The sequence below is a fragment of the Sorex araneus genome, chromosome 3 (genome assembly GCF_027595985.1).
Source record: "Sorex araneus isolate mSorAra2 chromosome 3, mSorAra2.pri, whole genome shotgun sequence".
NCBI lineage: Eukaryota > Metazoa > Chordata > Mammalia > Eulipotyphla > Soricidae > Sorex > Sorex araneus.
In genome coordinates, this window is record NC_073304.1 from 138,647,213 (window position 1) to 138,791,391 (window position 144,179).

The window sequence follows — 144,179 nt, forward strand, 5'->3', positions numbered from 1 at the left end:
TTATTATTATTATTTTTTGCTTTTTGGGTCACACCCAGCGATGCTCAGGGGTTACTCCTGGCTTTGCACTCAGGAATTACTCCTGGCAGTGCTTGGGGGACCATATGGGATGCCGGGGATCGAACCCAGGTCGGCCGCGTGCAAGGCAAACGCCCTACCTGCTGTGCTATCGCTCCAGTCCCACCACATTAACAGCTTTAAGTAAAAGTGCCTGTATACCCATGATACAGTGGGACTGGAAGGGTGGAGTGCCAAGTGAATTTAGTCGGTCACTTTACTTATTTATTTTATTTATTTTTTAGTCAGTCACTTTATTTATTTATTTTTTTTTTGCTTTTTGGGTCACACCTGGCGATGCACAGGGGTTACTCCTGGTTTTGCACTCAGGAATTACCCCTGTCCGTGCTCAGGGGACCATATGGGATGCTGGGATTTGAACCCGGGTCGGCCGCGTGCAAGGCAAACGCCCTACCCGCTGTGCTATCTCTCCAGCCCCTAGTCAGTCACTTTAAATCTCACCCATGGAACAGGTAGCCAATCAGAACACATAATAAATGGCTGGGGGTGGGATAAGGCAGCAGATATAAGGAGCCCTCAGCCCCATCTCTTGGTCTCCGGACTCTCTCTTCCCAGAAACGGACACTCTCCTCTCCAATTGCAGGATCAAGTAGGCTTTCCCCGCCCAGACAGATGGCTAAGGAGGACAGGCAGGTCTCCTTGGCCCAGACAGCGCCAGATACAAGCAGGGTTCAGACATCTTGGGAAGCTCAGATTCAGATGGGGCTTGGATGCCCAGTCAGGTAGAGACACATGAGCCTGTGGCCTGGCTAGAGCCTAAGGAAGCCAGGACAGGTTTCCTGGAATTGCTGGGGTGCAGCTGGTAGGCCCAGTGGTAGGTACAGAGCAGAAGGCTCTCCCGAAAGTGCCTGTGGCTGTGGCCAGAGCAAAGTGTCCATGGGATAGAAAGCGATGCAGGGATGGCACCTGGCTGTTATTCATGGGAACCGAGTAGACTGCGTGGGACAATTTATGGAGGTGATTTAGGGGATGGGGCAGCATCAGGTATAGGATCAGTGATTTTGTTCATGGGTAAAGGAGAGGCCTGGATGTCTGGGGAGGGACCCAAACCCATCTATTTTAACAGTACAATAAACTCTCGCTTTTAATTTTGAGTTTTTGTTTTTGTTTTTTTATTGAATCACCATGTGAAAAATTACAAAGCTTTCAGGTTTAAGTCTCAGTCATACAATGATCAAACACCCATCCCTTCACCAGTGCACATGTTCCACCACCAAGAACCCAGTATACCTCCCATCCCACCCCCACCCCCTGCCTGTGTGGCTGATGATTTTCACTTTACTTTATCTTTACTTTCATTACATTCAATATTTCAACTTTGATTACACTCAATATTTCAATATTATTATTTGGAATTTCCCCCCAATAATTAGACCTGCCGAAAAGGCATCATTTGATAATTTGTTTTCCATTGCTGAGAATGAAGAGCATATGGATTTCTGGTAGTTTAGTACTTAAGTCCAGAGAAATTTCTGCCAGAAGTCGCATCACTGCAAGCTTGTACCTCTGTTTAGTGGGTTCTAAAAGATGGCGGTCGCCACGCTGCTGGCAAAAGGAAAGGTCAAGAGAGAAAAACCTTTCCCCTCCCAGGTGGCATGGGGCTGTAGCTTAGTTCACAGTCTAGAGGCATTTCTGCAAGAAGCTGCTGGGTGCCGAAAGTAGTTAGTGGATCTCCGGGATCATGGGTGTTCAGGAACGGAGGAGCCGTTCGTGTGCGGCTGCTCGGGGTCACATCTGGGTAGAGAGTGGCCCAATTTTCTGAGTTTTGTATGTAACTCTTTCATACAATTCTCCAGAACCCACAAGCACAGGAAAATCCGATTTCACACTAACACTGATAGACTAGATATGCAAAATGTTTCTAGATAAGAAAGCAAATACACTTGTGTTTAAGGAGAGAACTTTTGTTAAGAATCTTTCCACTGTGGGATGAGGAAGAATGAAAAATACCTAGGAAACTTATGTGTAAAGGCATGTTCAATGAGACCTTAAGAAAACAGAGCTAATCTGAGATTATAAGAAAGTCTTATGGAAGTCTGATGAACTCTGAAACATCCACAGATATTGGTTTACTTGCTGAAATAATATGTATTAGACACATATTATGGATCGGGGGTACACCATCCTGTATTAGATATACCTTAAACACCTCTTGTTCTCAAGGACCCCCAGTATTATTTGGGGATTGTGGTAATATGTGCAAACAACTACAGTTACATTAACAGTAAACAAAGCCCACAAGAGCTCTGGGAGTGGAGGAACAGCACCCACATCTTGTTGGAGCACCTGAGACCCTACCCCTAATATCTGAGTTTGGACAAGCTCTTCTGATAATCTAAAAATTTATTAGAATGAGAAATGATTGGGGCTGGAGAGATAGCATAGCGGGTAGGGCGTTTGCCTTGCACGCAGCCGACCCGGGTTCGAATCCCAGCATCCCATATGGTCCCCTGAGCGCGGCCAGGGGAAATTCCTGAGTGCAAAACCAGGAGTAACCCCTGTGCATCGCCAGGTGTGACCCAAAAAGAAAAAAAAAAAAAAGAATGAGAAATGATTAACTGCGGGGTTATAGAGGGAACATTCTGGATCCTTCTGGAAGTGTTCCAAAGTCATTAGGTAAAAGGAACATTCTAGACTGATGATTACAGAGAAGGGGTGTGGAATGGGATTTAGAGTCTGCAAGGAAATTGGGCAGATGTAGGCCACAGGGCAAGAAGGCATGCTTAAGCCCAAGAAGAAGACCACATCTGCTTATAACAAAGAAGTTACAGAAAATTTCAAGCAGGTAAGGATCAGAGAGTTTTGTTTGGACATAATTGGTGGCAGGGTGGAGGATGAAATGCAAGAGAGTGGCTGGAGTAAGGCTGTCTTGTCTCCTTAAATGTGCATGATTCAACTATGGACAAGAATCAAGCCTTTGAGGACTTAAAGGTGAAGGGCTGAGTTGTAGGCAGACACAAAAGGTTCCAGATGCATTTGGACACAGTCCTGAACCCAACCACTGCAAGAGAATGACCGGATTGGTAGACATGCAAATTCTCTGGTCTTGACCCAGATACACCAGGCCCAAAATTCTGGGAGTGGAGCACACAAATCTTAATTCTACATTGTCTTTAAAGCTGAGAACCTGTCTCCGAGTCTGCCAAAACTTGAGGCATGTGATAAAGGATAGCCACGCGCTCGTGTTAAACAGAAAAGAACAGGAGGGTAATGAGAGAGGAGTTTCCACGTTCAGTGGGCAGAACAAAAGCCATATGCAACCTAGATTTTATGTAGTGGCCAGAAAAAAAATCCCCAAAGAACACACTGCCCATCTTGTCCACCAGCCTCACATTTACAGAATTAAAATAGCTCTGGTACAGAGGCTGTGGTGTTTTCGGAAGACGGTTATTAAGCAAAACACGAAATAACGCTGTCGGAGTTACTGTTTCTTATTCTGTATATTCTTCCTGAAAACTCTGACGCAACAGCCCATTAAGAGAAACACGATCCCCATTAACAGCAAAATTCGACAATCCCCTCCCGACCCCCCCGACCCCCAACAGCCCGCGCGAGGCTGGCGCCGGCGTGGCAGGACCACTCCGCCGCTTCCCAGACACACCCCTGCGCGGCGCGACCTTCCCCGGGATAAATACATCACTCCTTGTTTATTCCAGACCCGAAATTAGCGGTGACTCAGAGACGGCCCCGAGCGGCCACAGCAGTCTCGGGAAGGGGGGAAAATGCGCAGATTTTTCCCCTCACGCGAGGGCCCGACGTGGCCGGCGTGGGCCAATCAGGGGACGGTGGCGGGAATCGCACCAAAGTAGGTAAAACCCTGCGGGATGCTTGGCTCGCGGCGCCCGCGCCCGCCCGGTCCCGGGCCTCTGCCGCGCGGCCCCCCGCAGGCCCCGCCCCCTCAGGGCCCCGCCCCTCCGGGCCCCGCCCCGAGCGGCTCCCACCTGGCCAGGTGGTCTGTCCTTATAAGGGCAAGAGCGGCGCCGTGGGCGGGGCGGAGGAATTAAAGCATTTTCCCCCCGCCCCTTCATTCTTATTTCCTTTTTTGCTGGCCTCTCATTCGGGCTCGGGTCGCGAGCAGGGGGTTGCGGCGGGCCGAGCCGACGAGCGCCCCACAGCCCGCGGCGCGCGGAAGACCACTGCCTGCTCCTGCCCGGCGTCCGCAGGGCGGCCCGGAGGGGCGTGGCCAGGCCGGCCGGTTGCGCGGCAACGGCGGGCGGCGCGTGACGTGGCGCGTCGGCCCCTCGCCCGCCCGCCAGCCCGCGCGCCCGCCCCGGCCCGAGCCGCGCGCCTGTCTCCGTCCGGCCGGCTGCTGCCCAGGACGCCGCTCCGCACGCTCGGCCCCGACCGGCCCCGCTCCGCGCCCCTGCCACCGCTGCGGCCGAGATGGTGAGGGGGACGCGGGCAGGGGGCGGAAGGCGGGCGGACGCGGGCTTGTCGCGCTGCACTGGCCAGGGAGGGTCTCGGGCGCGGTCCCCCGGCGTCTCGGCGCGGCTCCCTCCCGCTCCGGCCCGCAGCCCCAGCGCCCGCAGGCACGGCGGTGCACGGCCACCGGGTGGGCGCCGGGGGCTGGCGGGCCCCCCCAGCCGGCCCTGGGTCCGGCGGCCAGCGACTCGCGCGAGTCCGCGCCGGGAGGTCTGTGCAGCGTGCAGGGGGAGCAGGGCCTGGTGAACGCGACGGGCGGGATGGTCGGGAGCTGACCCCCGCGCGAGTAGGGACGGTGGCCTCGCCATCGCTTTGTTTTCGTATCTGGCAGTCCGCTTCCAGCACTCTCATCGTGCTTCTCGAGCTTGGCAGCGTCCCTCTTAACCCTCGCCTGCCCGCCCTCTATCCTTAGAAATGTTCTTTGGCCCGAAAAGTGTAGGACCCTGACGTTCGGAACGTGGTGTGCAAGGTGGGGGCATGATCCTAGTGCAAATGAAAACGCTATTTCCCCCCCTTTTGAAGCCCATTGAAGCGCTCAAGTCCCTAAGAGTAAACATGCTCAGTGTATTCTAGGTGATAGGCATTTTGCTTAATTTAGGCATTTTTCCTTCTGTGTTGTCACTCTCAAGTTTTCTATAAAACAGCTTTCCTATTCAGTAGAGTGAGTAGAACATTTTGTCAGTTTCTTTAGTCTGCACACACGATTGCCATTTTTGGTCAACGATTTGCAGGCAAAGGCATACCAGACTTTGCTAGAAATACTGCACTGTTGTTGTATCTGTCTGCCTGGAAGAGGTGCTTATCTGTTTATATTCATACAGAATGTTTTCTTGAGGTGTTGCAGTTTCATAGCCATGCAGACTGACTCGTTAGTGAAGAGAGAGGTTAATTAGTTTGTTGACGATTGAAGATGGGAACATAATACTGTTCAGTTTCTTCCGTTCAAGATCAGCATCCTAAGACCTTTTACAATCTTTTAAGATTATGAGCTCAATAAATGTCAGACATTTTATTTTGACACTTCTTCACATGACTTGAAGTACTTAATACAAGGGCCATAAATTCGTCTTTGTGTTCTTTTTTTTTGCTTTTTGGGTCACACCCGGCAATGCACAGGGGTTACTCCTGGCTTTGTGTTCTATTTTTAGCTGAGTCTTGGGAACATAATAAGTAATCAATGTTGACTGAATATGAATAAATAAAAATTAATGAGCAGAGGACACCATATCCTCCCTTAGGCAGAAGTCTTGGTCTATTTCTGTGATGAGTTAGAGTAAGGAGATAAAGGTCCGGAGAGACAGTACAGCAGCTAAGGGACTTGCCTTGCTCACCACGGACCCAGATTTGATCCCTGGCATCCCAAATATTTCCTGGGCATCCCATATTACCCGTGTGCATTCACAGAAGTGATTCCTGAGTCCAGAGCCAGGAATAATCCCAAAGCATCACCAGGTGTGGTCAAAAACCAAACAGTAACAAAATAAAACAAAAAGATAGTAAATGTATATATAACTTTATACTAAAAGACTTAATCGAAGGTTTCTTGAGTTTTCATATTTAAGGGCACCCTCTCAGATGTAGTGGGTCTATTGCCATGCCTTGGGGCTTTATGTTTTGATGGTTTTTTCTTTGCTTTTCTTCTCTCTTTCATTTTGACTTTTTTGAGTATAACAAAACTATTTTATGTCTGAAAATAGTTTCAAGCATTTCAACTTCGGTTAAATGCTGAAGATAAGCACTTTAAAGCTTAATGCTTATTTATGCATTCACATATAATGAAGAATGAAATCTGTTTATTGGGACAAGAAAACAAATCAAAAATATTCACAATGGGCAGGTTCCAAATAGCAGACACGTATATTTTAGGGAGATCACGATGACCTTACAAGCTACTCCTGAAGCTTGCAAGGAGAGCTCTCATTGATATTTTTAGAGGTTACTCTTGTATTTAACCTTAAGAACAGAGAGCATCTCTGTTCAGATCAGCTACAGAAAATAACATGAAAATGGAGACTTCCTTTATTATCCCAGATTTTAGTACTTTTCCTTTGTATTTAAAACTGCGTGGAGTGCTTAGTTCAAGTTTGTAAGTTTTGTTCTTGTTTCAAAGATTAAATTTTAACTGCTGTTGGGTTCAACGTTAGAAAATCACTTCCTTGTCCTCACCAAGTATGTTCTAGAAGCACTTGGGAAAAATCAATTTGAAACCAACTCAAAAGATTACCCTGGGCACTTTTTCATGCTTTCAAAGTCTCACTTTACAGTGCTCCCTACCATCCCATTTTCTGTTCCCACCCCTCCCCCAGGTAGTCTCCTCTCCACAGGATTGTATCTACATACTCGAAACAAAACTTTGGTGTGTGTACTGGGTGTGTAGTTCCCTCATACACAGATTCTGGCCTACGGTCAAGTTTCTCAGGCTACAGGAGTTGGCACCGCTATTAAGGGGGCATGGCTCAGGTAAAGTTCAGTATAGTTACATGTTATTAACTAATTCATGCTCTTAATACTTGGATCTATACATCTGTGCATCTTTTAATAGTCTTTTTGCAGCTTAAATTGGTGAGTGTTCTCTGGTGGGTGAATGGTTTTTGGTTTAGCTGTATTTGGTTCTTTCAGTGATGAATAGTTTCTTTTTGATCATTAAGTTTAATAATGTTTGTTTGTTTTTGTTTTGGCTTTTTGGGTCACATTCAGCAAGGCTCAGGGCTTACTCCTGGCTCTGCACTCAGAAATTACTCTTGACGGTGCTCTGGGGACTATATGGGATGCCAGGGATCGAATCTGGGTTGCCCATGTGCATTGCAAACGCAGTCCTACCCGCTGTATTACACTCTCACCTCTTAAGTTTATCCTTTGCTCTGTTGTGGGGTACTTGCATATTTGCTCAAGCTTTAGACCTTGCAACTTTTAACAAATTTAAGCTGCTTTTCAACTGATGGTGTCTGTATTATATGTTGCTACATCTTACTTTTCTAGCCTCTTGCTATTGATACTCTTCTTGCTATGTATCAAGAAGCAAAGCTTGGGTTGCATGCATATGAATATATACTCAGTGCTCATTCTAGTTTGCATTTCATCAGCTATATTTGTGAGGCTGTTGTCCATTTCTTCTCATCACATATTATGAGATTTGAAACCTTTACTAGCATGGTATGTGTGAAATACTTTGACATTTATTGTACATCAGTTTCTTTGATTAGTTGTGAGTTGAGTATCTTTCCATTTGTTTACTGCAGCTTACGCTTTTACATGCAAACACATTTGGTGAAGCTGACATTGTCCCAGGGAGGGACTGGAAACCACAGGCTTTTTAAGAGTTGAAGGGGAAGGACTTGTTTAATTTTTATGGCTGACTCAAAATTCCTTGCAAATTCATCTCTCTACCAATTTTTTTTTTTCTTTTTTGGGTCACACCCAGCGATGCTCAGGGGTTACTCCTGGCTTTGCACTCAGGAATTACTCCTGGCAGTGCTTGAGGGACCATATGGGATGCCGGGGATCTAACCCGGGTCGGCCTCATGCAAGGCGAACGCCCTACCCGCTGTGCTATCGCTCCAGCCCCCTCTCTACCAAATTTTGAGATCTTTTTCACAGTGGTGAAAAAGTTTCACAGAGCTGAAACTGAAGCATTGGGAGATATAGATGAGACTCCTCCAGCTTTATATGGAGTGAACTTACTTTTGGTGGACAGTTGCAGGTTTCCGGCGTGCATTGTGTTTATGCAGTCTCCTTGGCCCCTAGATAGCAAGGTTTCAAGTAAAATATTGAAGTTCTAAATCTTAGGAATTCTTATACCCTTAAAGTTTAAAGAATTGTTCTGTTTTACCCCCCTCCCTTGTTGTTGTTGTGACTATTGGGGGTGATGTTTGCAAGGGCTCACACACTTGAGTTGAGGGCTCGCACCTGTTTGTGGTTCTCTTGAACATTTTGGTTGCAGCCGTAGCTGGGGGTTGCTTATTTGCTTCTGGTGTTTGCTTAGGTACTGCCTGGGCTTGCACACCTGACTGTACTGTTCATGCACTCTCTAGTTGTGCTCATCAGTGGTCACAGACTTTGTTGTGGCCCAGAGGTTGCACACTTGATTGTGCTGTTGGCGTGGTGACCTGTGCTTTAGGAGTTGTGCTGGGGATTGAGTTCAGCCTCAGGCTGGCGAGGGAGCTTGGCCCACTGGAGCTGTCCTGGACAGCCTCTGAGACCTCTTTTAAGAATGTTGGAATATTTGGATCAGTGCTGTGCTATCACTCCAGCCCCTATACTTTTAAGTTTGTTAATGCCCCAAGTTGAAGAGAAATAAAATATGAATTATGTATGTACTTTTACATTTCTTATAGCCCCTGAATTATTGAACAGAAATAAAATGAGTTTCATATGTCCTTTTAAATTTCTTGTAGCCCCATGGAAAACATAAAAAATAAAGTGAAGTGGGCTGGAGCAATAGTACAGCGGGTAGGGCGTTTGCCTTGCACGCGGCCGATCTGGGTTCAAATCCCAGCATCCCATATGGTCCCCTGAGCACTGCCAGGGTGATTCCTGAGTGCAGAGCCAGGAGTAACCCCTGTGCACTGCTGGGTGTGACCCAAAAAGAAAAAAAAAAGTGAAATTTAACTCATTAAACATGATCTATATCACGTGTATTCAAATATAATAATGAGATATTTTACACTGTTTTTCATATCAGTTGCTTGAAATTCAGTATATGTTTTACACTGTTGCTCCCAAGCATTTCCTAGAACAACCACCAGCACCGTTTTATCTAGTGTTCAGGATATGGTGCTGGGTGAAGGGCATATTCTTCTAATTTTTTTTTCTTTCTTTTTGGGTCACATCCGGTGATGCACAGGGGTTACTTCTGGCTCTTCACTCAGGAATTACTACTGGTGGTGCTCAGGGGACCATATGGGATGCTGGGATTAGAACCCGGGTCGGCCGCGTGCAAGGCAAACAAAACACCCTACCCGCTGTGCTATCGCTCCAGCCCCCTTCTAATTTTTTTTTTTCTTTTTGGGATTTGAACCCGGGTTGGCCGAGTGCAAGGCAAACGCCCTACCCGCTATGCTATCACTCCAGCCCCACCCTTCTAATTTTTAGTGGTGAAGAGAAGTGTGTTATTTCCTTTTGAAGATATAAGACATGTTGGGTTTTGTAGTTTGTGACTGTGCAAGTTTAGAAACTCTTCTAGCCTCCCGATCCCATTTAAATAGGGGTTTTGTACATTAGTTTTCATGCCACATCAATACATCTCAATTCAGACACTCAGTGAAAAAGCGTTGGAAATATTTGATAGGTATAAAATTTACAGTAGAAAAAGAGGCATACTGAAGTTACTTCACACATAGAAACTTTCCTGTAGTGGAATTGATAACCAGTTTTGAAATTTTAAGTAATTTAAATGAATTAAAGTTGAAATACAGTTCTAGTCATACTGGTCACATTTAATTGACTCAGTAAACCACATGTGGTTTGTGGTCTCCTTAATGGATTGTCCTCAGATTTTGTGAATTGGCCTATTTAATTTGTATAGGGAAGTTAGAAGGGTAACAGTGTACTGTTAATTTCTGCTTACCTGCATATCTAAGAAACAGTGCTAAGATAAAGTAGAAATTATTTGGGGGCCACATAATAAGGTGTCAGTCTTGATACTTGAAATTCCTTAAGATAGGGTTTACATATTTTATTAGCAAGATACCTGTCCTCTAGGCCTGTAAAAGATGTTGCTAAATGAGCATGAATGAATGAATCTTATTAAAGAAAAAAGAACAAGATCCCACGGGGATGGAGTATTTTAATGTTTATACTTCCTATTCACATATACCCTTTTAATATCATGGAAATTGAATTTTGAGTACCAACATTTATATGCTGCATTGCAATTTAATTTTGATCTTATGGTGAAAATATTTTTAGGTTGATTAGGTATTAGAGTAGTGCCTTTAAAATCTGCCATTCAGGAGCTGGAGGGATAGTCCAGTGGTTAAGGTGCTTGTCTAAAGGTGGCTGATCTGATTTTAATGCATAGTATCCTATATAGCCCTCCAAATCCTTCGAGGAGTGACCCCTGAACAATGAGCCAGGAGTAATCCCTGAGCACCGTCAGGTGTGGCTAAAATTGAATAAGTCAATAAATAAAATCTTCCTCTCCATAAATGGCAGTTTCTTTTCTTCCTTAAATATGAAACTGAGCAGAGGTGGTGGGGAGAGGTGGGCCAGGAAGCGGATGGTGTTGTCATCCGGCTTGGCTGCTCCAGGACCCCTTAGGGTCCTTCATGTCACAACAAAATTTGGAATCTATGACACACTGTAGCTAAATGTGTGAGCACTAAAAAGAAAGTGTGCAACGATCAGTCATCGCAACAGCAAAGGAGGGAGAGAAGGCAGTTGTTCCCTTTCTGCTAGGTGGTACTGGGAAGTGACTAAGAGCATAGCTCAGGGTCTGACTGTGTATGACTGATTATTCCGTGTCAGTTTCAAATCCCAGTGTGCCAAGTTAACTGGATGGGGGGAAATAGTCTCTTTATTTATTTATTTTTTGCTTTTTGGGTCACACCCAGCAATGCACAGGGGTCACTCCTGGCTCATGCACTCAGGAATCACCTCTGGCGGTGCTCAGGGGACCATATGGGATGCTGGGATTTGAACCCGGGTCGGCCGTGTGCAAGGCAAACGCCCTACCCGCTGTGCCGTAGGGAGTGCTGTATCACTCCAGCCCCGGAAATAGTCTCTTTAACAAGTACTGCTGGAACAATAGAATATCTATGTGCAGAATAATTTATTTTGATTCCTTCTTCTATACTGAATACAACATTTAGCCCCAAATGGATCATGACCCAAATGTAAGAGTTGAAGCTATAAAACTTGTAGAAGCAAACAAGTCTAGTCTCTGTGAACTTGGACTAAACATTGTATAAAATTTAGGGAACACCACTGAAGGCACAGGGGTCAAAGAAAAAAGCAAATGAATTGTACTTCGTTAGAACTTAAATATTTATTTGTTTTTGCGTCAAATAACACCAGCAAGAAAGTGAGCACAGCCAGTATTTCCCAGTTGTATGTCCAGTTAAGAATTTGTATCCAGAAGACAAAGAATGGTCTGAGGCTGTAATAAAAAGACAACCCAGTCACATTGGCAAAAACTTTGAATTGACATTTCTCAAGAAGATCTATAAAAGATTAATAAGCACGTGAAAAATGCTTAGTATTGTTAGCTGGTAGGGAAATGCAAATCAAAATCTCAGCAAAATATTTCCAGATCCACTGGATGGCTATCATGAAGCAGAAAGCCTGCAATAGGAAATGATGACAAGGTCTGGAGCAATTGGATTCTTCACACATTGTTGATTGTATGAATTAACATTCATTAACAGTGAAACATCCACTTTGGAAGCCAGTTTGGTTGTTCCTTAGAAGTTAAATTTGGAAGTTACCATGTGACTGTGGTTTCATTTATGTTTTACAATCAAGTGAAATGAAAATATTTCCACTAAAAAACTTGCAAATGAATGCCAAAGCAGCCTTATTCTTAATCATCCTAAAGTAGAAGGAAACAACACAAATGTCTATCAACTGATGAGTGTCCATGTAGTAGATAAAATGTAGTAAATCCATCTAGTGATTATTTAGCAATAAAAAGAAAATACTGGGGCCGGAACGATAGCACAGCGGGTAGGGCATTTGCCTTGCACGCGGCCGACCCGGGTTCGATCCCCGGCATCCCATATGGTCCCCCAAGCACCGCCAGGAGTAATTCCTGAGTGCAAAGCCAGGAGTAACCCCTGAGCATCGCTGGGTGTGACCCAAAAAGCAAAAAAAAAAAAAAAAAAAAAAAAGAAAATACTAATACAGTATGATGAGCCTTAAAAATAGGTTATGTAAAAAAAAAGTCAGTCAAAAAAGACTGTGGGGCTGGAGCAATAGCACAGCGGGTAGGGCGTTTGCCTTGCAAGCAGCCGACCCCGGGCTCGATTCCCAGCATCCCATATGGTCCCCTGAGCACCACCATGGTTAATTCCTGAGTGCAGAGCCAGGTGTTAACCTTAAAAGCAAAAAAAAAAAAAAAAAAAAAAGACTACATTATTATGTAATTTTCTCTATGTAAAATCCCAGGATTGACAGATTAGTTGAAGACAGAAGTACTGGGTAGTGAGTGAGAATGGAAAGAGGAATAGTCACTGATGAGTATAGGATTTATTTTTGATCTGTTAAAGATCTTCAACATGTTGTTTCTTTTTTACTTTTTTGGGGGATCATGCCTGGTGATGCACAGGGGTTAACTCCTGGCTCTGCACTCAGGAATAACTCCTGGCGGTGCTCGGGGGACCATGTGAGATGATGCTGGGAATCGAACCCTGGTCAGCCTTGAGCAAGGTAAATGCCCTACCTGCTGTGCTATTGCTCCAACCCCGAGATTTTCAACATATTCTAAAATTGGATTGTGGTAATAGATGTACAACTTGATGAATATACTAAAGCCTACTGAACTTGTACTGTAAGTGGGAGGGGTTTATGGTTTATTACATATATCTGTAAAAATGGCTGATATCTTTAATGATATCACATATGAATAGCTATGAAATCACTTCCTATTAAATTTAAGTCTATTACTTTAATGAAGTCATTGTATGTGCATCTGTCTGAATTTGCATATTTTTCCAAAATATAGTCCTTCAAACACAGTAAATCAAATTTCATATGTATATGTATATGCATGCTACATATATCATAGGCATTTGTGAATCAACAGTTTGTTCCTTTTTATTGCTTAATAATAATCCACTTTCCAGTTAAGAATTGTATTCTTTTTTTGTTTCTTAGTGAAGAATGAGGCAGAATATTGTTTTTAACATTTTTCTAATATTGATAATCCTTGAAACTTTTTTTTTGTCATGCCAACAAAGCTCAGGAGGCATGTGATACCAGGGATTGAATCCAGGCTCTCTACATGCAGAGTGCACGCTCTCCAACCCTTTGAACCGGCTCCTGAGCCCAGAGTAGCACTGTAGCACTGTTGCTCATTGATTAGCTCGAGCAGGCACCAGTAATGTCTCCATCTCGAGACTTATTACTATTTTTGGCATATCGAATACGCCATGGGATACTCCCGATAGCTTGCCGGGCCAGTCGAACCCAGGTCAGCCTCGTGCAAGGCAAACTCCCTACCCTCTGTGCTATCACTCCAGTCCAGAGTCCCTCTTAAAACCTTGGATAGAACTACTAGTATATACATCTTATTTTATAATGCCCATCATAATTTTCAACTGCAGGAATAAATGTCTTTTTAAAAAGGTTATTGATCACCCAGTGATGCATTTCTTAGTATCCCGATGTTTAAAAGACACATGATTATACATCAGCCTATTACTCATAAAAGAAGGAAATTTTCCTGTTTCTGAAAGATGGATCAACCTTGAGGACATCAGATGGGAAAACAAATACTGTAGATTTCACTTACATATAAATAGGATAACCAGAAGACAGATCTCCCCTTCAATTCATAGCTGAGAGATAGGTTGATGTTACTGTGCCATGTGTGGATGGAATGGAATACCACTGAGGTGGTAAAAATACACAATGAGTGAGTCATTGACAATGAGTCAACGAAAATTATTTTAAAACTTTTTATAATTTATTTTTGCCTTATCTCCCCCCCGCCCCGAGATTACTGAAGGTTGAGCTAGAATCTTTTTCAAAGAATTATACCATTTTAAAAGTGTGTGTGTGGGTGGGGGGGAGTCTTGAAAGCAACAGTACATTTTACAGAAATTGTAAGAGGTTATAATTTTTCAAAACCCAATGAAGTTGATAATAGTTCATAGATACAGTATGATTTAAAACATAATAAATCATATGGTTTTGCACTCAAGCAGTGCAGTTTAGTGAGAGAATTCTAAAACTAATAGATTGTTAACTCCTGTAACAGACAACACGGTAATAGAAATAATTGTACATCGTCACAATATTAGTACATGAAAGAATCACATAGCTAAAATTAGAGGTGATACCTGAGGGAGCCAAGTCTCCTAGTTGGGATGGAAAACCCAATTTTAGAGAATTGTCTATAAAATTGCATGCAATATGAGTGAGATAGTTTCTTTTTAGTGAGAGAACTTTGTTTAACCACTTTGACTGTCAAGATGAATTTTCTGCTTGATGTCTCTTCTTCCATTTGGGTGTGGGTTGTATTTTCATAGAGTTTAAGTTACTGAATAATTTTTCCTATTGTTTTTATGTTTTTTAAACATCAGAACTAACAGTTACTGTTGGTGTTCATCGGCTATCCCAAGGATGATATATGTACTTTTGTTAGGTGGTGGGTGAAAGATGTCTATAATTGGAAATTGGTTTTAAATTTCATACTGTTTAGTCACCCTGGTTTTTTTCAAATGAACCAGAAAGAGTTAAACTGGAACATTTTCTGGATCACTGATAGCCTATATTTTTTCTATTGACTTTGAGCAACTTACAGAGTGATGCTCACTGAGTGCAGCGGCCTCGGGACACAGCAGAGGCCCTGATCTGAAAGCCCTGCGAGGCCTCTCGGCTGTTAGAACCATAAACCTGGAACTCTTGCTTCCTTGACCAGACACCCTTAAGCAATCTGTAAAACTGGACTCTCACTCAGGATATTTTGAGTTTATCATGGGATTAAGGAGTTGCAGTGTTCCTGCTTGACTGATAGGCACCGAAGAGGGACAAATTTTAGGACAAAATGTGTTTGCTCCCCAGATAGGCGCAGTTTCCTTCACTGTGGATTTTTATTGCAGTGGGCAATATGCCTGGGAGAATAATAAGAGGTGCAGCTGAACTCTACAGTTAGAGAGTACTATTATTCTCTTCACTGCTGAATATCTGTAGTGTTCAGCCACTTAATTTTTATGGGAAAAAAGAAGAGATATATTTATCAGATGTCAGTTTGATTTAAAAAGAATATTTTTGGACATCAGGACACAGGTACAGATACTACTGTTCTAACGTTTCTGAATGTCCTATATCTATAGCATTTCATTACTCTACAAAGATTCAATAAAAATTGATGACACTGATAATTAGAATGAGTTGATGAAGTTCTTAAGTATGTTTTGTGGTTAATAAAATCACTTACAGGAGCTGGTAGTACATATGGTAGGGTGCTTGCCTTGCACATGGCCAACCCAAGTTTGATCCCCAGCACCCTATATGGGTCTCAGGAGTGATCCCAGAACACAGAGCCAGGAGTAAGCCCTGAGCACTGCCGGATGTGGTCCCAAAACAAAGAACAAAAAACTGCAGGTGGGGGTCCAGGGTCAGCTCAGCAGCAAGACTCGGCCATGCAAAGCTGAGTTTCCCATGTGTGTCATCTCCAGAACACAATTGAGTATCTGTAAGCACTGCAGCCAGAGAGGTGCAAGCACATGGCAGGAGTGAGTGGAACCTGCCTGGGCCAGCACATGTGTGGGCAGCCCCCAACTCCTAACCCACCCCCATGCACTCTCTGGACTCTAACCAGGGTGTGCCTGGGCACCGCCACTACAGGAGTGCAACCGTGAGTCTGCACGGCAGCTAAGAGTCAGGCCTCTGAACACTGAGGTTGACGAGCAAGCAAGACCGCCAGATGTGCACACTCAACCATGAGGCTTGCGTGCAGTGCTCAGCCATTGCAACAGCAGCCGCAGCAAAGAGACAGGAAAGGGTACAAATTAAACCAGAGGGCCCAGGGAAATGGCGCCAAGGGCTGGAGGATGTGCTCTGTGTGCAGGAACCCTGGGCTTGATCTTTGGCCTTGTTCCCTGAGCACTGTGGGGTATGGCACAGAAGAACAACCCCAAATCAACAAGCCAAACCCAAAACCCTTCAGTACTTTCAGTGAGGTTTGGATAGGGCAGTAGCCTGAAAATTTAAGGGGAAAATCTAAATAGGGCTATAGCGGTGTGTTTTATCTTAAGAAACTGTTGGCCCTATGTAAGAAACTACTAGAGATTCTGCTTACGTATCTTGAATTAGTTAAAAGATTGTAATAGAAATTATGAATATGAAAAAAAACCACCTGATCAAGCATAGGACCTTAAATAATAAATGAAATGTTCATTCGTTATTGAAAATGTATAAAATCTTTTAGCAAACTAGGAGTTAACAAAGCTTTCTTAATAATGGTACAGGTCAGACCTCTATCTTCATACAGTATATGTGGGACCTTAAACATTTCTTTCTTGAAATGCGCCTGGAGTACCTATCACTCACTAGTTGTCTTAGCTTTGTGCTTAAAGACATATCAGTAATAAAGATACATTTTGTGTGTGTGTGTGTGTGTATGTGTGTGTGTGTGTGTGTTTCAAGGCTTAGTGCAAATAAAGGAGACTCATGAATCTGTCTAAAATTCTCTGATTTCTTGGACTAGCAGTAATACTCGATCTTTTATTAGTATTATTAATAAATACTGAAAAGTATTAGTATTACTAATAAATAAATTAGTATTACTAATAAATACTGAAAAGATCCAGTGTTAGCAGTAATACTGGATCTTTTCAGAGTTGGAAAGTTGAGAAAGTAACTAATGGCTATTTTCTGCTAGATATTTGTAAATTTAAACTTGTAATTTTTTTGATGTCCTGTGTCTGACTTTTTTTTTTTTTCTTGCTTTTTGGGTCACACCCGGTGATGCACAGGGGTTACTCCTGGTTCTACACTCAAGAATTACTCCTGGTGGTGCTCAGGGGACCATATGGGATGCTGGGATTCGAACCTGGGTCGGCTGCGTGCAAGGCAAATGCCCTACCCGCTGTGCTATCGCTCCAGCCCCCCTGTATCTGACTTTTTTTTTTTTTTTTTTTGCTTTTTGGGTCACACCCAGCAATGCTCAGGGTTTACTCCTGGCTTTGCACTCAAGAATTACTCCTGATGGTGCTTGGGGGACCATATGGGATGCCGGGGATCGAACCCGGGTCGGCCACGTGCAAGGCAAACGCCCTACCCGCTGTGCTATCCCTCCGGCCCCTGTATCTGACTTTTAAATCTGTCTCATTACTGCATTTAGCTTTAGATTGAGTTCTTAGCAAAAATTTAGAAAAATTTGACTCTGCTTAAAGATTTCCATCTTTATGCTACACTAGTGTTTTTGTTTTAAATTGTGCTGTCATTTGTAGCATTTGAGACAGGTTTGAGGTTAATTGTACTTTGTGAGCAAATTGAAAGCTGTTAGGCCAAGTGGGACAAAACTAAATGCACTGTAGCACTGTTGTCCCGATGTTCATCGATTTGCTCGAACGGGCACCAGTGATATCTCCATTGTGAGACTTGTTGTTATTGTTTTTGGCATATCGAATATGCCATGGGTAACTTGCCAGGCTCCGCTGTGCGGGTGGGATACTCTCGGTAGCTTGCCGGGCTCTCCGAGAGGGTCGGAGGAATCGAACCAGGTTGGCTGAGAGCAAGGCAAACGCCCTATCCGCTGTGCTGTTGCTCCAGTCCAAAACTTAATGATGTAATTTTTTTTGAAGGTGCTGGGAATTGGACCCAGAACAACCCAAGACAAGTGTTCTGCTGAGCCATAGCCCCTACTTCAAAGTGATATAATTATAAACAATTATTTTAATATGGTATAAAATCACAAGAGCAACTGTTGTTTTCTAGTGATCACTAGTCATAGAACTCAGAAATTGAATTGTGGAGAACATATCTTTTTAAGGTAATCACAGAGCTCTTGTTGTAATAAGCATTCTATTTTTGCTCTCAAGCTTTTCCTTGCCAAGTACAGCAAATTTTGGTGCTCTGTTTAGCATATCCTTTAATGGTCTTTATATGTTAAAACTTTGTGGTTCAATATAACCTTTTTTCTTTTGTATTGCTGGTAATAGAACCCACATTTCATGCACACAAGGCATGAGCTTAGTTGCTGAGCCTCATGCTTTGCCCCCGAATACAACTTTTTGGGGGGTGAAGCATGTCCCAGTTGGTACTCAGTGGGCCTAGGAGCCACACCTGGTGATTCTTCTACCAGGCGAGTGCTTTAGTACAAAGCCCAAGGCCTGTGTTCTGAAGGCCATGTGGTACTGAGGGATCTTTTGGATGCAAGGAAGTCTGTGTCCTAGCCCCTCTGCTATCTCTCTAGTCCCTAAAACATAAATTTAAATTAAAATGGTATTTAATTCTGGTCTTCAAAATATATTAGGTTTTCAGCGGTTAAGTAGTTAATATTTTATAATTTAACATTCAAGAGATATTGAAAGGTGAGATTGATGGGAGATATTTGTAGCACTGCACTATAGCACTGTCGTCCCGTTGCTCATTGATTTGCTCGAGCGGGTACCAGTAATGTCTCCATCGTGAAACTTGTTACTGTTCAGGCTCTGCCGTGTGGGCGGGATACTCTCCGTAGCTTGCAGGGCTCTCCAAGAGGGACAGAGGAATCGAATCGGGGTCGGTCTTGTGCAAGGCAAACGCTCTACCCGCTGTGCTATTGCTCCAGTCCAGGAGATATTTGTACTAGGTGAAAAAACTGAAGAGCAAATATTTTTGTTTTATGTTTTTAAAATTTACTAAGATGTCTCAGTGATAACATATTTGCCAAAATTAATACAGAATCTGTAGCCATCATCAGGATTCAAGTATTTAACATAATTGGCTAGTTATTTTATTTTTTTACTTTTTGGACCCTGCCTGTCGGTACTCAGTGCTTAACTGCTGGCTCTGCGCTCAGGCATCAATCTTGGCTGTGCTCAGGAGACTGGATGGTATGCTGGGGGTCCAATCTGGGCTGGGCATTTGCGCTGACTTACCTCTCTGGCTCCAAGGTTTCTTTTTCTTTTTACCACTTAAATTAATGCTTTATTTAAACACCATGGTTTATAAAGTTGTTCATCATGCAGCTATCATGGGCTTTTGATGTTGACCAGTCTCAACCTCTTGAGTAGCCGTCTCAACACCAACCACTCCCCAAGCCTGCCCCATTCGCAGGCACACAATTTGTTTTTATTCCTTGTTACAACTAAATGGTATAAAGAATTATCAAAAATACTTCAGTTAAAGAAAATTTGTGAAAATTTGTCATATGTCACCACGAGGTTGTTAAGTCCTTGTCTGAGGATTTGCTAAGCTGTTTGTTGCTAGTTCAGCCTTCTGTATTATTGGTTTTGTTGAGTTTAATTGGCTTTATATTACTTCCCCTCTAATTTGGTGTGCTCCTACTGGAACTTTATTATTGTGGGTTAATGAACAACCATTGGGACCAGAAACTTGAGGAACTTGAGGGTCCGTGGGCAGGGGCTGAGGATGAGTGGCCGCAGCAGGCGGGGTGGGTTGGTTGCTGGGCTGGAAGTATGGCAGTTGGGATAAGGCTGCCAGCCCCCTATCTGAGACGACCCCTGAGTTCTCAGCCTAACATCACGGTACCTGGAATTTTCACAGTTTGGTGTTTCTGCAGAGATCCTTGATGAAGCTGCAGTTGGGCCATTCATGTTGTGGCCGCAGTGGGGTTTGAGTGTGGCTGCTAGGGCTTTAGCAGGGTGGGGACTCTGTACCATTGTACCCCGCTCAGCTCCCAGGCACCCCTGAGTTTTCGGCTGGGAAAACGGTGTGTCCATGAATTTGAGTGGCTTGGCTTGCATACCTCCGAGATTTATTTTAGGAATTTGAAGAGCAGGGCTGGTAGGCCAGGTGGCTGGGGGAGGGGATGTGGGGCTGCTCCTACTGACGCTCAGCTGGTATGTGGACCAGGAGTTTAGTGCTCGGGTCTGGAGATTCTGTGCTTGAACCCAGTGTTGGGGCGTGGTCCTGAGGATGGGTTACCATGCAGTGCCAGGAAGCCAAGCCTGCACTCTTGCTCATGTGTTCTACCTACCACTTGACCCGTATATACCCAGACCCAGTTCTAAATATTTTATTTGAAGCACAATCTTCCTGAAGAATCTACCAAGATTCACCAGAGAAATGTAGCACAGAAAATAAATGACTTTGGGTAGGCCTATTCTTTCTGTAAAGTACTCATTGCTACTGCTTTTTAAAAATAAAAATTAAAACTATAGTAAAGAAAATAGCAGTGAGCCAACATTTTGTTATTTTGTGTGTGTGGTGGGGTGGGGATGGGGGTAGAGTAGAGGAAGGGAGGTTGAGTCACACCCAGCAGTGCTCTCAGGATTACTCTGGGTCCAACTCAGGGCGCTCTATGGGCTGCTGAGGATCAGCCCCGATCAGTCACATGCAAGGTCAGCACCTGTCCAGTGCATACCATCTCTGTGGCTTCTAATTTTTTATCTTTTCTTGAAATCTTTGAATTTTAGTTCATTACTTGAACTTGATGGGAACTGTAGAATCTTTAGCTCCACTGTAGATGTTCTGAATTAGAATCTGTAAAGCCTACAGCTGGTCAGTGAGGAAGGCTGGTTATGCACACCCTGCAGTGCTCTGCACTCAGGGATGACTCCTGATGGTGCTCAGGAGACCCGATGGGGTCCAGGGATCTGAACGGCCTCAGCCACACGTAAAGCAAATGCCCTACCCGCTCCATTGTTGCTTTGGCCCGCTAAAATCTCCATTTTCAACCAGGTGCTTGTGTATAGCTGCAGAGCCTGAAAGAGCTGATGTAGTTCATTCACCAAAGTCCCTGATGAAGGAAACCCTTTCCTTTAGACACTCAGTTCAGTGACTTGCCCAGGGTGGCAGCCCGAAGCTTGGTGACACTGTTGCACTCATAATCCAGTGCCTTTGGGTTATCATCTCTTGACTGCCAAGATGTCAAAGCTCAAGTTATTTGGGGATTGTAATACTTTCTTTCCATCCCACTGATCTTGCCCTCCAGCTCTCTGCCTGTAGGAATCTGACTCAGGAGAGTTACCAGTTGGTTCAGAGGCCACATGCCTGAGCTGCCTGGGCAGAGCTGGATTCCCTACTTCCCAATCTTTCTGCCTGCCTTCGGCTTTAATTTGTAAAAATCACTGTCAGGGGCCTGGAAGACAGCACAGTGGCCTGAAGCACATGCTTTGCATGCGGGAGAGCCAGGTTTGGTACCCACACTGTGGGATCCCCTTTGCACTGAGCCCAGAGTAGCCCCTAAACAGAACAAGACAAGCAAAAAATCACTATCAAGAATCCAGGGGCCAATTGTTTAATTTTTCCTATCAATGTTATTTAAAGACTATATTAAATTTATGTTTGACAAATTTAAGCATATGTATGATTTTAAAAATTGTTTCACAGGCAGAATTTAATGTTATAATGTTACTATAGTTCCTTTCCCCTCCCCACCCATGGTTACGCATTTTGAAATTTAGTAAAATTATCACACTGAAATTAGTATGTATAATGACTCTAACTTGATAGCGCAGCCACATTCATGGAACTTCATACCATATGTTATTATAATTGGTCTCTGTTGTTTTAGTCTTTTACTATGCCTACATTATACATAAAACATTGTCACAAATATATCTAGACATACTTGCACTTATATCTTACTACCAATCTGTGTCTTTTTTTTGTTTGTTTGTTTTTGGGTCACACCTGGAGATGCACAGGGGTTACTCCTGGCTCTACTCAGGAATTACTCCTGGCGGTGCTCAGGGTACCATATGGGATGCTGGGATTTGAACCCGGGTCGGCCGCATGCAAGGCAAACGCCCTACCCGCTATGCTATCACTCCAGCCCACAATCTGTGTCTTAATCTCAATTGACACCTTTGATCTGAGATGGTATTACCAAGTTCTCATTGTCGTGACCTGTCTTTTTAATACTTTCAGTCTCCTTATTTTGGGGTGCTTTAAGTCAGTTTCCGTGTAAAACCCTCCCTGGTTAACTTGCCCCACCACTTCCACCCCAGTTTAATCTTGGACTTTTTTGTGGGGATGAGAAACCCTTCCAGATAGTGCTCAGGAGACCTGGGGCCACTCCTGGAGATTCTTGACCACCCTGGACATTGGTTCCGGATGTAGCCCTGCTTAGACTTTCTAGTGCCAGGGATTACTCAAGTCACTGTAGGGGTTTATTGTGGAGGTTAAGGGGAGCAGGGCCACATCTGTTGGTGTTTGGGAGCATCCACAGTTGCACTTCAGTATACACAGGGTTTTATTTTTTGGGGGGGTACGCCTGGCTGTACTCTCAGGGCTTACTCCTGGCTTTGCACTCAGGGATCACTCCTGGCAGTGCTCTGGTGACTTTATGTGGTAAATATTGAACCTGGTTTGGCTGCTTGCAAAGCAAGTGCTTTACCCACTGTACTATGTCTCTGGTCACTTACTATGCTCAAGGGACCATGTGGTGCCAGAGATCTACTGGAGTCAGCCACATGCACCTGAAGAGCCCTGTCCTATCTCTCTGGCCCCTAATGTTTACCTTCTTGAAGCTTCTTTCTGTTGGAGTTTATAAAAAAAATAGTGAATGTTTGCAAGTATTGAAACTTCATATATGCAAGTCTTCATCTTGTCCATTAGTCAAATCAACGTTCTGGTGATCTTTGATTTCCTCAGGGAAACAGTAGTGAGCAAGGCAGATATAATCTATCTTAAGAAATTTACACTTCACAATGGAGATCATCACTGATTTAAATAGTCAGTGGTAGAACATTGAAACTGGTAAATGCTATGGCAGAGATAGACACCTGGTTTCGTGGAATCGTGGCTTTCGACCCAGACAGCATACTTACAAAATGGTAATTGATCTGAACCCTAAAGAGGGAATTAGACAGAGAAGCATTGGAAATGTGGAGGAAGCATGATGCAGTGTGGAGGAAGCAAGTCAGAAGGCCAGGGGAGTGAGACTGCAGAGCACGTGTGGGGCAAAGTGATGCTGGAGAGAGACTGAGAGAGCCGGTACTGTGTGTTCAATAGTCCTACTTTCAACCCAGATGGATGGAAAGCTGTTGGAGTATTTCTAGTTCATGTTTTAGATCTGCTGCAGTGTAGAGAATTGGAGCATGGAGGGGATCAACAATGGGTGCAAGCAGTCTCATAGGTAACAAGTCAAACAGAAAGTCTCAGTGATCTAACACAGCCAAGATTTAACTGTCGTGCAGAGAGCAGTGTAGTTGTGCAGCCGTCTTTTATCTTGAAGTATGACTGAAGTTCATCTTGACAGGGAAAGATAAACATCAAAAGTCACTTTTATAGTTATAGAGTGAAGGCTGTAGGTGGGTGTATATCACTAAGCCCACATTTTGCTGGACAGAACTCAGCATTATGACCACAGGTCAACTTTCAGGATCCCTGGTGAAATTAGTCTCCTGTGTGCTCTGGAAGAGGAAACAGTTAAGTGCATCATATTATGACACCCCCCGTCCCGGTCCCCCCTGCCCCGCCCTCCCCCACCCCACACACTGCCACTCAGAACACTATGGAAATTAGTTAACAGATGGTGGTGGTAGCTTGGGCTGAGAAAATGGCAATGAAGATGGAGAGAAATCAGTATCTTTGAGGAAAGCTAAAATAATCCAAAGAACTGTTTAGGGTGTCGCTTAGATTTGGGATTTACGTAGTAACAAGGATCATGGTACATACTGAGAAAGGCAGACAGACAGAAGAGAACCAATAGTTTGCATTCAATTTGGGGCAGATTTTTTTTTTGCTTTTTTTTTGGGGGGGGTCACACCCGGCAATGCACAGGGGTTACTCCTGGCTTTACACTCAGGAATCACCCCTGGCAGTGCTCAGGAGACCATATGGGATGCTGGGAATCGAACCCGGGTCGGCCTCGTGCAAGGCAAATGCCCTACCCGCTGTGCTATCGCTCCAGCCCCTGGGGCAGATCTTACTGAGACATCCAACTTGAAGATGTAAGATAGGAAATTGAATGTAAAGTCTAGGAGCTTAGAGAAATGAAAGTCAGAACAGTCTGAGTCATTTGGATTAAATGATTGAAATCTCGGGTTTGGATAGAATCTCCTAGAAGAATGCAGAATCCTTCCTTTGGACTCACATTATCAGTCTCTGTTTCTGACAAACCCACTATTGCCTTTGCTCAGTTCAGCAACCCTAAGCCATGCTCAGAGGCCTTCAGTGATTCTGTATTCGCAAGCTTGTTCCTTTTTCTTACTAGTTTTATGGTCATCTCTTCCTAGTTCCTTTGTATTTGTTTTTTGTTACTTAATGTTGACATTAAGTATTGACTATACTCCAAAATATCTATTGACACAATAACTTCCTGTTAGTTTCATACTCAAGCCTTACACGTTCTTCAAAATTGGTGTGTCAGATTGTATAGCTGTCATCCCATTTACAGTTTTTCCATCACCTATCCAAGGAATCCTGGTATTCATCATTGTTACTCCTTTATGTATCTAAACTGCCTGTGGATTAATTTTTGTCTTTCTTTGTCTTTGTTTTTTTTTTTTTTGCTTTTTTTGGGTCACACCTGGCGATGCACAGGGATTACTCCTGGCTCTGCACTCAGGAATTACCCCTGGCCGTGCTCAGGGGACCATATGGGATGCTGGGATTTGAACCCGGGTCGGCCGCGTGCAAGGCAAACGCCCTACCCGCTGTGCTATCTCTCCAGCCCTCTTTGTCTTTGTTTTTAATTTCACTGCTGTGGAGCTTTCTTCTTTGCATATTTATACTTTGTAGTTGGTCCCCTGCTTCCAAGGTCCTGTCAGTTTCTCTTTCATAGTCTTTGGTATTCATTTCCTCAAGCACAGATACCCAAGGTGTTCCCCTTATCAGAAACCTCCACATATCTCATTTCTGATAGAAGAGGTAGCACGGACTCCTCTTCACTGAAGCCTTTAAGGTAGTGGTCTTTAACTTGACCAGTGCTTTTCCCCAAGTATAGGAAGGTTGGAAACCACTGGTCTGCCACCTTGGAAAAGCTGATCTGTGGAATGGTGTGCAGGACAGGTGCTGGCCCACTCCTGTAAGGTAGTTGGAGAGCACCACTTGGAAGAACCTACGTAGGGCTCAGAGTGAAAGTGGGACACTTGTCTTGCATGTGGCCGGCTGGTGCTTGATCCCCAGGCTCCCTTATGGTCATCTTAGCCCCACCAGGAATGATGTGTGAGCACAGAGCCAGGAGTAAGTCCTGAGCACTGTCAGGTGTGGCCCCCAAAACCAAAAAGGATAGCTGCATATTACAACTAGGTTTCGTTTCATTTTAGTTTCATTATAATCGTAGAAAAATATACTTTCAGGTTTCAGTTACTGGCACATGGTAATTTTATAATTCATTTCCAAGTCAGAATTGAAGAGTGTTATTGGAAATACTTCACTTAGATATTTACAGATACATTCTAATATTTGTTGGTCAAGTGATTTACAAATGAACATTATGGGCTACAGGGTTACATAGGAACTGGGGTCTCAATAGTTCTTTATTATACTTTTTTATTATACAATTTTTTATTATACAATTTTTATGTACCTTAAGTAAAATTTAGTGGTTTTTGTTATATTGGCCGTATTGTTCGTCTATAATTATTCTCTGATACCAGAGCATTTTACTGCTTACAAACCACTGCTTCCTCCACTTTCCTTCTGCCCTTCGTAGGGTCTGGAATTACTGACCTACTTCTTGCCTATGGATTTACCCATTTTGAAAACCATTAACAAAAAAAAAAAAGAGTAATTCAATAATAGCCTTTTCCTTAGCTTAATATTTTGCAATATTTGTCATACCGTAACTTCATTTTTGATGGCTGAATATTCATGTGTATAAATATATATTTGTTATTTATAAACTTTTGGGTTCTTTGTACTGCCTGACTCATAAATAATGTGGCTTTGAAAATTACCATATAAATTATTTATTTTTTCTTTTTCCTTCTTTCTTCCCGAGGAAACTCACCTAGCGGGGTTTAGGGTAAGCTGTTCTTGCCATCTGGGGATGTCACTCATGGAGATGCATGCAAAACATGTGCTGAGCCTGTTGAGTGCTCTCTCTGACTCCTGTATTTATTTTACTCTATTTTTTGCATTGCTGGGGACTTAACCCAAGGCCTTCATTTGGTTTATATGTTTTTATATAGACTGCACTGTAGCACTGTCGTCCCTGTTGTTCATTGATTTGCTCGAGTGGGCACCAGTAACGTCTCCATTGCAAGACTTGTTACTGTTTTTGGCATATCGAATATGCCACGGGTAGTTTGCCAGGCTCTGCCGTGTGGGTGGGATATTCTCGGTAGCTTGCCGGGCTCTCTGAGAGGGACGGAGGAATTGAACCCGGGTTGGCTGCGTGCAAGGCAAATGCCCTACCTGCTGTGCTATCACTCCAGTCCTTTATATAGACATATTTTTAAAATCATTTCTTGTTTGAAGCAAGGAGTAACATTGCTGCTTATGAATAATAACTTCATATTTGATATCTTGAGGAACTGCCAGACTGTTTGAAGTAGCTGCATAGTTTTATAACTCATCATCAGTTTATGATAAGGGTTCCGGTTTCTCAGCAACTTCACCAACACTTGTTACTGTTGTCTTTTTTATTGCAGCTCTTCTAGTGGCTGTAAAGGAGCATCTCGTTCAGGTCTCCCCCCTTCCCTTTTGTTAGTTCATGTGTCATGGTTGGTTGTAGTGCTTTCTGAGTTGTGGTACGCAGCACACATTTAGTTGTGGCGCAGTGGAGATGGGACACACAGTTGCAGAGCCCTAACATAAGGGTCATGGGGGACCCAGCTCTAGAGATAGAGCCCTTGACCTCACTCTTGGAAGGCAGGTGTGTTGTACCGCACCTTTGTGCTCCAGTTGTGGGATGAACACACGCTTCCCCTAGTGGCTGCCGAGCACTTGTTTCCAAAGGCCTGTGGCCATTGCTGTTTCCCTTGGAGAAATATCTACTTAAATTCTTTGTCTCATTTAAAATTGGATTTTGTCCTTTATGGTTAGCCTATAGGTTTTTACTGTGTTCTGGGTACAGCTATCTTATTGGGTAATTTGCAAGCATTTCCCCCTGGTGTGTATGCTAATTTTTCATTTTACATGTACTTTTGTGACCTAACTAATTGATATTAATTTTTGGCATCAATATTTTGGCATTGTTTAGTATTTAGATTCCATTTATGGTTGTTCCATTATTAACTTGTGAGGGCTCTCATACAGTGCTCAGGGGACCTCAGGGTCTCCTCCTGGAGACAGTCAGTCAACTGGGCTAGATGTCTCAGTGCTCGGACTGCTCCGGCCTTGTGGTGCTGGAACCACTCCATCCACCCTGGTGGTGTCTGGGAGCCACAGGCCACACATGTCTCTGCTCAGGAGCCTCCAGGGTTAATGCTGTGGGACCATGCGATGTGGGGATCGAGCCAAAGTTGGGAATGTGCAAAGCATACGTTCCTCAAAGCTGAGCTGTCTCTCAGTGCAGTTTTTCCTTTAGAAAACTAACTTGCAAATCGGACTAGTCAAGGAAGCCACTGAAAAATACGGGTATAGTGAAGTGAAGTGCTTCCTCTTCCTAAAACAGCACATACAACATAGCACATATAACATTTTCTGTTGCTATAACCCTGAATAATTTTTTTATTATAGCAATAATATATCCTCACAGGACGGGAGAAACAGTATAGCAGGTAGGGCATTTGCCTTGCACGTGGCTGACCCAGATTTGATCCCCAGCATTCCGTATGGTCTTCCAAGTACCTCCAGGGGTAATTCCTCAGTGAGAGCCAGGAGTAACCCATGTGCATTGCTGGGTATAGTCCAAAAACAACAATCCTCACTATATCTTTTAATGTAGTCTGTTTATTAAACATTTTGTTTTTATATTACTTTTAAATTTGCTGATTTTGAAAATGAAAGGTATGAATTAAACTTAAAATTATGTAACTAATATGTTACTATTAATCTTACAATTTTAAAAGGCAAGTAGATCAAAGGCATCTTAGTTTTTTTGTTTGTTCTGTTTTGTTTGTTTTTTTGTTTTGGGGCCATACCCAGCAATGCTCAGGGCTTACTCCAGGTTCTGTGCTCAGGAATGACCCATGGCAGTGCTCAGAGAACCATATGGGATGCCAGGGATAGATCCCATGTCGATTACATGCACAGCAAGTGCCTTACCTACTCTATTATCACTCTAGCCCCCATTTCAATTCATTTTAAAGAGAAACATGTCATAGGAATAGAATTCACACAACCCACACACTCTGATCATCTTTTATTTGTTGTGACAGGAATTTTAGGTATGAGTTACTCAAACTAGAGGATTACTACCCCCTGTCAGGAGTCTGAACAGCCTCTATAGGAATTAGTGGTTGCAAATGTGGCTTAGTGTTAAAGCAATGCCTCATGTACTTGACATGATTCAAATTTAATCCTCCTTGATTTTTGTCCCCCTCATTGTAGGCTTCAGGAGTGCAAGTTGCTGACGAAGTATGTCGCATCTTTTATGACATGAAAGTTCGGAAGTGCTCCACACCAGAAGAAATCAAGAAGAGAAAGAAGGCTGTAATTTTTTGTCTCAGTGCAGACAAAAAGTGCATCATTGTAGAAGAAGGCAAAGAGATCTTGGTTGGTGATGTTGGGGTAACCATAACTGATCCTTTCAAGCACTTTGTGGGAATGCTTCCTGAAAAGGATTGTCGCTATGCTTTGTATGATGCAAGTTTTGAAACCAAGGAATCCAGAAAAGAAGAGTTGATGTTTTTTTTGTGGTAAGCATTGTTATTGAGTCTCTGTAAAACTCCGTTAGCACTTGGAGAACCAGTTTCTGGGACCAAAGTAATTTTCAGTTAGGCTTTCTTTGGTCATTGTGATTTGATTTCTGTTTCCAAGGCTTCATTTCTTAAGGTCTTTAACTGGATTTATATTTGTGGGACCAGAACTGGGACCAGAGACCAGCCTCCTACTCTTTGTTTACTTGGAGGAACATGAATTTGGGATCTTTGGCAGGGGAAGGTAGATTTTTGGTGACTGTAGATTTCTATGTGTCCTTTGAATCCACAATCCACAAAACTAAAATTTATTTAAAACTTTTTTTTAAAGGTGGGGCTGGAGCCATAGCACAGTGGATAGGGCATTTGCCTTGCACGAGACCAACCTAGGTTTGATTCCCAGCATCCCATATGGTCCCCTGGGCACCACCACGGGTAATTCCTGAGCGTATGAGCCAGGAGTAACTCCTGTGCATCACTGGGTGTGACCCAAAAATTAAAAAACAAAACAAAGGGGCTGGAGTGATAGCACAGCGGGTAGGGCGTTTGCCTTGCACGCGGCCGACCCGGGTTCAAATCCCAGCATCCCATATGGTCCCCTGAGCACCGCCAGGGGTGATTCCTGAGTGCATGAGCCAGGAGTGACCCCTGTGCATTGCTGGGTGTGACCCAAAAAGCAAAAAAAAAAAAAAAAAACCAAAACTTTTTCTTAAAAAGGACAGAGCTTGCACAGGGGATAAAGTACTGTCTTGGTGTGGCAAACCCTGCTTTGATCCGTGGCACCACATGGTTCCCCAGCCTCGCTGACTATGGCCTGGGTGATCCCCAGTGTGGGCAGGGCCTGGGCAGCACATCGTTCCCAGCCGAGAAGGCCTTCGAGAGTCCTGGGCCTTCCGAGCACCATTTTTAGGACTTCCCTTTTCCTCTCTTCCCGCCACCCCCCTAGATTCTTCTTTCCCTTAAGAAGGGAATGAAACGTCACTAAAGTCATTCTCTCACAAGTCATGCCAGAGACCAGCCTCCCACATTTTGAAATACTCACCCTTGTGTCTCTGAGATTCGCTGCTTTTGAAGTTGGCACTGTCATTACCTTGAATTGCAATTTGCTCTGGACTTGTATTGTTCTGTGGGGTAGGCTTTGAAAGCTTACTGTGGTTATTTAAATTTATAAAATTACAATCAAAGAAATGTAAAATTCAGTTTCTTACTTGAATCATCTTAGTTTTGAATAGCATATATAGTGTTTTCTTTCACTACAGAAAGGTCCCCTGAATAGATAGTGTTGCTCCAAAGGATAAAAGGATGCTGGAAGTGACTAGCATGACCCTTTTGTCAAAAGCTTGCTCAAATGAGGTATATTGGTCTTTCCAAATAACTTAATATTTTAGATAAACCTTTGGTTGAAAGTCATACCCGTGGGGCTGGAGCAGTAGCACAGCGGGTAGGGCGTTTACCTTGCATGTGGCTGACCCGGGTTCGATTCCCAGCATCCCATATGGTCCACTGAGCACCACCAGGAGTAATTCTTGAGTGCAGAGCCAGGAGTAACCCCTGTGCATTGCCGGGTGTGACCCAAAAAGCCAAAAAAAGGGAAAAAAAGTCATACCCATATCTCTTGCTCATTATAATAATATAATGATAATATAATAATAATATATTCCCTCGTATGGGAAACTCTCATGTATGGGAAATATTCTATAATTTGTAGCTTCCCAGACTAAGGGGACAGGATAACGGGCTCGGCTTTTGAGGGGCTGGTGATGGAATTTTGTGCATGAGTGTCCTCTTTTTGTTTTGGTTTGGAGACCCAGCTGGCCCTCAGGGGTCACCCCCAGTAGTGCAAGGGATCACACCGGCATGCATAGCCTGGGCTCCAGTCCTTGGGGCTGTCTCCCAGCTCCGTGGAACTGCGAGATAGGTAGGGCAAGGCAAAATGCTAAAATGTGTGTCTCTAGCAGCATAGGATATAGGATGCATAAGTGGGAGGAATTCTGCTTAAGGAAACTCTAGTCGACGTCAGTTTCATTCCATCAAGCCTGTGTTATGCTTGATTAAATCAGGATGACCCAGGAGATGCAGTTCTTTGAGTGTATGTGTGGGAGCATTTTATTACTCAGCTTGCCTGGCAGCTACAGACATATGACCAAAAAAATAATTTTAGGGACTGGAGTGATAGCACAGGGGGGAGGGCGTTTGTCTTGCACGCGGCCAACCAGGATTCAATTCCTAGCATCCCATACGGTCCCCTGAGCACCGCTAGGAGTAATTCCTGAGTGCATGAGTCAGGAGTAACCCCTGAGCATTGCCAGGTATGACCCAAAAAACAAAATAATAATTTTAATGAGACCTGGAGTGAGTGCATTCCTGATTTGAATGATGGAGCTTTCACTAAATATTCATTCCTGTTTTTTGCTCATATTCTGTTTAAGGGTCTGGGAGAAAAGCAGTGAGTAAAAGAGGAAAACTCCTTGTCCTCGTGTGGGCTTTACAATTGAGTGATCTGACCAACAGAGGGTGTAAAGCGGTTTTAGATTATTTATATTTTCTTCATTTGTACATGATTTTCTTTCTAGTTGTTATCATTTATTTTCCTACTATAAAAATAATGCATACTTACTAAAGAACATTTAGAAAATAAAAGTAAAAAGATGTAAAGGGAGCACAAACTTCTATTTGGTACTATTACTGCTTAAAAGAAAAGGTGAAAGCCTTATTAAAGGTGTTTCCCATCCCTGGCTCTGTTTTGAGAAGAGGGAAGGGCTCTGAAAGTGTTTCAAAAGTCTAGTTACTGTAAAATTAGAACAGCGCATGCTTTTTCTGTCTCTGACCTAATTTGTGTAAGAAAAATACCCACTTCACTTTGCAGAGGGTGTTCCAGTTTCTTCCCCTTCCTTGTACCTCGAGCGAAGAGGGTACACAGCAGAGAGTCAGTCCTTTCCTGCTCCCTGGCTTCAGCAGTGGACTGTGGGTGTGCAAGGGCCAGACCGAGGCTGCCTGCCTAGTTCCAGTGTGTGCTGAAAGCCCTGAACTGTGGCAACTAGTACAGTCACTGCATGCCTACAGTAATCAAAGTGCACTCCCATTTCCTCTTAGATAGCTCAGGAGCGCTGACTGGAAGTTTGGTCGCCAGGTGGGAAATGAGACCTTCATAGATAAGCAGTATAAATAGGATCAGATATACAGGGGGAGCACCTGGCAATGCTCAGGGCTTACTCCTGGCTCTGCACTCAGAGGCCAATATGGGATGCCGGGGATCAAACATGGGTGTGCAAGGCCAATGCTATACCCACTGTGCTATCAATTCTGCCCCAGATTTTTCTCTTTGATGTTATTACTTATTATTTTTCAGTATTGCTATGAAGCATATGCTGTGCTTCTAGAGTTTATTCATAAAGGGAGGCACTAAAAATTATAAAAATACAAGGTCACTGTTACATAGAATTATTCCTGTCTGACCATTACACTTGATCTTTGCCAAAAGGCCAAGAAGTGATCCTGTCTGATCATTAAACTTAAAAAAAAAAAATCCTGACATGTTTTACCATATTAGAATAAGACAGAAAACAAGTACTCATGTGGCAGAGCTTGCTACAGGACTACACGTAAGTCACGGGGCTAGGCAAGAAGGCAAGGGGGATATTTAATTTTATTTGTAAACTGCTGTGTGCTTTTTTTTTCCCCCAGAAAACAATCTGTAGCAAAAATGCTAAGATTGCTAGCATTTAATTCTTAATCTTAATTCTGGATGGTAGGTACTTGATTGTAGATTATTCTCTGTATTTTATGTATTTTCAAACTTTTTCAAACCAGAGTGTTATTAAAAATCTTACATAAAGCTGGTGGTTATTTTGCTGAACTCAGGCCTTTCTAGATAAAAATGAAAAAAAAAAATCTAATAAGGAAAGTAGCGTGGCTCTTCCATTGAGTTATCCAGTACTAGTCCTTATACTCTGCCCCATTGGTCTGATTCTGAATCAGTGATTCTCTTACAAGTTATTTTTTTCTCCACAAATGTTCTTTATCTTTTTTCACTTGATCAGTTGAGCTATTCAAAATTTCCCCCATTCTGTAGCTGGTATTCAAGGAAATGGTGAAATAGAATGCTTAGTAGTTGTAAAACTTTTCCTAAGAAATTCTGAGAATTCCTCTCACCTATCACCAGTGCAAATGTTTGTGATGTAAATTGGGCCTTCTTTTTTAAAATTCATTTTTTAAATTTCCTATTAGTCCTTTGTTTTATTTCTGCAAATAAACTTTTACATTGAATCACTTAGGTTTCAGTCACAGTGTTCCAACACTCATCCCTCCACCAGTGTGCATTTCCCAGCACCAGTGTCTCTAGGTTCCCTCCATCACCCCCTGCCTGCCTCTTTGGCAGGCACATTTCTTCTCCCACTGTCTCTGTTTGTCTGTCTGTCTCTTTCTCTCCCTCTCTCCCTCTCTCTCTCCCTCAACCCCTCTCCATTGTGAACATTGTGGTTTGCAGTACAGATGCTGAAAGGTTATTGTGTATATCCCTTTACCTACTTTTAACACTCAGTTCTTGTCCAGTGTGATCATTTCCACCTTATTATTGTCATACTGGTGCCTTCTGCCCCACACACACTTGTGATAGATTCCAACCATCCTCCTAATCCATTTCCTCTGGCCTTGAATATTAGTCTTCTGTATATTTTTTTATATACCACAAGTGAATGTAATCATTCTGTATCTGTCCCTTTCCTTCTGACTCATTGCACTCAGCATGATACTCCCCATGTCTATCCATTTACATGCAGATTTCATGAATTCATTTTTCCTGACAGCTGCGTAGTATTCCCTTGTGTAGATGTGCCATAGTTCTTTATCTGGTCATCTTTTCTCGGGTACTTGGGTTGTTTCCAGATTCTGGCTATTGTGAACAGTGTTGCAGGGAGCGTAGGTGTTAAATTGCTCCTTCTTCTAACTTTCTTTTCCTTTTATTTTTCGGCATCTCTTTCTCCAGGGCACCAGAACTAGCACCTCTGAAAAGTAAAATGATCTACGCGAGTTCCAAAGATGCAATCAAGAAGAAATTTCAAGGTATGGTCTAAATTTCCGTGTAAATATTGAGTTAAATCAAGCCACTGGAATGTGGGCTACATGGTTTGTGATTTTTGTTATTTTCTATCATTATTTACTTCCTCAGAGAGCCTTAGCCACAAAGAAGGGAAACACCACCTTTTTTGACAAGAACACAAAAGGCTGAAGCCTTCTGCCTTGTGCTGCTTCCTTGAGGTGTGAAAAGCCATGTTTGATAATCCCATTTTCTCAGCATCACTTGTGTATACATCACTCCTACATGCTGTTTCTGTTTTAATCTGTTAGTGTTAGGAGGGCAGTATTGGGTCATACCAGGCAGTGCTCAGGAGTCACTGCTGGTGGGATTCAGGAAAGCAAGTGGTAAGGGGGGTTGAACCAGGTCAGCTGTGTGTAACACAAGCTCCTTGACCTCTGCACATCTCATAGCCCTCGGGCTGGTTTGAAAATAGTTTCAGATGCTGCTACATTTCTCACACCTCAGGAAGAGACATTAATTGGCTTAAAATCTTCATACTAGATCATAAAATTGCTCGTTTGAAATATAGTCAACAAAATGAGGTTGCAAAAAGGAATTGTTCATTTAGCAGGTAAGGAATACTCTTCTCTGTCACTTTTCTCTGGGATGGTGTGATTTCAGGTAACTGACTTACCTGTGTCCAAAGGAAAGCCCCTCCCCCCTTGAGCTGGCCACTTATATCTGACTTGCCACTGGGGGATTTGGATCCTGATGAATTGACTTGACCAGGAGGAACTGTGGTATGATGGGAAGCGCATGGGTGTGCTGAGAGGCCTGCACCTAGAACTGGGCTGATGGCCTAACCGCTGTGTTGCCTTGCCTCAGCTAGCTGTGTAATGGCGCAGGGCCTCGATTCTCTCAGCTGTAGAATGGGAGGCTCATGTGGCTTGTGTGAGCTGAGTGAGCTTCTGTGCCTTCCTGCTGTGACTGGTTCCAGGCAGTTAGGCTAGCCAAGATCACAAGGGCTTGGCCCAGAGTGTTTAGTTTTGTTTTGCTTATTGTGACTCATTTTTATATTCCTGTAGTGAAACAAGTTTGCCTACTTGTTTTCATTTAGTCAGGAAAACAAAATTTGTGACCTCTTTCCTGAAATCATCTGCTGCCTTCCTCCAGCCTTGTCGGGCCGTAGTGTATGTGCGTGATGACGGACTCACCCCTGCAGTGACTCACTCTAACCTGCTCCTCGGTTTCGTTCCTTCTGCACCCTTCCTATTCTGCACTGCCTTTCAGTGAACAGAATTGCTACCAAGATTGACCGTTGCTGTTAACACTTTGATGGCCATGTTACAATTTGTGTTAAACTACATTGAAGTGTGATCCCCTTGTTGCCTTTTCCAAAGAAATCAGCCCCGGGTTTGCCTTCAGTCCCCAGTGCTCCAGAAGCCTGTCTGCTGGGCTCTGCTGTGTGCCCAGCAGCGTAAGAAGTAGGAGTCAACTTTCGTGAAGTTAGAAACAAAAGCTTTTTTTTAAAAGTTAGTTGTTTAATTACTTAATTGAGCTCTTTTTGTAGTGCATTGATGTTATTTTTCTGGGAACTCATCAATAACACATTTAAGTTTTCATCATAGATTTCTAAACCAGAGAGCTAGTTGTTTTCTGGATGAAAGTGATGTCATTTATAAATCAGTTGTATTCAGATATTGAATTCATAGTCTTTAAAAACAGAAAATGATAACTAGGCCTGATTTTGAATTTTTATTTGAAGGTATCAGTAGCAAAATATGTATCACAAATTAATATGGAATTGGTTACTACACAAACTGAAGTTATTGAGTATTTTTATTTTTTAAAGGGTTACTGCTTCTTCACCTCTATTTTATTGTCCTAATTAATGCTTCTACACAATCCTCTATTCTTTTTATTTTTAATGAATCACTGTGAGATGCAGTTACCAAGCTTTCATGTTTGAGTTTCAGTCATACAGTGATCAAATACCCATCCCTTCATTAGTGCACATTTTCTGCCACCAATGTCCCTCCCCATCCCACCCCTCCCCCTGCCTCTGTGTTAGACAACTTCCCCCAAACTCTCTCTACTTTTGGATATTTTGGTTTGCAATACAGATACTGAGAGATTATCAGGTTTGGTCCTTTATCTACTTTCAACACACATCTCCCATCTTGAACTATCCCTCCAACCATCATCACAAGGAATAGTGATCCCTTCTCTATGCCAGCTGCCTTCTCACCCAGCTCATGAGCCAGGCTTCCAACCATGGAGCAATATTCCTGGCCCTGTCTCTCTACTGTCCGTGGGTGTCAGTCTCATGTTATTTTATATTCCACAAATGAGTACAGTCATTCTATGTGTGTCCCTCTCTTTCTGACTCATTTCACTTAGCATGATTATTGAGGATTTCCTAATGTAATGATGAGCACCCCAGAAGTCTCACTCATACCCTCTTTCAGTCATATTACTTCCTCATTCCTTCACAGGATAAGCAATAACTCAGCTGTTAATGGTACTAAATAGCTTTGGCTGATGTGTTTATACAAATGAACTTACCTAGAATATGTGTGTGCTCTTACATTTGCTTTTATCAACATGTTTGTGAAAATTAATTCATTCCAATATAGTACAGATAATTCCACTTACTGTAGTGTTTCATAGTGTTTCATTGTCTGTTTCAGCTTATCCATATTTTAACGGAATTATTTAAAAAGTTTAATGTCTTAGAGAAGTAAGTTACTGCTATAATTCTAAATAGAATTGTTCAAGTTTTTTTTTGTTTGTTTCTTTCAGGCATAAAACACGAATGTCAAGCCAATGGGCCAGAAGACCTGAATCGGGCTTGTATTGCTGAAAAGTTAGGTGGATCCTTAATTGTAGCTTTTGAAGGATGCCCTGTGTAGACCATCATTCAGTGCCACAAACCAGAAGCTTCCATGTTTAATGTTATCTTCTTGCTCTGTTAAGTAAAGCAAGTATGCTTAGGCCAGGGTCTCACTGAGGGCAGGCTATCTGTCCTCTATAGAGTAAATGAAATAGTCTATAGACATGTGCAAATGGCCATATGTGAGTAAAAAACCTAAAGTTATAATGATGTAAAATTAAATTCTTACTGGCCAGATGCCTGTTTTGATGAATTGGCTTCTCAAGGTTTTTGTAATGCTCTTGGTATATAATAATGCAGTTCACAAAACAGTACAAGGCCCTATGAAGAGAATTCTTACAATTTTGTTAACTTCAGGTATTACTTTGTTTCTTTTACTTAGAGAATTGGACATAATCTGGTTATAAATTTGGCCCATATTCTTTTATTTTCTGGAACTCCACCGAATAATGGAAACTAACTCTTCACAACCTATAACCACACTAATATACTAACTACAGCGAGATTGAGACAGGTTTTTTAATCCTATCAAAATGTGTAATAGAGACTGCCTCAGAATTGTGGATGCTTCAAGTCAGCGCTGCTCTTGCAAAGCACTATTACGCTTCTAGCTGAGGCTCTCCTGTCTCTCCACCTGCTTGTTTGGAGATTTTGTTCTGAGTGATGTCGCATCTTGGAAACCATGGTGTGTCCTCAGGAGAATGTGCAATACCTGTGCAACTAATTGTATGCAGATTAAAAAAGCCATTGTACTTTGTTAATGAAAATATTAAGTTTATATATTGACAAGCTAGGAAATCGGTGATATCTGTAATTGTGGCTCTCTCAGAACTTTGTTCTTTCTGGTATAATCAGTGTGGAAAAACATTAAGTACATTGACTTTGGGAGCTGGGAGAGCTTCATTTCGTAGTGAGCCAACATGGGGAGCAGGCATGGCGAGTGCACTTAAGGGAAGCTAGTACCCGGTAACACTTGGAAGCAGTCGTCTCAAAAATCACAGGCTTCACACTTGGAATAGAGATGCACAAACAGTTCAACTTAGAAGTAGCAGTATTTGCTTTGTGTAATAAAGGAAGCATTTTTAACTTACCTCTTGTGTAATTATTTACCTGTGGATTGGGCATTCAAAACTTCCAAATGGGGTAGGTATATCATTGAGGTTTGGGTGTTTCGGACTCTGAAGAGAGATTACAGCTCCTTCCTCTCAGAATGAGAAAGTTGGTGTCAAGTTTAGGAGTTTTTTTCTTATTCCAAATGTTTGTCCAAATGCCAAGTTAAAAAGAAAAAAACTTTTCATGCTTGGCTCTGTGGAGCAATGGATGGTGCATTGGACTTCTTAAAAAATCTCCAATTTGTTTGGAGGAAGGGGTGCAGAAGAGATTATCCTGCTTTGTCAAAGTAGCGCTTTTAAAACTATCTAGAAAATTGTGCTGGCCGTTGGTTTCCATAGCTCACCCGGAGTTCCTTATTCTCACTACTGTACAGCTGCTCTTCTAGGGACTTGATGTAACAGGCCAGTAAAAGGCACACAATGGCCACCAAACTGTATTCTTGCATGTGACATGTATGTGTGTGCGTCCATCCGTCCGTCCGTCCGAGGAAGAAGATGCATGCTGTACCATGGGAAGGATTTCAGGAGTATACAAAAGGCACACAATGGCCGCCAAACTGTATTCTTGCATGTGACGTGTGTGTGTGTGTGTGTGTGTGTGTGTGTGTGTGTGTACAAAAGGCACACAATGGCCGCCAAACTGTATTCTTGCATGTGACGTGTGTGTGTGTGTGTGTGTGTGTGTGTCCCCGTCCATCCAATGAAGGAGATGCATGCTCTACCATGGGAAGGATTTCAGGAGTATATATAAAAACTCACAGCATTCCATTTTTACTCCAGAAATTAGAGGATGCTAATTCTTATTTCTATCTTTACCTAGGGAATTTTGAATTATTTCCTGAGGTTGTAACCAAAGAATTTTGCTAACAAGCACTCCCACTTAATTCTAATGAGAAAGCAGTGTTTCATTTAATTTTTTTCTGACTTACGTTTGTGTCTGGGGCCTTACCCAACAGATCCTCATGGAGTCTGCAGGGTGCATTGCCGAGGGGGTGCAGTCGGGCCTGGAGGTGCTGGGAGTTCATGCAGTGCTGATGGTCAGGCCCAGGCCTCCCATGTGCAGAACACTCAAACCCTCTGGGCTTTGCCTCTCTGAATTAGTCTTTCAGACCTCTGCTAATATTGGAAAGAATAAAATCGAGGCAAGGCTCTGCTTTCTGCAAATAAATACATTTTTTACAAGTGCTAACATATTATAAAAATATGCTTTCAGGGTCCACGTAGTGATGAGTCATGGGGGGGGGGCTCATTAGCAGTGCTCCGGAGTCACACCTGGCAGTGCTCAAGCAGTACTCATGGTTCACTTAGAAAACAGTGAATCAACAGAATTGGACTCAGCTGAGGCTTGCCCTTGTGCAGAATGGCCGTGCCACACTGGTCCCATCGTGGAAGTGGACTTGTTTCTTCACTAGCTTGTTACTCTTTGGGCTATCAGAGCCTGGGACTGTACCGGGGACACCTGGCTTTCTCAGAGCCCCATGCAGGTGAAAGGCTAACTCTCCAGCTGGTAGGCGGCTGGAGAGGGGAAGCGCAGGAGTCAGGGTGTATTTCCGAGGCAGGCTGAGCTGGGGTAACTCTAGCCAGAGCTGGCTGGTGGAACTCCCCTGGGGCCGGGGGGGGGGGGCATTTCCCAAGCCTGCAGCCAGGCCCACGAGGAAGCAACAGAGCAGAGAATACATGGGTCTTAGGGACCCGACAATTTCCCCATTGCTCCCTGGAGGGTTAATTTTTAACATGTGGGACAAAGGTGAGATCTTGTTCCGTTCGGGGATGAGTTGGAAATGGGGCCAGCCGGAAGACAAGTCTGTGAGACAGGAAGCCCCAGGACACTGGGGAAGGCTTGTGTGGAGGATGCGTGGTGGCCTCTGAACCTGACTGCCCATCCTCACCGGGTGCTGTGTCCTGAGACCAAGGGAGCTGGCGAAGAGAAGCCCGCGCACGGCATGGCCGGGCTCCCTGCTCTGGAGACGCTCCTCGTGGGCACACTCCCGGAACTCCAGTCAATGCCAAGACCTCTAAGGCTCCTGAACATGTGGCTGGCCTGGGTTCCATCCCAGGATCCCATACGGTCCCCTGAGCCACCAATGATCCCTGAGGGCAGAGTGAGGAGTCGGCCTTGAGCATTGCTGGGTGTGTCCCAAAATCTTCCAAAAAAAAAAAAAATCCAACAAATAGTACCCCCAATAGTTGCCTTCTGCTTGTTGCAGAGCTACCACAAACTCCCACCCCCGACTTGACAGGTGTGCACCTTGGGAAGTGCGTTAAGGGTTCGGGGCTAGCTGTGCGCGAGCCTTCCCAGCTGTACCTGGGAAAGCACCCCAGATCCTGGCTGTGGCCTATGTGAAAGTCCAAACTGCCAGCCTCGACACTGCTCAGATCGTTTACGCTGAGAATAGCCGGGCTCTTGGTTATCAGCGCCAGGGCACCCGCAGGCCTCTGGGAGCTTCTGAAATTCATCTCTCCTTTCCCAGCCCATGGATGGAACTTGGCCGGGAGCAGCTGTGACCACGAGGCTGGGCGAGGCCAGGCCCTGCAGGCGGCCAGGCGGACTCGGACTCCCTCTGCTGGCCTGGGAGAGGCTGGATGCCCAGTCCCAGCCCAAGCTGGTGGGAGGCCTTTTCAATTCCCTGGGTCCCCCTGGTCGGGCCTGGCCCAGCTATGCATGATTCCAGGAGGGAGAGGGGCACCCCTTCCCACCAGGTGTGCCTTTCCCTGCTGCGGAACCTCACCTCCAGACGACACCTCCCCAGCCTGGACGGGCAGGAGCCTGTCCGAAACACAGATGCAGGCTCTGGCTTCCAGTGGCAAAGTGATGGGATGGCCACGGCCTGTTCCCCACAGGAAACCTACAGGAGTCCACTATGCAGAGGGCGCGGGGAGGGGCCAGAAGAACGTGGGTGCCCTTCACCTGCCCACACTAATCCCCCACCAGCAGCTGCTGCCCCCAGCATTCTCCGGCTGGTGTCCAGGTGCCCAGAGGCTCTCTCCACAGTGACCCCCAAAGGACTGGCCTGCCCGTTTCTCTCAAGCCCTGCCTGCTTTTCTTCTTCCCTCCCTCCCATCCGGTCTAGGCTCACTGGGGAGTGGAGGGTTCTTCTCCAGACGGCAAGCTGAGGGCTGCGCGGTGCACCCTCAGTGACGGCTGCTCTCCAAACCCAGCCGGCACACAGACTCGCCTGTTCATTCGGGGAGCATGGGACACGCTCCAGGTCACACAGACCAGCTCCAGCCTTCTGCCCTGTGGGGGCCCCCAGGGAGGCAGAAAGCAAGAGCCCTACTCCAGCTGCTGATGAGAAACGCACACCCGCTTGCTTCCGTCTAGGAGCGTTCCCCTCTCCGTCCCTGGTCTTGCCCACCCCGCCACTCTGATGTCAGGTGGGACACTCCAGAAGACCAGGAGAGATTGCAGAGCCAGGCGACACTTGGTTTTAATGGCATTAATATCCAGGTCTCACACAAGTGGTGGTTGGCAACTTCTTCCGGGGGTGAGGGGCTGTTGTCCTGCCAGGCCAGGCTGTACCCCCCCGCCCCCCACCCCAGTCTGCCTGGTCTGCAGGCTTCCCGACCCACCCCCCCACCAACAACACAAACAATTGCACTGATTGACACATAGATACCCAGAGTCCCTGCTTCCCAGCACACAGCCTAGGGGCTGTCGCACCTGATAAGGGCTTTGGTGTCTGCTGGCAGTAGGCCAGGGCTGGTCCTGGGGAATAGTGTTTATCGAATGTGACAAAGGTTCGTTTACAAAGGGGGGTCTGGAAGATCAGCTCTGTGGTTCTAAGAGACGGCTGTCTCCAATGGCTTCTCAGAGCTACTGGAAGTTGGGCCTGGATAACGCTGTGTTGGTTGGTTTATTTATAAGGAATGTGTAAGGCATTTTGGTAAGTTGAACAGTAACTTCTTCCTCAGGAGACTCAGACGGAGGTACCCTCTTTTGAGCTGCTGCCATCCTCCTGTGAAAAAAGGGCGAGTGAGGCTGGGATCTGGTGCCGAAGGGAGCACAGCCCTGCCCCCACCTCCTTTGGTCTGCAGTCCCTCAGAACTGGGTGCCTATCACACCCTCTCTGTGGAGAAGCCAGGGCCAGCCGGGCCTATGAGAACCAGCACTGCGAACAGGAGGGCCCAGTGGGAGCCAGAGGGAGAGCTAGACCACCAACACCTCCATCTCAGTCGGGGGCTCCTGAGAAAAACAAGCCACTTGTGCTTCCCGAGTCCTGGGGTCCCCAGCACCGACCCCGGCCTGGGCACTTACTGCTTTGTCCAGCTGCTCCTGCAACTTTTTCACGGTCTCTCTCTCCTTCGCCAGCTGTTCCTGGGTGGTCTTCAAAAGCTCCTGCAGTTTGGTAGCTGCACGTCCCAGGTCACTGGTTAACTTCTTCTCTTTTTCTAACCTCTCCTGTAGAGCCAGGGGTGTAAGGGCCCAGCAGGAGCTGAAGGCCTGGGGGGCATCAAGGCTGCCCTTTGAGTCAGGCAGTGACCCCCAGGTCTGCATGGTGTGGGCCCTGCCCATACTGCCAAACAAGCTGCCTGAGAATGGGATGCCCAAGTGGGGTTCGGACAACCCAGGAGCCATCAGCTTCCCGTACTAGTCTGCACCTCCTTTCTTCAGGCGTGCTGAGCCTTCTCCCTGCGACGGCAGCCCCTGTTCCCACACAAGACCAGGCCTTCCTGCAACCCTGACTCACTCACACTAGCCAGGCCTTCTCCGGGCTTCCATGTGGATCGGGCAGGGCCACAGGAGACGGCACCCCACTCCCGGCCCTGGCCAGCCCTTTACCTTCAGCTGAGAGGCCTCTGCTTCTGAGGATGGGTTCGGGGAGCCGCTGCGGAGCTTCTCCAGCTCTGCCTGGAGCCGGCACGCTGAGTTCTGAGCCTGTGAGAAGAGGCGTAGTCAGGGGAGAGCAAGCCTCACGCCCCATAAGGCTGTGGGGTCTTCATAGCCCTGACCCCTGCCCACCACCACCGGAAGCTGATGCAGGCACGAGGGTGCGGGAGACCAGGCCTGACCTCCTCAAACTCGCTGGCCAGCTGCTGCCGCCGCATCTGTTCACTCTGCAGGACGGCCTCCGTCTGCTCCAGCTGCGACCTCAGCTGCAGGGAATATGGAGACCTGATGAGGAGCCTTCTAGAAGCCGCGAGTGCTCCTGTGAGTGGTGCTCACCTCTGGCCGCCGCCTGCCGGTCACTCACTGTCCCGCTCCAGGGGTTGCTCTCAGCCCTAGAGCCCCTGCACAGCCCCTCTGCCCAGGGAAGGTGACGCACCCACTCCTGCCCAGGGCCTCCCGTCACATGGTTCAGGTTCTGGAAAGTGTCCTCCAGCCCTGAGGCCTCACGGGAGGCCTGTACCTGCCCCTGCCTGCCCTTGGCTCCGCTCTGGCTGCTCCCACCCAAGGACCCTGCTGAGATGACAGGACGGTAGGGGACGGTGGGGAGGACAGTGGGGGGAGAGGTGACACCAGGGTGGCATTTAGCAGGAGCCTGACTTCCCTGTACTGGGGGAGATCAGTGGAGGGGGCACGTGAGGGCAGTTAGTGACAGACATCTGGGGACCTGCTCACCGCCCTAACCTCGACGGGGCTCTGCTCAGCTGGGGGGGCCTCTGTGGGGGCAGCCAGGGCCCCAGCTACGGCACCATCCTCTACGTGGCTCTTCATCTCACTCAACTGCTGCCTGACCTGAAACAGGGAGGGTAGATGTACGCAAACACCAGCCACATGCACGCAGGCACACACATATACACACATATGCACCATGCACACAGGCATGCTTACACACACACACACACAGGCCCACACCTTGCACATTCGTGGGAGGGGGCACTTGTACATCTGTTTTCATGGGGGTGGGGGCACTTGCTGTGGAAGTGACAGACAATGCCCCAGTCCCTGTGCAGGCTCTGTGCGGGGGGTGGGGGGGGCAGCTGGGCCCTGAGACCTGTGCTTGCTCCAAGGCCAGCAGCAGAACAGGGTGCCTCCTGGAGGATCCCCAGAATGAAGGACCGAGACTCCCCACTGGTGATATCCCTTATACCGTCTCCCACCCCCAGCTCCACCGTGCCTGGGATGGGGCTGCTGACACCACAGGCCCAAGACCCCAAGCTCTAGTCGGGAGTCTGGATGGGCTGTGGTCTGAGCCCCCAACATCTACTCATCAAGCCTGTCCAGTCCACGGGGGAGGAGAAACGAGGAGTCCTCTCCCTGTGCACTTCCATCCTGGGGTCCCCCTCTAGGTCTGCCACCCACAATCGGCTTAGACATGACTTGGGGGGAGGCATGAGCTCAGGCGTGGGCCCTGCTGAGGCCCGAATGACCACAGGGTCCCAGGGATCAGAAATGTGTCCCCGGATAGGACGGACCCAACAGCAGCTGTATGGAGTGGCTACGCCCACTGCCCCACAGGGAGGCAGACACGAAGAACATGCAAACCCACAACCTTCCAATCCTGACAGCTGGGAGGAGAGCTGGGGGCCCTCCCAGGTTGCACCTCAGAGGCTGAGCATCCCGGGGAGCCCCGACACCAGCCGACAGGACACTGAGCGGCTCCCTGCAGCTCTATGCCTGTCTCATGGGAGAAACCCCCGCCATGGCTCTGGGGGACCCAGCAGCCGCACTGGGCAGAAAGCGGAGCGTGAACACTGGTCTCGGCAGCCCTCAGCCCAGCTGGGACAAAGGTGTGAGGGGCTCTTTCTGGCCCTCCCGGAGCTGTGCCCAACAGCTAATGGGCACCAGCCTCCCCCTCACTCACTCTGCAGAGCCAGGTCACCTGTGGCCGGAGGCCCATACACCAGGACAGACACATCTCACACACGCATGAGCCCGCCAGGCCGGCCCACGGCCTGCCACTCACCAGGGCCAGCTCGCTGCTCTGTTTCTGGGCTTCAGTCTTGGCTGCATCCAACTGAGACTGAGATTCTAACAAAAGCTGCCTTAGCTGGGGGAGCCAGAGCCAGCGAGGGGAGAGAACGGAGAGAATAGAGAGCCAGTTCCTGGGAGGTTCGCGCCCTCAGACCCCGAACCCGCTCAGGTGGCCACACAGTGCTCCCAGCCTCCTCCAGCGGCCCCTGCTGCTCCACACACACTCGGGCGGTCGGGAGATGCAGCACGCCTTGTCTCCTCCTCTCACCAGAGTGGGCAGACTAACGCTTGCCAGGTAAGGGCGAATGCCTGCTCTCAAACCAGAACAAGGGTCAGGGGCCACCAGTCAGAAAACGGGCCAGGGGCTGGAGCAGCAGTCCAGCAGGCAGGGCACTCGGCCACGCCAGATCTGACCAGCATCCCAGATGGTCTCCTGAGCCAAGCTAGGGGTGACGCCTGAGTCCCTGAGCACTGTATGGCCCCCAAACCCAAATAGAGCAAAACCCCTCCAGGAACAAAATCCAAACGGGTCCAACTGACACGTAGCCAGCACGGCTGCCTGGAACACACCGACCTCCTTGGCTCTGAGTGCGGCAGCACCAGCACGTGTTCTGGGGGCAGGAGCAACCCTAGGCGGGCAGAGATCTGTGGCGCTCACAGCGCCAGACTCACCCCTGCCACCTCCTTGGCGTAGCTCTGGCATTCGGTGCTGGCGGCTGCCATGTGCTTCTCTAGCTCCGCTTCCAGGTTTGAGGTGTGTTCCCTCAGCTGAACGTACACACACATAAACACACACACACACACACACACACACACACACACACACACAAAGACACGCACACGCACATGCATCAGAGGCCAGCACACGCCCCTACAGAGCCAGTGACAGGCCTCAACCCTGGCTGGCCCTGGGAGAAGCAAGGCTTGAGACTGGGCTTGCTCAGGTGGACCGTGAGTGGCCGAAGGCTGGACTGAGTGGGAATGATGCCCTGGGCACCAGCACTGTGTCCCCATGTTCTGCACCTCAACAGTTTGGGTAGGGAACAAGCAAGACTGATGGGACGAACTCCCCTCTCTCACGTGAGCTAGAGGAGACACCAGCAGGAAGCCCCCCGCCCACAGGCCCCAGCCCCCGGCCTGTGTTCTCAGCTCTTGGCGATGGGCAGGGAAGGGCACAGAGGAGCCAGTGAAGAGGAAGGCGATGCGCAAGGCCCGGCCACCCCCGCACCTGATCGGAAGCTTCCAGTTCTCCTTTAAGCTTGTCCAGAGTCTCCTCGAGATGCTTCACTCTGGCCCGGGACTGCACAGCAAGAGGAAGACACTGGTCACCCCTGGACTCGGAGGGGGCCTGTCCTAGGGGCGCCCCCCACAGCACTGTGTGCTCAGCTTCCCTTGCTCCCCTTCTCCTCAAACCCTCCCCCAACCCCCCAAGAGCTGGGCCCGGAGGCAGGTGGCCTGGGGACTGTCCTGTGCTTTTTTCTGTGTCTTGGGGCCGTACCCGCTGTGCCCAGGGGTCACTGATGGCAGGCTGGGGGGCCACACACGACGGCAGGGATCAACCGGGTCTGCACCGCCCAGCCCACTGTGCCCCTTGAGCCCAAACCTTCTGCAGCTCCTCCTCGGCGTTGCTCAGCTTGGCCTTCCACACCTGCTCCTCATCCTCCACACTCTTCTGCAGCTCCTTGAGCATGCCCTCCTGTGGGAGCCGAGGGACGCTAGGCCAGACCCTTCCTGCAGGCCCCTGCCCAGCCCAGTCTGTGCTCGAAGCTCCTCAGCTGGACAGGGAAGGTGGGCTGTGGCGGAACCCTCGCCTGGGAACAGACCCTGGCTGGGGGCTTCCCAAGCCTCAGTCCGTGAGGGGCCCAGGACAGGCTGGGCGACATGGGGGTGTGGACCTAAGCTGGGGTAGGAGTCGCGGGGCCAGCCCACCTCCCCTGCCCCTGGGCCTTAGCCGCAAACCTGGGCTCCCCGGAGACCCTCCCCACCGACCCCTCCCACTCACCGTCTGGCCCAGGATGGTGCGGTACTGGTCGCACTCGGCCTGTAGGCTGCTCTGGGTCTCTTCCGCCTCCCGGAGCTTGGAGGCTAGGTCCTAGGGACGAGTACAGGGCACTATGCTTAGCCACACCAGAGCCCCCCCCCCGCCCCGAGGATATGAGCGCTCCCAGGACAGGCGGGCAAAGGAGCTCAGGGCAATCCCTGCGGGCGCAGGCACCAGGCTCACCGGGGACGACGTCGTGGTAGCCGGCAGCTGCAGCAGCTCGGGTGCTTTCTCTCTCACTTCCTGCAGCCACTTGGTGTAGCTCTGCAAGGGAACACAGGAGGTGGGCCGAGTCGTGGCCGCGGGGTGGGGCCCACTGCCCTGGGCTGAGGCTCACCTGGTTGGCCGCGGGGCTGAGGGCCGGGAAGAGCGTCAGCAGCACATCCCTGCTCTGTGCCTCCGTCTCGCCCAGGCGCTTCTCTGACTCCTCCTGGAGAAGTGGGGAGGTGAGGCGAGGTGGCCCAGGCCAGCCGCAGCCCCAGGAGAGCAGAGCAGACAGGTGGCCCGACAGGGCTGGGGCGGAGGGCCCTGGTCAGCCCAGCTGTGGCGAGGACGTTTAAAACAGATTCAACCCGAACAGGCGGGCCAGAGCGCTGGGCCAGCGCTTCTCAAACCTTCTCCCAGCACGTGCCCCTGCGCCCTTGTGTTCTCCCCGGGGCCCGTCCTGTCAGCTGGCCCCGGGCTTCATGCTGTGCCCTTCCTTCCCTGCGGGAGGTCCACAGATTCTCCAGGTGGCCCAGACGCCATATGCCCAACACCGCTCCATCGAGTCTCTCTAAGCGTCTGGCATGTGCCTGTGGGTGTCCCTATGTGCGTGTGCATGGACACGCGCGTGCAGAGGGGCATGAGCTGGGAGGAGACAGAAGCACAGGCACTAGTGTGGTGTGATGAGCCTGAGGGGCAGGTGAGGGGGCGCTCTCCGGGCAATCCTCCTCAGCTCCGCCAAAGCACTGGACACTCAGACAGGACCACCAGCTCTCCGGGGAACAGATCAGACTCCCACCCACACTGAGACACACCAGGGCACTTGGCCAGGGACTGACTGCCTCGGTGAGGGGTGGGGCGTCTGGAACAGGACCCTGGCCCCACACAATCTGATCAGACACAGAAGCTGAGCCTCCTTGCCTACCCGAGGACCCAGAACCCATGACCCTTCAGTCCCCAGAGGTGTAGAGGCCAGCTGCCATCAAATGGCCTGTGTGCCTGTCCACAGGTCGGGGGACGTGTCTACCCAGGCTCAAGTCTCGGCACTGCAGAGTCCCCCGAGCTCCCCCAGCAGTGATCCTGGCGCACAGCAAGGAGTAAGCTCCTGAGCACCAATGGGTGTGGTCCTCCCCTCACAGCCCACGCCACCCCCAGAACACAGTAAAACTCCAAACCAAAACCAACGTCAGGGGCCAACAACGCCACAAAGACCTCCAGGAGCAGAGCTCAAGCCCGGGCTCTCTTAGGACTGAGCCTGTGGCCCACGTCTTCTCTGCCCCGACAGCAAAGTCAAGCAGACGCCATTGTCTGAGAGACAAGGGGGCAAGGGCAACAAGCAGAGTGACGCTGGGGGAGGCGACCCAGGCCCTGACTGCGGGCTCGGAGCTCTGAGCGACCAGGCTGTGTTGGGCTGTGCCCGTGCTCTGGTGTTCCGCTAAATGCCACAAGTGCAGTTCCTGGGGCCGGAGGACCGGGCAGGCTCTGACCTTGGCCTGGGTCAGGGAGCGCAGCTTCTCCTCACAGGCTCTCTCGGCCGAGGCCAGCGCCTCCATGGCCTTCCAGTTCTTCTCTCGGAGGTCCTGCAAGGGACACGAGGACAAGGCAAGGCAGGTCAGCAGCTGCCGTGATCCTCAAGCCCACCCCCACAAAGGCCCCTCTGCCGCACGCACCCTTCTCCGGACCCCGCTGCCCTGGCTCCAGACCAATGGGCACATTTCCTGTCCTTCTGTCCCCTCAGGGGCTCTCTCCTGTAAGACGGGCCCGGGGGAAGGCAGTCCCTGCACTCACGTTGTTCTTCACTTTCTGCTGCTCCACGGCCTCCTTGAGCTCGGTGGCCTCCTTCTCCACACACCTCAACTGCGACTCCAGCTCTCTGAGGCTGCAAGAAGTGGGCCCGGTCACCACCACGTTCCAGACCACGCTTCCCACAGACCTCTCTTAAGGGCCGAGTGACAGATGCCCCTGGAGCCCTGCATGGTGGTGCCGGGCGCTCGCCTTCCCGGGGGCACGCCTGATCCTCACTGGAACACTTGGGCCGTCTCCGAGGCCACTGGGCTAGACTCCGTGCAGCCATCGTGGCATACCCGCACATGCTCTGGGAGCACCCGCAAAACAGAACATCGTAAGTCCAGAAGGCACAACATGACACACTCCAGCGGGCACACCTAGATCCCCTTGAAAGCTGCATAGCAGGCCGTGCCGGAGGGGGTCCCTGCCACACACAGGGGACTGCCACCAGCCTGCGGAGGTGGGGTCTAGCCACCAGCAGTCTAAGGGAGAGAGGTGCCCAGGATCTTATCAGTGGCAGTTTCCACTGAAGACCAGTCCTCACGTTCTCTCTCCCTCTCCCTCTCTCCCTCTCTCTCTCTTTCCTCCTTCCTCCCTCTCAAATTTCTCTACGTGAATTTCTCGAAACGGGCTGGAGCAATGGCACAGCAGGTAGGGTGTTTGCCTTACACGTAACTGACCAGGATTTGATCCCCCAAGCACCGAGGGAGTAATTCCTGAGTTCAGAGCCAGAAGTAACCCTTGAGCAACACTGGGTATGACTTAAAAACAATTTTTTTTTTTTACTTTTTGGGTCACACCCCGCCCGGCTTACTCCTGGTTTTACTCCAGGAATTACTTTTACACTCAGGAATTACTCCTGGCGGTGCTCAGGGGACGATATGGGATACTGGGATTCAAACCCGGGTCGGCCGCGTGCAAGGCAAACGCCCGACCCGCTGTGCTATCGCTCCATCCCCCAAAACAAATAATTTTTTTAAAAAAACATTTTACTTCAAAAAACCCTGAAAGCCACGTTTTGAAAAGCCCCCTGACTGACAGGGGCAGAGTCTGCGGGCGTGCTGCTGGCCAGCATTTATTCTGCCATTTTGCCGTAAGTCTCAAAGGACATCACTGTAAAGGCATATGAACACGGACAGTTTCAACGTGGGCCCCGCCTGCAAACGACCCTCTGGGGCACAGGCTCCTCCTACGGGGCAGGGACAGTGGCCCAGGCCCCTGTCAGTGGCCACTGCAATCCTCCCACCCGAAGCTCACTAGGACCTGACACATCTCCCTCCAGCCACCCTCCTCGCCTGCCAGAACCCAAAGCCAAGGTGTCCTGGGGCTGGAAAAAGAGCACCGGGTTAAAGTGCTTGCCAGGCACATGGTTGACCCTGATTTGCTCTGTGGCACCGCATGTGGTCTCCTAAAAAAATACGGGACACGGTCCCACAACCAAATCAACCAACCAATCAGTCTTGCTTAGCGGGCTGAGGCAGCAGGACATGTTGAGGGTCGCCTCCCTGAACCGTTGCCCTGTTCAAGTGTCTGAACCACTCGCCTCTGCCCCAGAGCAGGGAGACCTGGGCTACAGGCACTCTGAGATAAACCACCCAAGGGACATGAAAAAGCACACAACAAAAAGCCCTTCCTGCCAATTCCTGAAAAACGTCAAAACTGACCCTTACCTTCATCCCAGCTCAGTGCCCTGGTAACTGCCCAGCACCAGAGAACAAGGGGGCCCGTGCTCCCGGGAGCAGAGCATGCTGGGAGAGGCCAGCACAGAGGCCACTTCCGGGCCCCCTGTCTTGGCCTCCCTCCTGTCCCCACCCTAGGGCCTGCAGGACACCGGTGACCTGTTGTCCACTCAGCCTTTGTGAGGGCAGTGGGGGCACGGGGTAGTGTCGGTGCGTCTCACCACAGCTGCTCTGGGACCCTGTGGCACGGCCAGGGACTCAGCAGTGGGCGCCGTACAGACACCACCGCTGTGCCTAGCACCAAGGAGAGTGGGTCAGCCAGCAGGGACAGTGTGTCTTGGCGACCAAGGAAACTGCAAAATCAGGAGTGCTGGGAACTGCAGGTGCCAACGGATCCACTTTAGCCCCCTGCGGGCACGAGGAGCCCACTGGACAGAGGCGGGAGCACTGTGCCCCGCCTAGAAACCTGCCACTCACCATGTACATGGGGTTTTGGGCCAGCTTTTTGGGGCCACACCAACTGTCCTCAGGGCTTACTTCTGGCTCTGCCTCACTGGGGGACGCTGGGCAACCACACGGGGTTGCAGGTATCTCCCCTGGGGCAGCAGCACGCCAGGCAGGCTTCCCACCCCACCGTCCTGTCCCTCTGGCCCCTGTTTCCATCTGAGACCACAGCCGGCAGTGCTCCCAGTGCAGACACAGCGCTGGGGACCAACCCGAGTCAGCCTTGCGCCCGGCCAGGTCCTGAGCCTCTGAGCTTCCCGGGCCACCCACGAGTCCTACACTTCGAAAGGAGGCCGAGCTACTGGGCAGGCTGCCCGGTCAGGGACACCCCCAGGAGTAAACCTGACTCTGAGTTCCAGGGGGCAGGAGCAGCGCCGCCACCACTTACCGGGCCTGCTGCTGTTCGGGCTCTGCGTGGCTGGCCTGGAACGAGACAAGACTGTCACCAGAGTCTCGCCTTCCGGGGCAGGGCGGCAGCCCCCCCACCCTCCCCCAGTGGCTGACCTGCGCGTCCTGGGCCTGGCCTGCCTCCAGCAGCGCCTCGATGGAGTGGATTCTCTCTGTGAGCTGGGAGTTCTCGGCCCTGGCCTCCTTGAGCTGGCCTTGGAGGCTGCTCAGCTCCTCGCACTTGCTCTTCACCTCGGCCTCAGAGGATTGCAATTTGCTGTGCAGCTCTGGGGCCAGGAAAAGGGGGGCAAGGTGGGATCAGGGGCACGAGACCCCAGGGTGGCTTGGCACAGAGGCCCCGGAGCGCTCTGTCCACTGCCTCCTCTCAGGCTCCATGCTCGTTTCAAGTCGTATCACTGCTGTGACATGGGGGCATCCATTTGCTGATGGGAAGGTCACAGCCTGGCTCTGCTGGGGGGGGGGGGGGCACGCCCGCAGATCACTCTTGGGAGATCACTCTTGGGGAAAGGATGGAAATCCCAAACAGACTGGAGCTGCAGTTCCTAGGAATCTCCGTGAGGGCTGGCTCAGACTGGCTGAGACCAAGGCGGGGGTGATGGGCCCTTACTTCTTTCCCAGGAGGCCCTGCCACTTCCACCTCTTGGTGACCCCTGGCCCTGCCCCTGATGGCCTTGGGGAAGCCCCCAGGTTCAGCGGCCACCACTTCCCAATCCAACTGCTTGGACACTGGAACGCAGACCCCGGCCTCCCCAGCCAGCCCTCCCTCGCACCCCTCTCCTGTGCGGCCTGAGCCCGCAGCAAGCTCCATACGGGAAAGCCTGCAAAGTCTCCCATGGAAATGAGACCCTGTCACACTCGGCCATCCCAACCCACGGGCACCCCCATTACCCCACAGACGTCACCTGACCAAGCCCATGTGGCACGCACCAGCCACTCGCCTGCCCCCTTGCTCCCATCACCCTGTCGTACCAGCCAAGTTCCAGGTCAGTCCCCATCTCGGGACCGGTGTTCTCGGCATACAGACATGCCCTTCACCTCAGAGAGGCCTTTCCCGAACCCCTACCCCTGCCCGCTATACCAGGAACCGAAAGCAAGGCCTCGGGGGCTCCCCAGGCTGCCACCAATAAAGCTTTACGGGAACCCGACTAGCCTGCCTTTGCCCATGGGCCGGGGCTGCTTTAGTGCGAGGGCTACAATGGCAGCTGTGACTCCCTGGCCCACAAAGCCAAAAGCAGGGCCAGGACAAAAGCACAGCAGGCAGGGTGCTTGCCTAGCATGCAGCTCACTGGGGTTCGATTCCAAGTCCACCAAGAGTGATCCCCGAGCGCAGAGTCAGGAGTAAGCCCTGAGCACCACCAGGTGTGGACTGAACCCCCCCCACTTTCTCCCACCCCCGTCCCTATGAAAGCCTGTACTCTTGGGGCCCTCATGGAAACTGCCTCTGGCCCGCTCCAGGCCAAGAGCTCGACGGACTTGCCCCGGCGACAAGCTCGGGTCTTTTCCCTGACATCACTCCTTGGCAAGCTCCTGCTGATCACAGCGGAGCTCGGGCTACGGTACTCGCCCGTAAACGGTCAGCAGAGACATCAGAGCTGCCACAGCCACCTGTCCCTGCGTCCCCAGGCTCCAGGCCCCACTGCTCTCTGCCTCGAGTGGAGGTGACCGGTGGGAAGCAGCAGAAAGAGGGAGGGAACCAAGGGGCTCTGCCTCCCCACCCCACGCAGCCTTGCATGCTCCCAGCGTCTCTGGCTGCCCTCCCTTGCCCACATGACTGTTGCTCTGGCTCTAGTCGCAGCCACGGGCCCGGCCACTTACCGCTCATCTGCTGCTGCTGCTCCTGGGCTTTCTCAGCGTCTGCCCGGAGGCTGGCGTGGCTGGTCTGGGATCGGCACAGCTCCCGGCTCACCTCGTCCAGGCGCTTCTGCAGGGCCTCCTCATTCTCCTTGTGCGACGTCTACACCGCGGGCAGGGAAGAGGGCCGTGAGGGACCATGGCAAAGCCCCTCACTCCCCTCGTTAACCTCTCCATGGAACCCTCTGGATTTCAGAGAGCCAGTATGACCCCTGGGAGAAGCAGGTCGACACCCCGCCCCCTTCCCCCGAGCCCTAAAAGCTGGCTCGGGGCGCAGAAAGCAGAGCTGAGAATGACAGAGCCAGATGCGAGTCCCGTCCCCCCCACTCCCCAGCCTCATCTGACTAGGGGGGTTCTCCACACGCCCTGGGGTGGGCATACTGTGTGTGCCCGTGGGACAGGGACTCCCTCCAGTTGTCACTCGTGTAGACGCGCAGGCTCTGCCAGCCAGTGACAGACGCCAAGGGCCTCTCTGTCCGCACCTGACATCTGACAAGGCAGCCGCACGGCTCTGCCCGCTCTCCCCATGCTTGGGACTCTCCACCCCTTGGTGCAGCGAGCAAGGGAAAGGGGGTGGGAGGCGTCCAGGCCCAAGAGAGGCCCTGGCTGAGCAGGCAGACGATGCCCGGGCCTTGAGGCTGGGCCTCCTGGGGGAGAGCCAGGCATGGGCCGGTGCTAGGATGGGCACAGCTGGGGCTGTACATGAGCACACAGGGCCCAGAAGCCATGGACCCACCTGGGAACAGGTGATGACCACGGCGTCTAGCCCCATCCCACCCCAGCCACCATGCGTCTGTCCTGCGCTCTCGCAGGCTGCCACTGGACACTGTGTGTGGCTCTAGTCCAGGACAAAGGTTCCTGACCTTTCTGATCTGGCTCCCGGCTGACTGGGACCAGCAGTAAAATTTCAAGGGCCACTGCTGCACAAATGAATGCCGTGATTTATCACAGCGGTTTGTGTGCTCGCTTTAAAATCTAATACTGGAAGATGAAAACTGGACCCAGGGGCCCCGTGTTAAGTGGCAGCAACTTTTTGGCGGGAACCAGCTGCGGGTTGAGCCACTGGCACTCAAGCCAGCCTTACTGCTGGCAGCAAAGGGGTTCAAAGCCCTGCCTGCGGCAGGGATTACAGCCCACAGGAAAAGCAAACCAGGAGACACCATCACGGCACCCCAGAGCTGCCCCTGACGGGCGGTCTGCTCCCAAAGAAGGGGATCCAAGGTCTGGAGAGTCGCCAAGACGGCTCCTCCTTTGGACTATGGAGCCATAGGACAATCTCCTGCTGCCTGGCCCAGGAGACGGGGTGTCCTCAAGGAAAAGAGGGACTTTGGACAGCGGCTGCCTTGGCACTGGTGGCAAGCGTGGAGGACACACCCAGCTCAGACTCTCCTTGCGGTGGGGGGTCGAGGAGAGTCAGCTCCTTAGCTTCCTTAGGCGTAAACACAGATCCTGATGATGCCATCACTCAGAGCGCGATGACGACAACCAACCACAGTCAGCGTGTGGCGAGTGCCCGTCCCAGGCCACCAAGCTCTCTCTGCTGCTAACTGGGTCAAGGATCCCGGCCGTGGCTAGACCGGGATGGCCCTGGGTCAGACAAGGCATGACACACAGAGGGTCAGGTGTCACGGTGAAGGCAGGGGGCTCTGACCCTGACTCACCTGCAGCTGCAGAACCTGCTTCTCGAAGGCGGCTGCCTTGGTTTCCAGAGCCTTCCGCTGCTGCTCCTCCTGCCTGGCCAACTCGGCCTTCTCCGACAGCTCCTTGCTGACCTTGCCGAGCTCCTGCCGCAGCTTGGCTAGCTCTGCGTTCTGCCTGCGGACAGTCACCAGCACCCCACGCTGACGGGCAGCGGAGGGCAAGCCTCGCTCCCCCAACTGCACGCTGCCCTGTGCCTGGAGTGTGGAGGGGTGCCAGAGAGCCCTGTGGCCCCAGCTTCCTTCCTGCTCTTCAAGTTGGGCATCTGAAGTAGCAAGGCCCTGACGGGGCTGAGGGTTGGGAGGTGGGCACTCCCGGGAGCACCCAGAAAGGGCTGGCAACTCGGAGGAAGGCAGAACCTCTCATTTCTGACCGAGAGCCACATTAGTGTCAGCCCCTTCCAGCCAATGGGCCTCAGGTCACTGGCTGGCTGGCGGTGTGACGGCCACTGCCTGAAGCAGGAGGCTGAGGAACCTCACAAACCAGAGCCCTTCCAAGCTCTGGCCCAACCGCCAAATTGGCACCTGGCCCCAGACATTCTTTCTTCTTTTAATCTCGACCTATTCTCATTCAGGAAAACATAAATACCGTCATCTCACAAAGATAGTAAGATTTTCATATGTGCTCATGACACATACGCCCAGAGCCCTCAGCACTGCTCAGGAAACCAGGCTCGGGGACCAGAGAAGACCCCTCGGGAGGAAGTTCGGGCATTAGGGAACGGGGCCTGGTGGGTAGCCAGATGCACAAGCCAAGCCCACCCTTCCAAGCGGGAGGCGTCCGACCAGGATTCGAAGGCAGGCCCAGGAGAGCCCCCTCCGCCCCAGTATGAAACACGATGCTCAGGTCCATGGCTGTCCACAGCAGATCAGACTGGCCTCAGACAGTCCTTGCAGCCTCCAGTCTGGGCCCCCATCAGGACTCACAAAAAGCCTCCTGTCTGGATGTTGTGACGACAGGCACGCAAAAAGCCAAAGCAAACAAAAAGAGTAAAAACCAAAGCCCACCCCTCCTCAGGAGAGCAAGAAGCTGGCACCTCCCGGCTGTGGAGGGCGCTGACCCCGGCAGCCCACACACAGGGAGGCAGAGCTCAGCTGCACTCCCATGGCCTCGAGGTCGGGTGAGGACAAGCCACGCAGACCACGCAGGAGGAAGCGTGAGGACGGAAGCACAGCCAGCCTGGCACAGCCGTGGGGCCCACACGGGACCCAGCAGTGCGGGGTGGGGACCCTCGGGCTCTGAAGCCCCCCTCTAGCCTGTCCCCGCACGTGTCCACTCACTTGCTCTCCACCTGGCTTGTGGCCTGGTTCAAGGCGTCCCTCAGGATGGAGTTCTCCTGCTGCAGGCGGGCCAGCTGCGTGTTGGGGCCGTTCTCCAGCTGCTCCTGAAGAGTGCGGATCTGAAAGGGCATTGGCAGGGCCTCAGACGGCTGCCCGCCCGCCTCACAAAGAGATGGCTTGTGGCGGGAGGTTAGCTAGCAAGGACAGCCGTGCACACACCCCCCTTGCTCCGGCTCTGCTTCTGCCACACAGGGTGGAGAGAAGTAACCCTGAAACACGGGCCTGCACACTGCACAGCTCCGGCCCCCGCCACTCACCTCTTCCCCTGACACTGCATGCTTCTGCAGCCACCAGATGAGTGTCCTGAGCTGGGGCCTCCAGCACCAATGGGTAGCCCCTTCCCTAGGCCCTGCCCCCCGCCAACTTCCCACACACACCCTATCATGAGCAGGGGCCAGGCAGGCTAAGGGCTCTCATGACACGGGCCAAGCCAGGACAGAGAATCCAACCCAGAAGCACCAGGGAGAGGTGACATAGAACAGGCCACTTGTGACCAAGGCGGTTTTGAATAAGCACTTTCTGGATTTGTTGTGGGGACACACCTGGTGGTGCTCAGGGCTACTCCTAGCTCTGCACTCAAGGATCACTCCTGACCGTGCTCGGGAACCCACCCGGGGCGCAGAGGATTGATCCCAGAGCAGCCACGTGCAAGGCAAGCGCCCTGCTCACTGCGCCATCCCTCCAGCCCCAGGAAGTGCTTTGGACACATCTGCGTATCCCTGACTAGCACCAGTGCGGGTCCCATGCCCGTGGCACTGCTCCCACCTTGCCCTGCAGCTGCTGCACCTCCTTCAAGTGCTCACGGTAGCTGGCCTCCATGCGTGCCTGCATGGCCGTGATCTCCTGCTCCCGGGCCACCAGCTGCTTCTTCCCCTTGGCCTCCCCGGCGGCCGCCTTGGCCTTCTCGGATGCCAGCTCCTGGGAGGAAGGAAGAGGGCAGAGTGGCCCGTGAGGGGCTACTTGGTTGGGACCGAGATCGGCACCACCCAGCCCCGACACAGCTGGGGGCCAGAGAGCCTCCTCCCAGATGTGCTCTCAGACCCGCTGCACCCTGCCCCACCCCACCCCCGCCCCGAGCAGGAGACAGCAGGGGAGTCTGCAGAGAGCTGTGCTGCTCTGAAAGGGGCAGAGGCACCCCAACATTGGGCCCAGATGCCAGGGAAGGGGCGGGCACAGGCACAGCCACCAGGCTCTCCGGTGACTGGACCAGGACCACTGGGATGGCCACGCCTGGCCTGCCTCGGTGTCTGGTGTCCAGGCCAGGCACGCACTTGGCCTGAGGGCCAACAATGCCACCCGCTAGGGAAGCCCCCGAGCCTCTGCCCAAGTCGCAATCCCGTCACAGTGACCCCGAGGAACCAGAGGGTAGGGGATGAGGGGCCCCTGAGGTGGGGCCAAAGCCCTGAAGAGGAGAGGACAACCAAGCAGGAGCTGGGGGTTCGAGCATCAGACAGGCCCCGCCCAGAACAGGTGAGCTGGAGACGGCCCGAGAGTCTGCATAAGCCAGCCTGCCAGCTGTGGGGCCCTGGGGAGGAGCAGGGGGCACAGGCTGCAAGCCATGCCAGGGGTCCCCCTGCACCTACCTACCCCTGGCACAGAGGGCCCGTCCAAAACAGGGACTTGCCCTCCCCACCCTGGGAGACACAGGATGGCAGCTACTGAAAAGGCAGCCAGACCTCTGGGACCTGCCCTTCTCTCTCCTCCCGGGAGGCCTGAAGCGAGAGCAATCGCCAACCAGGCAAGCTCCCTGCTGTTCCCCCTCAAGAGACCTCCCGTCTGGCTCGGGCTCGGCGCTCCCCCTGCCCGCCTCCAGTCTAGGTGACAAGCGAAGCCTCTCGTCAGGCCGCCGAGGCCCAGCCATGTCCTCGTGCCTGTTGTCCCCCAGGCGTGAGGTGGACAGGCACGGGGCCAGTCAGCAGAGCTGATGCCACACAATGAGGGGACGACTCCAGCGAGTTCTGAACTGTGGCCCTAGCGGTCCTGGCAATGCTGTCCCACCAGTGACTGCCACCCATGCAGTCCAAAGGCCACACTCCACCACCAGCTGCCCAGGGAGCAGGGAGGCACTTCCCTGGAGGGCAACTCCTGGGCACGGCTGGAGAAGAGGCACAGCACAGCCTCGCTACGCAGCCCCCCAGGGGAGTCGCTCTGATCCTCCAGAAAGCCCCGCTGGGTCACTAGATTCCAGCACACCCCCCTCCCATGCCCAGGGCTCCGGCCTCTCCGGCAGGCCCATGAGGGCCTCCCCACCACTCCTCGGAGCTGCCAAGGCAAGCGGGAGCCAGGCACCCCCGCCCCCCGCCCCACGCCCCCCGCCCCGTGGCCTTGGGACCCACATCTTGGGACCCACAGCCAGGCCCTCAGGAGAGCTGGGTGAGTGGCCGGGCAGCCGGGCCTACCTTATTGAGCTCCCGCAGTTTGCTCTTAGCGGCGGCCGCATCCTCCTGCTCTGTGGCCAGCAGCTTCTCCTTCTCCTCCAGCTGGCGCTTCAGGATCGCCACAGGGTCACCCTTCTGAGTGGCCTAGAAATGCCCAACAGAGCTGAGGCTCCGCAGGGGAGTGGACGCAAGGCGTTCTCCTGCACTCTCACCAGTACCCCTCACCCAGCATTCAGACTCTGATGCCAGGACAAGCTGGAGTATCTGACAGGGTGGGAGCAGGAGGGCCACAAGGAACAAGATCCTCCCTACAGGGGCCCCACCTGGCGGAGAGGCACCCCTGGGCAGCCACTCGGCCTTGCATGGGCCTCCAGTCTCAGGGTACCCGGGGCTACTATGCTAGGCGCGAGGCCTCCAGTCTCGGGGTACCCGGGGCCACTATGCTAGGCGCGAGGCCTCCAGTCTCGGGGTACCCGGGGCCACTATGCTAGGCACGAGGCCTCCAGTCTCGGGGTACCTGGGGTTACTATGCTAGGCACGAGGCCTCCAGTCTCGGGGTACCTCGGGCTACTATGCTAGGTTGCGAGGCCTCCAGTCTTGGGGTACCTGGGGCCACTATGCTAGGCGCGAGGCTTTGGGACCTGGGTAGGTTTTAGGAATACGGCGCCTCCCGCCAAGACAAGGGGATGGCTGCGTGTACCAAGCTGGCCATAGGAGGGGGCGTGCATTTGAGGGAAGGCGGCAGGGCCAAGCTGGGTCTTGCCTCTAGGGGGATGAGGTGATCCTCACCCACTGTGGCAGCAGGTGCTGCCAGACTCCCTCATCGCTGAGGGTAAGGCTCGGTGTGAAGGCACAGCATGGGCCCCGCTCAGTGACGGCCAGCTCAAGGGCTTCAGGGCAGGGGCCGCCAGCCTGGCCCTCTGAAGCCCCAAGGTTTCGGCCCCTCACACGCACGACAACGCGAGGTGAGTGTCTGCGGTGCAGCCCGGGAGGAAGAGTAGAGAGAGGAGAGTGCCCACCGCCAGGCCTACACCAGCTCGGGCCAGCCCCCAGGCCCTGCTCTCCGAGCCCCGCTACAGGGCCTGGGCCCACACAGATGGCCTGAGAGGCCGCTCAGAGGGGTGCAGCCCCAGGCCAAGCAGGAAAGGCGGGCGCAGCGCCCTGGGGAGGGCGGCCCACCTTGTGCCAGGTGTCCTGAATGACGCCAGCCTTCTCAGACAGGATCTCGATGAGCCGCTGAGCCTCGCCCTCACTGAACACCATGCTGCCCACAGTGGACACCAGCGTCTTGTAGGGGAGGCATAGAGGGCCGTCGGCGTTCGCGGGCCCTAGGCAGCGAGAGGGAGGGAAGGGAGCAAAGACACTGCTCAGATCCCAGCGACCAGGAAGCTGTGGGGACAGTCTGTCCGCCAGCATGGGGCACTGGGCAGAGCAAAGCGCGAAGGACGCGGAATGACAGGCGTGAGCTCGGGTCCCCAGCAGGCCTGGCTTCGCAGCATTGGAGGGGAGGGGGATGTCCTGCCCCTTCTGGTATCAGAACTGAGCATGGAGCTCTTGCCCACAGGGTTTTCTTCCCTCTTCTAGAAAACTCCTTGGGCCTTCTTCTAGAAAATCCTCCTGCCCTAGACAGCTCACCTGGCTCTCCCACAATGTGGGCCCCAGCAACGCCCGCCCCCCCCCACATACACACCCATACACACATACACACACACACACACACACACACACACACATACTCACACACACCCACTCACAGCCCCACACACACCCACACATACCCTGCACACAGGGGAGGACAGAAGGAAGGGGGCCCTGGCTGGTTCTCTGCAGACCTGTGGAAATGGAGGCTGCCTCCCGCACACTGCCTTTCAGATACCCTATCTCCTGCTCTCCCCAAAGAGCCTGCCCACTCAGTCCATCAGTCAGGTCCTCAAGCACCAGGGTCATTCAAAAGTACCACACATCTAAAAAACTTCCGATGCTGCCCGTTCACTGACCCCACACACACACACACACACACACACACACACACACACACACACACACACACACACACACACACACACACACACACACACACACACACACACACACACACACACACACACACACACTTTTCACTTCCATGCTGCTCCCTTCACTGATTTCTCTCTCTCTCTCTCTCTCTTCCACCCTTCCTCCCTCTCTCTCTCTTCACTTCCACAGTCCCGAAGGCAGTAAGACCATGCTGAGGTGCTCTGTTTGGCCCGAGCCCTTACCTCCAACACTCAGACAAGACCTTGCCCTGAGGCCTCAGTCTGCCTGCAGCTGACAGACTCAAACTGCGATGATGAAGCAAAGGCCAGGGGGTGGGCTGCCACAGTGCCTATAGCAAAGACCCCTCACTGAGGATAGAGAACGGGGAGAGTCTCCACAGAAACCCTGAATTCGCTGACTTGTCACAATATTTTCACTTACCAGTCACAATATTTTCATCACACGGGGAAGCACTTAGCATGATACTTTAATAAGGGGAGCGTGGGATGTGGTGAGCGGTTGCCATGAGCACCTTCATTTTCAAACTACTTACCTCGATGAAGCAGGAGATTAAAAATAACCACACTGACACAAAAGGCCTAGTATCACAAGTGGGTGGGTACCATACAATGGGTACTGGCCGGGGAGGGAATACATTCCCTGTTACCGGCTTTCTTCTCACTGAAATATGTAGCACTGTAGCACTGTCGTCCCACTGTTCATATATTTGCTCGAGCGGGCACCAGCAACGTCTCCATTATGAGACTTGTTACTACTTTTGGCATATTGAATACGCCACGGGGAGCTTGCCAGGCTCTGCCATGTGGGCGGGATACTCTCGGTAGCTTGCCGGCCTCTCCGAGAGGGATGCAGGGATCGAACCCTGGTCTGCTGTGTGCAAGGCAACTGCCCTACCCGCTGTAGTAAATATGTATCTAACATAATGTTAATGGTAATCCTAGAGAAAATCCTGAGCACAAAAAGATTTGTATCTTTTTAAAGATAAAAGGAACACTCAAGAGGAAACCTTGTTTTCAGCTATCATCTGCTTGCTTCCCAATTTTCCCCTTCAGCCCACAGCTGCATATTTAGAGTCAATGTCTGCGGGGCCATCTGCTTCACAGAGCAGCTGACCGGTGCAGACCGGGGTTCCTTCCCTGGCTGAGAAAGCCCCTTCTCAAGCTACTACTGGGTACCCAGGAGATGGGGCTGGTGCAGACAGATGTGTGTGGAAGCGGAAGCACGCGGCAGAGTCAGAAGGCCTGCAATGAACGACGGTACCTACGACGGCTACGACGCACCATGTGGGAACGATGGTCCACAGAGTTAAACAAAATACTGAACTAAGTAAGATTCATTCCGTTTGCTTCCTATTTCCCTTTGTAAAAGAAGGCAATCCTGAGCAAACTTAACATATTCATGGATCCCTCCACACTCCCAGTTGTAGGAACTGGTCTACACCTTGGTCTCCCTGGGGAACCCCAAGCTGGAATCCCTCTGGAGGTCTCAGAATCACTGGGTTCAAGCCTCTCCCAAAGACCATGCCCTGGGCCCCGCTGTGGTCCCAAGGAAACATTCTGATTGTCACCCTGAGTAACCTTTACCAGAACCTTCCAATGCCAGTTTTTCCAGACTTCATCAGATTACTTCAGTGCACAACCGAATAAAAACTTATCACAGACGAAAAGCCCTGCCCCAAACACTTCCTCGGCTGTCTCCATGCACACTAAACATTTTTCGTTCAATATTTTAGGTAAGTTGTTTTCACTCTTCTCCAAATCAGGAAGCAAAACTAAAAGAGAAAAGGAAGCCCCTTGGAAACAGAAAGCAGGATCTGAGGAGCTCTGTGGGAGTCACACTGATCTCTGGGTTCCCAGACACCCTCACCATGTCAGTGGCACCCAGCTCAACCCGCACCCTCCCACAGTCCCCGGGGCCCTGCTGGCGGATGCAAAGGTTCCAACTGAGGAACAAGCCTTCGTGTACTCATGTGTGGGATGAAGGCTTCAGGGAGTGTAGGAATAATCCTGTCAGACAACACTAAGACTGGCCGGCTTCAGAAGCGCACAGGGCAGTGAGGGACAGGCTCTGCCGCTGCGGGTCCTGCCCCACTGCCTAGCGTCTGAGTCTGGACTCTGGGGCGGCGCGGGTCAGGGCGGCCCTGGAGAGAGAAAATAGGCGGCGGGTCGGCAGCTCTCGGATACAGAACCATCCCCAGTGCCATCAAGCCAGGCGCGGCAGGGACGCCTCTACAAGAAGGATGGCCGGGGGCACGCTCCTCACTTCCACCTGACAGCTCTGCTGTTCCTGGGCCCAAGCCCTCAGAGCCGCAGGCCTGTCGGGGTGAGGCTGCCTGGTCTTGCAACGGAAAGGAAAACGAGACAGATCAACCCCAAATGCCGCCCAAACACACGGGCACCATCAGGTCCAGTAGGGGGCCACCTCTGCCCACAGGTATACCCACACCAGATGTCTGGGACTTGAACCCTGGCTCAGAGTCTTTCTGGCTGTACTGCCAAAGCGCCCCAGCCTCCCTCTGCCTGGGTCCCTCACTTGGGACATGCGATGACGACCCTTTCCTCCCTCACAGGCTCGCTGCTGAGGGCAGATTGCACAGTGTGGTGCCTCTCCACTTACGTCTCAGCTCTCCCAACGTGCAGTAAGCACGCCTGTCTGGGGGAGGCTCCCCTCACCAGAGGAGCTGGCAGGCGAGTGCAGGCCAGCTCCCTTCCGAGCCAGCATGGCCACAGACAGTGGCCATAGAGGTTGCTACTCCACTACTGAAAAGGTACCACAAGGAGGCCCTTGAAGAATTCGCCAGATGCTCCGGGGACTCAGCCGTACCATTGGCACATAACGCAAACGACCCAGGCCTGGCCCTGCCCGGGCACTGGTCTTCACCTCCTGGGATGCAGGCTGAGGGAAGGCCTCACCTGACACCCGATAGCACAGACTGCGACCACTGGTATTTTAGCACCTACAGCCCAAGACAAGCAACCTCAAGAGCATCCTGACCGGGGGCCTACTCGGTCAGGCCTTTTCCTTCGGAGAAAGTTATCTGTTCAAAGTCATCTGAAAGGCTGTGCATTTAATGATGTCTAATGAAATGTTTAAATCCTACGATCAAATGCCTTTATTTTTGTTATTCTTTTGGTTCCTTCAACCCCACTCTCCAAATTTCAACAATCAATTTGATGTCTTAAAAAAAAAAAGAAAAAACCACCCAAAACCACCACATCACAGTATTCTCTTTTAACAAGAGACAATTCCTGGAGGATCACTGGGCAAGAGCCATCCTTGGGCTTCCTCAGGCATGCATGCAGGCTGGTCCAAGGAGAACACATCTTAAATGACGATGGAGATTTTACCTGAGGCCTGCAGGAAAGACAGGAGATGTGTAACCATGGGCTTCCTCATCACAGCAACGGGGGCCCCAGAGCAACTTATCTGAAGGTACTGAAAGGAGGTTTCTGGCAGACTCCTCTGGCCGATGCTCTGAAACGTGGCAGGGCCACACTGACACTTGGCTTGCTTCCCGAGGGAGTGCTCTTGGTCTTCTCTTTTAACAAGAAGACAGTGGCTTAAAGAACTTACACAGAAAATGAGCCCTGAAGGGCCCTAAAGCTCAGGTGTTTCCTTCCGAGCTTCAGAGCTTCAGAGAAACGAAGTCGGACTCAAAGGAGACGCCAACATTTGCCACACTCACCCCTGCCCGAGCCTGAACAGCAGAGCAGGGGGGGCGGGTGCAGGGTCCCATGAAGATCCAGGCCTGGCACTGGGGGTTTCTGGGGTGTTGGAAACAGGGCTGAGCTTTAATTTGTGCTTCTCTCAAACTGGTGAAAACACAGATTATCTTACAGAAGGCAGGGGCTGAACAGGGGGGAGGGAAGCCCGAGACCAGGTGGTTGAGAGCAGACCAGAGTACCAGGAGGACAGTGGGCAGGGGGCAGGGCAGGAAGAAGGTGGTCCAACAAACAACGCCAGTGAGGATGAGGGTCTCTTCAGACATCTTGAATGGCGTTTTCTTGAAAGACCCGAAAAGTCTCTCAGACCCCGACTTCTGGTGGCCCCTCCCCAGACCCCCACTTGTTAGGCTAAACAATGTGACCCTGGTTTTTCAGGCTGGGGGGGGGGGTTCTATGCTGTATGTCCACTTGCTCTGGCAGAGGCAGAAGCAGCCTGGCGGGGCCACAAAGAGGCTGGCTGCCAGGTAGGTAAACTGAGGGCCACTGTGAACTTTCTGCCTTGCTCCATTTATGGCCGTTTACAGGGGGCTGGCCAGGGGCAGGCCAGGTACGGAGTGGCCATCATCATGCATCAACCCGACCCCCAGGAAGGAGCAGAAACTCCTTTCTGCTCTGCCCCGGGCACCTGTGGTGGGGGGAGGGGGTGAAGGGGCAGCGGCCTCACAATGCCCGCAGGACAAACGATGCACTTAGTTACAATGAAGCTGCCTCATTATGGCAAGTAATGGGAGGTTTTGTTTGTCTCCATTTATAAGGCAAGGCATGATGGGAAAAAGAAAAAACGGAAGCTGCAGAAGGAGGGAAGGAAGGTTTAAAGAGAAATCCATTATCCTAGCCCCTTCCTTCCACACAAACTTGTGTGTGCCTGATCACAGCAACACCTCTGAGAAAGGGCTTGACCCCAAGGAGCGGCCTGGGCTCCCCTGGGTCTGATGGCTTCTGGCTTAAAAGTGAACAGCCCACACGCAAGGCAGACGGGGCACGGGCACACAGAGGAGGGGTGCAGGGAGATCCCAGCGTAAGACCAGCTTGCAGCTGAAGAGAGAAGCACTGTGCTGGGAGCCCGCCCCCCTGTAAGGCAGAAAGGCCAAAGCAGCCCCGGAAGGAGACACAGCAAAGCCCCTACTGCTCCCCTCACCTACAGGCGCGATGGCTGCCAGCCACCTGCCTGCTCTCCACCTGGCTCCGTGGCAGCATGACGTGCCAGAGCTGGTGCCCTCGGTGGGCTTCCAGAACATGCCTTCTGCACCCCAAGTCTAAGTCCTCGGACTCTGCAGGGCCCACTGTGCTCCTCTGGAACTGGGGGCAGCACTCCTGAAAGGGCCGTTGGGACGCGCAGGGCCCGTGCAGGAGGCACACACCAGAATGACAAGGCTGTGACTCCACCACAGGGGAGCTTCTACAGCCCTTCTGAGCCCTGGAGCACCACTTCCTATTCGACACCGTGGCTCCCAACTGGGCACCAATGACAAAGTGCCCCAGCAACTGCCATCGCAGTGGCCAGCAGCGGCCAGCAGGACATATGGCAAAGCCCCAGAAGCTTCAGTTCGGGGAGACCCCCCTCCTAAGTTTCCCAGAATTCCCTCTTCTCCAGGCCCCAGGAAGAGACAGCTGGTGCCTTTGGTTTCATGAGTACCAGTTTTCCTCCTACACCCTGCCCAGAGTAAGGCAGAACCCAACACCATCTCGAGCAGTGCCGCCAGAGCAAGGGCCCTGAGGTATGTAACTCCTTTGGAGAGATGCTGCGCTATCTTCCAACATTCAATACGCATTTCCCTTTGGACAGAGACATTTACAAACCTCACAACTATTCAGATGGAGCACCGGAGCATTCGCTCTAACTGCAAAACACTGCCTACTCCCAATGCTGTCTGAAAAAACTGACCTACTCATGCTGCGAAACGTCCTGAAGTGGGGCTCGGCAAAGAGAGAGCAGGACACGGGGACCCCTGTGACTAAGGAAAGTGGGAGGCAGGACCCCCATGACTAGGGAAAGCGGGTGCCAGGACCCCAGAAGCTGTTCCGGTGCACCCTTCCCCACTTAGCGGGCAACAAGCAAAGCAGTCCTGGAGCCCGAGAGCCCGAGGAGGCAGGGAGGGACTAAGGTGGCAGAGAGGAGGGGGGACTCAATTCTCACCTTCCACGCTTCTCCAGTTTGCATTTTGTTTACTGAAGTGCATATTTTTACAGTAGTTGATTAAAAAGCCAGGATTAGGAAGGCAGGTGTTCACTGTCAAAGCTGGCCACAGACAAGCAGTAAAAACCTGTCGCCTAGCTCCAATTTACTTTTGTAGGAAAATCAGATCTGAAGTTTTGGGATCGCTCCAACTCGGGCCTGCAGAAGCATGTCCGGCTTCTCCACACCTGCCCGGCGCCTGCAGGGCCTCTGAGCCGGGACCCTGCCAGGCTGACTGGGCGACAGGTCAGGTCAGGTCAAGGCCCATGAAGCAGAGTCCTGTGTCTGGGGGACACTTCACTCGGAGATGGTGTGGCTCTGTCACATGTCCTAAGCCGGCCACGGGAGGCCAGAGCAGGACAGGGGGACTCTAGGACATCAATGCCAAGCTGCAGAGACCTGTCCAGGGTGACCGGGGAGGCCCTGCTGACAGGTGCTCTTTACCTGCAAGCCCCGCCCCATCGCCACATTGACCAGTGAATCTGCAAACGCAGCCAGAAGGCTGACTCCTGCACTGATCTTCGCCTTTGCCTTTTTGGTCCTGGGAACCACACCTGGCAGCGCGCAGGACTTCCTCCTGGCGAGTGCAGGGAACTGTATGTGGGTCCAGGGATGAGGCAGGCTCAGCTGCAGGTACAAGGCAAGCTCATTCCTGGCTCAGTCCTGGCTCCCTGGCCCCTTGCGAGTGAACGGGCTGCACGTACCCACACTGAACAGCAGGGCCCCAGCTCCGGCAGCCAGTCAGAAGTTCACAGCCCTAGACCTAGTCCACTCAAGATCCCTTGGGCTCAGAGGTGCTCTCTTCCCGGCCTGCTCTGTGTCCACGACCAGAATACAGTCGCCACGCATCATCTCCCAGGTCCCCAGTGGTCAGAAAATCACCTCAGACCCCACCAGCAACTCAGACTCGGGTCCCCTGGTGTTTTAGGCTCCCAGGGCTGGTGAACCCAGAGGAGGAAGATCTTGTCTATGGTTTCCAGCTGGAGTAGCTAGGTGGGCCAGCTCTGAACGGAGAAACCAGGCCCTGGCCGGCGAGCAGGGAGGGCAAGGCAAGCTGCCTGGAACCAACGGCAGCCTTTCTAGCAAAGGGACGAGCCTGTGACAGCCCGCCCTGAAACGCACCTCTGCACCAGACACATCCAGAGTAAGGCGAAAGGCACAGGCACCGCTACTCCTCCCTCTGAGAAGGGGTCCTCCACGGGCAGGAGTGGCCGAAGCTGCTGAAAGCCCACCAAGCACTGCGGAGAGAGCACCTAATCTGGCAGAGTGCTTCCACCTGGGCTGGCAGTGACTCAGAAGTAACTGACTTCCCTCAAATGGTCCTGAAGCTATGAGCACCTCCTGGAAATCGTCGGAAAAAGGGAATTTCCAATCCCATCTAGAACGACCCAGGCAGAATCTGGGTCTTCAACAAGACCAAGCGCTTTTGTGTGATCCTAGGATAAGCTCTGCACCATTTCTGTTCCACTTGGAATATGGGCTGGTGAGTGGGCTGTCTAAAGCTGGAAGCCCAGGAGGGGCAGCAGGGAAGATGGCCTTGAACTCCCACCAGGTATAAATATGGAGCAGGGCTGCCAGCCTGCAGTGCAGGTTCAGGGAAACCAGAAGCCAACTGCACCAAAGTCTTTGGCCACATTTTCTAGACAAGATGGAGACAGACACTCCCTCTTCAAAGGGGAAGGCTATACATGCCGCCTTGAGCCGCCACGCCGGGCCTTGGTCCCTTTCCCACTGGATACAGGGAGTGGAGGCCACATGGGCTGATACAGACATCAGTTAGGGTGACTTTTTCTGTTTTCCAAGACTTACCTGCTTTCTAAAACAGATCTGCTTCATCCACGCTACCCCTTTCAGCATGTGGCCATGACCACAGACTCGACATTCACTCTATCCCTGGGGGCTCCTGGGGGCCCAGCAAACCAGATGGCCACCAGCTAGCACTCTCCTTGGAGTCCCAACAGTTTGAAAATAAGTTTCTACAGCACACAGGACTGGCTGTCCAAAAGACGTGAAAATCTACTCAAGTAATACTGGTGTTTTTCTTTCCTTTTTCTTTCTTGGTTTTGGGGCCACCCTCTGGTGCTCGGGGCTTACTCCTAGCTCTGTGCCAGGGATCACTCCTGGCAGAATGGATTTTCCCCCTTCCCAGATGGGACCTTTTAAATAAACAGCATTTTTCAAAGTGTGGGGGGGAGGGGGGAGGAATAGCTCAACACAATTTTGGAAGAGGGAAAAAAAAACCCCACAAGTTATGGGAGTAACAGCCTTATTATCTCTAATGGTTCTTAGCCAGGGCCCAAGGATTTCTGTTCTCTGTTCAGATCACCGGGTGCTACACACACTCCTCAGGAGAGCTGCCACTGGGGGCCACACCGGGCACAATGCGGGGTCTTCACTTCAGAAAGGCTCTTTAAAAGGCTGCAGGGCCTGTCAGGGAGATGCAGAACCCAGGCTGCATTCTAGTCCCAAGCGCCCTGGCCCTGTGTCCAGGATGCCACCGCAAGGACAGGGTGGGCACTGTCTCCCTGGCTTGGGAAGCAGGGCTGAAGCTGGGTGTTAATTCATCTCCTGTGTGGGGTCAGATGGGCTGGCCCACAAGCCTCAGCGGGAGCCCAGCATCTTTCCCAGAGAGAGCTTGGGTCCCCTCCAGGGGGGCCGTCAGAGCAGATGTTTCCCCAAAAGTCAGGGGAGAAGAAACCCAAGGAAAGGCAGTATAGCCTCATGGGCGTCAGAGAGGGAAACTCAGATTTATGCAGGGCCCTGTGCTATTTCCTTAGCACAGCCCAAATATTTCCAACCTCCTCAGTTATCTTGAAGGGCCAATGCCATCAACTCTGCAACCCAACTAATAGTCAAAAACTGAAATTTAAAAAAAAAAAACCAAAAAAACATAAAAACATGGGATCAACTATGTCAAGAGTGATATACAGGAAACAGGAGCTTAAGGGACTAATTTCCATGATAATATGTACTAAAAAGATAATGGAAATGCATATTCTCTATTATCAACATAATTAAACAGTTTATATGTCAGCATATTTATATTTGTCAGAGTATTTGCATTTGTAATTGTTAAACTAAATGGCCAGGATGAGAGATAGGGTATTCAGGGGGTTAGGAATGTGGAATCCTTCAGAATATTATCCCACCATTATTCACTCAACAAACGGAAATGCCTAAAACCTATGCTATAGCACCAGGTGACGTAAGGAAACAAACAGGCTGCAGGATTCAGTCACCCAGACACAGAACTGTGGAACAGTGCGTGGTGGTGGAATTATGTTCCCTCACCTCTCATTTCCCCGCCACTGTGCTCTTCCTCCCATGGGAGGCAGCAGACTTCGGGCCCTTTGACTCAGCTTAGCCACATGGCCTTCTCTGGCCGACAGCATGCTGGTTTGAACTGTGCTCTTTCATAACTCCGCCATCATCTCTGACCGCCATGAGTCACAGAAGCCTCAGTCTGGGTTCCCATATGAGGACATGAAGAAAAGACCTATGCTCGACCTGCACAGCCAGGAGCCAAACCCAGGGAAACAACAGCAGAGCAGAGCCACCCAGCTGAGACAGCCCAGACCAGCCAACCTTTGGCCAAGTGAACAGAAGCATAAGCGAGAACAACTGCTGGTGTAGGTACTGTATCCTGGGATGTTTGTTACACAGCCTTTTGGCAACAGCTGACTGATACAGACGCCTTCCACAAAGAATTGTAAGTCACTTCACGACAGCTTTCCCCAGGTTCACAAGAACTCAAAACTGCTTACCAGGCTCACCACCTTTCTTCTTCGAACCAGATTTTTTCTTTGCAGGAGCCTCTTGCTTCAATGCCTCCTGGCTCTGGACCACATCTGCATTCTTGCCCTGAGCAGGAGCTGATTCTGCCTTTTTACCCTGACTGGCAGGTGGATCTGCCTTTTTGCCCTGGTTGGGGGCCCCTTCTGACTTTTTCCCCTGGTTAGGAATTCCCTCTGCCTTTTTGCCTTGATTAGAGCCCCCCTCTTTTTTCCCCTGGTTTCCAGCACCTTCTGCCTTTGTGCCCTGATTAGCAACTGAATCTGCCTTTTTGCCCTGATTCTGAGCCCCCTCTGCCTTTTTGCCCTGGTTGGGGGCTCCCTCTGCCTTCTTGCCTTGGTTCTGAGCCCCCTCTGCCTTTTTGCCCTTAGGGCTCCCCTCCGCCTTTTTAGCCTGGTTCTGAGCCCCTTCTGCTTTTTTGCCTTGATTCTGAGCCCCCTCTACCTTTTTGCCCTGGTTCTGAGTCCCCTCTGCTTTTTTGCCCTGATTCTGGGTTCCCTCTGTTTTCTTGCCCTGGTTCTGAGCCCCCTCTGCCTTCTTGCCCTGGTTCTGAGCCCCCTCTGCCTTCTTGCCCTGGTTCTGAGCGCTCTCTGCCTTCTTGCCCTGATTCTGGGCTCCATCTGCCTTTTTGCCCTGGTTCTGGGCTCCATCTGCCTTTTTGCCCTGGTTCTGAGCGCCCTCTGCCTTCTTGCCCTGATTCTGGGCTCCATCGGCCTTCTTGCCCTGGTTCTGAGCCCCCTCTGCCTTCTTGCCCTGGTTCTGAGCGCTCTCTGCCTTCTTGCCCTGATTCTGGGCTCCATCTGCCTTTTTGCCCTGGTTCTGGGCTCCATCTGCCTTTTTGCCCTGGTTCTGAGCGCCCTCTGCCTTCTTGCCCTGATTCTGGGCTCCATCGGCCTTCTTGCCCTGGCTCTGAGCGCCCTCTGCCTTCTTGCCCTGATTCTGGGCTCCATCTGCCTTCTTGCCCTGGTTCTGAGCCCCCTCTGCCTTCTTGCCCTGATTCTGGGCTCCATCTGCCTTCTTGCCCTGATTTTGAGCCCCTTCTGCCTTCTTGCCCTGATTCTGGGCTCCATCTGCCTTCTTGCCCTGATTTTGAGCCCCTTCTGCTTTCTTGCCCTGATTCTGGGTCCCTTCAGCCTTCTTGCCCGGGCTCTGGGCCCCTTCTCCCTTTTTGCCCTGGCTCTGAGCCCCTTCTGCCTTCTTGCCCTGGCTCTGGGCCCCTTCTGTCTTCTTGCCCTGGTTTGGCACCCCTTCAGCCTTTTTGCCCTGGCTCTGGGCCCCCTCTGCCTTCTTACCCTGGCTCTGAGCCCCTTCAGCCTTTTTGCCCTGGTTTTGGGTTACTTCTGCCTTTCTACCCTGTGCAGTGGAGGTCTTGGCACCCACTGGGGACACAACCACCATAGGCACCTCCTTGGGGGCAGTGTCAAAGACAGCAGACTTGGAGGCAAGAACCTGGACAGAATTCACTACAGAACTGACAGCTGGTTCCACCTTTGCCACTTTTTTGTCCTTCTTCTTTTTGTCCTTAGGGGAAGAAGCCGGCTTCTCTTGGGGCATGGCTGCTACGGTGGCTACTGGGGTGAGAACCACGGGGGAGTGCAGGGGACTTGGAGCCACGGCTCGTGCTGTGTCTTTGAGGAGGATAGTTGCACTGGGAGTAGATTCATGGTCCAGTATCTTCCCATTGGGTTTTTCTTCTTTTTTCTTGGTCTTTCCTTTCTTTTCCACTGTTTTCTCCTTCTTCTTCTTCTCTACTTTCTGGTGGTGAGTTTTTGCCATCTCCTTGCGCTGGTTGGCCAGGGCTTCTTCGTATGATGTCTCCTTCATAGAGAAGGTTGACACCAGAAAGATCCCAATGGCAGAAACAACCATGAATCCACCGAAGACCACCACTCCCAAGGTTTGAGTGTCATAAAAATCCATCCTGTCTTGCTTTCCTTCTGCCTGCCAGACACAGACACAGAAATCACTTTTCAGAAACAAAGGCATTTGACAAGTTCCATCCCCAACCCAGTCATCAAACTTAAGGTTTCACTAATTCTTCAGACTAATGGAGCCACGGAGGAACAAACCCAAGTAAATTCTGAGATCACAAATTCCTTCCATCTCCTGTCAGAAGTCCTTATACAAGATATGAACAGTCAATACTATTGCTGAGAGATAAAGCTCAGCAGAGAATGACAGAGTTTGGATCTAGAAATGAAACACAGAATACCCAGCAGACTCAAAAGTCACACCCCAAATCAAGATGTGTGAAGAAGAATGCAGGCTAGATGGTCAGAGAAGGGACTGGTGGGGACTCTGGCAAAAACAACTCCCCTGAACTAACACGCAAATGTCCCCTGGACATAGCTGACTTAGGGAAATGTGAGCACTGTGCTGAGGGCTCATTTGCTTTTTTCACATTAGACCAGAAAACTTTTTTTCCCCTCTAGGTTAAACAGATGAGTTTTTAAAGAAAATACCACCCAAGCCAAACCAACTGTGTCTGGGACTTTCTTCCACATGCACTGTGGCCAGCAGGCCTCGCATGGGTCACCTCTCCTCTGCCACCTCCTGATTCCCTAGTGCCAATAAACCACAAGAGTCAGAGTTGAAAACCTTGCTTTACAATCCTGCAAAGTGATAAAGCAATTGAGAAGGGGGAAATGACCTTTGCCAGCAATAGCTACCGAAGAACTAGGAAACCTGCAATTCACACACTGAGAAACCAACGTGTCCGTCTTGAGAAGTCCACCAACTAGAAAGCTCCAGGTGTGGCGTTTCGAAACTACAGCAGGGAAAGGACCAGGAAGCCCCACCTTTGCCTAGGGAGGGGCCCCACCACCTAATAACACAATTCCAACCAAGAGAATGACCCACCCTGCCCATCGCCCATGGACCAAAGTCCAAAGGCTCAGAAACATCCAGGTCCACATCTTCCTGTCTGATTAATCCATCAGGCTTCAGGGAGGGACTCCAAGAGGCTTATTTACTTGAATGCGCTCAATTCTTACCAACTTGTTTTGATGCCACACTCATTTTTGATGTCACATTCTTGGAACTGGACTGGACAGTTTTTTTATGAGCAGCAGCAGCATAAGGGTGGAAAGGGAAAGGGTAAGCGGAGAGGAAGAGATGAATGGTACCTCTTGCCCCCACCAAAAATCTTGATACGTAGTGGCAGGCGGAGTCCCGGCTCATCACTTAGAAAACTGAGATTCCCTTTTCCCATGGGATTGAGAAGAAACTCAAAAAGGAGATTGTCTAAAAGGTCTCAGCATTATGGTTCTAAGAAAAATCATTCTGACCATAGGAAACAGAATTTTGTGCTGCTTTTCTCTTAAATCCTCTGCAGGAAAGGGTTTAAGGCGCCAAGGCCAAACACTTCAGAGTATGTACTACACACAAAGGTAGCTCCTTCAGCTGCAGCCGTGCTTCACTTCATTGGGACTAAAGCCCAGCTCTGCAGGACAAAGTCAGACCGCACCAAGCAGCGGGAAGGACATCTTCAACTTTGATTTTGTTGCTTCTCCTGGTGATACAGACCATTCATGTCTCTGTGGATTAAGTGTTGAAAGGGAACCTAGCCCTCTTCAGCCCAGGAGGCGTGCAACGGGCAGGAGTGTGGAGATAAAAAGGCTTCGTGAGGGGCTAGAGAGATAGTTCAGTGGGCAAGGCGCTTGCCTTGCATGCAGCTGAGACGGGTTCGATCCCCAGCATCCCATATGGTCCCCCGAGCACACCAGAAGTGATCCCCGAGCACCTCTGTGTGCAGACCCAAAACTTGTCTTTAAATTGTGGGACTTGGTCCACCTCCACTTGTTTGTGCGGATCCCCAATTAAAACCCCAGGTCTTTTACCAGAATCTGAGAGAACTTCATTCACAGTGTAATTTGTTCAGATACACAAATTACATGAGGATCCCAATATTCAATCTGTTCAGAAGACAAAAATTCTCTGCGACACTCTCTCCTCCAGCGTGACCCCAGAGCCTCAGTCTCCCTGGAGGACCTCCCAACTCTGCCAGTGGTCAGGGCTCTGGCGGAGCTAGACCCAGGCACAAAGCAGGGCCTGTGCCCTGACGAGCACTACGGGCACTGGGAAGCCGCCTGGTCCAGGCAGCAAAGCCACACTTGAAAAATGAGCCTGGACTCTTATGCAAGGTAGGCAAACAGGGACACAAAAATATACTCTGTTAAGACTGGACCACTGAGCAAAAGCAAGCTTGGACAAGTATTTCTGCTCTGCAGCATGCACAAATGTTATGTCTGATGGTGGCATGAAGACACTGTCCCAACTTTTGCAGAACAGGCTGCTTTAAAAAGAAATGACATCCCCAAAACTAATTCCGAAGTGAGAATTTCTTGAAAGGAAGTCTTTCACGGGAAAATGAAAAGCCCCAGTCTTAGGAAGGGAGACACGGAGAGAGTCCAGGCAAAGGTTGGAGCACAACGAGGAGCAGAGACGTGAGTCAGCAGAGACAGGTTTCCTGCTGCTCTGTGGTGTCGGAGCAGGAGCGACACTGCGAATGGAGGACAGAGACGCCTGGGGAGCTGGACAGCCAGGTGCACCCAGGGGAGTCTCGAGATGAGCCTTCAGGGGCCCGAGAGAGTTCACAAGGTTGGCTCTGATCCCGAACACAGCCAAGTGCAGCCCCAAAAAACCAAACACACAAAACACTCACCTTTCTGAGAGCCTCCCTTCTGCAGCCTCACTGTCTTAAAAGTGCTCCCCCCCCCCACCAAGCAGAATCCCCCCACACAGGGCCTTCCATCAAGACTGTGCCCCAGTGGGCAAAAAGCAAGGCCACATGTGTACCTAACCCATCCACAGGTATAAATGGTTGGACCCCAAGAAACCAACATCTGTCAATTCTGGAAACTTCTATGAAGCATGTACTTACTGTTACGAGCACACTCTAATGTAGACCGGTGGAGGCCTCCGAAGGGAAGGATGCAGGCGTCACCTGCAGGGCGAGATTACTAGCAGGCTCAACTGGCCGACACTTGCTGGCCTGCAAGGGGTTCTGAGATAACGGAATTTCTTCTCTTCCTATAAGAAACGGAGTTGGGGAACAAATGTAAGAGGAAGCCAAATTCTTTAAACACAGAATAATTTGGTTAAGCCATGTGGTCCAACCTATCCTGCCTGACTGGGCAGATGGCAGTGGGTTGGCTTTAGGAAAAGATCCTCAGCTCCGGGTCTCTTCACTCACCAGCTGCCCCATACTCAAGAGCTGTGGGACTGGGGTGGGCGGGGGGGTGATGTTGGTGGGCATTCGTGCTGCAGAGAAGAGTAAAGAACAGATCACCAGAGCCACATCCCAAGTACAAACTGACCTTCCGGGAAGGTAAGAAACTAAATCAAAAAGAGATGACGGATTGTGCAGAGAGCAACAAGGGCTAGAATGCAAGTCTTGCATGCCAAGGCCTGAGTCCAACTTCTGGCACTGCACCGTCTCCGGAGCATCTCTGGATGTAACTCTGGGCACCACTAGGCCCTCAGGAGCACCAGCACCATGTCACTGGGTTCCAGTATTGATCTACCAGGCCTATTGGCAGACAACAGGGCCCCCAGAGCACTGCAAAGGACTCTTCCCTCCTAAGACAATGAAACATAGACCCAGCAGACAGTTGCATCAAGGTCACTGTCTCTTGAATAATTCACATATTTAAGAAAACTACATGACCATCCATTGACCTTACACACACACACACACCTCTTATCTCCTTGCATAGAGCCAACACCTGCAACATGTCACTCGGCACTTCCACGTTTGTTTACATCACAAACGTGTCCCCACTGACAAATACAGCCCGGCTATGATGCAGGTGCTGTGTAAGCAGCATCACTGTGGGTACTACTCTGGAGAATCATTCTTGTCTAACACACACTGCTCAGCTCACATGGCTTCTCTACACTTAACCAACCCATAAGCAGAAATGGACCACACGCCTATGTATTTAAATTGCTATGCTCTTCACACACACAACACTGTAGTATAAAAATGCCTCCTTGCTTCTCTGTGCTCATGTATGGGCTTTCTAAGCTGGACCTACAAACAGACCTGGGTACCACAGGCTGGATGCGGTTCTATTGCAAGTGCTACCAAACAGCTCCTCAAATGGGTAGTGTTGCAAAAAGCCTTCCTCCCTCATATCTCTGTCCACATGTCCTACTGCGATCAAACATGAGACCAATGAGACAGATCCTCTTCCCATTTTCCTAATGGGCTGCTGCCTTCTCCTAGTTGACAGGTCCTTTATGTATTCTGGATATTAACCACTGGTTATTTGGAGGTGCTGAAGTCTATGGTTTCTCTTTTAGCCAATTTACAATGCTTTCTGGACATCAACCATTAATCACAGTGAAATCCTATTTACTCACAATTGCCTTTTTGTTTTTTTGATCATTCCTGCTGAAGAGCTACTCTGCAGTTATAAAAGAATGTTGCCATTTTTGTTTAAAAACAAAAAAAAAGATTATATTCTTAAATTCAAAAAATTACCAATTCATGTTGGCTAGAAGCAATAAATCCCTTTAGGCCTAAAGTTAAAGGGAACAAAATGGTTGATAAAGAGTAAAAAAATCACCCTAACACCTCTGACCACCTGTCCCTTAGGTTCTGATCACTGGGACAGAGACAGCCAAGTGACAGCACTTTACTCCCCAGTAGAAGTGACTTTCTTCTAAAAACCTCAGTAATGCTGTTCAGAATTGCTGATCACCAGGGGTTTACTTTGATAGACAACTGAAAATAGTGCTCGAACAAATTTTCCCCAACCCTTGAATTCCACAGCACCACTTTGGTTGGTGCTACCTCAAGTTAGTGTGTCCCTAGTCCCTACACCCCCCCCCCCCCCATAAGACTCACGGCAACTTCTGTCCCATCCAGTTTGAAATATCCAGGGGTCAGTTGCGTGGGCACCGCACCTGGTTCCACCAGAGTCCTCACCTACAGCCTGGGTCAATATCACATTCTCAGTCTATGCGTTCTCCTCCAAAACCCTATTCAGATTTGTACTGGAGTCATGCTGAAGTCACAGCTGAGCACAGACAGCAAGAACTGACAGCTACTATGGGCCCTCACCAATGAATATAGTATGTTTGGTACTTTTATACTTTGCAGATAGCTTTTACAATGGTTCCTTCTAGAAGCCCCCCCTCTCCTCCCCCTCTCCCCCCACCTTCCTCCTCCCCCCCATCCCTTCCCAGCAGTGCTCAGGGAGTTCAGCCATCCCTGGAGACACTCGCTCAGCATTGTCTACATAGATGAGGTGTTACCTGGGCCTGGTGCTACCTGGCCCCTCCCCAGAGGCATTGACGAGGCAATGTGGCGCCAAAAGCTGATCTCTCACTTGTGAGGGGGCAGTGTCTGACTTTCCTGACATAGGGGGCTTTGAGCTATTACCGATAAGTCCCAAATGCTAAGTAATGAGAATCTCTTCTGTGTGATAAGCCCAAAGCTTTCAGATTTCTAACTATAATCCAGAAAAAAAATATTTTCTACACATACACATATGTGTATGTGCTAACAAATGCATATAAAAATAGACAAACAATAAAACTTTCACGATACCATACTAATATGTGATACGAACACATTATCTGGGCTACCAAAAAGTTTTTTTAAGGTCTTCCACATCAAAACACTAATGATTTACAACAGGTTGAGTTGATGGTTGCAAAAAACCTGATTCAGATTCTACTTAGTGAGTTCTGCCAGACTGTGGTCAATTTTGATAAATATGTGTCGTGTTCTCAGAGCAAAGGGTCTTGGTTTGAGTTCAGTAATTTTCTTCTAGAGAAACACTCATTTTTCACCTTCTTAACTGAAAAGCTATTTAGAGTTTTAAAATCTTCCCATCATGAGCAAGGACATACCAATTTCTCCCAAGAATCTCAATATATGTTCCTTTTTGTTTTGTTTTGTTCTGGGGGCCAAACCTGGCAGTGCTCAGAGCTTACTCCTGGCCCTGTGCTTACAAATACCATGTGTGGTTCCAGGGATTGAACCCAGGTATGCTGCATGCAAGGCAGGAGCCCTGCCCACTGTACTATCTCTTTAGCCCTCAAGTTATGGAAGCCCCCACCCCCACATAAGAACAACAAAAAAACAAATTATACCAATTTGTGGGAGATTTGAGTTGGTCAACACTTTTTAAAATTTTCATAACTTTCAGTTTTCCTATGTCCATATATTTTGAATGAAGTAATAATAACAGACAGGGGCTGAATGATTGCTTTTTAAGACAAGTGTAACAATTATTTGTCTTTTTAACTGGAAGATTTATTTCAACATTTGTTGTGATTTCTGTTATTATCAGATCCTTATGATCCCTACTCATACCCCTTTTCTTGGCTCTTTGCGCTCGCTCTTGTGCTCTCTCTCTTTCTCTCTCTCATGCATTTGGCTGGACTATTCAACTTTTACTTTCCTTCTATATTTGGAACTTAGACATTCTATTTCTTCTGTGTGTGAGCACCCTTTTAAAAATATATATAAGTTTTTTTCAATCCTACGCTTCCCTTACATACTCCACCAATGTTACTTCCGTAACATTATAAGCACTAATTGTGGAGGTGCCCTTCATCTGACTTGATCCCTTTTTCATTTTGGGGCACCCCTCACTCCTTTCATATGCACATCCAGAATATGCATTATGTTTTTTTCTCCAGAGAACCAATGTTCAAATGACTCGACTACATGCCACAGCACATCCTTGACGAGTTCTTTTAGCAAAGACTACTTCTTATCACTTTCTCAGACCTTAGCACCCTGAGAAAACAAATTTCATTCTTCATGAATGGACTGGTGAAGTCTGGAGTCACAAATGTTGGCTATTCTCTTTGACCACGCTGAAGATGTTATATGATTTGTCTTTTGATTTTTTCCTTTGGGGAGGGAGGTGGTGGGTGGGACTACTAGAATAAAAAATATGCTGTAGCCAAGTTGCTATTTCTTATAATACCTTAAAAAAAAAACTTCATTACTTTTAAGACGCAACTTTAGAGTTTTAAAAATGTCAAAATATTTCTGGTATGTATTTTTATCGGAGTCATTGTGTTTTCTGAGTTGATGAAGTCAGACTTTCCTAGGGAGCCTGAAAACCCACTGAGTTTAGTCCTGTGAGGATATTCCAGTCCCTGCTTCTCTGTGGCCTAAGTCCTAAGTGGAACTCACGCAGAGTTCAGGAGAAACACACACAGGCTCCACTCCACTGTCTCTTCAGCTGAACAGAATGAGCACCCCATCAGGCCTTCTGAGTTCTTCTGGGTTTTCTCCTGGTATTCTTTGGATTTTCCCCCCATTAACAGTTTTCCTTATCCCTTTAACCATGGCTAGTAACTTGTCTTTGGTGGGATTTTCTATGTGACAAGCCTGTTTGAGCTGAGTGTTGGGCTTGCCTCCAAAGAGGCAAAGAACTGTTTCATCTTTGTTTCTAATAAGCCTTCAGAGAAATCAGCAGTCAAGGGTAATGTCTTGGTTTGGGGATCTAGATTTACATCTGGGATAAGGGAACTTTATTATTATTATTTACTGAATCACTATGAGATTCAGTTACAAAGCTTTCATGATTCAGTCATAAAATGATTAAACACCCATCCCTCCACCTGTGTACATTTTCTACCACCAATGTCTCCAAGTATCCCTCCCCCCACCCCCACCCACCCCACCCACCCCACCCCCTGAATCTACGGCAAACAATTTTCTTCTCTCTACTTTGGGCATTACGGTTTTCAATACAGATACTGAGAGGCCATCATGTTTGGTCCTTTATTTTCAGCACACATCTCCCATCCCGAGAGATCCCTCCAACCATCACTGACTTAGTGATCTTTCTCTATTCCAATTGCCTTCTCCCCCAGCTCATGAAGCAGGCTTCCAGCCATGGAACAATCTTCCTGGCCCTTGTGTATTAGTCTCAAATAATGTTATTTTATATTCCACAAATGAGTGTAGTCATTCTATGTCTGTCCTTCTCTTTTTGACTCAATTCACTTGGAATGATATTCTCCATATCTATCCACTTATAAGCAACTTTCACGACTTCATCTTTCCTAAGAGCTGTATAGCATTCCACTGTGTAGATGCACCAAAGTTTCTTTAACCAGTCATCTGTTCTCGGGCACTTGGTTGTTTCCAGATTCTAGCTACTGTGAACAGTGCTGCAATGAGTATACAGGTGCAGATGTCATTTCTACTATGCCTTTTTGCACCCCCAGAATATATTCCCAGAAGTGATATTGCTGGGTCATATGGAAGCTCAATTTCTAGTTTTTTGAGGAATGCCCATATTGTTTTCCAGAAAGGCAGGACCAGATGGCATTCCCACTAACAATGAAAGAGAGTTCCTTTCTCCCCACATCTGCGCCAGCACTGTTCTTGTTCTTTTTGATGTGTGCCAGACTCTGTATTTTGAGGTTATATATCATTGTTTTTTTTTAAGCTGTATAACATATTTTTTTAATTCTTTTATTGAATCATCATGTGGAAAGTTACAAAGCTTTCAGGTTTAAGTCTCAGTTATACAATGCTCAAACACCCATCCCTTCACCAGTGCACATATTCCACCACCAAGAATCACGATATACCTCCCCCATTCTATCATTGTTTTTTTGATTTGCATCTCCCTGGTGATTAGTGATGCAGAACATTTTTTCATGTGCCTTTTGGCTATTTGTATTTCTTTTTTGAGGAAGTTTCTGTTCTCCCCATATTTTGATGGTATTGGAGGTTTCTTCTTGTACAGTAATGTTTTTATATCCTGGATATATCTTATCCGATGGGTATTGGGGTAAAAAAATTTTCCCATGCAGTGGGCTCTCTCTCTGTATTCTGGTCACTGTTCATTATGAGGTGCAAAAGCTTCCAAGTATAATGCAGTTTCATTTATTTGTTTCCACTTGCTTGGTCAATGGTGTTTCATCCTTAAAGATGACTTGAGCTTCAATATTACGGGGGGGGGGGGTTCTGTCTACACTTTCCTTCATGTACCTTATGGATTTAAGTCTGATATTAAGGTCTTTAATCCATTTTGATCTGACTTTTGTGCTTGGCATTAGACAGAGTTCTGAGTTCATTCTTTTGCATGTAGCTGTCCAGTTTTCCCAGCACCATTTGCTGAAGAGGCTTTCATTGCTCCACTTTACATTTCTTGCTCCTAAATCAAAGATTAAGTGATCCTGAAAGTCTGTGACAGAATATTCAACTCTGTTCCACTGGTCGGTGGGTCTGTTTCTATTCTAATACCATACTGTTTTAATTATTACTGCTTTGTAGTACAGTTAGAAGTTGAAGAAGGTGATGCTATCCCTCTTCTTTTTCCCAATAATTGCTTTAGCTATTCGTGGGCAGTTTATTGTTCCATATGAATTTCAGGAGTGTTTTGTCTATTTCTTTGAATGACATGGGTATCCTTATAGCTATGGACCACATTGAATCCATATAGTTCTTTGGGGAATAGTCCCATTTTGACAATGTTAACCCTCCCGATCCATGAGCATGGGATGTGTCTCCATTTCTTAGTGTCCTTTTATTTCTTGAAATGGTGTTTTGTAATTTTCTTTACATAGGTCTTTCACCTCTTTAGTTAAGCTGACTCCAAGGTACTTGATTTTCTGAGGCACTATTGTGAACAAGATTGTGTTTTTAATATCTCTTTCTTCTCTTTCATTATTTGTATATTGGAAATCAATAATTAAAGCCATGGACTTCTGATTTTGTAGACTGGCACTTTACTATACAAACCTATTGTTTATAGGAGCTTTTTTGCAGAGTCTTTAGAATTTGTAAATACAGTATGTCATCCACAAACAGTGAACTCTTTCTTTCCTATCTGGATGCCCTTGATATCTTTTTTTTTGCCTAACTGCTATGGCATGAACTTCCAGTACTATATTAAATAGACTCGGCAAGAATGGGCAACCTTATCTTGACCCCGATTTTAGAAGGAAGGCTTTTAGTTTCTCCCCATTGAGAATCATACTTGCTGTGAACTTGTGGTAGATGGCTTTGACTATACTAAGGAAAGCTCCTTCAATTCCCATTTTGCTGAGAGTTTTTATCACGAACGAATGCTGGATCTGTCAAATGCTTTCTCTCCATCTCCATGATTATACGGTTTTTATCTTTTTACTGATATGTTGTATTATGCTGATTGACTCCTGAGTGTTAAACCATCCTTGCATCCCCAGGATGAATTCTACTTTGTCATGGTGTATGATTTTTCTGAAGAGTTGCTGGATTTTGTTTGGTAGGATTTTGATGAGGATCTTTGCATCTGTGTTCATCAGGGATATTGGCCTGTAATTTTTTTCCTTTGTGGTATCTCTGTCCACTTTTGGTACCAGGGCGATATTTGCCTCATAGAAACTGGAAGTGTTTCTGATACATCAATTTCCTGGAAAAGCTTGAAAAGGATTGGGAGTAAGTCTTCTTTAAAGATGTGGAAGAATTCACTAATGAATCCATCTGGGTCAGGACTTTTGTTTTGGGGGAGACTTTTTATTCCCGCTTTAATTTCCTTGATAGTGACAGGTGTGTTCACGTATTCCAAATTCTGTTGGTTCAGCCTTGGGAGATTATAGAAATCTAGGAATTTGGGATAAGGGAACTTTTTCCTTCCTTTACCAAGAACTAATTTTTACAGAAAGCATGACTCTCCTGCAAATTCTCAGGGATTTCGCCACCCTTTCCTCACAACAAAAAGAAGCTTCACCAGTCCTTTTGCTGGTGGCCCTTAAAGGCAATAGATTTCACTTGGGTCTGATAGAGGCAATTTCTGCTCTGCACCTTCCACAAACTGACAAATTGGTTCCCATCACAACACTGGACTCAAGACCCTAAGGAGACTTTGGATGATAATACTCAATCCATACCCTGGGCTCAGCTAACTACCAATGACTCCCCTCAGCCTAGCTTCAGGACCCCCAGTAATCTCTGCTTTTTACTGCTTTGTAAGATCAGCTAAGCCTTTTAAAAGAATAATTTTTCACTTTACCTAATACCTCTTAATGTTACAAGTTTCCAAATAAGCTCACCTAAAATTTTAAGTGATATCTGTCATCACACATTTCTAATTGTTTCTAGTATTTTGTATCTGTGGCGGGGATGGGGATTGGAGGATGGGGTGTCATACCCAGCAGTGCTCAGTGTTCACTTCTATTCTGTACTCAGGGATCACTCCTGGCAGTGCTCCGGAGAGCCTATGCAGTGCTGGGGATAGAACCAGGATTGGCTGCATTCAAGGCAAGTGCTGTACTACATCTCCAGCTCCAGTTGAGTTTTGTTTTTTTTTTTTCTTAAGCCCAGAGAATCTAAGAGAAAACATGGTGACTAAAAGATCTTTTCTGAAATAACTTATTTCATGTTTTAAGAAGATGGAAACAACTGACCCCCCCTACTTCCTAGAAACAATGCCAACTCAAAGAAAACAGTGAAATACTAAAAATAGAAATGCATTCGATTATAAACCTTTGTTTTTTCAAAATCTACCATTCCAGACTCAACTTCTATACTGAAGGAAAAAAAAATTCAGAATTCACTGATTCTGGGTTTCCCCCAAATAAGTCTTTGAAAAAAAGCCTACAGGCGCCAGTGTATCAATGAAGCCATGTGCTTACAAGGTACGAGTAAGAATCCTGGCTGCTCAAAATGGCCACAGCCAGAGAGGGGTGCCAGCCTGTGACAGAACACTCACTGCAGTAGACTAAGCTTCCAGAAAGCAGGGCTTGGTCTCTGATCAGTCTCACTGTAGCAAATCAAACCTCAGCCCATCAATACTCCTAAGTGTCTGCTCAATGAAAGGCGCCACTAAATATCTCATCACTCACTGACACAGTACCAAGGACCCCATCAAAACTGAAGAGGTTGCCTGGCCGAGGAAAATAATGCACACTTGAAGGATCTTAATGTATTTTGGGAAAGAGTTATTTCTTAGTTCTCTGTAGTTTTTACAAATGTTCTCCCTTTGAATCTCCATTCTCTGGTGAAATAGAGAAATGCAACTGACTTCTCAAGAGTAGCTTTCTCACCCAGCCCAATCTTGCCAAATTTGAGTAACACAACTACATACTAAAATAATGTTTTACATATATGAATATATTGCCTATAATCAGTGTTGTTCACTTCTTCTGATCTCCTATCTTTTTGCCTCACCTTTTTTTGGGAGTTGGGGGGTGTATACCTAACAGTGCTCAGGGCTTATTCCTAGCTCTGTGCTCACAAACTAGTCCTGCTGGTGTTAGAGGAACCATAATGTGGTGCCAGGGATCAAGCCTGGGTCGGGCATGTACAAGGCAAACAAATGGCCTGCTGACTGGACTAGCCTGAACTATCTTATCTCTCCAGGCCCTTGCCTCACCTTTCTTAATTTCTTCACGGGTAGTGATTCCAACACAGTGTAAATGGATCAGTAGACTGTTTCTCCTAATCTAGAAATTGAATGACTGGAATGTCCTGCTATTTTGTGTGATATCTGCTGCAGGATTTTCATAGACATCCTTTTTTAATTTCTTTTTGTTTTGAACTGAATTACCACCAGCAATGTTCAGTCAATGTTCATGTATGTGATGACGTACTCAGGGGCTACCAGGGCTACAGTCAGCAATGAGCAGGTGCAGGGCAATAAAGTGCCAGAAACCAAAAAACTATATCCCCCACCCCTGTAAATATTCTTTTATTAGCTTTTTGGGATTTTTTTCTTGATTTGCTATTGAAAAGTTATGTTTCCCTAGAAATTTATTTATGTTTCTGCAAAATTACTGACAAGACATAAAAACCAAAGTCATATGATATAGGGTATTATACCCATCTGGATCTTCACATAGATTTAATCAACACCTATGACACTGTGCCATTTATTTTTATTTTGCACAAATAATTCATAGTAACCAGTTCTCTTTTCAACATCTACAAACCTATAAAAAAATTCCATTTTATGTTATTGATGATGGCTATCTGTGCCCTTTTTCTTTTTATCAATTTTGCTTGCTACTCATCAATACTCATCATCTTTCGTTAAAAAGTTTGGCTTTGCTCAATTTTATTGCCGGTTTCACGAATTCCTTATCATTGTTACTTCTTCCTGACTGGTTTAAATTTATTTTTGCTTCTGTTACATTTGAAGACCGATGCCTACTTGCTAACTAATTTTCATCTTTCCTTTTTTTTTTTTTTTTTTTGCTCTTTGGGTCACACCTGGCGATGCACAGGGGCTACTCCTGGCTCTGCACTCAGGAATTACTCCTGGCGGTGTTCAGGGGACCATATGGGATGCTGGGGATCAAATCCAGGTCGGCCGCGTGCAAGGCAAACACCTACCCACTGTGCTATAGCTCCAGCCCCTTTCCTTCTATTTTAAAGAAGTTATGAACTTATCTCTAAATAACAGTTGCATCTCAAGTTTTAGTGTATAATTTTACCATTCAAAATGTTTTTATTTTCCTTTGGGGGGGTCTACAAGAAACTACTGCGATCATATTTGATCTAATTTCTAACATAAGAGGGCTTTCTATTCCTCTTTCAATTCATATTTCTAGATTAATCAAGTTGGGGTCATGATAGCAGCCCCATGTAATTTCATTTTGATATTTGTTGCAGTTAAGATTGCAGATATGGCCACTATTGAAAAATTTGAAGTCATATACATATAAATGGTATATGGTTATAGTGGTTACAGTGTATTTATTTATAGTCACAGACCACATTCCTAATTTTTACTTTCACTGTCTCTTCAGCTGAAAGTTGTAAATAGCAACAGAGTTGAAAATCGGGTGTGACATCTTGATGTTTTAACTGAACCAACATACCTGTAACATGAATGCTGATATATCTGAACTTTAATCTGAATCTTACTTTGTGTTTTTTCCCACCTGCTCAGGGATTCTTTTGCTCTCCCCCTTGCCCTCATTTTTGGATGTTTGTTTTCCAAGTGTTTCAATCCCCCCCTACTATGAGAGGACACACTGCGTCCATCCTTTAGCAATCACCTTTTAAGAAAGAACAAAAATATGCAGGGGTCACCAGGATCCTTAAAGAGAACTACTGAGTCAACAGGCCGGGAAAGGAAATGATCATGAGTTCAAATCCCCAAGGTTCTAGGCACCCAGTGAACGAGGCAGCTCCGCAACTTGTGCCTGGCAGCCCAGTGTCTGTACACCCCCCGGAATGCACAGCACTTCTGGTTTCAACACAGTGTGGTGTGAGAACTGCACAAAGGGACGTGACCCCCACCACCACTCCCATTCTAGAACAAGCACCACGAGTAAAAAGAAATGCAAAGGCCAGAGCCAGAAAGTATGACTTCTGGCGAGCACAAATGTGAGCACCACAGCCGCTAATTTATGTGCCTCAATGAACAGGGAGAGTTCCAGTAAGCATGGTGCAAGCCCCGAAATCAAAGGAGTGCAAAGCTCAGTGAGCACTAAGGCCACATGTGAAAGCACTGTAGACTCACGTGAGCACCACGGCTCAGGAAGAGGAGGTCACAGCAAAGCATGTGCACCATCTGCCAAAGCAACATAATCATCGCCCACCATGGTAAGAGAGAGGGAATAATAAAACCCACAACTTTATCCACCCCACTAATTTCATGGTCCCTTTACTGCAGATATCACTATTTTGGTGTGTTTAATCTTTTTCACCTCTCTTCTTCACTGAAAAACATTCTTTTGCATTGTCCAGATGCCCAAATTGCTTCTTTCTTTATTCTTCGTGGCTTGTGGTCTGTGTATCTCTTTCCATTTGACATTACTTTCTCTCCAAGAACATCCTTTAGAACGTCTCCAAGAATTGCCTTTAGTGAGTATCTGTCAGTAATTAATTAACTATCTTGGTTTTTACTGGTTCTAAAAGTTATCTTCGCTTCTCTCACTCTTGATTTTTTTTCCTTTTGGATGCTGAATCACTACACTTTCCTCATACGGGCTTTTATAGTGACAGTTATTTTGTTTGGGTATATCATCCCTTCTATAAAATTCTGTATATATGAACTCACTCCAAAAATCCCAATTAGCCACACTCTAAAAATCAAGTCTTCTTGAGTCTTAATTTACAAATTTGATCTTGCAAATTCATCCATCTGGCTGAATCTGTACATTTTTTTTCTGCTCTATCTTCCAGTTCATCTAGTCTCTGCAATTGTGTCTAATCTGCTGCCACTCCCTTCTTTGAAAGCTCTTCCTCAGGTCTCTGAAATTCCATTTCTAGGAACAGGTTCCAATGAAAATGGGGCAAGTGGTCACACCCAAGTCAGGAACAAGACTTCCTAATTTATAATATAGTGCAATTTCAGTGATAATGAAAGCCCAAATTAGAAACTATCCAAGTACCTGTGCAGAGTAAAATGGATGAACTGTGATATGTGCGATCTGTACATGTTCAAGAACTAGACGAGACTGACAAGGAATTGGGCCAACGGCATTGAAGAATCACACCCACTTAACACCGAATGCAAGAACCAAGGGCCTATGCCATCTGATCCCACTGACAGGCCCAAGTATATAGTATAAATAAGAGCCACTGGTCCCCTTGGAACGGGTTGCAACTGGAGTCAGCACACCAAGAGCTGGGGGCTGGGAGGGGGAGAGAAGTAATCTCCTTCTTGACCTGTTCCTTTCAGACAGTAGCAGGTTTGAGGAAGTCCACTGACTCTAAACTCCTGAATGCAATTTTCTGTAGATTTAAGTACTTTTGCAAAGAGTCAAAAATATATGCATGCCAACTTTGAGAGGGAAAACAACCTCACCGCTCTTCATGCCTAGAGAGTTGGTCCCAGCACTTTCACTCCTGCCCTCTCCCGGCCCTTTCATCCATGAGATGTTGCTCCTACCAAGGAGAGGGAATTGGCTGGAGCCAGAGCAGCCTCCAGCTTCCTGACCCTCACCATATGAGGCCACATCCACTGCTGGCTTCCTCATTCATTTTTAAAAGCTGCACAGAACACTACTTAGGAGCTTCCAACTTAAAAGGGATAATGTCTCAAGAAGGAAAAAGAAGTAGCTGGGATTTGCAGTCATGGCTAAAGGGGGCCTTTAAAACATCCCTGGACACATCACAAACAATATTCTTGACTAGGGGTGTCAATAATGTAACTATTTTGCTTTGGTTTTATTTTGGGGGTCACAACTGGCAGTGCTCAGGGACTACTCCCAGCTCTGTGCTCAGGCTACCGTGTGGTGCCTGGGACCCAACCCAGGCCTCCGTGTTAAAGCAGGCACTCAGCACACTGAGCTCTCTCTCTGGATCAATAATGCTTGTCAGCACTGGCTCCTTCTTCCTTCACAATCACTGTGATTGTAATGAAATTCTGGGTGGAAAAAAAAAAGATGTTCTTCTTACTACTATAGGCATCTAGAACGGACAAAAAAATAAAATTGTATTCAACGAAAATAAATCTACATCAAATTTCTATTCAGAAGAAGTCTTAATTGACAAGAAAATAGGTTTCTGATACAATGAAGTTGCACATTTTAAACACTGAACGAGAAGTTCAAAAAGCCCCACCACCTGGGCGTGAAGCCAAGAGAGGCTCTGCACCCTCCTTGGTCTGGTTACCCACCAGAAAGAACTATGAATCTAGGACTTACTTTCCAGTGCTCTGTAAAAGCATAGGTAGGGAGTGGGGGAAACAAAGGAGAGGACTGGGCTGCAAGGCCTTTGACCAGCCCTTTCGCTGCCTCCATCTCCCTCCACCTCCCCTAACTTCCCGGTGCAAGTCCTCCAAGCACAAAGAAAACCACCTCAGGAAGCTAATCTTATCAACTCCTCTCCCTCAATTTTGACCAAGTCTGACTAAAAGAGAATGGAATGCCTACTCTAAGCAAAAGAATTTCCCTCCTAAAAATAAGGCACACGCTTGCTTCCTAGATACAAAACCCACCTCTTTTCAGAGGGAGCAGGCACACTGTGCAACCAAAAATAACACTTTGTTGCCTGAGTGTCACCACCACTTGCCAATTATTCTGCAAGCCCCACCTAACTCAGGTTCATCGGCTCTACAAGGGAAATGAAAGTTACTCACCACCTGCCACCTGGCTCCAGAACCAGTGAAGAACCCAGGAAAAAGCCAGGCAGGGTGAGGTATAGCCGGATGATGTCTGTGGAGACAGCTCTGAGATGGGCAGACCCAGCCCCGGAAAGCCCAGTACCCACGCCTCCAGGCACCTGGCATCTGCGGGCAGAGCTGTGACCGTCTGCAATGACAGTACCCCTCCACCGACACGGCTGTTCTTTTCCCAACTGGAGGGAGCACTCCTGGCAGGGCTTGGAAGAACACACGGATGCCAGGGATCGAACCCCCGCTCAGTCACACGCAAGACAAGTGCCCTATCTGAAGTATTATGACTCCGGCCCTGGAATATGTTTTGTGTGTTGACAGTAGTCCCTAGGAATCCAGACTGGTTGAGGCTAAGTAAGAAAATATTCCTAGAACACAAGCACCAGAAAATCATCTCCTGTGGTCCAGCAAAAACAGACCAGTAATCATGCCAACCTCTGCTCTGGACATTGGGGACACTTGGGGCAAACCAACCAGACATAGGCCTCCACTAGTGGGCGTGCAACCCAGTGAGAGACGCCAAAGTCATTCGCCCCAAGGCATGGCAGGCAGTGTTGATGAAGAGAGAGGCATGCAAAGAGGCAGCCAAGGAGTCGGGAGAGGGGCACAGCAGGCGCAGGCGCTCTACACTCAGCAATCAGGGGCAAACACTTCACAGATCTGAAGATGCTGGAGGAGTGAACCGCGGTGGCCACCTAGTAAGAAACACGCCACAAAAAGTCAGTATCACAGGTAAAGGCCCTCCAGCAGAAATATCTCTGAGAAAAAGGGGAGGCCCAGGTGCCCGGTGCAGATGACAAGGGGGCAGCAGGACTGAAGTCCAAGGAGAGCAGGGACCATGGACCACTATAGTGGAGCTTCTTGAAGGAGTCACAGGATCTGCTCCAGGAACAGACTGGAAGGACTTCAGGAGAGAACATTCCGGAGCTAGTGTACTAAGCCAGGAAAATACCCTTTTTGGGGGGCTTAGGGGTGGGGTCTGGACCAGGGTGGCACCACATCTGTAAGAATGGGTTAATTCTGGCTCTACTGTGAAGTGTAAGCTGATGGCATTTTCTGGTGTACAGGATCCAAGCAAAAGGCCAGTTGCCTGGGATAAACCAAAGCCTATAACCTGAAAGATGGAGCCACCTGGAATTTTCTGTTCACATGAGGGGGAAACTGAGCCTCAGGAAGAAAGGTCAAGTCCAATGTCAAACCACTGATTTCTGGAATTAACCCCCACCCCCACCCCACCCCTGGCTCTTCCCGAAGACCAGGCTCTAGCTAAGGGTGGGAACACACTCCCATACTCCTCACTTTCGGATAATGAATGGACAGGTCCCCAGGGCCCATCAAGCATCTAACATTGATTAGGGTGAGAACCGGTGTGCAGGCCGTACCCAGAGAGGGCAACCACAGTCCTTGGTTTCCATGGAAAATAACAGACCTGGTGTGCCCAGAAATCCTAGTTTCCCCCCAAAGGAACTCCTAAATCTAGAAGGTAAAGAAAACATGGTTTGTAAAGTCATTCAGTAGTTTACTAATGTGGCGTTGGCAAGAAAAGTCTCATGGGCAGCTCAAGTTCAAGCCATGCAGGGCACCAACTGGGAACCAGTCTCAAGGCAGTCCGAGGCTGACCTTGTATACTCACACCTCAACCAGGATTAGCGTATGGAATTTAAAGTTGGGGCTTCGGAGAGTCATTTCTTCCAACTTTTGAGTCAGCAGAGGGTATTTATTGTGACTATAAATAGCTGATAACTTCCGGTACACTCTTAACAGCCCTCTTCTCTGACCCCGAGAAAGTAAAAAAGCCTCCTATCAGTCAAGGATTTTTTGTTAAGTGTAGGTTGGTTATTCACAAAGACCACACAAGCACCACCACAAATGCCAAAATCCTACCCAAATACTCTCCTGTGAGCTTTCCAAAGTTCCATGGAGTATCACAGTATCCAGCAAACAAGTGACTGCTCAAGTTTGACAATGCCAGCTATCTGAACACAAACAGGTCAGTCAAAATAGGCCAACTGAGAAATGACCAAACTTTATGAGCTGCCATTGTTACCCACTGCTAGACAGTTTCGCAGTGTGATTCTTGGGGTTTTTAAACACCGTGTCTGCTTCCAGACATGGGAACGAGGTTGTGTGCTTCAGGAGGCACAACAGAATTTGTCTACTAAAGAAGACAGCCTCCTAAAAACTTTCAGATTTAAAGTTCTGTGATGCTATATGGCCCTCACTGCCCAGACTCTCCTACTACGAATTAGATATTTACTTTGCCTACCAGTGACATGCTTTCTGCCTAATACCTATTTGCCATGTTTGCTATGTCTGACCATTTTGGTCATTTTGGTGCCATCAGCTCTAAGTCTCTCCAGGGCAGGGCCTGCCCTCCACCCAGACACCCCTGTATCCAGATATGTGATTTATAATGTGCACAAAGAGCTGGAGATAAATGCTTTCCAAACATAATTACTTTAATAGACTGAAGTGCAAGATATGCTATCAGTTTAGTTTTGACTATGGAATTGATAATTTCAGATGGTTCAACTTAACTTTTTTTTTCTTTTTGGGATACACTGATGATTTTCAGAGGTTACTCCTGGCTCTGCACTTGGGAATTACAATTGGCGGTGCTTAAGGGACCTTATGGAATGCTGGGGATTGAAACCGGGTCAGCCATGTACATGGCAAACACCCTAACCACTGTACTATTGCTCCAGCCCCCTCAACTTAATATTTCTAAGTATTTCAGAGAGACATGATGTTTAGAGAATACCAGTTACTAAAGACCAATACAGTCCAATAGAAATCCCCACTCAAAGCTCCACTGACCAACACATGGCTCTGGAGCACTTAAAAGTATTCCTAGTACTGTGACAAAGAAACTTGAATTTTAAATTTTATTTCAATTATTTTTTAAAAGTTCAAATAGTGTTGACAGATCTTATTCTGCTGAATATCTTGAGAGCACAAGTACAAGTCTTTTGTCCTGATAATCTTTTCAAAGAATTTTGTGTAGTTAACTGCCTTGGAAGATTGTATAGTATTTCCTGCCAGAGCAGAAATTTGCTTTTTTATGCAGGATAATAAACATTATGTGTGCCATCAAGGCACACAAGGCCTGTGGCCCACTACTAAAGGCTGGACTTCTTTGGGGCTTCTCAACAGAAGACCACCACTTCCACATTTAAGTTGGTATATTTCATTTCCATTTCACTAGAGAGTCTCAAGGATTTGATGTGATCATTCAACTGTGACTGTTCATTGTGCTGTAAGTAATAAGGTTTTATTTGTATTATTGACTCTGGAAAAAAAAAAGTTCAAATAGTTCCATGGCCTAAGTGCAGGATAACATAGATCTTTGGAGTTTTGTCTGTTGTTCTTTATTTTCTTGGTTTTGGAACAACACCTGGAAGTGCTTAGGGCTTACTCCTGGCTTTGTGCTCAAGGATCACTCCACGAGATCATATATGATGCCAGGGAATGAACCTGGATCAGCTGCATGCAAGGCAAGTGCCTTAGGATCCTGACCAACACAGATCTTGACAAATTCTTTAGATAAGAACTAGGTCTTGGGACTGGCGAAATAGCACAGCAGGCAGGGCATTTGCCTTGCATGCAGCCGACCCGGGTTCGATTCCCAGCGTCCCATATGGTCCCCTGAGCACCTCCAGGGGATAATTCTTGAGTGCAGAGCCAGGAGTAACCCCTGTGCATCACCAGGTGTGACCCAAAAATAAAAAAAAAAGAAAGAACTAGGTCTTATGGATAGCATTTGAGAACCGCCACATACACAGGGCATGCTTCATAAAAAATTAAAAGCGCCTTCCTGCATTGCTACTTTTTCAACTAATTCCCCAACTGCCGTTCCAACTGAAGTTCTTAATTTCCACCTTCCAGTGCTGAGTACCCCTTTAGGTAACTACTGCCCCAGCAGGTGAACATTCAGAAGGTTGCTGCTGGGTAACAAAAGCTGGCCTAACACAACCTGACCTGCTGGCCTTCAAGTTCTAATAAATCTGAACGGGAATAACCATCGCTACTCTATGGGCCAGGGGTCGCAACAGCTGTATCTTGCTGTAATTCACTACCCTACAGCAAGGCCTATACACATGTCAAAGTTGTGGGAACTGAGTCTGAACAATAAACCTTAAAAACTAAGCTGAGTTCAGCTACAGTTGTCCAATGAGATAAACAGAAAAATAATGACAGTATTTTCACAGGAGTAGTCTTACCTCATTGAGTCAACAATTGGGATTATGGGACCGGCTTTAAGTATCTCAGGTATAGGCGTTACCGCTGGATAGTACAGTCTCTATGTTCATCACTGTATCACTGTCATCCCGTTGCTCATCAATTTTCTCGAGTGGGCACCAGTAACGTCTCCATTGTGAGACTCATTACTGTTTTTGAGTAGTAAACCACGGGTAGCTTGCCAGGCTCTGCCGTATGGGCGGCATACTCTCGGTAGCTTGCCAGGCTCTCCTCTAGGGGCGGACGAATCAAACCCGGGTCGGCCACACGCAAGGCAAACACCCTACCTGCTGTGCTATCGTTCCAGCCCCTCTATGTTCATAACTGATTTTTTTTATTCTACTAAACCAAGATTTTAACCAAGAAAAATAAAAGAATTTTTTTAAAGAACTGTTGATTCCCTGACTGTGGTGATTCCCCTTCTTGGTTCAAACTCTCAGGAATAAAGGAACAAGTGAGAAGAGTCTGGGGTGACAGTTTAAAAAGGTGCCCTTACTACAGAATAAACCAATATTCCAATTAAATCATTTGCATTCAATCACTTAAACAACTTGGTGCTGTGTAATTATGCAGCCTGTTGACTTAGGGCTCATTTCAGCAAAGAGCATAATTGCTCGAATGTGACTCAATGATTCAAGATTTATTTAAAACTCTTCCATCACCGAAAAATATTCCTGCACCAACGAACCACTTTAACGCATTATCTTTAGAGATGTTCAGGGCCTGATTCCTAACTGGAAAAAGAAAGGGAAAACAGAGTTTTGTTATAGCACTGTGTCTTGTTATAGGTCTTACCATGGGATGCTCTCTACTTCCCACCCCCTGAGACTCCTTTTCTTGTCCCCTCCCCAATACAGTCCTCGAGGTATCAATGGGCCCAGAAACTCTGCCAGGCCAGTCAGATTTGCACCTTTCCTCTTGTACAGGAGAGAAGGATATAGTAGCTCCAGGGCCTCAGGACCGGAAGCATCTTTCTGGAAAGGAAATGGCTGGCTGGCCAGAGTGGGCTGACCTTTAGAAAGTTCGTAGAAGAATGAAGACGTCATCACTAGCAAGTAGCATAGCATTATGCTACAGATGACCAAGATTTATGTGCTGCTAGAGAAGGGGACATTACAAAACCTGAACACAGACATACAACATAAGGAAGAAGGCACAGGATGGAAACGAATCTATGCTCTGGCCCGCAGAAGGTTGGTGTCCAGCTGGCAGCTGTCCTCCTGGGAATGTGGGACAGGGACAGCAGCTGGATCTGCAGCTTCTTGGTGGTTTGGGCCCCTCGATTCCAGAAAGTGCTATCTGATGTGCCCCACTCTACGTTCTGGCATGCTGGGCAAAGAGAGCAGGGGTGTTAGCTGCTCAGAGCTTTCAAAGTTTCATTTCCTTGGCTCTTCCCAGTCTCTGCTGACCTCTGACCTCAGGAGTTATTGCCAAACCGCTTTCTGTTTGCACAAGATCCTAGTTTTCTCCAGCACTTGTCCAGCGGCTGCCTGGACCCTACTGTGAGTGGGTGGTACTATCTCCAGGTTACAGATAAGGAAACCCGGGTTCAGGAGGATAAGGAACCTGCGCAAAGGGTTTCTACGCGTGGCATGGGGGTGGAATCCCGACCTGGAACTTTGAAGAGCCGTGCCAGTGTCTGCAAGCGGCAGCAGCAGGCAGCCAGGCGCCAGCTCTCCCTTCCCTGCATGCCAGAAGGCCCCAGAAAACTCATCTGAACAGTAACAGCCGACACTTGTTGACTGCTTGTAGGTGCTGGGTCTTCGAAAATTTTCTCCTTAGTGAAAGTGCTCTGTAGATTTTTTCCGGCGGGAAGGAGGCCACCCCAGCCCGTGGGACAGCTGGCGCTGGGAGTTCTCCACCCCCACTCCTTAACCATTATCCCACGCGGGGCACAATTTATGACCTGGGCTCTGCAGACGGGTGCCGGAAGTTTTCCGGACACCCCCTTGAAGTGCGGAGCGCTGGTGGGGGTGGCCGGGCGGCCGCAGGCCGGGTGCCAGCGCGCTTGGCCGGCCGAGCCGGAGGTGCCCATTTCCGTCCCGGCCTGGCATCGCCGGCCCATTCATCGCGGCGCGGGCGGGGCGGCCAAAGCCCGGGCCCGAGCCCCGCGCCCCGCGCCCCGCACCGCGCTCCCGGGCGCGTCGGGCCCCGCGAACCCGCCCCCGGCCCCGCCGCCAGGGGGAGCAGGGAGCTGCGTCCCGCAACTCCGGGAAGTTGCCACCGCGGCGCCCCCGTGCCCGCCCGCCGCCCGCCGTCGGGGGCCGTCCGAGCTCGGGCTGCGGCGGCGGCGGGCGGCTCGGCCGGCCGCGGGCCCCCATTCAAAGCCGCCCGCCCGCCCACCCCCGCCGGCCTCCGTCGCCTTCCGCCCCCCGCCCGCCCCCCGCAGCCCGGACTCCTGCCCGGCAACGTCATCCGGCCGCTTCCCGAAACTTAACCCCTTCCTCCGCCAGCTGTGCGCCGCCCCGCCCGCCGCCAACTTTCTTCGCCCAACTTCGGAGCGCGCGGGCCGGCCCGACGGCCCGGCCGGGAGGGGCGGAGGGAGGGGTTGCCACGTCGCGCCGCTCGGCGGCCGCCGCTCCCCGCCGGCGGCCAGGGGCGTGGGGGTCGGCGGCGCGGGGCGCGCCCCGCCGACGGCCCCGCACGGGGTTCGGCCCGGCACACGCCCCCGGGCCCCGACGCGGCCCCGACGGCCCCCGGCCGCAGCGACAGCGGGCGGCGCCGCCGGGGGAGGGGCGGCCAAGGAGACGTGTCACTCGCGGCGCGGCCGCTCCGGCCCCGGCGCCCCGACGGCCCGGCCGGCGCCCGCCGCCGCCGCCGCTGCCGCCGCGGGGCCCGGCCAAGTTTCTTACCTGCAGCCCGAGACGCGGGAGGGAGAGCGGGAGGGCAGGAGCCGCAGCCGCCGCTACCACGGAACCGGGAGGGAGGAACCCGCCGAGCCTCCAACGAGAAGCCGCCCGAGCAGCTGCAAGCGCCGCGACCCCGACGCCGCCCGCCCCGTCCGCCGCCCGCTCCGGCCGCTCGCTAGCTGCGTGCGCGCGTGTGGAGTCGTGGCACTTTCTGCCTCGGAGCTGGCGAACGGCCCCCTCCGCCGGGATCGCCGCCTCCAGCCTTCCCCACCCGGCCAGCCATTCATCGAGGCGTCTCTTCCGATTGGCCGGCCATCCGTCACTCCGCGGGCCGCGGGCCAGTCAGAGCGCGGGCGGCCGAGTCGCGGCGGCGACCATTGGACGAAGAGGAGGGTCTCCTCCTGGCCAATGGGAGAGGGGAGGAGCCGCAGGGCCCGTGGGGGCGGGGCCGGAGAGGGGCGGGGTCGCGCGGCGCGGCGAGCGGCCCTGCGCGGGGGTGGGGCGGGGCCGGAACGCCCAACCAAACGGGGAGAGGGGCGCCAGCCGGCCCCGCCTACTCGGCCCCGCGCCGTAGCTCGCCTCGGCCCGCTCGGGGCCCACTCCGCTCAGGCAGGTCGAGGAGGGTTCGAATCCCGGCCGTACGGGGCCTGCGTCTGCGGACCCCGCCGGGCTGAGGTAGCGGTGGGTGGCACCCTGAGCAACCCCGAACGGCCTGGAGAAATGCTTTATTTAAACCCAGCTAACACGCGCCCCCCACCCCCACCCGCAGCAAAAGCAGTACCCCCTCTTGGCAGAGATGTGAGGACAAGTTCTGCTGGCCTCCTGGGGCTTAGCTTGGAGAAGGCAAGGCCCTATCTTCAAAGAGATTGCAGTCATCCCCAGAAACAATATAGTTAAGTTGAGAGAGGAAATGGGATGGAAAGGCCAGAGGGTGCAAAAGGAATTGAAAGTGGAAAGTCATTGCACCCATTTTGGGGCAGGTACAATTGAGGCATAATTTGCTTTACTAGCCCAAACCACAGCTGGCAAGGCAATAATTACAATTCACTTTATGGCATTTCACTAAGTGCAATGAGATGGATGGGAAGGCCTGATCCAAGAAAACTCAACTGTTTTCTAAAAACTTAACCGAATGGTACTTCATTCCATAGCATTCCCCCCATGTAATGGTCTATCATTTTCTCTCTGATAACCAAACAAGTCTTCCAATTAAGATAGATTTAGGCCTGGTTTTTAACCATTATATCACTGTCTTATAGAGCTAAGTCTTTGAACTTGAGCCAAAGTCAGCTTCTTAGAAAATTAAAGTTTCTGAGCGACCAAGAGACTTGCTGCAGACTAACTTGCTTGCCTTGCTCCACCACCCCCTCGTCCCTGGTCTGGTGCTTGCAGGATCCTCTTCCTAATATCTATTTCTTGGATCACACAGCCATGCCTTCTGTTACTCATACTGTGTAAATCTCTAGAAGGGTGTGGAAATTCTAAGCTATCCTGAGAAAATAAAGTTGAAATTAAACCATTCCTATTTTTTAATCTCAGCAATTCCTTACCATATTAATGATTAATCAATAGGAATTAACCCGAGTTAGCTTTCAACACTCAGTCTTTTTCCAGTGATGAGTCCTGGCTTGAAAGAAAAATAAGGAATCCTACTAGTTATAATCGACCTTGAGTAAGCTAGTTTACCTCTCCGAATATAAGTGACTCCTCTGGGCTAATAATTAGACCCCAAAAGGAGGGTCTACACTTTCTTAGGAGAATTCAAACCCTGTTTGGGTCTTAGGGAAGAAATTTAATTCATTCAGTCACTCATTCACTTGTGTTTATTAAGTGCCTGGAATTCACTATCAACCTGAACACAGCCTAGAGTGCTAAACAGATCAAGCAAGGACCCAGTTGTGGTGAGACCCTTCCTTGATCCTGTTCCCTGTTTGTTGTGGTTTTCCCAGAGAAACAGATCCCTAAAGGAGGGTTTGGCTTCATGTAATTCATATGGGATGCAATCAAAGAAATCATTGGTAGAGAGTGAGGATGGGATGGAATAGGATGAAGAGGAGCTGCGGTAGTGAGCAAGCGGTAGCTGCTGGAGGCACCAGGGCCAGCTTCGCTGGGCCAGCTAGGGTCACATCCCCAAGGTGACCGACCCATCCTGGGGACAAGAAAATGGGTTGTCTACTCACTGGCGGTCCTCTTAGTTGAAGACTTCTTTTGGGGAGCACTTTCATGGGTGTCCCCCCTCCACCCTATTGGCCACAGAAAGTCTTCCATCAGAAAGAAGCAGCTTCTCACCAGGAGCCCTGGACAGCTGGGTGAGCGCCTGGCGGGCTGGGAATGTCTTCTGTGTGGAGTGAGCTGCAGAGTGGAGGCTCAGGAAATACAGGTTCCATAAATATTGTTAACTGAATTATAGGATTGCAAGATCCCTGGGAGTGAGGGTTTCACTTAAAAAAAAGTTAATTAAAAAAAAGTGTGTATGTTGGAGGTGGAATAGGGGTGGGGGGGTGCTTTCTGCTCCCTTCTGCATTTTCACATTTGGTTTGGCTGCCACACAGCCTGTGATTCAGATGGGAAAAGAGACCAGGCTTGAGCTTTTACTCTTCCTCTCCATGCACCCCTGCCCCCCCTCCATTCTCCCACTGCCCCCACCCCTACCCCCAGCCACGCTGTACTGGGGAGTCCCTGTACCCCAGCTGTGGTATCCTCATAAGACTTGGAGCTAAGAAATCAACCCCTCTCCACAAGGCGTCAGAGGGGCCAGGTCAGCCCATACTATGCTGGCCTGACTTACAGTCGCTGCTGAGCCTTCTTGGCCTCACTCAGCCTTGTTTCCTCTCAAGGTTTATCTTGGAAAACTCAGAACTACTCCAAAGACATAGGGGTGTGTGCAGGAGGGTGGGGGGCAGTCAAGGGGCTTCACCTCAGCCCAGGTAGTCTCTGAAAACAGGTCTGTAGCTGCCGAATGACACAACCTCCCGTGGCCCAGGAGAGAGCCCACGGTCCCACTCAGTGTAGCCTCCGTGTCCTGTCCGCTCAGTGTCAGGCACTCAGTCAGAACCTGGGAAACGTCCCCAGGATGCCAGTCCCTTTAGGGCTCATCACCTGTAGAAAGGATATTATAACCTCAGGTAAGCTGAGTAGTCAGAGAAAAGCCCAGGTGGTTAGGGGCTGTGGGTTGGGACACAAACCAGACGGAGTGGACCAAAAGGTGGAGATGTGAGGAGATACCATGTGGCCAAGCCAACCACTTCAGGAGGGGAGAGCCTGATGAGCCACGCCGTGGGCAAAGGCCTGGGGGCTTAAGACAGCATGATGCATGAGGGCTGGAATGAGTTGTTGTATTTTGCCAAAAACTTAAGAGTGAAGGAGTGCCTTGGAAGAGCTGAATCTCGAAAGGTGATCCCTGTGAACATGAAGAACTGTTTGCATGTAAATATTCCAGAGCTTGGGGGTACTGATGGTTACACAGCCAGGGTGAAACTCATCAAGTCATACACACTCTTGAAAAGGGTGACTCTGACCAGTAAACAAATGCTTTAATCAACCTGATGCCCCTCCCCCAAAAAGTATGTATTAGGTTCTAGTTGCATACTAAAAACAAATAAACCCTTTTTATTAGGAAAAACTAAACACATAAGAATAATTGCCTTGTATGGCCCATTAACTCATGAGAGTGCTTTGCTCTCAATTACTAATTACTGCAAATATTATTTTAAAAGAGGAAGCAGCCAGATAAAAATATATTATCTCCTACAACATAAAAAGAATGGCTTTATCCACATCTAGGAAAGAATGATAAATGACAGCATAAAATATCATGGGAAGGTGGGGGAGTCATAAGAATATGAACACTAGATAACAATGTATCTTCAGGAATTAGGACATGTGGGACATCTTTGGGATGCCCTACACACCAGTCAAATGGTTTCATCCTGACAACTACCCCCCAAGGGTTGTCCAGTTCCTACCTCCATCAGGAGGTGCAGATGCTGCAGCTGAGGGTCTGCCCACTGTCTCCAGGGCTAGTCAAGAGGCCCATATGGCCCTGGAGACTGTGAGTGGGGCCTCTGCAGTTAGGACTCAGCAGATGTGCTCTGTGCAGGGGGAATAACATCAGGGAGCCTCCCCTCTAGTGGTGCCAATCCCAAGGAGGTCCTGTGGTCAGTGGTCACCATGAGCATCACCACAGCACCCTTTCAGGAGAAAGCGGTGCAGCTGGGGTGGGGAACCTGCTATGTCACAGTATCATGCCCTTAGGTATCAAGGGTTGTGTGTGTGTGTGGGGGTGGGTGGGTGGGAGGTGTCCTTTATGATGGGTGTTTCAGAGGTGAAGCAGATGAGACATGGCATCTACAGGGTCTAAGAGACAAGGAGGAGTCACTTGGGAGGCCATTTCCAGCCCAAATGAGAGACAATGTGGTGTCACTGCTGGGACAAGGACAGGCGAATAAACTGGTGAGAAACAAGAGTTGGGGGTGAATAGATACTGCAGGAAGTGTGGCAAGCTCGACTCAAGGAGACTTCCGTGACTTAAGGCTAAAGACTATGGGCTGAGGCTCAGGGGTCAAGGCCAATGGGTAGACCATTTTGGAAACCTTGGCTGGGGAAATAGCATAAGAGTTAGCAAAGTTGCTGAACGACCAAGATCCAAAGGCCAGCTACACTGCTTCTGGTGCCAGCAAGTGCTTGTAGCCATGTCTCTAGACTGTGAACTAAGCCTTTGCCCCATGCCAGCTGAGGAGGGGAAATATCCTTCTTCCTCGATTTTCCTTCCCTTTGTAGGAAGAAGTGGCGTGGCATCCACCATATTATGGGACTTTTAAGCAGGTATGAACTTGGTGGCATGGAACGGAGGAAAAAAAAAATGTGTTTTGAACTTGAAATGGCAGGATGCTTGGGCAGTCTCAGGCCGGGGCCGATACTGGCTTGCGCTCCACCGAGATTCAACCCGGGCGGCCATGCTTTTGCACGGCCGCTTTGCTGCTGAACGACCAAGATCCAGAGGCCAGCTACACTACTTCTGGTCCCAGCAAGTGCTTTCAGCCATGTCTCTAGACTGTGAACTAAGCCTCAGCCCCATGCTGCCCCAGGAAGGGAAATGATACAATTTCCAACATAAATCTCCCTGGACTTAATTACTAAAGTACAGACATCCTAAACCGTGCGACTTCATATCTCTTCATTCTCACCAATGGAAAACTAATTATCAAATGCTTCCTTGTTAGTAGGGCCGTATTTTTGGGGGGGTAAACTCCAACAACAATAGTGAATTGTGTGTTGAAACTCCAACAACAAGAGTGAGTTTTGTGTTGAAATATGAAATGTAATCAAGGTAAAGAGAAAATGAAGTGAAATGTATCAGTTATGCAGGCGGGGGTAGGGGGTGGGGTGTGGGAGGTATACTGGGGTTTTTTGGTGGTGGAATATGGGCACTGGTGAAAGGACGGGTGTTTGAGCATTATATAACTGAGACATAAGCCTGAGAACTTTGTAACTTTCCACACGATGATTCAATAAAATAAATTAACAAAAAATAAATCATTGGGGCCGGAGCGATAGCACAGCGGGTAGGGCATTCGCCTTGCACGCGGCCGACCCGGGTTCGATCCCCGGCATCCCATATGGTCCCCCAAACACCGCCAGGAGTAATTCCTGAGTGCAAAGCCAGGAGTAACCCCTGAGCATCGCTGGGTGTGACCCAAAAAAAAAAGCAAAAATAAAAATCATTGTATTGCCCTTAGGTGGCAAGAGAATGGGGGCAGCAAGGAAGAGCAGAAGTAGGAAATCTGGTTAGAGGAAATGAAAGTGGTTTGCACTGCTATACAGTTGCATGAGTGGAGAAAAATATGTAGAGAACCCTCTACTATCTAATCAACACATATTTATATGAAAGCTAAGGTTAAAAAATAAAGCTAGTTAATTTTTACTTTAAAGAATATGTCAGTCCAGATGGAATAGAGAAGGGATCACTAAGAAAATGATGGCCAGAGAAATCGGTTGGGATGGGAGATGTGTGTTGAAAGCAGATAAAGGACCAAACATGATGGCCTCTCAGTATCTGCATTGCAAACCATAATGCTCAAAAATAGAAAGAGAGTATGGGGAATATTGTCTGCCATGGAGGCAGGGGGAGGGTAGGAAAGATGGGGGTATACTGGGGATATTGACGGTGGGGAATGTGCACTGGTGGAGGGATGGGTGTTTGATCATTGTGTGATTGTAGCTCAGACATTAAAGCTTGTAACTATATCTTACTGTGAATCAGTACAATTTAAAAAGACAATGTAAAAAAAAAAGAGTTAGCAAAGTATGTGTGCCTGACTCTGGTTTTATCCCTGGCACCACTTGACCCCCATAAACATTGCCAGGTTTGGCCCTAGAGACTCCTGAACACCACTAAGATTGTGGTCCCCAGCATTATAGTCTAAAAGTACCACATTCTATGGCCCTAGCTATGAATTATACAGTCCAGCTGGCCAAGTATCACTGGGATTGCCCCCACCCCCACCCCAGGCCCATTGGCTACTGCTTGGGAGACAAAAAACATACAAACAAAACACAGTTTGGAAATCTAAGCATGAGTGGAGAGTTAGGGTTCATGCATTAATGCAGATTATCTACAACTTATTACCTGTACTGCAAATCATAATGCCCAAAAGGAGAGAGGGAGGAGAGGGGGAAAAGAGAAAGAGAGAGAGAGAGAGAGAGAGAGAGAGAGAGAGAGAGAGAGAGAGAGAGAGAAGAAGAAAAGTGTCTGCCATAGAGGCAGGCTAGTGAGGTTGGGGGTGGGTGGTGTGAAAGAAACTGAAGACATTGGATGCATTGGTGGTGGGAAATTGAACACTGGTGGAGAGATGGGTGCTGGAATATTGTATGACTGAAACCCAACCATGAACAGCTCTGTAACTGTGTCTCAGTATGATTCAATGGGAAAAAAAACCTGCAGGTTATCTGATGGCATCTGGAGTTCAGAGTTGCATGTGATGGGAAAGGAGAAAGTCAATACTGGAATCCTAGAGAGAGAAAGAAAACCATGCAAAGAAATCAATCAGCCCGGGATGCAGTGAAATAACTTGATAACTCAATGAGTTGTTAAAACTCATGTATTTCAAGTGTCATCTGATCTTGGTTGACTCACTTATTTTTTATTCTGTTTCGTTATGCTCAGGGGTTACTGGCTCTGCACTCAGGAATCACTCCTGTAAATGCTCAGGGGATCGTATGGGATTCTAGGAATTGAACCTAGGTGAGCTGTATGCAAGGCAAGCATCTTACCCACTGTGCTATCTCTCCAGCCCCAACTTTGACTCACGTATGGGTTCTACATAGTTGTTGGTTCACTTCTTGTTTGATTAACTGGTGCATCTTAATGGCTCTGCTCCACATGGCTCTTTCTCTTCTTCTGGTTCTAGCTAACCAAAGGGGAAATCCACTTCTCAAAGCAATGACTGCATCAAAACAAAACAATCAGAAATGCACATGGCCTTGCAAAGCTTCAAAACGGTGGTGCTTTCACCTCATTTAAGTGACCAAAGGCTGTCACACATGTAAACTGGATTTAAGGGGAGAGGAGATACGGGCAACAGAAAAGAAATGGCATCAGTTTAAGCTACTAGTAAATTCAAAACAAAGAGATACAGCAAGATAGGATAGGTTCTCATACAGGAGTGGAGAATGGCATGCTCTGTTAAATGAAGTCTAATCAAGGAAATCCAACAATATGAAGATTGGAGTATGGGCTATACAAATTAAGTCAGGAGTGAGTAGAAATCTGGGGGGACAGTTTTAAAGAAGAAGACGAGCAGTATGGTTATCACCAGGCTGCAGTGCTAAGAAAGGAAAGGACAGTGATGTGTTCAGTGTCTGTTCTACTACTGTCTGTTCTACATGCTGGGAAAACAACTCTGGAAAACGTAAAGAATTTCTTCTAAGAATGGAGAGAGAGTAGACAAATCCATTAATAGGTAAGCAAGATGAATCAATGGATCAAAGGGCTACCAAGACAATTGAATGGGGCAATGGAGAGGACAGGGATTTGAAAATAAGAATTTCAGTGGGTGTAAAGAAGACGGTCAGAGAAAACCTCTGGGAGTGATAGTTCAGTTGACACCTAAATTATGAGAAGCATTTCATCTTGTTTTAAGGAAAAGGAAGAAGTAGAAGGGGAGGAAAAAAACGAGGGGCAGAGAGGAGCTTAACAGCTGGTTCAGGTAACAGTAAAAAAGGATTGTGAGAAGGGAATTCAAGAAAAACATTTAGGATCTGTGACATAGAAAGCTAAGTGTACAATAAGTACTCACATAAAGATATCAGTAGGTTCTTGGAAACTGACTTTAAGCAAAGAGATGTAAAACAAAATCAAATTATGAATATCATTTCATTTAATATTGGCTGCTACTGTATCAACAAAGTGACCTTGAAGGAAATGACATTAGCAGAGGACCTGCTGTCCTACATGGAGAAGTCGGCCTTAGGATGCAGTGAGAAGTCAGGGTGGAGGACGAGAGCACTGAACGGGACAATAATGCAGAATGAACTACCTTTTAAAATTTTTTTTGTTTTTTGGGTCACACCCAGTTGATGCTCAGGGGTTACTCTTGGCTCTGCACTCAGGAATCACTCCTGACAATGCTTCGGGGACCATACGGGATGTGGGGGATTGAACCCTGGTTGGCCGCATGCAAGGCAAACACCCTACCCACTGTACTATCACTCTGGCCCTATGATCTACCTTTTAAAAGATCACTTTAGGTAGTGATTAAAACAGCATGGTATTGGAACAGAAACAGACCCGCAGACCAAAGGAACAGAGCTGAATAATCTGACATAGCCTTTCTAGTATAAGATCACTTAATCTTGATAAAGGAGCAAGAAATGTGAAGTGGAACAAGGAAAGCCTCTTCAACAAGTGGTGCTGGGAAAACTGGACAGCTACATGCAAAAGAATGAACTCAGACCTCTAATGGCAAACACAAAAGTCATACCAAAATGGGTTAAGGACCTCAATATCAGACCTGAATCTATAAGGTACAAGGAGGAAAATATAGGCAGACCCCTCCATGACATTGAAGCTAAAAGCATCTTGAAGGATGAAACACCACTGACCAAGCAAGTGGAAACAAATATAAACAAATGGGACTACATTAAACTAAGAAGCTTCTGCACCTCAAACAAACAAACAAACAAACAAACAGTGACTAAAGTACAGAAAGAGCCCGTGGAATGGGGAAAAATATTTACTCGATCAATACCCATTAGATAGGGGCTTAATATCCAGGATATACAAGACACCGGTAGAACTTTTTTTTTTTTTCTTTTTGGGTCACACCTGGCGATGCACAGGGGTTATTCCTGGCTCTGCACTCAGGAATCACCCCTGGCCGTGCTCAGGGGACCATATGGGATGCTGGGATTTGAACCTGGGTCGGCCGCGTGCAAGGCAAACGCCCTACCCGCTGTGCTATCTCTCCAGCCCAACACTGGTAGAACTTTAAAAAAAGAAAACCTCTAACCTGATCAAAAAATGCGGAGAAGAAATGAATAGAAACTTCCACAAAAGAGAAATTCAAATGGCCAAAAGGCACATGAAAAAATGCTCTACATCACTAATCACCGGGAGATGCAAATCAAAACAACAATGAAGTATCATCTTACACCACAGAAACTGGCACACATCAAAAAGAACAAGAACAAACAGTGCTGGCATGTATGCAGGGAGAAAGGGACTCTCATTCATTTTTGGTGGGAATTCCGACTGGTCCAGCTTTTTGGAAAACAATATGGATATTCCTCCAAAAACTAGAAATTGAGCTTCCATATGACCCAGTAATACCACTCTTGGGAATATATCCTAGGGACGCAAAAAAACATAGTAGAAATGACATCTGTACTTGAATATTTATTGCAGCATGGTTTACAATAGCCAGAATGTGGAAACAACCTGAGTGCCCGAGAACAAATGACTGGTTGAAGAAACTCTGGTCATCTACACAATGAAATACTATGCAGCTGTTAGAAGAGGTGAAATCATGAAATTTGCATGTAAGTGGATGGACATGGAGAGTATCATGCTAAGTGAAATTAGTCAGAAAGAGAGGAACAGACATAGCATGACTGCACTCATTTGTGAAATATAAAGTAGCATAATATGCAGCTGTTAGAAAAGATGAAGTCATGAAATTTGCACATAAGTTGGATCAACATGGAAAGTATCATGTTAAGTGAAATGAGTCAGGAAGAGAGGGACAGACATAGAAAGATTGCACTCATTTGTGGAATATAAAGTAACAGAATGAGAGACTAACACTCAAGAATAATAGAGATCAGTACCAGGAGGATTGCTCTATAGCTTGGAAGCCGGTCTCACATGCTGGAGGAAAAGGCAGTTCAGATAGATAAGGGACCACCAAGTAAAGGGTGCTTGGAGGGCCCACTTGGGATGGGAGATGTGTTCTGAAAATAGACTTTTGACCGAATATGGTGGCCACTCAATACCTCTAGTGCAAACCACAACACCCAAAATGAGAAAGAGAGCAAAAGGGAATGCCCTGCCACAGAAGCGGGGCAGGGTGGGGGGGGATAATGTGGGGGTTGGGAGGCACACTGGGATCATTGGTGGTGGAGAATGGGCACTCGTGGAGGGGTGGGTACTTGAACATTGTATGACTGAAATGTAACCACGAAAGTTTATAAATTTGTAACTGTACCTCACGGGAATCCATTACCAAAAATAAATAAATAAACAATAAATAAATAATTAAAAAAAAATAAAGTAGCATAATATGAGACTAACACCTAAGTAGAGATAAGGACCAGGAGGATCACGCCATGGTTTGGAAGTTGGCCCCATGTGCTGCACGAAAAGGCAGTTGGGATGGAGAAGGAACCACTGAGTAATGATGATTGGAGGAATCACCCAGGATAGGAGATGTGCACTGAAAATAGACCAAGGACCAAACAGGATGACCTCTTAGTATCTGTATTGCAAACCATAATGCCCAAAATTAGAGAGAGAGTAAGAAGGATCATACCTGCCACAGAGGCAGGGATTGGGGTGGGGTAGGGGTGGCGGGTGGGACACTGACAATGGTGGTGGAAAATGTGCACTGGTGGAGGGATGGGTGCTCGAGCATTGTTTGACTGAAACATAACCATGCAAGTTTATAATGTATCTCACAGTGATCCAATAAAACTTCTTAAAAAAAAGAAGATCACTTTGGCTGTAGTGTGAGAATAGTTGGGGCTGTTTGACAGAGGCTCCCAGGACCAGTAGGAAGGCATTTGTAAGATTCCAGGAAAAAATATGGTTGGTGGGCTGGAGAGATAGCACAGAGGGTAGGGCGTTTGCCATGCACGTGGCCGACCCGGGTTCAAATCCCAGCATCCAATATGGTCCCCTGAGCACAGCCAGGGGTAATTCCTGAGTGCAAAGCCAGGAGTGACCCCCATGCATCGCCAGGTGTGACCCAAAAAGAAAAAAAAATATGGTTGGTGATCTGCAAGTTAATATTTAACAGTTGGCTATCACAGATTGGCAGGTATGAGGGCACTTCTAGTTTGTAGCATTTGCCAGCTGATTTCAAGCTATTGACTCCCTGAACACAAAGTTGGGAGGTCACAATAAACACCATACCGAGAGTATGAAGCCTGCACGGCAAGCCTGGCAAGCTACCCATGTATAATGGATATGCCAAAAACAGTAACAATAAGTTTCTCAATGAAAGACGTTACTGGTGCCTGCTTGAACAAATCGATGAGCAATGGGATGACAGTGACTGTATATGCTATAGACATAAATAATCTCAAAGGAATATAAATAGTGAAATGTAGTCAAATAACTAAGAAGTGTGCCAGGGAGACATCTCACAGGACTGGAGTGCCTGCTTTGATGCTTTGTATTGAAAACAAAACAAAACAAAAAAGATTTTTAAAAATTACCTCTTTATTATTTATGTGACCACAAACAGCAATACTTAAGGCTTCTTCTGACTCTGCTCAGGGATTACTCCTAGGGGGCTCAAGGGACCATTTGGGGTGCAGGGATCAAACAAAGGTCAGCCACGTGCAAGCCAAGACCCTCCCTGGTCTACTCTCGCTTCTGCCCCTAAGCCCCAGGTTGAGGCCAGCACGGAGTCAGAACCATCCCCCAAGCACTGCTAGGTAGAGCCCCAAAACTCAAAGTTAAAAAAAAGGAGTATATATATTTCATTTTAAATTTATATTATTTAAATTTTAAATAATGGCCCTGTTTAAGGAACTTCTGGAAAAATTCCTCAAAATACACTAATCACCCTAATAAGTTATTTGGGTCCTTCATAGCACTGAATATAATAAAAACTTATTCTATGTATGATCGAGAGAGAGAGAGAGAAAGAGAGAGAGAGAGAGAGAGAGAGAGAGAGAATGATTGGTATGCACACATGTTTGAATTAGAGACTCGACAGGATTTTAAAATATTACCAAAAAATGAAAAACTATACATGTTCACATTAACATTTTGCACTCTGTTATTCCTGACTTAACTGTGGACTGTGGTTCTATTTGATACATCATTTTGTTCCCTAAACACCTCACACAATATCTAGAGTCAGGTGAAGACTCAAACTTAAGTTAGATCTAGAAGAAGATCCTGAGGAAAAGATGTCAGCAAAAGCAATATATTTTTAAGGTGGTCCTAGGACTCATAAGTAGGGAGTTGAGAAGTGAGACAGGCAAGGTAAGACAGTGAACAGTGAATCATCAGCTAGTTTCTGCTGTGGGTAGTCAAAGCCTAATCCTGTTGAGGAAGTCTGGAGACATGGTAGTGTAGGCCTCAGACTTATTCAAATTAAGGAGCAAGGAAACAGAAGTGCTGATTCACCAACTCCTGTCCATCACTGGTTGTAAGCTGCTCCTGGTATTTCCAGCTTCCAACCTAGAGAAGAGATTGAGAAAGAAGATTCTGATGCTAACCATCAGAGGCTGCCAGTAAGCAGGAGATGAAAGGGCACTGATAGTATTGGTCCAAAACTCATGACACAAATTTCGTGCTTAAAAGTTTTAAAACAAAATGGAAATCCTTCCATTCCACAGTCAGCATATTTATGATATACCTTTGCAAAATCCAGAGCACAAAACCTATGCTACCCAGACTATTTAAATTCTGCAGTAGTGTTATCAAAACCAGAGCAATGTTGTTATACCTTTAAAGAAAAATCTCTTGGGGTCAGAGCGATTGAACAGCATGTAGGACACATGCCTAGCATGTGGCTGATCCATTTTCAATCCCTGGCACCCCATGTGGTTCCCCAAGCTCACCAGGGTTATCACTGAGCAAAGAGCCAGGAGTAACCCCTGAACACCAATAAGTGTAGCCAAAAGAAAAAAAAAACTCTTTAAAGTATATAGTAAGTGTGGAAAGGAAGGAAGGAAGGAAGGAAGGAAGGAAGGAAGGAAGGAAGGAAGGAAGGAAGGAAGGAAGGAAGGAAGGAAGGAAGGAAGGAAGGGAGGGAGGGAGGGAGGGAGGGAGGGAGGGAGGGAGGGAGGGAGGGAGGGAGGGAGGGAGGAAGGAAGGAAGGAAGGAAGGAAGGAAGGGAGGGAGGGAGGGAGGGAGGGAGGGAGGGAGGGAGGAAGGAAGGAAGGAAGGAAGAAAACTTATACAAAGAAAATGGATGGTAAATATTAATTCAAATGGCTAATTTTTGTAGTTGTTAATGGTAGTAAAATGTAAGTTAACTAAGAATCTTTGGTGTGTGTATGTATGTGTGTGTGTTTAATCAGAACCTAGAGATAAAAACTTATAAAAATAATACTTAAACTAGTGGCTAGCTATGAGTCTCCAGAGAAAACAAAGGGGGAAAAATTAGGTGATTGATGTTTGTGTGATATGTTCTTATTTCAAAGTGCTTTGCAAATGATCTTTACTAAAACTAGGAGAGGGAGGTATTATTATTGTTGTCTTTTTGTTTATAGACATGGCAGCCAATGTCCAGAGAAATCCAATAGCTAGTTCAAGACTTTCAGTTTATAAGTTATATAAGCCTTGAAGACTACCTAAAATAACACCTTGCCAAGATACCTCCTTATGCTTCCTCTGAATGGGGGAATGAGCAGGTATAACAGACCCTACATTAGTTAAAGAAACTTTTCTCTTATCCACTACCCTACTGGAACTCTATGTAATCTCCTTTTGCCTAATCCTTGGGTAACAATGAGCCTTGATAAGATGTCAGAACTGTTTCAATTGAATTGAACAGTGTTGTGCTATCTACATATGCTTTTCTGGAACTTTGGAATCATGCCCCTCTGTTTCAGGTGGAAGGTATATTAATTAAAAAATCAAACAAACAAAAAACCCTTTGTGATCTTGAAGTCAATCTGATATGGATAGATATCTCATATTCATCATTTTGGAATAAAATTCAAGGGTCATTAAGTTTGAAGGCAGAATGGGGTTTTAGCTTTCTGTTGCTGAGTAGAAAGCATCCCTCATAAACTCAGAAAGTTAGACATCTTGGCTCTTCCCTAAGATTAGCAGTCACAGAGAACTCAGCTACAGAACTTTGTCCTTGTTCCTGGTTTTATTACTCATTTAGTCAATAAATATTGATAAAATATTGCTTCATGCCTAGGCCTATGGTAGATGCAAAGAATTCAACAAAGAATGGGACAAATAGGACCTGATACACTGGAAGTGAGCTTACAGTCTAATGAAGGCTAACGAAGATGTGTATGAGTAGTCAGTAATTTATTAATTTACCATTCAGATTGTGGTGAGTGCTTCAGAGTAAATAAACAGTCAAGTCTCACACACAATCTGTAAAATATTGTCTCTCTTCTTTCTAACCTGTTCTTCTCACTTATAGCCTTTCCTTATCAGTATTTTTCTCCTGCCTTGTTTCTCCCTCAGGATCTGCAAATGGTCTCCACTATATCAAGCTCCTCTTTCTCTGCCTATTGGGGCACCGTATACCCCAATGTTCATCAAGCTTTGCCATCTGCCCACTCAATACTTCTACCTTAAGTCTTCTTTCTCTGACCTTGAACTGTCCCTCACCCCCTCAACTTTCAGGAGATACTTTTGATAGTTTATTCTGGAATTGGGTGCTAGATTCAACGAGCACTCTCTTACTGGTGAGACACATACTTGGATCAAACTTAGTTTCCCCAAGAGAAATTCTTGTGGTCTCTTGAATAAACCACAGAATCGTCTCCCCCAAAGGTAAAACTCTCTGAATAAAATCCACCCTATCCTACACTCGCATTTTATCTACTAAAAGCCTTCTCCATCACAATGGGGTGAATGGGGTGTCCAGAAATTATGATACTTTAGCAGTGACAGAAGGTCTAAAACATGTTAACTTTCATCTGAATACTCTGTGACTTCCTGTTCTGCAATGAGCTGCTATAGCTTCAGGAAGTACTTTCTTATGTCTATCTTAAATCTCTACCTCCCTGGGTACACACTTATGTCTTGAAATCTTATTCATCATGGCTTTAGGATAGAGCTAAGAAACTCAGCTCAATCCTGTATTGGTGAAGTGTTCCTGAAGTGCATGTCAGTTGATTAGTAAGTGGCTGGCACTTAAAAATCTTTATTCTATCCCCTCCTCTGAGTTCTTCCCTTCAGACTTAAAAACTGAAGCTGCTTAAACCTCCCTTTCACATCTTTTCCTCAACCACTTAATCATTGTGTGGCTCTTCTCAAACTCTGTTAATCAGTTTAAAAACAACAACAAGAAAAAAGATCATTAGTGAGGTTTTTTTGAAGGTCTTTACACCAGAAGCAAAAATGAAAGTGCATTATAGTGTGGAAAAGGATCAGCTAGTGCAATCAAGTTCAGCTCACCTCCTTTGCGCTATTATACTCTTCAATAAACTAATTGATCAAGCTGACAAAGTGGCTCTGTACAGCTGTCTGGCCTCCACTCTGAGTGTGCACTGCAAAAAAATTAGATTGGGCAGGATGAGAATGCATCCTGTGTCTTCCACAACACTCTTCTTCAGGTGATTTGGTGAGGAAGAAGGTGGGTTGGGGCCAGGCCTGGAGTTGCTCAGGGGTCACTCCTGGCTGTGCTGGGGATGGAACTGGGATCAGCTGCATGTGAGGCAAGTGACTTACCAACTGTGCAATCTCTCCAGCGCTAATTTTGGTAGCTTTTGACTCTTCCCAGTGTCATTTTATTGGGAGTCCACTAATTGTGAGAGTTCCAGGTGGCATCAGAAGAAGTGTGTGTGTGTGTGTGTGTGTACGTGTGTACGTGTGTGTGTGTGGGGGGGGGGATGGTAACTCCTCCAATTCACAGTAAACTGTGACTTACTGAACACACAATGCCTCAAACACCATGGCAGAGGAGAGGGAAGGTGGATACCAAGGAGGGGTCTGGCACTAGTCTCCACAAACATCTCTATCAGGAAAGCATTTGATTTATGTTAAAGACCCATGTGACTTTTGCATGCTTCTCCAAAATCTATTTTCTTCCCTTTCCTGGGATTGACCAGGTGGTGTTGGGACTGGGGTACAGGGGGTGGTTGCAGGGGGTCAGTCCTGGCAAAACTCAGTTGGGTTTTATGGGCCTGGCACTTTGGTTTTTAGAAATATGGTGTTGTTCTGGCCCCACAGTGCTAAGGGTCTGCAGTCGCGAGACTCAGACTTAAAGTCTGTCACTCAAGCCCTTTGAGCTCTCTGTCCATCACCTGGTTTTCTTCTCTCATTTTCCTTTTCTGATTTTAGCCCATATCTGACTTTGCTCACTATGGGACAAAAAAGCCAGGGCTTACTCTTGGGTCTGTACTCAGGGATCACTCCAGAAAGTGCTCCAGGTACCACCTGCAGTTCCAGGAATAGAATCCTCATCAGCTCATGCAAGGCAAGACCCACCTTAACTATCTCTGCGTGTCCCCCTTCCCACGGGCAGACTTCTTTTCTCCAAATGGGAATTATTTTGTTATTTAGTATATATATATGTGTGTGTGTGTGTGTGAGTGTGTGTGTGTGTGAACACATAATGAAGATATACAGAAAATACTTTTAAGGAAAATATAAGAAGTCACCTAAAATTCCACCAGTCACATTTTTCACTCCTTTCTACACTATTTTCTAGCAATGCATACACGTGCTTTGTTAGAAATTAACATTTAAGCCACTTATTATTGAAAAAGATTCTATCTTTTCTAGCAGTGTCAGAGCCCTGGGACAGCTCCCCTGTTAGCATTTGAAAAGTAGGCCTCAGGTGTTGCCTCTCTAGGAATCAGGCGCAGAAGCAGTCAGAGAGGAGAGATACTGGATGGGCGCTTCATTTCTTTCTTTTTTTTTTTTAAAATTTAATTTTATTTTATTTTATTAAATCACCGTGTGGAAGATTACAATGCTTTCGGGCTTAGGTCTCAGTTATACAATGCTGAAACAACCATCCCTTCACCAGTGCCCATATACCATATACCACCACCAAAAAAAAAAAAAAACCCACACAGTACACCTCCCATCCCGCCCCCGCACCCCCTACCTTGTAACTGATAAGTTTCATTTTACATTCTGTTTACTTTGGTTACATTCAATATTTCAACACAAACCTCACTATTGTTGTTAGGAGTACCCCACTAGATTCAGACCTACTGTGAAGACAAATAAGGTCGCGCGGCCGCTACCTTATTTGTTTTGAATTTCTGTACTTTAACAAGAAGTCCAGGGAGATTTCTTCCAGATATTAGATAATTGCAGGCTTGAAAACCCAATCTGTGGTCATCTTAATATGGCGGCCACCGTCTTTCTTTATTTTTTGTTTGGGGATCATCGCCAGTAGTGCTCAGGACTAACTCACTCCAGGCTCTGCATTCAGGGATCGTCCCTGGAGGCCTGGGGGATTGATTCCAAGTCAGCTGTGTGTAAGGCAAATGCCTGGCCCGCTCTAGTCTCACCCCAGACCCTACCTGGCCACTTGAAGATGTGCAGGTGTAGTCCTGTCTCTGTCTAAGTATTTAAACATCAACGTCTCTGCTCAAGTATCCTCAGTCCACAGACACCAGACAACTCTTAGCGAGCACACATCAGGGCCTTGGCAGCAAGCATGGTAGAGAGAGTTGAATTTTCCTTAAATGAACCACCTACAAACCTAGATTAATCTTCTTTACAGGGAGGCTTCACTCTCCTTTTGCAGAACGCTAAACATGCCAATTCTTAAAGAAGTGTTTTCTTTCTTTCAGGCACGAAAATTAATGAGCTCCATCTTTGGCATAGATTAGCAAATTCCACGGTGGCATTGGCAGACCTCACACCAGCACCCGCACTTTAAGAGAATCCCCACATTGACGGCAATGAGGAACAAAGGTAAGGCTGATTGGCCCGATTTCCTCCCTCCCTCTCTGGAAAAGAAAGAAGCAAAGGAGACAGGAACAAAGCACCTGTCTGGGAGAGGTGTGTCCAATTGGAGGGAGGGGCTTTCCCAAGCTGTTCTGGAACCATCCATCCCTGTGGGTAGCACAATGATTTCCTTATTCCCTTGTGCGCATGACACAGAGGCTGACCTGGAGCCTTAGCCAGCACTGCAACAGCGCCAGCTGTTCAAATCTGTGGCTAATGGGCATGTCTTAGATTCCTCCAGCATTGGGGATGCTGGGGGCAAGGGCCTCATTTTCAACAGAGGTGGAAAGAAATCATGTTTACCTCACAGTTTCTTATTAGTGAAAAACAATTGTTTAACAAAGTCAAATAAATATGCATTGCCTCATTATCTATAAGGATTTGTTTATTCATTCAGTAAATCGTGTTTGAGCACCTACTGTGCTCTCTGGGCTGGTGATGAACAGCACATAGAACCTCTACATGAGGAGATTTGAGAGGGCAGAAGGAACAGCATGTGCAAAGGCCCTGACATGAGGGTACATTTGACAATTGCACAGAGCAGAGTGAAAAATCTGGAGAGAAAGCAATGGTATAAGCAAGGGGTCAGAGATATAGGGACCAGACTTATAGTGAAAAAGCACCATATCTAACTCTGTACTGTGTCACAGTTTTGGAAAGCTTGAATACGCTTTACCTTAATTTCAACTTGATCATCCAACAATCATATAGCAGAGATAAGGAAACAACCTCAGGAGATAATTTCCTCAATGGTCATAAAACCAGGAAATGTTGGGAGAGGGACTCTGACCAAGAATTTCTTGGCACTACTCCAGTGGGTGCTAACTGTGCAGTAAGGAAGCCAACTGTATTATCACCTTCAGTTGTGCAGTGTACATTCTAGGCCACTGTACATAGTGACCCTCTGTGCGTCTATTTTCTATAATTTTTAAAAACTTTTTCTGTGCAAAGATCTATTGGCAACATAAAGATGACAGACCTTGGAGAGTATATGATGTGTTGAAAGAGAAAAGAGATTAAACAAAAATATGGTGGATGATATGACAGTATTTACTTATGGAAAGTACATTAAGAATGATTCAGTAGGGAACTATAACATTCGAGCCTTGCTTAAAGATTTCAATTGGTGAATTTACAGAGGAAATTCCCCATAGGAACATGGAAGAAAACCTAGTATATTCTAGACCTGTGTTTTTCAGCTTTTTCCTGGCTGTGAACCCCTTACAACCTGTTTCCTTTGTGAGGTCAACCCCCACCCCCATTCTACTAATTGGCCCCTACTTTCATATTCTGGGCTTATGCAGTCATCTCTGGAAAAGCTCTTGGAGACCTTCATAAGCACTTGCCTTTGGCATTTGCATTTTTAAAAAAACCTTTATTATTGTTTCATATGAAAAGTAGCATCATAGAAGTAACATTTTGGCAACCCTGACAGTCATCTGTAATCTTTCTCATTAGTGAAACACAACTACTTTTTGAGTTTTGTTGTTTCCTTCTGTTTTTTTTTCCTGCCTAAATAAGCAATCTATGTGTGTCTATATTTATAATGTGTGTGAATGTATGTACATGTAGTAGATATATATGCACACACAACCCACGCATGCACGTATGTTTATATGGACTTACCTTTACTGGGGTAGAATTCATGCTTTAAAATTCACGCGCTTTATGTTTTGAAAAATGTATGCACCTGCATCAAGTCCACTATGATAAAGGTCTCAGACTTTTCTCTGCCTACAAAGCTCCTTGGTCCAGTGCTCCTGTGCTCTCCTCATGCTCCTTAGCCCAGTCCCCCGCCCCTCTCGTGGGGAGTCACTACATTTATTCCTATGGCCTTAGACTGGCTTTGCCTGTTTTAGAACTCTCTAGATGCGGCACCAGAGTATACTCTTTTTTTCTCTGGTCTCTAGTCTTCAGTATGTTTGGGGAATTTATTATGTTTTCATGTTTGTATCAACCATATGTTCCTTCTTTTTGTTTATTAATATTCCATTATAAGACTCTCTTAGAAGTTGTTTATTGATTCACCTTTGAGTTGATATTTGGGTTGTTTCTGATTTAGGGATATTATGAATTAATCAGCTATGTACATTCTTGTATGTCTTCCCGTCCCCCTGCACCTGCCACCCCCACTCCAGTAAATGTGTGGGAGTGGAATTTCTGGGTCATGGGGTAGGTTTCTATTTTGAACTTTATATGATGCTACTTAACACTTTTCCAAAGTGTTTGTACCTTACAATATGCTAGAGTTCATTTTTTTCTACATCCTCACCAACACTTACTTATGTTGCTCTCTTTGGTTTTAACTTTCCTCCTGAGTCTGGTAATTTTAAGTTGCACTTCCCTTATCACTAATGATGTTGATCACTTTTCCAAAGGGAAGTACTTTCCTATTTATAATTATTTATAGTCTCTGCTTTTAAAATGTATACTTAACAAGAACATTCTTCTGTTTATTGCTCCACAGTCTTTATGGTTATTGTATTAATAGCCCTAATATCCTAACAAGAAAGTTCTCTGAATCTCTTTACTCATTTCTCTGTTAGATATTTAAATTATTTACAATTTCCCATATTTCTAAGTAACACTGAAGTCAACATGAGATTGACTTCCCGACCTCATCCATGGGCATATTTTAGATTATTTCCTTTGTGCTAATAAAAATAAATTAAAAAATCTATTCAAAGGTAAATTTTGGTTTGGGAAGTACAAAAAGGAGGTGGACATTGACACCACTGCTTTCCAAGGCATAGACTAAGCCCCCTTTCATCTCTCAACTCTCTCAGAGGTCTCAGAATTAGGCCTTTTTGTGAGTGTGATCTTTCTGTCTAGAGGCAAAGCTGATGGCTGAACTGAAGTCAATTTTTCTGAGTCCTGAGGAAAGATGAAAAGGTTGATACTGTTATTGCCATAATACTTCAGCACAATAGTCTTTCTTCTCCTAGTCAAGTTGAAATGTGGGGAAGAACTCTGTGGTATCATGCCACCTAATCATGATCTGTGCCCAGCCAAGCCACCATTGGGTCTATTCAACAGCAGTTCTATAGCTATAAATTTCTAAGCTAAAGTGTCCAATTGAAGGGGGATGGAAGCTTGAAGAGCATGTTGATGATATGCATGTTTTAATTTTGATTGCACGTTTGTATTTGTGTGAGAGGGAGCACTCTGGGGAAGGCTGATTATGATGGTGAGAGAGAGTATGTGTGAGGTGTTGAGACGACTAAGTCCCAATGAAGGAGTCTGATTAACTCTGCCGCAGCACAGTGCTAAGAAAAGCACGAGTCATGGCACAGGACTAGGAAAGCAAATTATTCTTGTCAGCCTAAGCATAGATAATCATCAGCTCATCTCCAAACAGCTGACAGCACCCCCACCAAAAGACCCAAAAGACACAGAGGATATATTAGATGGTAGTAGGTCTCTGTGGGCTGGAGCGATAGCACAGTGGGTAGGGTGTTTGCCTTGCATGTGGCCAACCCAAGTTTGATTCCTTTGTCCCTCTCAGAGAACCTGGCAAGCCACCAAGAGTATCCCACCTGCATGGTAGAGCCTGGCAAGCTACCAGTGTCATATTTGATATGCCAAAAACAGTAACGACAAGTCTCACAATAGAGCGTTACTGGTGCCCACTCACTCCATATTCCCATTTAAAAGAAATTGTACAGTAGTGGAGAGAAAGAAGAATTTGCATAGCAAATAAGTCCCTGCAGGTCCCACTTCAGGTCATTCTATACAGTAGAAAAGGCCCTTGAGCCCTTCTGTCCACTGGCCTTTCTCCAGAGTATCAGACATGCATTTCCTTTTGTGTCCTTGATGGTACTCCAAAGGGCAACCAGCAGAACACTCCCAGCTGCCCCAGACCTTATACTCACCAACAATTCTCAGAAATGGCTAATAGTGTAAGCATGTTTTATGTCATCCTTCTAAAAAACTGAAGGTAGTAAGGACAAAAAACATACTTTATTTCTGATGTCTTTGTTTAGGTTTCTTAAGAAGACCCAAAATGAGGATTTGAGTGCAAAGTTTTTTAGAAAATCATCCACAGAATGATTTTGATTACTCGCAATAAGGGTATGGGGAACTGATCCCTGGAGACGGAGGGAAGCAAGCTAGGATGTGTCATCCAGCTAAGTTGCTAAGAACAATTGTGCTAAAACCTATGAAAAATTGAGTCTGGTCCCGTGGAAACCACTAGGAGGTAGTGCAGAACCTGCCTCCCAGTTATCACACTGAAGCAGAAGGTAACCTGGGTATTTACCCACCTACCTATAATAGTTTCCAGTTGAGGATATTCCTAGAAGCTTTAATTCCGGGTTGCTAGCAGCTGGGGAGAGTCTCTATGCACAGAGGTTTAGGTGCTGGCGATTCAGGTCAGTCTGTGCATCACTTTGCGCATCAAAGTGATAAATTCAAGAGACTATAGGTAGGACTTGGACAACATCAGCCATACTGCTGCAATGCAAACCAGCACTGGCAATGAGCATCCCCAGGAGAGCATGATGGGGCTCAGGTAACTTTGGTCTCGATGCTATTGCTGCTGGTGATGCCCCCAAACCCTTGGAAGCTGCCATTAGCTCACAGTGCTGTTTTAGTAAACATCCTTATTTTTTTTTTAGAGGGGTGATTCTCCAAGTGTTGAGGAGCATTGGAAGAAATGCAAATTCTCGGGTCCAAACTTAGTTCTACTCAATGAGTAAGTCCTGGGATGAGGATCAGGATTCTGTATTTTACAAAGCCTTTCAGGTAGTTATAATATACTATCATTGTATTGGGCTAACATCAAGGCAGTCTCTATGACAAGGCCTTATAGCTCCCCCTCTAATCTCCTTACTATTTCTAAGTTAGCAGTTACTTAAAAATATTCGTGTTGCACCTAACTAAAGAGAAAAGGGACCACGGAAGGACATTTATGTTCCTGTTTGTTTTCCTGAACTAATATTTAGTTTCTTCTGTTTACCTGAGGATCACCAGATGGTATGCAATAGGAGAAAAGTCAAGGAGTTTTACATGAGAGCAATAGAAATAGTGAAGGGTGGGAGCAGCCCTTCAAGTTAATTTGTAAAAGATGGGCTTGGTTGAATTTCACACTGACCAAAGGAACACATGGCACTGGGTGGTTTCATCAGCATCTCTCAGGCTGGCAGTGTCCCTCAGGGTGGATACCATTCATTGGTGCACTCTCAGTGCTGGCTGAGAAGAGCACCCACATATGTTTGCTTCTACAGAGGGAAGCCAGAGCTGCCCATCCCTGTCTCCTGACACCAGCAATACCAGCAGGCCTTGGAGTCACCCAAGGGAGGTGACATCACAATGCAGTCCATTCAAGATCTTGGGACTGACTTGTCCCTGGGACCAAATAACAGTTTAACCTCCAAGGGCTGGCCTGCACATCAAGATCAACATTCCTTGTGACAATCCCACCTGCAGCACCAATCTCCCAGGCACTCTTGGTGAGTATTCAGACTTCCTAAGAAGCACGGAATAAAATTGTCGGTGGCTACAAGCCTAGTGCTCTAGGGTCTCATGTTCATGGTAGGATGATCCATTCAGGTAGCGAGGAGCATGGAGGGACAAGCACAGAATCTTTCCTGGGGATGCTGACTCACCTGATGCTGGCTCTCCTTTTCTGAGCCTCTTCCTACAAAAGTGGCCCCGAGCAGGAAGTGACTTAAATGCCTCAAAGACCAGATTTACCACTTGTGCCAGCTCCATGGGCAAAGGTCAACTACATGTTTGATAGAAGCTCTGAGGGAAAGAAGCCAGGTTCTCAGGTGGTCCTGCCGAGGTGACAGGGAACACTGGCCCAATGACACATATCACAGCGGGCAACTCTCGCCTCACAGTGGTGCCAGGTATACCAAAACTATTTCTTTTCTAAAAATGTGCCTGCGTTTGTCCTTCCTTTCTGTGGACTTGGGCTTCTCACTTCAATATCTTTTAAATCTAATTCCCCATGACTCTTGCTTCCCATTTGGGACAGAGAGAGATTTGAGAGGATGAGGGGAGTGGGTAGGTGGATTACATCAGAAAAGTTGGAGAAATGGAAGACAGTGATAGGGATGGGCACAGGTAACAAGAGCCATCTTTCTGAGAGGTTCTGGTTCTTTCACACTGAGCGAGGGAGGTCTGGGTTGGAAGCTACAGACCTTCAGTGAGGCACCAGAAGGTAGAGTCAGCCACCCCACTCATGGCCTCTCCACTGCTTTTATAGGCCAAACAACTGCCTCATGCATCCACAAACCTTTGCTATTTGCAGGCCCAAATAGGTCAACACAGCTGCAGCATATCTGACCCATGGGTGTGGTTTTGCTGGTGCTCCCTAATTTTGAGCAGACTCCTGGTTTTATTCACTACACAGAAAACTAGTGTAGAGTTGCAGTCATCTTAGCCTGTGTCTTCCCTTCATTGTTTCATGGCTCTAGCTTTTATTTACCCTCCAAATTTTATTTTATTAAAGTACTGTGAGTTACAAAGTTATTCAGAATTGGGATTTTGACATACAATGTTCTATCACTGACCCTTCCACCAGTGTGAACTTCTCTTCACTAGTGTTCCCAGGTCTCCTCTCCTACCCCCTAGCCCCCAGCCTACCATCTTGACAGGCATCTACATCACACAAGAGCCCAAATGTCAGTGATTCTCCAGGATTTTAGCTCCATCAAAGGCCCTGCGGAAAGAAGTTTAGGGGTTGGAGGTGGAGAGGACATGATTCTCTAACCCCAGCATCATTCAGAGAGAAAAACCACTGATTAAGCACCTTTTTTTGTATCAGTGCTTTTGCTCTTAAATCTTACCCCCCAGGAAGGTGAAGAGGTATTCTTGTGCTCATTTGACAGATATAGAAACTGAGAACTGGGATTCTATGCTGGGTATTGTGTTTTCAGAGGGACATTAACCTAGAATCTATATATACTGCTTAGTCAGAAAAGGATCCCCAACATCAGAGCACTCTGAAAATAGAATGAGCAGGTCTGCGCGGCTGTGGGCATGCACCTTTGGAAGTGCCCAAGCAAGGCAACGCCTTCCATTGGCAGGGCTGATTCTTGTCATCAGTTGGGAGCTAGACCTAAAGATCTTTAAAGGTCGTTCCAGATTCAGGGTGGCAGGTTCTGGGTCTCAATACCTGGCTAATCTTCCATGTTTGAACCCAAATGGGTCAGGTGTCTTAGGGTGACTGGGAACTTCATTAGAGGGGAGAGCTGGAAGGAACCATAGTGGTCAGTGCGTTTACCTACTAGACCCAGCAAGGGAATAGGAGGCCAGGCGGGTGTGTGTGTGTGTATGTGTGTGTGTGTGTGTGTGTGTGTGTGTGTGTGATTTGACCTGTACACAAATCAGATCTGTCAGCCCAGGGCCAGAGAGCTATCTCAACAGATGAGTGCTTGTTTTGTATGCAGAAGGCCCAGATTTGATCCCCACTTGGTCCTCTGAGTCCCACTAGGCTTTTTTTTTTTTTTTGGTTTGTTTGAGGAATCACATCCAGATCACATCCAGATGTGCAAAGGGATTACTTCTGGTTCTGTGTTCAGGTAACACTCCTAGCAGTACTCAGGAAACCATACATGGTACCAGGGATCAAACTTGGGTCAGCAGTATGCAAGGCAAGTACCCTACCACTGTACTATGTCCCCAGCTTCAGTCCACACTAGGAGTGACCCCAAAATTAGATCCTGGAGTGTGAGTAGCCCCTAAGCACCATGTGGTCTCAAAAGCAAACAGACTGTCCCTAAGCCCATTTCTCTCCAGAGCTCTCTTAAGACCCTCTCTTACCAAGATTATGACTCAGCCATCATTCTCTGAGTCCTTGCTGTGTGCCTAGCAGGACGAATCAGCCCCCTAATTCATTAGGTGGGTATCATTGCCTGCATTTCATACACCCAAATTTCATGAGGAAGATTGGGTGACTGTGGAGATGGCATAGACACTCAGTGACAACACAGATCCAAGAAGAGTTTCCATCACTCTCAGCCACTACCAGTCTGTGCAAGCAGGCAGCAGCCTTCCCGGCCTTCTCCAAGAAAAAAAGTGGGTGACTTACCCGGCTCCTCAGGAACTATCCCAAACCCTGCCTTGACTGGATGGTGGGCTCCCCGTTGACCCACCATGTTCACTGCCCGCATTTCTGGCCCTGACAGAACAAGATGGAGTGCCTGTTTCCACACCGACAGATGTTATGCGCCAAGGAAGAAAATATGCTAATCGAAATCAGCTTCGGCTAATTGTAGCAATTTCCCTTCTGCGTGTTGCCCTGAAATAGTAGCCATACTCAGTTCTTTTCTCACATCAGGGAGCCCCAAATTGGCAGCTTAAATGAGGTTGCAGAAAAGTCAGTCGCAAGACTTCTTCGCTGCCTGGCCTGTGCCCTCAGAAGAAGGCATAGCTCAAGCCTTGGCATCCTTGGCATACCCCTGTGGACCCACTGTGGGGTTGGCAGTGCCTCATTTTATCCAGAGGAACACTTGACTTAATCTCAAAAGATTTCCCGACAAACAAAGCCCACCAATACACAGTCTGGCCTCAAACCTTGATCCTGGTTGACTATGATTTTGTTCCATTAGCACTAGAGAGGGCTGGAGCAATAGCACAGTGGGTAGGGCATTTGTCTTACACACGGCCGACCGGGGTTCGATTCCTCCGCCCCTCTCAGAGAGCCTGGCAAGCTACCGATAGTATCCCGCCCACACGGCAGAGCCTGGCAAGATACCGTGATGTATTCAATATGCCCAAAACAGTAACAAGTCTCACAATGGAGACGTTACTGGTGCCCGCTTGAGCAAATCAATGAGCAACAGGATGACAGTGATACTTTCATCACTGTCATATTGGGATGTGTGACTAGTGAGATGGAGTGGATAAATCTTTCTTGTAGTTCCTTTTAATATAAATGTGCTCAGTTTTAATGTAGGCTTCAGTTGATACAGCATAGCCCTAAGTGTCAGGCAGCTGCTGAACTGGACTCGTGGTGCAGCTGCAGATGGACTTCCTGGCTTTGGTGACTTATGTCTCCCTCTCTCACACCTCACACCCTTACTTCAGCTCCCTTCTCCCTCTGCATTCACCAACTAGACACATGCAGGACTCTCCAGCACCACCTCTTCCTTTTTTTTTTTTTTTTAAATATTTCAAAATACAGGTTTTAATTGACTGCTTGAGAATATTTCTCCTGACAGCTTTTTCTTTCTTCCCCTTTCTTTTTTTTTTTAAGTCAGTAATTTTATTTTATTTATTTATTTTTTTTAAATTTATTTATTTTTAATTAGAGAATCACCGTGAGGGTACAGTTACAGATTTATACACTTTTGTGCTTATACTTCCCTCATACAAAGTTTGGGAACCCATCCCTTCACCAGTGCCCATTCTCCACCACCCGTAAACCCAGTGTCCCTCCCACCCTCCCCAATCCCATCTCCCCCCCACCCCACCCTGCCACTGTGGCAAGGCATTCCCTTCTGTTTTCTCTCTCTAATTAGCTGTTGTGGTTTGCAATAAAGGTGTTGAGTGGCCGCTGTGCTCAGTCTCTAGCCCTCATTCAGCCCGCAACTCCCTTCCCCCACATGGCCTTCGACTACAATGTAGTTGGTGATCGCTTCTCTGAGTTGACCTTTCCCCGGAACGTGAGGCCAGCCTCGAAGCCATGGAGTCAACCTCCTGGTACTTATTTCTACAGTTCTTGGGTGTTAGTCTCCCACTCTGTTATTCTATATACCATAGATGAGTGCAATCTTTCTATGTCTGTCTCTCTCTTTCTGACTCATTTCACTCAGCATGAAACTTTTCATGCCCATCCACTTGACTACAAAATTCTTGACCTCCTTTTTTCTAACAGCTGCATAGTATTCCATTGTATAGATGTACCAAAGTTTCCTCAACCAGTCATCCGTTCTGGGGCATTCGGGTTTTTTCCAGATTCTGGCTATTGTAAACAGTGCTGCGATGAACATACATGTGCAGATGTTGTTTCGATTGTACTTTTTTGCCTCTCTGGGATATATTCCCAGCAGTGGTATTGCTGGGTCAAATGGGAATTCAATATCTAATTTTTTGAGAGTCGTCCAAATTGTTTTCCAGAAGGGCTGAACCAGTCGGCATTCCCACCAGCAGTGAAGACCACCTCTTCCTTTTACGCCCCAATCCAATCACTAATAATTAATGACCTGTTACTATCCAGGCCTCAGATGAGTGTGTCTTGTCTGAGAGACCATTCTTCCATTGTCCAATATGGAGCCTACCCCACTCCAAATTGCTCCTTTTTCAGAAATGATCCTGTGTTCAGATACTCTATCATGGCACCATAGGTCATGTGGCTTACAGAAAACAAATCTCTAGTTTTATTTATTTTTATTTATTTTTAATTTTTTTCACTTTACTTTCTCTTTACTTTGGTTACATTCAATATTTCAACAAAAAACTCACTATTATTGTTAGGAGTTCCCCCACTAGAATCAGACCTGCTGTGAAGAGATATAGCAGCTGCATGGTTTTGGATTTCTGTATTTTAGCAACTAAGTCCAGGGAAATTTCTTCCAGAAATTGGATCATTGCAAACTTGTATCTCTCATTAGTGGTCCTCATAATATGGCAGTCTCCACGCCCTTCCCCTTCCCCCACCTGGAGACATTTCTGCAAGAAGCTGCCGGTACCAAAAGCAGTTTAGCTGATCTCTGGAATCATGCTCGTGCAGCTTCAGAGAGGCCACACACGTGCGGCTGCTGGGATCATATCTTGGCGGCTGAAATCTCTAGTTTTAGAGGCTGGAAGTCTAGGTCAAATTGCCAGCATTGTAGGATTCTAGTGACTTCCAAGTGGCAAATAGCATCTTCTTTCTCATGGAGGGAGAGGTCCCTCTGGGGTCCTTTTATGACACTAATCCCACTCACATGTACTCTAATCTTATCACAAAGTAACAATCTTCTCTCAAAGGGCCCACCTCTGGACATCAATATACTGGATATTAGAGTTTCAACACAGGTATTTGGGACACCAACATTCAGTCATTAATTTGTCCTTTTCTGTCCACCCCTTCTCCCTGGGTAAGAACTTCAGTTCTGCAAGAGCAGAGCACTGTTCACCCTCCTTCCCTAGCCACCAACACAGATGAAAATTACTCAGCAGAGTGTCCAGATCAAGGAGATATCCCATGGTGACCTGTAACCAGTACTCAGCCATCTCTGTTAGGAGGAAAGTTACCATCTCAGTGCCCCTAAATGCTGTGAAACATTTGACTCAGCAGCTTCAAATGGCAAGGATTATTTTTTTTCTCTCATTCTATCAGAAATCCGGACAAGGGAAAACAGGGCTTAGGAGGGTTGGTCAATGGTTGGAACTAACCACAAGTGTGTGTATGGCTGAGGGTAAGCAAGATAGAGAAGAGACCAGTATGACAATAATAGCTGGGAATGATCACACTAGACAAGAGCTGAGGGTTAAAAGTAGGTAAAAGGATATTCTTGATAACCTTTTAGTATCAATATTGCAAACCACAATTCCCAAAAGGGGAGAGAGAGACAGAGAGATAGAGATAGATAGAGAGAGAGATAGATAGATAGCTAGCAGGAGGTAGGGGGTGGGAACCTGGGGACACTGGTGCTGGAAAATGTACACTGGTAGAGGGATGGGTGTTGAAACACTGTATGACTTAAATCCAATCATGAATAGCTTTATGAGGGTATATCTCACAATGGCTCAATTTAAAAAGTTTAAAAAGAAAGAAAGAACACTGGGCAGTACTCAGCTTTAAGTGACATCGATGAGGGTCACTTATTCTGTCTCTCATTCACCCATCTGGAACTCATGATCCCAGCAGATACTCATATCTTTTCTGGGATCTCATGCTTCCAACAGAGGAAGAAGAGGGCTCCCAGCCTTCATGAGGACAACACAAAGCTCAGGGTTTCTTCCACCAGATTCTGTTGGTTCAGGCAAGTGATTGGTGAGTTCAGACAAAAGGAGAGGGAATATTATTCTCCACTGAAGGAGTGGTTGGCAGTCCACACAGCAGCATGGACAGGACAGAGGACCTCTTTTTCACCCCCAGTCCAATCACTACAAATAACTCTAGAGTGGTGATTTCAAACTGCCTGGGTCTCATTACAGTGCAAATCCTCATCGAGTAGGCCTGGGGTGTGTCTGGGATTACTCCACATTCCAGTCAAGCTTCCAGGAAATGTCAAGTCCACAAGGTCTATATCCACAATAAGCTAGGCATTATTAGAATACCTCCCACCAAAACCACCCCTTATGCTTAGGTTCAGTCTCACTTACTCCTGGTGCACCAAATACCACCACTGCTGCATTGTTCCCTGAGTTAAGCATTATTCTCTCATGCTGGGGTTTGTGTGATCTGATCCATCTCCCTGGGCCACCAGGCTTGTACATGCATCATTCCATGAGGAGTCATCCCAAAATACCTCCTCCAAATTCTCCACGCATTTTTTCACCTTATCTCCACTACTTCATTCTCCTTTTCTTTAGCATGTGACACTCTCTGTATCCTTCTAAAGTTGGTGGGGGTGGAATCCTTTGTTTTGTTTTTGTTAAGAAAGAGAACAAATTTAAAATTGCTTTAGGGAAATAATTAGAAAAATTCAAAACCAAATTCAGTTCTAGTATTTGTTTAGATTAGAAAACAAATTCAAATTTAGACTTGTTTAGATTAGAAATCAAATTCAAAATTGTTTAAGAGCATTGTTTAAGGGAAAATGATTGATGAGCATGCCAGGATTTCAGGAATGAGTGGATCCGGGTCTTCTCTGATACTGTCAGGTAGCAATTTGTCATCATATTCAGCTTTGACATCCCCCAGGATATATTTGGTGGACTCTCCCCAAGAGAAGGAAGAGAAGATAATCACCTATTTGTAACCCCAGAATGAAAGAGGTGCATCAAGCGCAGAGCTCTCTCTGGATAACTCAGTAGAGTTTATTCCAACAAAGAACCAATGCTGAGACGGGAGCATGTGTTGTTTTTTGGTCAGACCTGGATTATAAGTATTTTCTGCACTCAGATACTGATGTCAGCCTCACGAAAAGTACTTGGAAAGATAGAAAGGTGTGAACTCTACAAAAGATAAGAATTGGAAAGCCCGGGGCTCACCTCCATTGTCCACAAACAGAGATTCCACGATGTTGAGGAAGCAGAGCTATGCTGCTTTAGCAAGTCTAGAACCACAGATAACAGGACTCCAGAACTCCAGCACTGACTCAGGGGCTGAACTAACTGAAGAACTTTAGCATCAGAAAGATATAAAAACTAGCCTTGGTGTGTTCCAAAAAACACTGGCATAAAGGTATAACTGATGTTACTGAAAAGTTTGTATGATCTAAAAGGTTAGAAAGCATTTAGACAAGTCAGTACCTCCTCATGCAGGACTTTCAGGATCTTGAATAAGCAGAAGTATATTGTAAACTCCTGGGGAGAAGATTAGAGGGTATTTTTCTGTTGAGCACACATTGGGAAATGATTAACTGAACTCCACCCCGCCCATTTTATAAAAGCAGCAACTGAGGTCAAAAATAGGAAAGTAACGTGGGTGATGTCGTGCAATTATAGTTGATCCTCAATCAGTGCGGGGGTATGAGTACTGACCCCTCAACACTTCCAAAACATGACTACTGAGAGTGTACTACTGACCTGAAGCACATAAACAGTTAATTAATACACACGTTATATGTGCTATGTGGTATATTTTACAATTGAATAAGAAAGAGATATAATTAAGAAAATCAAGAGAAAATATACATGGAGTGCTGGACTGTATTTACTGATACTGTACATTTATGTCATCTATTTATAAGAAAATCTGCATTTATAAATGGATCTTTGAGTTCAAATCAGTTCAAGGGTCATTTGGAGTAAGTCCCTGAGCTTATACCTAACTCTGGCACAGGGGATTCTACAGAGAAGCAAGACTTCCGGCCTCTGGGAAGCCCTGTCCTCCAGTATTGGGAAGTTTCCCTTTCACCAGAGGGTATCCTCTTCTTTCTCACAGAGAGAGGGAAATGTAGCGGCTTTTAGGCTTCCGGGGCTCTGCGTTAAGCAGGGCTGTGGGCCCCCACGATGCTCTCTGCTGTGGATGTGTCCCTTGCTGCTGAGACCGAAGGGGACTCCTCAAAGTACAGAAAGCTGTGTGGGTCTAGACTCAAAAACTCGGCCACCTGCCCAGTAAGATGACAGCATAGATGAGGCTGAGACGGCATGAAGCTAGGCCAAATGTGGAAGAGTCAGCAGCAGCCGGGGGTGCCAAGAACCCCAGTCAGAGGAAAATAATCTTCCTGAGCCAAGCACGCTCCTTCATCCAGACAGAGATCTGGCATCAGGGCCAGGGCATCTGACCTGAGGTGATAATTCTAACAACCTAACTTTTGAGGTCCGCTTGAGTCCAGGACTTGCTCCGTGCTCCTTCCAAGTCATGCACTTGATACCCCTCATGTATAAAGAAGAGGAAAGTGGCCCTTAGCTGGCACATCTCCAACAAGAGCAGCAGCTCCGATGGAGGATTCCAGTTCCTAGGGATAATTATACAATTTTGGGTGTGTTTAAAAATTATTTTTATTGATTGAGAGTCTATGGTTTATGATACTATTAGTAATGATTTCTCACGCACAAGATTTCAACACCACATCCATCACCCATCCCTCCCCTAAGGACCCCAATATCTATCCCTCTCAAAAAGGGTCAGGACAGGGGTGGGGAGAAGAGCTAGGACACTGACCATAACTTGTCTTTTTTTTTTTTCAAGTATTGAATCACTGTGAGATACACGGTTATTCAGGATTGGGTTTCAATCATACAATATCCTGCCCCTTCACCAGTGTACATTTCCCACCACCAATGTCCCCAGTTTCTCTCCTCCCCTGCCCCCTGCCTCCACATGGAGGTCACTTTTCCTCTCTCTCTCTCTCTCTCTCTCTCTCTCTCTCTCTCTCTCTCTCTCTCTCTCTCTCTCTGCCTGTCTCCGCCCCTGCCCCTCCTTTTGGCATTGTGGTTGCAGTACAGATACTGAAAGGTTATCATGTATATCCCCCTTTACCTACTTTCAACACTCAGTTCTTGTTCAGAATGGCTATTTCCAACTGTTATTATATTGATCCCTTCTCTATCCTGGCATGGAAGAGGGCCCAAAACTGACAGCAGTATCAAACTAGTGTGGAAATTGCAAAGCGCTGATAATTGGAAGAGACCTGTGTTTGATGTTGGCTTTGCCTCTGCCACCACTCTTCTCTGACTACCTAGCGTTGAGATGACACTCAGTGGGAGCAGAACACTGACCTGCCCAGGTCAGGAAGTGGTCTGTTGCCCTCTGAGGAATGAGGTTATGCTCTGGATCCAAGACTGCATTTACAAATGGGGAGGTTTATCTTCTGTGCCTACCAAATCTCAAAAGGTCTCCTGAGAAAACAAAGTGCCTGCCACAGAGACAGGAAGTGGGTGGGAGGGAAACTGAGTCCATTGGTGGAGGGAAGTGGCCACTAGTGAAGGGATTGATGTTGGAACATTGTATACTTAAAATACAATCATGAATAACTTTTCAATTCAATGACTCAAAAAATATAATTTTTAAAAGAATGCTATTTAACTCCCAGACACTCAGCCATGAGAATTTTAAAGACTCATGTATCACTGGCATCCCATTGTTCATAGATTTACTTGAGCGGGCACCAGTAATGTCTCTATTACACTCAGCCCTGAGATTTTAGCAGTCTCTCCTTACTCGTCTTTCCCAATGATTGGAGGCTCTTTCAGGGTCAGAAGAATGAGACCTATCATTACTGTTTTTGGCACATTGAATACGCCATGGATAGCTTGCCAGGCTCTGCCATGTGGGTGGGATACTCTTGGTAGCTTGCCGGGCTCTCCAAGAGGTATGTGTATATATCTGTTACTGTATTTGTGATATGAATATGCCACGAGAGCTTGTCAGGCTTCCCGAGCAGGTAATAGATTCTCAGTAGCTTGTCAGATTCTCCAAGAGGGAGAAGTAGGCTATTAGATGTAATCCCATCAATGGCCAACATCCAGAAACTATAAAACCAAGCCCCCATGCCTGTCTGTCTTCACCGGGGACCCTCAGGTTTTGCTTCCCTTCCCACCCCGAGCACAGCCTCAACAAAGACTAATGATAAAGTGAAATTTCACTAAAGAGTGAACTCCACAGGAAGGACTGAGACCGGTTTTGTTTCTCCTTTTTAAAAATTATTTTTAAATGAATAAACATATTAATGACCTTTACAAAAGAAAGTTATTCTGAAATTACTGAAATTCCTTGAAACTCCCGCAGAACAGTCTCTGCAGAATCCTATTTGCAATACAGATAGTTCATTATCTGCTTAGATGATAAATGCATGCCATCAGGGGCAATCTTCTGCATAATCCTTATGGCCTTGACAGCCAACTTAGATCTGAGTAGAGACACAACAGAAAGTTGGAAGGATAGGACTCTCTTGCTGAGGCCCTCTTAGTGAAGTGAGAGCCACCCAACTAGTGATTTTTCTAAGTCATAAGCAGGTCTTTGTATTTGGAAGACACTTATTTCTAATCCAAGACTCATAACTGCATATATGTGTACCTTTCCAACAAAAGCTGTGGAATTGGAGGTATCATTTTCTTTGGTGTATTGGGTGGGGGAGCATTGTGGGTGGAGAAGTGGGGGTAGGGAAGAGGGGTGAGGGAGCTTTGAAGCAACTCTCAGGGAGCCCTGGGGGTCACTTTTATCAATATTCACCCACCAGGTGACCTGGTTAGATGCTCTGCCAAGCCAGGTGCTGCTGCTCATGTCAGTGGTGCTGGGGCTACCAGGCCACCACAGTGGTACTATAACAAGAGGACCATGCAGTGCCAGGGATCAAACTTGGGACTTTGTATGCAAAACATGTCGCTTAGTCCTTTGATCAGTGTGACTCCTGGAAGACTCTTTAGAAGACGATCAAACTGCCCTGTAAAGAACAGCAGGAGAGCACAGATGCACAAAACATGAAAATGGAAGAGATTAAGTGAATTTGAATGTTGGAATCAGAATTCTGTCCACCAAAGAAAAAACAGAAGACCCAAAACATATGGGCCTTGCATATCTTGGTTGGAATGAAAGGAATGCTTACACAACCGCACAGTTGCAGAGTTCCACCTCAGCTACATGATGTCCCCTTGCTGGCCAACAGCCTCACTGTGTATTTGCACCCAAGTAAAAGGGATTCAGCCCAGAGCTAGAAGGACACAAGGATTTCCCAGAAATCCAACAGAAGGCTTTTAAAAGGCAGCTCAGTGCTTGAGAATGCAGGTATTAGTCCAAGGCATGCTTGGATTTGAGCCCAGCAAATCATCAAATCATCCAATCAAAACTGCCCAAATCATCTGTAAAATGGTGATACCACAGACCCTACCTCCTCATACAAGTGGGCATATGAAATGAGCAAATACTCGAGAAAAACTTTACACTGTGCTTTAGAAAGCCTGGATAAGCACTAGGTATTACCTGAGGATAAGTATCTTTTACACCAACGCTGAGAATCTAATGTAAATTCAAGTAGTTCATATGGCAGAGAATCCAACAGAAGGGGGAAGAAGTGAGTCAAGACAGTACCTACTGGGCTTGTGAGCACATTACCACCACTGGCAATGAAGGAGGCTCCATGCTTCTGGAGATTTCTGGGTGGTGACATGAAATCTGCCTCAGATCTCACCCACCAGAGCAAAGCAGGAAGTGGGTATTTCTCTGCCTCCATGCTCATGTCAACAGCTAAGATTGATTCAAGGTAACAAGCTTAGTGTCTACTAACTTTGCCATTGTTGTTCTTCAGATTCTCATCCTGAATAGGAAAGCCTGAACTCTTGAGCTGCCTTGAGGTTTTGTCCCATCATTGCCTTTTACCAGATATGCAATCATCTTTGCCTCACTGGGCCTCGGTATCCCCCTCTGTCTCTGCTCTATTGCTGCCAATTCACTCTTCGAATGAAACATGCCATAAAGAGGCAGGTATGTAGTAGGTATGCAGCAAGATTAAGCCCCTTTGTGTTCATTCTGCCAACTTGCCAGTTCTCCTATCACATTTCAGTCCCTGGAGAGTCTGGTGCCAGTCAAGCAGGGGCAGGCTGACATCTCCACTTGTGTTGGCTTCCAAGGCAACTCCTGAGTGATGTGTTTGTCCTACTGCAATGCTCTCTAGAACTACATATTAGCATGCTGTTTCCACTGTTGCTTGGCACTCTCTGTGTGCATGTGTGGTTTTTATCAACTCCAGAGAAGAAGGAAGAAGTGGCTGGCCTGAAAGAGGCCCAAACAGCAGGGAAATCCCACAGAAAGAATTTCTGAACCCTGCAGCTCACTCGACTTACAGCTGAGTCAGATGGCGGGAGAGGGTGCCAGAATAATAGAGGGCGTCCAGTTACATTGAAATACCAGATAAAGACTGAATTGCTTTGTTTGACAGTATCTTCTGAAATACTCAGGCCATATTAAAGTATAGGTTATTTATTGTGTGTCTGACATTCAGATTTAACTCAGCGGCTTATATTTTTTGCTTCCTAATACTGGCTATCCTGGTCTGGGGCGATGCAACCTCATGGGAGGTTACATTAGAGACCAGTCTAACAATTACCCAGTTGGCACAGCAGAGAGCACTACCTGCCCCCAGGTATCTATCTATCTCTGGGGACCTGATTGTAGGACCTGTCAAGCCCTCTACACACTTTCGTCGTACAATATAGCTATCAGTGGACTCTCACAAAGGCACATGCAGTACACATCAGTGTGCAAAGAAAATGCACTGATGCTTCAATACTTCCAGACAACAGAGTGCAGGGAAATGCAGATGAGCCAGCCAAGTTTTGGTCACCCAGGAGCAGTGCATGTGCACATGTGCACGTGGCCTGCTAAGGGAAGAAGAAGGAGAAGGGTAAGAAGAGGATGTGAAGGAGCTGAGCAAATCAGTTTCTATATGATCCCACAGGTACTCTGGACCAGGAATGTTACCAAAGAGTTGTTCCCACCTAGAGACAGAGCGTTACATTTTGGTACTTTGGCCACCCCAGGAGAGAGACTTCACCTCTTATCTCTGATTCTCCAATGTAGCTGCTTGCGTTTCTAAGTGAGCCACAATTCTGAATCCACCACTTCCAGTAGTTCTAGGATGGCTGTTACCTGCTGGTCCTGGAGGTCTGTACATGGCGTACACAGTGCCTGGTGCACTCTTTAATTTCATGTTGTCCTTTCAGTGCGTGGAGTCAGCAGTCTAAGACCAGAGAAAGTCTCTGCTGGGACCTGTGTGTTTTTAGGAGCTACAGGCCTCCTGCTTGGCCTCCCTAAGGATTAGAAGGGGAGTTTCTGCATCTTTGTGGCAGAGTAGAGACAGAAAACAGGTGACTGCTTAGTCTGGAGATGACCAGTCCCTCTGGTCCTGTAGGGCTATGTTGGCACCTAATGCAGTCTTTGCGTCTGTGTAAGGTTCCCATTCATGGTACCTCTTCAGTGTGATTTCAGTCATTGGCTTACCTATTGCTCCTTGAATCATATACATGTCCATGCCCGGCTCATCTTTCCCACCTTTCTTCACAGTAGCTGCACCGTTGCCTCAAAACACTTCTTATCTATTGAGAGCCCAACCTAAATTCTGGACTTTCTGTTCACTTCTGGATCTTTATCTCAGAAAGGGAAGGTGAATCTCCATATCAGTCCCCCACCCTCCCCTCCCTGCTCTATTACACATCTCTCATGCATCATCTTCTTTGAGCTCTGAGGTGACTTTCCTCCTTTTGAGAATCCATGGAGTAGAAGAAGTAACCCCTCCTTGGTCTTACTTTCTTCTGGGGGAAAGAAACTTCTGTCTCCCAAGATAACATTGCTTTCCCTTTCTCACTGGGAGAGAAGTCAAAAGCCCTACCTATACATCAAGAGCTTTAGGAGATACCTATCTATCTATCTATCTATCTATCTATCTATCTATCTATCTATCTATCTATCATCTATCTATCTATCTATCTCACAATACGTTCATGTTTATAGCATAATTATTCATAGTAAATAAAAGATGGAAGCCAAAAATGCCCATTAATGGATGAAGAATTTAATATAGACATATACTCAATGATCATTACTCTTTGTAAGGGAAATTCTAACACATATTACAACATGGAGGAATCTTGATGCATGCAACATGAAGTAAGCCAGTCACAGACAAAGACAAATGCTATCTTATTCCATTTATATGAGGTATCTAGGATACTCGAATATACAGAAAGCAGCATGGTGGTTGCCAGAAGTTTGGATTGGGAGAGAATAGGGGTGGGGAACTGTTGCTTAATGGATATGAAAAAGTTCTGGGCATTGTTTTTACAATAGTATAGAGTTGGCATTGCATGTTTAAAATAGTTATGATGGTAAATTTTATGTTACATGCACTTTATTGAAATTAAAAATAAAAATCAAACTAGGATGTGGCTCAAGTCATAGAAAATATGACTGGTATGGGTGAGGCTTTGAGTTCGATTTTCTGTACCACATGGTCTCCTGAGCAACTCCAGGTGTAGCCCTGCTGATCCCAAATCCCTTCAGAGTCTGAATACTGCTGAGGATGACCTCTAAAACATAAAAATAAGTGAAAAATATATATGAGTATGATACATTAGGTGTCTTGTCCATGTAAGGTAAGTAGTATATGCATCCATTCTTTAGAGGAATTGTTTTATTTTTATTTGGGGGTCATACTTGGTGGTGCTCAGGGATTACTCCTGGATCTCCACTCAGGTATCATTCCTGGCTGTGTTTGGAGGATGCTCCAGGGTGCTAGAGATTAAACCCAGGTTGGCCATGTGTAAGGTAAGAGACTTACTCACTGTACTATCTCTCTGACCCCAGATGACTTAATAGATTATCCTCTGGTCCTACAGAGACCAGGACTCTAAAAGAGAGGAAACATTTTTCATAAAGAAAAGATACAACCAGAGGGGCTGGAGCGATAGCACAGCGGGTAGGGCTTTTGCCTTACACGCACCCGACCCAGGTTCAATTCCCAGCATCCCATATGGTCCCCCGAGCACCACCAGAAGTAACTCCTGAGTGCATGAGCCAGGAGTAACCTCTGTGCATTGCCGGGTGTGACCCAAAAAGCACACACACACAAAAAAAAAGATACCACCAAAAATTATCCCAACTAAACTAACTATACGAAAGATATGATGTAGCATGAACATGATTTTAGATTAGGAAAAGGGAGATGGGAAACAGTCATGGGCTGAGGAAGATACATTATGGACAAACTAGAAAACAAGAGATTTCTTCAGAGCATTGTTGGTGTTTTGTCTTCCCTGAGGGCTCAGTGATCCCCTCACAGGTTTATAAAACCTTACTCAAGTACACCAGGGTCAGAAATTTGAGGAAATTCAGATATTTTTGAGTCTTAGACGGCAATATAGTGCCTATTCCATGTACTACAAACATTCCCAGTGGAGTCTGGCTCAGCATCCTGTAAACAAATCCATTAATATTCCTGTGGCAAAATGTATAAATATTCATACTAAGTGGGATAATAAAGACTATAAATAGCATCATGTCAGTTCTAGCCAGGTTTGGATGCCAAATAGATTTTTTTTTAAGATATTCTGTTTTTCAGAGATTTTTAGATTTAAAAATAGCAAAATAGGGATCATGGACTTGTATGAATTTTGTACCAGGTAAAGACTATAAATTGAGAAGACATAAAATGCTGAAAGGGACCAGAATAGCAAGTTTATCTTATAAACTTGTAATGCACAGAGGTGACTTGCCCAAGGTTGCACTGCTGGTCATGGACAGAGCTGAGATCATAAACATTTCCTAAGCCAGACCAGAATACACAGCAGGGTTTGAGCAGGGACATTCACACCAAATTGTAATTTGAGTGATATCAGGACTTCATTAAATCCCTGGGGAGGTTACTTGTTGCTTTCAGAATGTATCCCCATATTATTGAATCCACTCTGCTTATTACAGCTTGCAAATGGCTAGTTTTCTCTGGTTGAGGTACCTCCAGAAGATCTTGTCTGATAGTTTCATAAACTGAACTAATCATGTGTACAGATGTTGCTCAGCAAAAGTCAGCAACCATTGGACTTATTAGACCATGCATCACTTATAGATTCATCCAGAAAATGAGCTATAATTAAAGTATCATGTTTGAGATGATTGCCACCAAGGCAATTGATTTCCATTGTAGAACTGAATCAAAAGGCAAAAAGATAAATTTTATATTTAGGACTGGATATATAGTACCGTTGCTTTGCTTATACCTGATCCTATTGGATCCCCAGAATCATGTATAATTCCTTGAACACTGCCAGAAATGATACCTAAGCACAGGGCCAGGAGTTTGCCATCAGCTCTGTCAGATATGTTTCAAAAACAAAAATAAAATTATTTTTATTTTTGAATAATGAATAATAGCACTGTAGTACTGTCATCCCATTGTTCATCGATTTGCTCGAGCGGTAACCAGTAACTTCTCCACTGTGAGACTTGTTGTTACTGTTTTGGGCATATTGAATACGCCACGGGTAGCTTGCCAGGCTCTGCCATGCGGGCAGGACACTCTCGGTAACTTGCCAGGCTCTCCGAGAGGGATAAAGGAATTGAACCTGGGTTGGCCGCGTGCAAGGCAAACGCCTTACCTGCTGTGCTATCGACCCAGTCCATAATAATTAATAATAATAATCATTAAAGATCCTTTTCCCCCTTCAACTCTTGATGCTTAAGCTTTGAGACTGACTCTGCCCTAGATCTCAGAAAAATTAAGATGTTTTGTGCTTGATTTATAGTGCATCATGTCATCTAATAATATTCTTTCATTCAACATTATTTTGTAATGTTGATGAGAAAATAATTCCTTATCTGGAATTATTGAAAACCATCTGATACTCTTTGAGGGTCTACTTTTGTTACATATAATGTTGCTTAAACTCAGTTTCCAAGAATCATTGATATTGCTAATATTCTGGCACATAGTAGTTAGTGCACTAATATATTAAATGAATGGGTGACTGAAAGAATATGAAGGTTGTATTAGTGTCACTGTATCACTCATCCTGTTGTTCATCGATTTGCTCGAGTGGGCACCAGTAACATCTCCATTGTGAGACTTGTTGCTGTTTTTGGCATATCAAATATGCCACAGGTAGCTTGCCAGGCTCTGCTGTTCGGGCGGGATACTCTCGATAGCTTGCTGGGCTCTCTGAGAGGGATGGAGGAATTGAACCCGAGTCGGCCACGTGCAAGACAAACGCTCTACCGGCTGTGCTATCTCTACAGCCCTGTATTACAGAGTTAGTACTCTATAATAAATACTCTATAATAAAGTATTGTAGTACTCTATAATAAATAGCACAATTCCAATGTAATATTAAATGCAATAAATGTGGAAAAGTGAAAATTGAAAGTGGAAAACATTGCTTGGGATTACCAAGAAGTCCACAGGTAAAAGCCTTTAAGGCATGTCTAGATCCAGACCTGAAAATTCCCTCTGGGGCATCTATCTCTGATCTTCTCACAAACCTGCTTATCCTACATGTCTCTGACTTTTTAGATTAGTTCTTCAGGCATAGATGATGACTGAATAGTCAGCATCAGATCCGTACTCCTACCTGCTGAACAGTCCTGGTGGGGGAAGACAGCCTTTTCCCCAATTCTTCCAACGGAAGTCCCCAACTTGGCCTGGAATGAGTCATACACCTATTTCTGAACCAATCACTAAAGACGTGTGAATTTCACTTGCCAAGACCTCATGAGTGTGGTTGGACATCTGGAGTTAAGGTGTTGGGAAAATATGGAGGATTGGAGAAAATTAGTCCCCCAAATGAAGGAGAGGTGCTTGTCCCAGAAGCAGAACAACTAAATACTAAGCAGCAGACTTTTTTGGGGTCACACTTGGCGATGTAACTCCAGAGGTACTCCTGGTGGTGCTCGGGGTACCATATGGGATGTCAAGGATCAAACTCAGATCTGCCTCATGCAAGGCAAATGCCCTACCCACTGCTCTAGCCCCCAACAGACTTAACAATAGTGCACTCAAAAGTTCTTTCCACTTATATGAATTATATATTAAGCTCAACTTTTATCTGTTTCCTTATGTATTTACTTGTAGGGGCTCTTAAGGAGTGTTCAGGAGACCCATGATACCCTGAGCAGATTTTCAACCAACCCAGCTAGTAGTTTAATGTAAGAGTCGAGTATCATGGATTATCCAAACCATCCCTGCAGTGCTTGGAGCCTCTAGGGTTGGATTTGGAGATGCTCATGGATCATGTGATGCCAAAAATTGAATCAGGTTTGGTAGCATGCAGGGTATGAGCCTTAACCCCTGTATTATTTCTCTGGTCCAAAAGCTCATATTTTAAGAGATATTGATTGCCCAGCGATCACAGATATCAATTTGATCATACAGCATAGAGAATTGCTTGATAATAGATCTGAGAAATAAGGACAAATAGAAAACAAGTCAATCAACTCATCTATAATTGTTCTTAATTAACTCATTTGATTGGCATAACCATCCTGAGGGTGTATGGCATTTATTATCCTGTAAAAAACTAAAGAACGCCGAGGGGGCGCGTGCACTCGCGGGCTCTTAGGGCGGCTCTGTCTCACCGCCCGCGTTCGGTGCCCTGGAACCGCAGTGTGTGGACTGGACCGGGACGGCCGGTGGTCAGGGACAGGTGAAAGAAGAACGAGGACCAAGCTGGTTGCTGATTAGTTACCGTTTATTCAATCTTCCATCTTTCTCATCTCCCGCACACCCAGCTCTGGCCTCTCTCTGGATCAACTGCTGCTGCTTTCTGGCTTCTCTCTCTCCTCCTACTCGTCTCTCCCACCTTGCCCTCTAGGCTACACCCAGCCAGGTAGCCAAATCAACATAAGAAAGCCCTTCCTGAGGGCAGGGCATTCCAAAGCCCTTCCTCACTCTTAAGGTTTTTTTCTTTTCCTTAGTCCAGGAACTTATTAACATCTTAATACTAGTTATTTTTGTATGGACATAGCAAGGGATACATTGAGGCTTGCAAGGCAGCTCTCCGGGCAACATCTTGCCACAGACTCAGACCACAGCACTCAGGCCAGATTAATCATTCCTCACCCTAGCAGGGTCCGAATCTAGTATCACTGTTTGGATCATGACAGCATTTGTCCATGATCAAGCTCTTATAGTTAAGCATTAGGCACTTTGGCCAGGCCCATCTCGATGCCAGGGTAGCACACAACTCACCGCTTGCCCTGGGTCCTTCTTGTCCCACGTCGGGACCGTGCTTTGGGGGTGCTAGGAAGTAAGGGCAGCTGAGGCTTAGGTCAAGAGAACAGATGTCCTGGAGGAAAATATCATGTAGAGTCAAATGACTCCCAGGTTACAAAAGCTTAACATTTGTTAAGTCTTCCTGTGTCCATACAAAAAGAACTTGCTCTGAATAAACTATGCAAAGGACTCAAGGAGAAGAGAAAAACATTATTTACAAGTCAACAAAACACTAAGAAAGAAGCTACAAATAAACAAAGAGGAATAGGAGCACTGTAACGGGAGTAACCCAATAAACCTAAACTACCTGAATCTATGTTATCCTACATTATCCCTTCTTTACAGATGAGAAAAGTCAGTCTGATTTAGGAACCCTCTCAAAGTCACAAAGTAAGTGGAGGTACAACTATCTCTGCTCACTTATTTTATCTCCCCAGCTTAACTGGCCATGCCAATCACATTTCTGGTGAGTTTCTTCTCCTCTATCTGCCTTACTCTTTGTGCTTCCCCTCAGACCAATGTCCTGTGGATAGTGGCAAAGAAGGCTGCCAGCAGATTTAGAACCTTGCAGAGGAGTAATGCAACCTGAAACATAATTCTGAGTTTCTTACACAAAGGGAGCCCTATGTCTTCAGTCTATGAACTTCCATCCAAAAAGGAAGTTTTGGATGGGGCTGGAGTGATAGCAAAGTGGGTAGCGCGTTTGCCTTGCACGCAGCTGACCCGGGTTCGATCCCCGGCATCCCATATGGTCCCCCAAGCACTGCCAGGAGTAATTCCTGAGTGCAAAGCCAGGAGTAACCCCTGAGCATTGCTGGGTGTGACCCCCCCCCAAAAAAAAACCAAAAAGGACATTTCTCCTTCTGATGGAGGAGTATCTCCTCAGACCCTTAGTAACTTCAGGAAGAAAAGGCTTCTCAGTCAGATCTTGATGTCATAAGAACACTACCACTCTTCCTTTTTATCCATTCTTTGTGAATGATGGGGAAGGGTTGTCTGAAGATTGTCTGAAGACAAGGTATAGCTTTGGGTCTGGGGCAGAGGTGCTGAAAACCAGGAGTGGTACCTGATGCCATTTCCTTGGGTCCTGATGAAATGGTGAGTGGTAGTAGCCTCACTCCCTGCTGGTTCAATTCCATCAAAGAAAATATCTCCCACCCCACATGGAGATTACGAGCTTCTGCAGAGACATTTCAGGGTTTGCTTTCACCTTTGTTCTCTTGCCTTCCTTTGATGCAACAAAGCTTCAGTGCTTTGAGGCTATAAGGCTGAATCCAGAATTTCCTCATACATCAGTTTAGGAAATATTTATATCCTTATATCTTTAAATAGATAATAAGCACTTTTAATAAGAATTTGGGGGTGCACTGGGTACCCCAAAAAACTAAAATTCTTTGAGTAAAAACCAAATATCACTGAAGGGAATGAGTTTTAATTTTTATATATTATTTGGTTCTACACCTGTGCAGTACTCAGAGCTTACTCCTGGCTCTGTGCTCATGGATCACTCCTGGCATACTTGGGGACCATATGCAGTGCTGGGGATAGAACTCAGGTCGGCTGCATGCAAAGCAAGCTCCTTGCCTACAGCAAGGAGCTCTTGGAATGAGTTTTTAATCCATGCTAGTTTCTGTTTATGGTCTTCATATTTAGTTCAACAGTTTCTAGTAGTCTGAGTAAAAAGGGAAATAATTTTAATTATGTATTAAAATTAATATATAGTTAAAATTGTATTTAATTGGAAACATCAGAATATACCAATATCAATTAATATGCCTGATTTGAATAGTGTTCTGTTTTCTTTGCATTGAACAAGATATCATAAGGGACATTTTGTTTCTTTTTGGGGGATGTCACACCTGGCGATGCACAGGGGTTACTCCTGGCTCTGAACTCAGGAATTACTTCTGGCGGTGCTCAGGGAACCCTAAGGGATGCTGGGAATCAAACCCAGGTTGGCCGCATGCAAGGCAAATGCCCTACCCATTGTGCTATCGCTCCAGCCCAAATAAGGGACATTTTGTAGAAAAAAAAATCTTTGCTTCCATATCCTCCAATATAATCGTTATATTCAGCAAACATGAACCTTATGAATATCCTGGTTCTCAGAGGTATGTGATACCATTTACGCACAAATACAGAGAAAGCATGAAAAAAGACAATCCATTATATCCTCAGCAAAAAATTATTTGCCCATTTTGGGTTATTTTAGTTTTGGGGACACATCAACAGTTCCTGGACCGACTCTAAGCCCAGTACTTGGGGACCATTACAGGCAGTGTTTGTGGAATCAGACAGGGTCAGGGACTGAACAGCCTATTGAAGTTCTTTCTCTAGCCCCTGTATTGTCTACATTAGTGTCTTCATTCTTAAGTCACTTTCGGAGGCATTTCAATCATACCTTAACTACTGTTCAGGGCATGTCAACAGAGCATTAAAATTGTTGTGAGATAACATTTTTTAAAGTCCTGTATAATTTTCTTACTAGAAATTGTATCCCATTCTCTAAAGACCCATTTGAACGACATTAGAGTAGTTGCTCTCACCCTATTTGTCTAATAGGAATATATTTATCATCACCTTCTCACAAAGACCTATTGTATTGATTTTTTAAAAGATCTTTAAATGATGTCAAACATTTGCTACTAGGAGGTCATTCCTTTGGGAATCATGATTAAATTCTATTGACCCTTTAATTTCTTGTTTTAGCAGTTGACTTCTCTAAGCATCAAAAATCATATGTGATTTAAATAATTTCCTGCCAAGGCTCTCACAAAACAATATTTTGTGGTTCAAAATAAAGTAATTAAGAGAACATCTGATAACAGGAATCTCTCACAAGGAAGGACAATGTATGGCTTTTATAGAAGTTTTCTCATATGGCAATTGAATGCTAAGTATGACCGCAAACCAGCCTACCCAACAGCCCACTCAGGACTTGAAGGGGATACTTCTCTGAGATACTGAGAACTATCTGTGCTTTCCTGGGTACATGACTTAAAACTGTTCACTTGTTCCCTTGGAACTCGTTTTTCTTACTGGTGTGAAAAGTTTAGGCTATATCAGAGGATCAGAGGTTCCCAAGCTTACTTGGACTACCACTTCATTTTTAGAGAAAACAATTATTCAGTATACACTGAAAAATCTTGCTTCTTTAGTAAACAAAGTGTCCCCCAACTGCACTAGAGGCTTCTACTTACATCCCACCCCAATACACACACACAAACACACACACACACAAACACACACACACATTATCAACCCAACAAGGTAGCAGGGGCACTGTTCTTTAGTCCACTTTTGAAAGTTCCAATCTAGGGTGAGGAGCAAAAGGGAAGACAATAGGGATATTGTCTTTGGGGTATTGGGGACCTGGGGGCTCTGGTACCCTGGTGTTCTGACTTCATTCCTAAGGCAACAGAATAATTAATTCTGCTATGATCTGCTTTTCATAGTCACTCATGGCAATTGTCAGCACAGTAGTGCAAGTCTAGTAGGACCACTGGCCAAGTTCACCCCAGCAATTCTCAGAGGTCATCCAGGTCTACACTTAACAATGTCTAAGGACTGAAGCATGTGGTCTGGGAATCAAATTCAGTGATTCACACATGCTACACATGTACCTCTACCACTTGTGCTATCTACCCACCCCTGCACTGATTTTATAAAGAATTTCAGGTAAAATTTCCTTCAAACTAACTGCCCCCTTTTAAATTTTAATTTAATTTAAATTTTAATTTAAAAAGAAATAAGTAAGCTTTTTTTTTAAGCCTGCTCTAAAGTTCATTGACTTCAAAATCATTAAAGGTCATCTTTAAATCTTCTCATTGATAGCTAATGAAGATATGAAGTGTTGTAATGGGCAGGACAGGTAGACACTGGTGGGCAGATGTTTGAGAATCCACCAAGTCATACATAGCTGGAATCCCATAATCCTAAAAAACCCACTC

The 144,179-nt window shown here is 47.3% G+C and overlaps 2 protein-coding genes across 6 annotated transcripts; one reads left to right on the plus strand and one right to left on the minus strand.

Moving 5' to 3' along the window:
- Positions 1–4,155: 4,155 nt before the first annotated feature.
- On the plus strand, positions 4,156–38,028 carry DSTN (destrin, actin depolymerizing factor). The gene is made up of 4 exons (XM_055131226.1): positions 4,156–4,464; positions 28,720–29,027; positions 34,012–34,088; positions 36,847–38,028. The coding sequence occupies exons 1-4, from the start codon at positions 4,462–4,464 to the stop codon at positions 36,954–36,956; spliced, it is 498 nt and encodes a 165-aa protein (XP_054987201.1). The 5' UTR covers positions 4,156–4,461; the 3' UTR covers positions 36,957–38,028.
- A 3,606-nt stretch (positions 38,029–41,634) lies between these two features.
- RRBP1 (ribosome binding protein 1) lies at positions 41,635–96,913 on the minus strand. Of its 5 annotated transcripts, none has more exons than XM_055132815.1 (25): positions 96,658–96,913; positions 75,409–75,557; positions 70,499–72,467; positions 59,976–60,124; positions 58,818–58,940; positions 57,184–57,336; positions 56,359–56,477; positions 55,042–55,195; positions 53,345–53,483; positions 51,626–51,795; positions 51,510–51,544; positions 48,939–49,029; positions 48,638–48,730; positions 47,284–47,376; positions 47,130–47,210; positions 46,908–46,997; positions 46,509–46,601; positions 46,134–46,205; positions 45,578–45,673; positions 44,898–44,981; positions 43,619–43,726; positions 43,060–43,143; positions 42,830–42,925; positions 42,305–42,448; positions 41,635–42,005 (listed from the first exon to the last, which is right to left on the minus strand). In XM_055132815.1, the coding sequence occupies exons 3-25, from the start codon at positions 72,444–72,446 to the stop codon at positions 41,967–41,969; spliced, it is 4,254 nt and encodes a 1,417-aa protein (XP_054988790.1). In that variant the 5' UTR covers positions 72,447–72,467; positions 75,409–75,557; positions 96,658–96,913; the 3' UTR covers positions 41,635–41,966. The 5 variants fall into 5 exon arrangements, with proteins under 5 accessions (XP_054988790.1, XP_054988789.1, XP_054988793.1 ...); XM_055132814.1 differs by having other exon boundaries at positions 43,610–43,726; XM_055132818.1 differs by lacking the exons at positions 44,898–44,981; positions 45,578–45,673.
- Between the last annotated feature and the right edge of the window lie 47,266 nt (positions 96,914–144,179).

Bases quoted from the DNA above. Each gene is read 5' to 3' on its own strand.
- DSTN (XM_055131226.1), top strand. The intron at 29,028-34,011 runs GTAAGCATTGTT...CTCTTTCTCCAG, and splicing joins GAGTTGATGTTTTTTTTGTG to GGCACCAGAACTAGCACCTC. The intron at 34,089-36,846 runs GTATGGTCTAAA...TGTTTCTTTCAG, and splicing joins AATCAAGAAGAAATTTCAAG to GCATAAAACACGAATGTCAA.
- RRBP1 (XM_055132814.1), bottom strand. From the start codon at position 72,446: ATGGATTTTTATGACACTCAAACCTTGGGAGTGGTGGTCTTCGGTGGA. The intron at 56,478-57,183 runs GTGGGAGCAGTG...ATGCCCTTTCAG, and splicing joins TGCAGCAGCTGCAGGGCAAG to ATCCGCACTCTTCAGGAGCA. The intron at 46,998-47,129 runs GTGAGCCTGGTG...ACTCGTCCCTAG, and splicing joins CTACCACGACGTCGTCCCCG to GACCTAGCCTCCAAGCTCCG.